This window comes from Pholis gunnellus, assembly GCF_910591455.1.
Source record: "Pholis gunnellus genome assembly, chromosome: 18".
NCBI lineage: Eukaryota > Metazoa > Chordata > Actinopteri > Perciformes > Pholidae > Pholis > Pholis gunnellus.
The window spans coordinates 9,342,338-9,486,516 of NC_136545.1; the positions used below are offsets into that span (position 1 = coordinate 9,342,338).

Below are 144,179 nucleotides of genomic sequence, written 5' to 3' on the forward strand. Positions count from 1 at the left end.
CAGGCGGACAAAGTAACAAGCAACACATTTCTGGTAAGTTGTATCTCTTTAGATCGAACTGTGCTGTAGGAGCATGCATGTGCAACGGACTGCAACGATTTGTTCTTGAATGCAAAATGCATTTGGTTCATGAAGTATCAAATAGTTCATTCATTTGCTTTGCTTTGCTTTCAACCACCCCAAAACTATCCTGAACTATGATGTATCAAGTTCTTCATGCTTTGTGAGAACACATATTTTTCCTGTTTTTAAAAGGAACTTTTATGTGAATACATCTGATTTTGCAGAACCATTCTCATGTGTGTGTGTTTTCCCCACAGACTCCAAATCGCTTCTGAGCATGCCCCGGCCCCCTCCAGCAGCCGACTCGTACCAGCAGGGCTGCATCAAGATGACCCTGGAGAACGCTGATCTCTGGAAGTCCTTTCACAACATCGGAACAGAGATGATTATAACAAAGCATGGAAGGTAAACGGTGCTTTATTCTCGTGATTTCAACTACTCTCTTGCTTTCGGACAATACCAATAGTGCTTTGTATCATTTGTCCCATAGTCCGGAACCTACAAGAAATGACCTATGCTTAGGTTTGAAGAGCCGATGCGCTGCACATATTTTACACAATTGTGTAAAAATATTTACAGCCATTCACTGACACATGACTTTGTGTATTTGTTTCAGGAGAATGTTCCCACACTGCAGCGTCAGTCTATCTGGGCTCCAGCCTTTTGCCAATTACGTCATCATGGTGGACATGGTCTCTGCAGACAACTTCAAATACAAGGTAAGAGCATATATATATATATATATATATCACTCATTCTGTATGTACTGCTGTTGACATCATTTGGGGATTCAAACCAGCAGATTGCAGTATGTAAAACGCAGCAGTCTGCAGCCAGACGTGGGCCTGCCCACCCTGAGCCGTTCACCGCTGCATTTCAAAGCCTTTCATTGCTTCCTGTTTGTGCAGTGTCGGCTGGAGGCCCAATCAATTAGCATCCCTCCTTATTCACAGTCGGTGAATGAGTAGCAGTCGGCCATTCATACATTCAACGGCTCTTACACCAACTGCTGTGGCCCATTTGGTCACAGATATTGCTTTTAGCACACACTTGAAACAAAGAGGTACATAATAAAGGGGAAGCACTGCAGAAGAGCATTTGGGAGAGTGTGGTTGTTGGGTGGTTGTGAATTTGTAGAAACAGCGATAGTTGATCTTCCTTTTTAATATATTAGCATACTTGACCGGAAAGATAGAACCCCCCCCCCCTGCACATTGTAACACAATGTGAAGAATAGTCTTGCAATGAATCCTGCCAACACACATATTGTCATGCAGCACCTTCTCTCTTTCATTGCACCAGCCATTATGAGGTGAAAAAAGGTATTGCGTGCTTCACCAAGACTGATTAATCAGGCGTGCCGTAAGGTCCAACACTTGATGACTTTGCATCCCTCCCTCCCTTCCCCCGTTTCTCTGTAGTGGAAAAAGGAGCAGTGGGAGGTCGCGGGGAAGGCAGAGCCCCAGCCCCCGTGCCGGACATACATGCACCCAGACTCCCCTGCCCCAGGAAGTCACTGGATGAAGCAGCCGTTGACTTTTCTCAGGATGAAGCTCACCAACAACACATTGGACCAACATGGCCATGTAAGACAACATATTACATACAGAGTTCAAGCGATACTACTAATACATGTATAGTTTTAACTTTACTACACTTTTCTCTTCTTATCCCACAGATCATTCTACACTCCATGCATCGCTACTACCCCAGGTTCCATGTTACCCAGGCCGATAGTCCTTACACTATCTGCTGGGCCCCATTTCAGACGTTCTCCTTCCCAGAGACGACCTTCACCTCAGTGACTGCTTACCAAAATCCAAGGGTATGAGCTTGTACAGCAGTTTTTACGAAAAACATTAGCCCGACACAAATGTGATGATATTGCCGTTTGATTGAAAGAAAACACACTGCACCACCAACAGTTTGGCAATTGTCTATTTTTGCTTTTTAAGATCACCAAATTGAAAATCAACCACAACCCCTTCGCTAAGGGATTCAGGGAGGGAGGCACCCATTCCCACAGCAAAAGGTAGGAATAAATACAGTTAAAGACAGACATTGTTTTTTTTACCATGAAGTTTCAGGCCAATACAAACAACAGTGAAAAGTGTGAAAAAAAATGCTTGAAAAGATCTATTTTTTTCTACAGGTGTCGTTCAAATAGAAGTCCTCCTCCAAAAAGAGCCGCGCTGGACAGGAAAACTCTTTCCAATAGTCCTCCTGGTAAGATTTGGGGAATTATTCAGTTATTTTTTTAAGTTTTTACTCATACAGCGTGTATGAAATCATACTACACCAACAAATACAAAATGCCAGTAGTATGAAAAGGTATTAAATTGCTGTATCAGTCTTATTAAACATTGTATTTCCATCTCAGGCCTGCAGAGGATGCCCTTGACCTCTCAGTCAGTGGAGGCAAAGAGGGATCAGGCTTCCACACAGCAGCCCTTGAAGGGGGGTGACCTTTCAGCCTTGGCAGTGGAGCAGGACCCATCGGAGAGTCTACACACGGAGCCCCTGGAGCTGCAAGAGTATGATTACAGCTGTGAAGAACAGATGGTGCCTGCATCCGTGCAGGCACCATACCAGCCCTACAGGTGATTTAAGATAGCCTTCCCAGTGTGAGATGAAATCCAAGGACCCTTGGACAGTACAGAAAAATGAAACGCAAACCGATGATGCATGAAATATTAACTCCGTGTCGCTCTTCACTTCTCTAGATCTGTAGAGTACACCAGATATCCCCTTTCTGCCAATGACGTTGATGCAGCGCACGCCCACGTCCACCCTCCATCTCATTCACTTGCCACACCTGAACACAACACTCAACAACATGGCTACTACCACCATCCGCACCACCGCGGCCATGCAGCGGATTGGAGCCAGTACCCGCTCTTTTCCTACTCCTGTTGGTGAACTTTGCAACGGTGACGTCATTGATGGAGGATAAAACCATTAAAGCCTTGAAGGGATTCCTGTTATTATGGGTGTACCAGCAACCTACTGGCAGTTCATGTTAAAAGTATATCATTGTGTATAGTGTTTCATGTATTTCCAAGAGCCTGTACTGTATGTGGGGGTCACTTTATCTGTTTGTCAGAAACAAACTATATATATATATTTCTACACCTATATATATATATATATATATATATAGGTATATATATGTATATAGCCAAGAGTCAGTCTGACCTGATAAAGTTATGACAGCTAGTTAGTGTGAAATCACCATCATAGTCTGGCACAGTTTCTTCTACAGAAGGCAGCAACGTCTGTGCTGTAAATGTTTTACGAGAGAGAGAGAGAGAGAGAGAGGCCATATCTGGGTCATTCATACAGCTTCAGGGAGCAGACACTGCAAATGAATTTTTTAGAGCATATCAACTGACTTGTTTTTGTGTGATAGACTTTTTTAACATCACTGTAAAAAATGCACACAGAGAGGTTAAAACCGTGAACGCCGATAGAGCAGATGGGCTTTCAGTCTGTGTTTCTACAGGATGCTAAATTGAAATCCGTGCTGTATAAGGATGTATGACAGTGGGACGTTCTGATTACAGGATGGTTGATTGTAGGTCAATTATAATGTACAAGTTGTAATTCCAACACCTACGGGCATTTAAGAGTATGTCACAAAAATATCATTAAAACTTGCGTTGCTATATGTTTGTGTACAACTCAACAGTTTAATGTGGAAGTGAGAAGGAATGGATAGATTGTGATGTGTGTGCTCTTTCCTGCGTTGCATGTAATGATATGCTGGCTCCTTCCATGATGGCACTAAGACATCAAAGCTTTGAGAAACGCTGGTATAGAATACCCAAAAAGTCATGTAAATGTCAACGTATGTCGCAAAAAATGGCACTCAAATTTGTATAGAATGGTACGCGGTTCAAGAATGCCATGGTATAGTATTTCACAAGAATATAGTATCGTGAATCATAAACAAAATACAATAATAAATCATAGTATAGTGTGTCACAGAAAATCATGATATAGTGTAGCATAAAAAAGCCATAAAAATCATAATGATATGCTGGCTCCTTACATTATATTAACCAGTAACCCCTGTAAAGTGAGTCACAAATAAAAATTTAAAAAAAACTTAATATGGTAAGTCACAAACATATTATGGTATAGTATGGTATAGTAAGGCAATACAAAATCCTAATATAGTATGTCACAGAAATGTCATATTAATTCACAGTATGTGTATATAAAAAAGTCATAGTATTGTATGACGAAAAATGTTAAATAAAGTCAGTATAATTTGTAAAGTATGTTGATAGTATGTTGATAATGCTGTTAAACTATAACTATAGAATGTCGAACAAGATCAACTGCCACATTATGAAAAAAGTAATAGTATACTTTGTCAAAAAACTGAAAAGTTCTAATGTAGCAAAATCATTATAAAGCCATAGTATAGTATGTCTAAAAAGTCATAGTATTGTATGTTGAAAATGTCATTAAGTAGTCATAGTAAAGTATGTTGAAAAATATCACAGCATAGTACGTCAAACAAATAAATAGTACTGGAGGATGAAAGACGTCATAGAATAGAAATTTAAAAATGAATCATGAAAATAAAGTCGTAGTATGTTCATACATGTCATAAAAAACATAGCATATCAAAATTGACATTTTATAGTATGACAAAACTTGTCCAGTAAAGTCATAGTATGATTTGTATAGTTTAGTGTCTTGTAAAAAGTAATTAAAAATGCACAGTACAGTATGTCGTAAAAAGGAAAAAGAAATAGAACGGTAAGTCAAAAAGTCATGGTTAAGATTGTAAGTAAAATAATTAAAAGGGCATTGTATAATATGTTGAAAAATTTTAAACAACATCATAAACTGTCATATTGTAGTATGTTATGAAAAAAACTAATTGAAAAGTCATAGTAGAGCATGTAAAAAAAATCATTAGAAATCCATAGTATTGCATGTCTATAAAAGTCACAGTATAGTATGTCGAAAATATGTCATAGCTTAGCATTTACGTGTTTAATAATCACTCATTCAAAGGAGAGGGCTGGTGAGGAGGCATAGCAAAGATATATGTCATAAAAGTGATCGTATAGTATGTCCAAAAAATCATAGTATAGTTAGTATGTTGAAAAAAGTAATTCTATGGTATGTCGAAAATATGTCATACTATAGTGTGCCAAAAAGAAGTCATAGTATAATTTATCGAAAAACGACATAGCATAGTATGTTGAGAAAAAGTCCTAAAAAGTCATAGTATAGTATGCCGAAAAATTCATAGTATAGTATGTAGAAAAAAAAGTCATATTATAATATGGCGAAAAAGTCATACTATAATATTTTACTGCTCAAAAACATTGATATTATGTGTAGATAAATGGTACAGTGGTTAGCGCATCAGCCCTTCAGCAAGACCTGGGTTCAAACCCCGTTGAAGCTGAGCTTTGTTGCTTATTATTGTAAAAAAGTCATAGTATAGTATGTCAAAAATATGTCATACTATAGTGTGCCAAAAAAAGTCAGTATAGTATGTAGAAAAAATGTCATAGTAAAGTATGTCGATAAAAACTCATACTATAGTATACAATATACAATATTTCAGAAAAAAGGAGGAAGTCAGAATCAGAAATAAGTCGTAGTATACTATGACTCTGATTATGAAGTCATAAAAAAGTCATACCATAGTAAGCCGAAAAAAAGTCATAAATAGGTCATAAAAGGTCATAGTATTATACAGTATGTTGAAAAAAGTCAACGTATATTGTGTCAAAAAGTCATCGCACACTAAAAAATCATTCAGTCACAGTATAGTGGATTCTTAGTCATATAGTTTGTCGATAAAGTTGTAGTATAGTATGTCATAGAAAAGTCATAGTATGCCGAAAGGTCACAGTATTGTATGTCGATAAAAATTCATACTATAGTATGTCAGAAAAAGTCTTAGTATAACATGTCGAAAAAAAGTAATTGTATAGTTTACTTTTAAATCAGTGACAAAATGTTTCTTGTTTATCTAAAAAGAAGTAATTATAGTGTTCTTTATCATGTAAATCATTTATCTTCATATTCTTTAACAGCAAACATTGACTGTGGGCTAAACGCTCAACAGCGTTGCAGCTGCCATCACAGAGCTCGAGGGCGGTGGTGGTGGTAATGGACTGTAGGAAGGGCTTTCATTGACCATTCACCACATCCATTTATACACACACACACACACACACACACACACAACTGACATGCTCCCCGAGGAGAGGTCACACTCGTAAAGTCATCCTCACTGCAGCCCCCGCCTATCACGGTCTGGAGCAGTGCATTGATTGGCTTTAATGACAACTTAACCTGGCACATGCACACAGAGCACAAGGCGTACAACTAAATACACAGTATCCCTAATCAGGGAAGAGTTTAAAAAGGCACAATTTCAAAAACAATATACCAAAATTAAGAAACCTAGAACATCCAACTAATGACAAATGAGTGTTGCAGTTGCAGACGTGCTTGATAGCATGAGAACCAAACGTATCAGGGTGGAAAGGTAGCATTCTACGTTATAAATGTACTATGGATCCATGCATGCACATGGCTACTATACTTGGGAACAGTTGTATAATCTAACATATGCTTCAATAAAGTCTGAGCCACTGTGAATAGTTGGAATCCTCTTACTGTACATAAAGCCAAAGCCCCGTTTCGTACACGTCACCTTGTCATCGTCAGAAGCATCTGATCTGGAGTCCAATGATTAATAATACCTTGTAGTATGATAGGAATATAGTTTCATTAAGTATTGTACATCTAAAAAGGCATGACAGAGGAGCAATAAGGCTATGCTATTCCTATAATAGTTAAAGAATGGCTGTTCATTTCTAGTGGTGATATGAGTCAGGGCTTATATATTTCAGTAAACCATCGACGGATCACTTTTTGCAGATATTGGATTAACATATTTAGGACCAATTGGCTCAAACTTGTGTTATATGTACCTGGTTTGAAAAAGTGCTGAATAAACAAGTCACAGGACATGCTCCTCTGAAACACTGCCCTTGAAAAGTTTTCCATTCCCCATCTCTAGGTCAGCTCTTTTATTAGCACTTCATTAAAATTCATTAATTGCTTCCTTTCTCCTGGGCGCAGCCGGAACCAAAACTGGAACTGTCAAAAAAAAGAAAAGAAATGAGAGCAGGAGCAACTGTCCTGTGCTCCAGATACACAACCTGTGACGCCCACCCCCATCTGTTCAGAAGACAACATGCATACAGACGAGAGAGATTTAAAGAAGTAGACGTAAATTTTATTTACTTGTTCTGTACATAAAGGGTCAATACCAGCACAGGTGTTAACCATGGGAAATATTAACACATGTAAATGGTATAAGAAAATAAAAAGGCACAATTTTCAATTCTTAAGTAAAAGACGGGCTTTCCTAGAATATGAGAAGAGAGCACAGTAATACTGTTAATGCCATTACAAAACAACTCAGAAGCAAGAGAAAAGCAAGCTCACCTCAAGAAAAGGACATAATCAGGGTGTATTGCTTAATTAGTAGATTTCATTAAGTTTGATGAGAAGAAAAAAAACAACAATCTCACACCTCCTGGCTTGTTTGCACAGACCAGGAGGGATTCAAACGAGATACAACCTTGATTTAATAAGGATAAAAAATGGCATTAAGCAGCATTTGGCCGGGGCGGCCAAGAGGTCATGCACAGAGGCAACCAGCAGGCATTCTTCCCTTTTGTAAATGTCACCGTAGATACTTAAGTTTAATAACATCAATCATTTTTAAAGGAAATGCTCGATTTAATAGCAGACTATAATAAAAATAGGGATTCAACTAAAAGCTGGGGGGGGGGGGGGGGTTTACAGCAGAAATGTTGGGGTTGGCACTGTTTGCACAACTGCTTAATTGGCTGCTCCTACTGGCCAAATTGGTTGCAGCGCAGTAGGAACAAAGATGCTTCCCCCCACGACGCTGACAGTTTGCATAAAGAGACAAATTGTGCACGGACCACATGTCTACAGTCATACAGACGGGTTGGAATCCTAAACTGACAGGAGCATGTCTTTGCAGAGAGGACTGCGTGCGCTAAAAGATGCATTCGTCTTGCTCTCCGAACAAAAATTGCATTGATGGGATTCTCATTGGCTTGCTAGTAGAGATTCTCCCCCTCAGTGGAAAGCCGTTTTTAGTCAAGATGCTTGTGGAACGTGCTGGCCACGGGCGCCGCTACTCGACCCGCTCTACGCGTGGCACTCCTATGCAGAAAGTCGAAGTACATCTTCTAGTGCTTGGTGCGGTTGGAACTACTAATCTCTAAGCAATGCAGCTCAAAACAACGTGAAGGACAGTAACGAGCGGTACCAAGTGGACATGCGGTTACAGCCCTCTACCAAACATCTTCTCAATGTCGCAAATAATAATTAACTAGATTTGATCATGTTGCACAAATAAGAAAAAGGATAAAATCACTTATGGCTGTGTCATGTCTTATTAACAAAATATAAATAAGTCTTGTCAGCCAGACATGTGCCTGGTTGAAGAGTGGGCGGGATCTATAATGTTAAAGGTACAACCTAGAGCTTCCACAAACCTCTCTCTCGCTCCTGCTTCCTCCTGACGCCAGTCACACATCACATACACGTTAAAAAGAAACCGGTCAACCTGAATAACTCATGGCTAGTGTGTGTGAGATGGTTAAGGTACAACAGTGACTTGATTGTTTGGAGAAGTAACATTTGACTGGCTGTTTAGCTCCTCGTTGCCTCAGTGCTCTCCAACGTCTGTAGGGATATTGCTGCTCCCTACTTCGCACAAAAACAAACACACACCAACACTTCCTAAAGTCCCCAATACTTCAAACATAACAACAACAACAAAAAACATGTTATGTAATGTGGTAAATATCTATTGTGATCACACACACGCATACATACAATTATACATACATACACGCTCACACTGATCTGGAAATGAAAAGGACACTAATACAAAACAAACAAACAAACAAACACTGCCCCGTCTGGAGCCGAGTCATGGGAAAGGGAACGGGGAGATGGGGGGGGTCAGGTTCTTAAGTTTGGAACCGACGTCCAAAGCTGTAAACAGTCAGAAAGCCTTGCAACGGCTGGCAACAACAGAGGAGGGGGGGGGGTCGCTATCGTGGTACAGCGCCCCCACCCCCCCCACGCATGGCAAGCACGTAACCGTGGTGACGCTGGGCGGGAAAAGGCGGACCCAGCCAGCAGATTCAGCTACAGGAAATACTGACGAGGCGGTCCGGTCCAGCTCTCGGGTCAGTCACTCTCGTCCGGGTTCTGGGGGTCTATGATTTTGACGTGGGTGAAGGGGAAGAGGCCCCGGCGTCCGTTCACCTCCCCCTCCCACTGACCGCTGATGTTCATCCGCGTGACTTTGACCATGTCGCCGACCTGCGGGCAGAAGGACAGGAGGCGGGGTTACAGGAGGGGCGGGGCTTTCTTAAGTTACGTACAGAAGTAGAACATTGTAAAGAGTGCGGTCAAAAATAAAAAATGTAAATAGTTTGGACACTGTCTGGTGAGTTGACCATGATGTGAACACAACTCAACCAGCCCTGGTTATCACAGTTTACGTTCTGTAACGTTTCAACGTTTTACAACATGATTAATGAAGATATAAAGCGTCGTTGTTGATAATGACGAAAGGCAATGGATTCATTTAGACGTCCAGCTGGTGATTAACCGCTGCATCAGAAGCACAACAGAAGAGACGGGAAAAACGTGGCAACGGTAATAGCTTAAGGAGCAAACCAAATGCATTTGACACATGGTCCTTATTTTGAAAACCTCCAAACTACACAATATCCCGTCCACCTGATTTATTAACACACTTTTTAGATCTCCAGGCCGGCGTTACGCTGCGGTTGGAACAGACGATAAAGGAGCACAGAGCTGCCGCTCAGATGGGTTTGTGACACTGAGTGTGACCCCAATCTGTTAGAGCCATATGCTCTTCATCAGGATTAGAACGGGTAAAGTCTTCATCGTGATGGAAGCGAGGATGTGACTGGGGCGGGCGGGGGCACACTGTTTGTAGCTTCAAGGACATCTAGTCCGAGACATTATGTGGAACAATAATCCTTCACGTCGTCATGAAGAGCTTCCATTTGAACAAATCATGACGGAGCAAAACTAGAGTGCCTTCACTCACATTCTCAATGAAGATGGAAGACAAAAAATAAGGGTTAACATGTGCCAGAATAGGTTGATTGTGAATGACGCAGACTTTGACTAAAGACTCTTAAGTTTGTTGAAGATCGTGTTCGAGTACTTAAGACTTATTTTTTGCAACCAGAATCCCAACAAATCCATAAAGACATACTGTGACTCTGCAAAAGCTCGGGGTAAAAGAATGACGGTCTAACTATTAAGAACACAGTTATGAAGAAGCAGACTAGCATTGTGAAATAATGTAAATATCCAACCCTAAAACGAGCACATAACCGTGTTTCATGTGGTGGGGACTGCCGGGTCTGAAGCGAATGAATAATGACCCGGAGCTTCTGCTTCTTGAACCCCCAGGGGCCCAAAAAGGAGCCACAGTACAGAAGTAAAGCATTCGTAAGCCAGATAGCAGAGACGTGACGAGACGAGGTACGGTATGTGTTTTCAGTGCAAAGCAAGGTTTACACCAGAAAACAATAAATAGCACAGGACACACTAGGGCTGCAGTTTATTTCTAGTCGTGTATTTTAGGATTTCTGGTGGCTTCCTTGTCTCAATTAGAGTAATTACACCACTGATTACCCGATATTGGTTTAGGTAGTTTCTATAAATCTGGATTCTGTGCTGAAAGACAAGTGAAAAGACAGTGTAAGAATAGTAAATGAGTGCATTCAAATGTAGAATTGTTGAGGACAGACAATGGATTTATGTTAACCCCACGTATAGACTCTACTTGGACAGGCTGCACACGTATATTAACAGTCGTATATTTAGCGACCCGGCTTAGCATTTTTTTTTTTTTTAAATCTGTCCGAGGGAACAACGGCACTCACTCACGATTAACCAGCTAGAGTCAGAGCACCGCTGGGGAGCGAGGCGGGACAACCTGTTTTAAGTCAGGGTTGCTGTGAAGGGAAATGAGGATTATTGGCATCCCAGAAAGCAGCACATTTCATTTAAAAACAACTTAAAACTGTCACTATTAACTACTTCATAGTCGATAGTTAAATATCAATCAGTCCACATCTTACCGATAGTGTGCGAGGAAAGACTATGAAGTTTGCATCACATTTTAGCTTTAGATGCTTTAGATTTTTAAGAAGACACCGACACACTTCTCACATATGTCTGACCCATTCATACAGCAAGAGACCAGTCACGGGTTCATATTTAGTTGCTGGTGAACAGGATCCAGCCTGCAACTGTAGCTCTACACTTCATGCATTCACACAGAATTGCATAACATTAGTGCCAAATAAAGTCTTGTTTCAGTTCTCATATGCTCGCCCATTTGTGAACACACACACTTCCTCCATTGCCGTCTCTCTGTGGTGATGGTTAAATGAACTAGTGATGGGCGCAGACCCAGGTCAGCTAATATCAGTTATAAAAAAAGAAACACCGGACTAATGTTAGAGGGAGCTGCCTAACCTTTTTGAATGAACACCCGTCACCAGGTTTGCTCATGGTCCAAATAACACGCCTCATCTCAGAGTCACGGGGACAACGTGTATCACAGCACCCACACTGTAGCGGCCTAGTTTACTTCCTGCATCCACAGACTCACTCGGATGTCAGTGAATGGCAGCAGAGATACTCTTCCGTTTTGCATCTTTCCCCCGGGGGCCATCGCTGCAGCTCAGCCTGCTATCAGAGCGGAGTGTTTCGGAGGCCCCCGGGGTATATGAAGTGCACGTTGTGCATTACATGACACGCTCGGACATGTTGCCGCAGTGAAAGCAGACCCGTGTTAAGCCAGAGTGCACTTCATAGAAATGAGATCGAGCCGCGAAGTGCAACGGTGCTGCTGATGGAGCCGCTGCTACGTTTAGCAGCTAGCTGGCTGGCTAGCATGGAGCCTGAACTACAGACAGGTAGCCCCCCCCCCTCATCATGGGAAATAGGGACATAATATTGTAGTCAGTCTCACCACAGTCCACAGTATTTTGCATTTAATTCATCATTCCCCCCCCCAAAACGTCTCAAAGACAAACTACAAATGTGGCCGACATTCACTCACTTCCAATGAATGCTATCAAGTACCATCTCGCCACGATTGAATCAGCATGCAGCCAAAGCCCAGAGCAATAAGTTGAGTCAACTTGATGCATATGAACAACAGCCCCCCTTGCAGACAGAGTCTAGAGAGGCTGCTGCTGGGCTGTGAATCTATCGGTGTTGACTACGCAGGAAGCGGCCTTACATGTAAGATGAATGCAGAAGAGCTGCAAGTCCTCCTATGACTTTCACACATGAAAACAAGACTGACACCCCCACCCCCACTCTACTGAATCACCCAATTTCAATGCAGAGTGCAGTTAAGACCTCACAGCTTCTCCTACGAGAGCTCCCAAACTCTGAACTATCGTCAAATCAACACAACCTGAGAAGCTTGTTGTTTTTCTCACCACCAGTCGACTTCTCTACATGTGAACCACAAAACCCTGTAACATCACTGCTGTGTGTTGTCACAGGTTCAACAGAGCACACTACTGATAACGTCCAACGACAGAGGCCCCCAAAAAAAAGGAATTGAACATTTTAACCGGAGAGGGCAGAAAAGGCCGGGGATGAGGACAGGGGAGCGATGAAAGGGAAACGTTGCCGATGTTCAACTGGCTCTGTGTCGCTGCAGCGCTTAAAACTAAGAAAATGTATATTCGTATATTGTATTTCACTTGGTCTTTGTAGCTGGAGCTGTCATATTTGTCAACACTACGTTGAGGTGTTGGTCATATGGAAGTGGGCGTGGTTTCACCTCTTTTGCATTATTGAAAATGATGCATTGGGTGGACTTGGGCTCAAACCTTGGGGGTGAAGTTAGCATGTTGGTGCTTGGCAATGTTAGTAAGTTGAACCGAAAGCAAGTTCGTTCTACGGTGTAAGATAACTTAGACACAGAATTCACGAATATTTCACCCGCTTCACAAAGAAGTGCTGTAGTTACTACAACACTCTCTTAAGACAGGTAGAAAAGAAGGGAGCAAAGAGGAAGAAAAATGACAAAACACATTTCAGATAAGTGTAATTCAAATTTAAAATACCTCTAAAGCGAGAGCCGTTTTGTCATAGGCGCACGGCACTCGTTTCTGGATGGCCTTCGCCATGACGGGGCCGTTCTGCACGGACGGTAGAGGGCTGATAACTGCTCCGGGCGTTCCGGGGGGCAGTGGCGACGGCGTCTGGGGCTGGGCGTAGGGCTCTGGGATCCCATAGCTGTTGGAGTTGCGGGACCCATGGGACGGCTGGCCGGGGTGAGGCGACGGTCGTACCAATTTCTCCACGTAGGGCACGGGGATCATCCCGACGCGGCCATCTTTGCTCTTGGCGCTCCACCACTGCTCCTCTGGCTTCTCCAGGATGATGAGGATCTCCCCCTTCTTGAAGGGAAGGTCCTCCGCGTCGCTGCCGGTGAAGTCGTACAGAGTCCGCACATACTCCTGGTTCTCGTCGGGGCCTCCCATGGGCTGGATAGGACCAGTCACTGTGCTTGGGTACCTTGAGAGAATAGAAACAATGAGGGCCAAGTCAGGAGACACAAGGTCACGTGGATAGTGTGACAATTTTAATGAAATCAGGGACACTCTCGCTCAAGTGTCACATATTTGTAGTTGAACTGGATGGTGCATGTCAGCAGGGTACTGAGATCTGCCTGAAAGTGGGTTACTTTTGATAAAAATAGACAACCTACTTAACCTAGATCACCCAGTCTAGGTGCTAAAACATGTATAAGGGGCCCCCTATTGTTATTGCACTTTATCATGGTGTAGATCTTACTGATGATGGGGAGACTTGTCCTACCTGGATGCTGGCTCTATGAGTGTGGTCGTGTCCAGGTAGTGGATCTTGTAGAACTCCAGGAGAGCGGGCAGGTGCTCAAATTCTTGGTCGCCTATCTTAAACCTCTTGCTGGGCAAAGAGTTGATGATATAGTGAGACACTTTGGAGTTCTCGGACACCGACAGCACGTAGTCGCCGGGGCAGGTGGACGAGTCTCGCACCAGAAACATGCCGTGTCTCTGTCCTTGTAACCGGTTCTGTGCCTCCTGTCGCGACACGGGTCCAAAATACCAGGCGGACCGATCCGACGAATCAAACCGTGCGGTTGACATTTCAAAAATAAGTTACTAATCAGTCTAAAAATAAGAAGAAAACATCACAGACAATAAGTTAATTGGAGGGTTTAGAAGACGCGGGGCTTCCGTAGCCCTGTTGTGAGGTTTGCGAGTGAGTTCTGCACTAAATGCTGCAGGCTCCGAGTAAAAATAACACAACAGAAAACAACCTGACGTGTTCAGAGACAGGCTGCGACTGGCTGGATCCAACTTTGGAGCATAATGTGGTTGCTGTGTTCAGCAGCCAACGGCTGAGGGATTGTTCAAGCAGCCGAAATACTAAAAACTAAGAACTTACACGACAAATATCGACGGGGAGCAAACGCAACAAATGATCAATGAAGCTTCCCTTTTTCGTTCCGCCTTCCGAGAAACACCAGGCTTCTCTTCGAATAATTGTATATCCTCCAGTCAGTGTCAGTTACGAGAACGGAAAAGGTGTCGCTCAGTTTTTCATCTGATAAATCCTCATGTCGTGCAAAAAGTCGCCGGCGACCAGGGGGTCGGAAACGAAATGATTAAGTTTGTATCTTCTCGATCTTACTGTGAGGTACACGTCATGGAAATGCGTTTAAGAATCCCCTTTCTCGAGTCGGAGCAAGACTTTTGAGGCAGCACGGCACATCAAAAAATGGCGGCCCGCAACACGTCTTCAGACAAAAAAAAGGTTTCACAGCAGCGGCTCGCCTCCCGCGCGGTCATCTCAGGTGCCAGGCCGTTATGCTGGAAGCTCTCGCGTGTACTCCGAACCGCTCACGAGGGATGCCGGCTTAACGGTTCTGTATTTTTATACTTTCCCTTTATTTCTGCTCGTACCCCCCCCTCACCCGAGCCACCAGAAGTACGAGTACGAGACCGAAAAATGGCGACGGGAGGGCAGGTCCCGCTTTCTGCCTGCACGTCACTGACGCCTTGAGGGGGGGAGGCGGGAGGAGGAAACGGGGGTGGGCCCCCGCCCCCAGAGCAAGTGTCAATCATGTTTCCATGACACAGCTACAGAACATCTTGTATGTGAAACGATGAAGCAGTGATGTCATCAACACAGGGCAAACCACCAGCATTGAATGTCAGAATAGTTTGCTGGTTTATTTATAACCTACAGGCATATTGTCTGCTACTTTCTGTTTCTTTTACAGTGTGTTAGTGCACTTTAAAATGTGCAAAAAAAAGTTAACTATTTGATTTACTTATTGCATAACTAACAATATCATGCTGCAACTCCTATCAACATGGGTAAATCTCACATTATCTTGTACATCTCAGTCAGAATAAGCAATGGTTGAAGAAATACAAGTAGCAATACCACAGTGGAAAAATAGTTAATAATTTAAAAACGCATTATGAGCTTAATATTAAATAAATAAAATTCATTATTTGCATTTTACATAGGTCTTTATAGTAACATAAAATGAAAATAAATAAGTATGCCAACACTCTTCCTGAGTACAAGTAAATGTAATACCACAACACCACTGTATACATCTGTATACATCTCAAAGTAAAGGGTATTTAAGATCTTAAGGTCCTAGAGCCAAGATCACTGCGGTTCCCATCCTCAAGAGCGTTCCCATGGCAGAATAAACAGTTTAATTTCAGTATTATTGTATTATGATAAATGAGTGACAGTTTTACAATCATATCTGTCAATTCAATCGTCTTCGATGGGTCCCCTCTCTGTCTGACTGTCCTATTAAATGACATGTTCTAATGTGATATTTATGATGTATTTCTTTGTGGCCTATGATCTTGTATGTCTGTGACTTACTGTGGCTTCACGAGTGGCTCATATGTTTAAGGTATACATTATATTTGCTCAGTCAACAGCTATTTCATGCCACCCGTTAAACGTTTTACATGTTTCCCTATTTTAATTTCCTGTTGTTCTCCAACTTCCCCTCCATTCAAACTCATAATAAGTATTATCTGGCACAGAACTGTGACACATCGATTTGGAGCTCCCGAACCCACTCAACCCACAACACAAGATGCTGGAAGGAGGAGAGTGAATCTAAATGGAGGGGGTACAGTGGCTCAAAAGAAGCCTGAATAAAGAGGGAGACAAACCAAAAGAATATGTTGGAAAACTCTGATTGAGCATGACAAGCCGTCCAACGTGGCAGGACAACTTCTGCTAATTGATGAAAGTAAAATATATAAAGCTGCAGCTCTGTTCCTCTGGTTATTGAGGTTTCAGTGACCATGCATCAGGAGGCTGCAGCTGGCACAGAGCAGCTCTCATCACTGCAGCGCTGTCTGAATGTTAAGAGATTCGCACCCACTGGGTCTAAATGACTAATGCCTGCCAATTCCCACATTTCCACAGCAGCGCAGTGATGCAAAAAAAATAGGGTATGCACAAACAAACAGGGCCTCTTCCTCCTCAGAAGTAAACGTTTAAAAAAGAGGCTAATATTGAGGGGTGCATACTGTTTACCTCTCTGCATTTTCACAACAAAATGTTCTGGTTAACCTTTATTTTAGCCATATATTCTGATTTCATTGCAGGGTCATGACAGCCATTGAGCAAGATGGATTCTTCAATAGGTCATATAAATAATTGCATTTTTTTGTAGCTATTATAAACACACAAATTCCATGCAAAATATCTCAATATAAATACAACAAAATCAACAAGATACAAGATACCTGTGTGGAACCTGCCAAACATTTGTATGCCTTGATTTACTGGATGATCACGGAAGAGTTTTCTTCAGAACCACCACCATCTAGTGGGTGCATGCATGTATTATATTTAAACATAGCAGTAAAGTACATTTTAGACTCTTGAGACTGTTGCATGATCATGTCAAAGGGAACTTTTAAAGACTTAGCTTCATACTTAATGAAACACTTTGGCACTAAAAGCACCTAAATTGTAAAAGGCACATTAGGGGAATCGTCTTCACGCCTGGCTGCATGCAGTTCTTGACCTACACAAGCTACATTTTGATTCATGCTACGAGCGTGTTAACTTTCTCACAGCTATGTACCACCTCGCTGAGAAATGTTCACACACTTGCCGAAGCTGAACTTGTTCTTGGAGTCTGGGAGGAAAAAAACAGGACAGCGCCATTTTGTGTTAATACAATTTAATAAGAGTTTTGTATTGCTGTGCCAAGTTGTACTGCAGGTGCATGACCGGTGATGCACTGGCCAGTTAAAACAGGACACTGCTCCATACAAGCAATCTCAATCGAGAAATAAGCCTGATAAGTCTCTCCTGTTTCATTAATTGCATGTGCTTTAAAAGGCTTGACTTTGGTTGTTTGCACGGATGAAAGTTAGCTGTTTTAAAAGTAACAGGTGATTAGTTCTATGATATACAACAATTCCACCATCATTTTGGCAGAATTACAACACATGAGAACAGTGAGAACTAACAAAAACTGACTTAAAACTGACTCGGTTTGGTGAAAATAAGCAGCCAGATGTTGAACTTTAATATGTCCTAAAATCTGGTGGAATAAATAAAAACATTTTCCATTCCCAGTACAAAAGTAGATCTTTCATCTTCTTTTTGTGTGGAAAATGAAAAGCTTTTAAGTCTATAGACCATTTAAAAAATGTTTTCATAGTATCTGTCCCCCTTTCTGTACCCATAGACATCTAAAAAAACATTTTATAGGACATCAATACTTCAAATGGATATCCATAACTGTGAGTAAGGCTTTTTAGGAGCCCCAGTACTGAGACGGATGCAGCTGACGCAGTGGTAAGTGTCCATCCCGTCACTGCACCGTCCTTTTGAAGCGGTCTCTCTGCACAGCACGGGTCCTCCTCTGTCTCTCTGCAATGGTGGAGCTGAGGCTTTCTTTGAGGGCTGGGAGGACCACCCCAGACTGAGAGGGTCCAGATCTGGGACAAGACATACACAGAGTTAACTGAGAGGGGCCAAGATGGCTTTTAGTCGAGAGCAACGCCACAAAAAGCCTCCGTATGGGTTACAAAAGGCAGTAAACGCAATATTATGGAGATCTGAGCAATCTGTGACATAGAGGCACAGGGAGGGAGAGATGTACTTACGTTTTTTCCGGATATGTTTGAAGACCAAGTTTTGGAAATTTCTTTTCCTCTGAAGATTTGCTGAAAAGTGCAAAAAACAGAGATATCTTTATCCCAACGGTGTTATTTTCACGTTTTTTGGTGAAGATAAAAAATGATAATATTTCATCACTTTACCGGGTACCATCAACAAGGTAGGTCTTGGTCAGAATGTAGTTTTCTGGAGTTATTTTCTTGCTCAAGACAATATCTCTCAGCAATGCCTTCACACGAATAATCTAAACGACAGAGTCATAAACGCTCATGAAATTATTTCCACAGAAATATCTATAAAACAACAACAAAATTAAGAAATACTTGTATTCTTAAATGTAATTCCCACAATGCTGAAAAACCAAATGCATTTAGACCGATATTGTCTGATGATGGGGCCCTTACTTCCTGAGACTGTAAGCTGTTAGCATTGTAGAGCTGCCGGATGATGACCTCACACTCCTGTAGAGTGGGAGCGCGCGGTGGATGGGACGGGTTGCTGTGAATTCGTAGAGGCTGTAACGAGGTGATGAGGCCCCCCTTCACGTCTGGAGCATGGTCCTGCTTGGCAGATCCCAGCATGCCGCTGCCCTCTCCAATGCTGCTCCCCAGTAGTGAAGGAGATAATATCAAGTAGAAACATCATACAAACTTTTTGAATGTTAACAATTAACGATTGTATCACAGGGTGGCTGCAAGCTAACTGCACTGCAGTAAAATCTATTGAGTCTTTGCATTGAACAGTGATATCATGAGATGAGATATCTGACTGTTTAGTAAAATCATGATACAACATGATTGAGTGTTTTCTTAATGTCTTAACGGCTGAATTGCAGTTGAGTGACACAACTATCTGGGATGTTCTGACTATCCGAGCTTTATTTCCCCACCATAAGACCTGCTATGAACTTAACAACAATACCACTAGTAACGTTACCGCCAGCAAAATACCTCCGCTATTAATTATCAATAGTAAAACTACTCATACCACACAGTAAAAGTCCTGCATTTCAATGTTTACTTCAGGGGAAGAGTGAAACAGAGGCACAATGTATCTAAATTGACTTAATAATAACCTTTAAATTATAATAATATGTTAGACAATTGAATAAATAATAATGAATCATATCTTGATTGTTAGTACTACAATGTTTTCCTCTGAAGTAGAAGAAGAGTACACAGTAAGTAGTATGCTGTAGAGCTGAGTTGCATATTTCTGAAGTGCTTTGGGGGCCTTTTACGTTATCTTGGGGTATATGAGCTAGAATAATAATATAATTCAATACTTTTCATATCTAAATATCCTAATAAATCTATAACTGTTTGTGGCCCGTCTAGTTGGGGGCCCCAGACCCAGGTTGCATAACATTGCCTCGCGGTAATGTCTACACTTGGTGTTTTTTCTTGTGAACCAGACTTATTTCGCATTTTCAGTGTTTCTGACCGTGATTTCTAAGTCCTGAATAACATGTAGCTGGATGTAAATTCACCTCAGTGCTTGGTCCTGTGGGGTTCGTGTGTCCTGCAGCGGCTCCTCCAGGTAGAGTGCCGTACGAGCTTCACTTCCCTGAGTGGGTGGTCTAACGCCTCTCCGACTGTATGTCATCACTAGAAGAAAGAGGACCCGGGACGAGGATAGTTAGAAATTGTTAAATGTTGCGCCCTTAATGTTATTTAGCAGACAAGTTTCACCTAATTGGTCTAGCATGAGATACCAACAACTAGAACATAACAACAGCCTTTCTATTCTGAGGATGCCTTTGAACTAAGGGTAACGTTAGTTCAGTAATATACTGTTCATAACTGGTTGATTTACATACATCTATATCTTAATAAATAGTCATATCAGAATATATCATATATAGAAGATTGTATCCATATTGTTCACTACTATAAACTATCCTAATCCCACAAGAACATCATCTGAGCACAGCAGAAAGAACCAAAAACAGTGAATCAGGATTAGATCTTACCTTTTCTACTTGACTTTAGAGGCTCCATTATCAGCTTATACTGCAACTCTGCAACATCCACATTAAGAGTGTTTTAGTGTGCTTTAACATACTGTAAGGAGGCAAATAAGAGGCACAGTCATCAAACACGGTCCCCGACAAACAGCCTGCGTTTCCATGGGGGCCTGCCTGCATGCGAAGGCACGAAGACGGATGACCGGAGAGTCTCCCGGTGGGTGCCGAGAAGCATTTATATGGAACAGCATGTGACCGGTTCAGTAAAGTGACACTGGATCATGTGTCCACCTCCCACTGAGGGAGACCATCCAAACCCTGGAGTTGCTACGCGACCATGGTACCTAGATTGAATGTCTCTCTTTTCAGCACCTCGTCAGAAGACAGACAGGTCTTAAATTCATTAAAGGGTGGACTGTGTGGACACAACAGCAGGTTGCAAAGTGTACCCCTTTTAAATGGTGATGTGGATTCTTCTGGGCCATGGGTCCATAAAGTAGCCGATTCCTTGATGAACACCGTTACCCTGCAGTTTTCTTGTGGGAATGAAGTACTCTATTTTCCTAACCTCCTATGAATAAGAATATTGATTACTAAGCACTCTTTGCTGCAACCCCGTCCTGCAAAGTCAGAGGCCAAATCAATTATTTAAAAACCGTTAAACTTGTATATATTGTGTCTTATTTTAATACATTGTCAGTCTCATAAATATGATTTGAAGCACTTTGTAACCAGCCACAGTTTTGTACTAACTTTCTATGCTTCAATCGTCAACACACGTGACCTCACTTACAGTATTTATTAATGGGTAGAAGCGACATTCATTCTCCCCACTGGTTTCTTCACCTTTATTCTGCCGTCTGAGATACTCTATCTCTGCATGGAGCTTCTCCAGAGTGTCCTTGTGTTGCTGCTGGAGGAACTGGATATTCTTCTGCACTGAAGCCACGCGGGGGTCCACGTCGCCGCCGTGACGGGACGACACCTCTGCTGCCCCGCACGCTGTTCCCCTGTTCGCCGGCGGGACGACGGGCAGGTGGTGCAGCTGGTTCGCCGGTAAACGCCGTGGAGAGCAGGACTTCCCGAGTCGCCCCACTCGAGTCCACTGTGGCAAATGCCGTACCGGTGGGAGATTATGACCCGACATTGCTCCGGATCATTCAGCGTCAACGAACCATTCTAGCCTCATTTAGCAAGTTTTCTCTTACCATTATTTTCCAGTGTCGGCAGATCAACCTAATATATTATCCTACAACAGGCAACTAACTAGTTTACTAAAGTCTGTTGCTTATAAACAGCTCAAGCAAAGCTAGTCCACCCTGAATTACCTTCGCCCTCATTTGACATCCACTCACACACAACGTTGCCGTGACAACCAACAGGCTGCCGTAAAGTCCCGCCTCCTATATACAGTTCATGCTTGTGATTGGCTGCGGTATTGGTGACGCATTTAAAACGTGGCCGTTTAATTGGTGGAGCTTGTTAAGGGCAATATGATTTGAGTATGGATTTGAGTGTCCTAAAATCATTTCAGCAGTTTCACAACACAAAAATGATTACTTGTGAATATATACATATATATAAATATATATATATATATAAATATATATGATATACAGTATGTTTGGTGTTCATTGACAATGCAACAGGGAACTGAAGTTAGTTGAAACCAGTGGCTTCATGTAGTGTGAGGAAACATTAAACATGTTTTAAGAAATTACCAGCTGTAATGTTGAATTTATGTGACTTGTAATGAAGTGTGTAAACTATGCCAAAAGCACGGGTATGTTCCTTTAAATAGACTTAATGTTAATTCCCATGTTGAATTGGTCCTAGCAGCGGGTTTACTGGGTCAGCAGCAGGACTGTAGCTGCTGGTATGTCCCTTTAAATAGACTTAATGTTAAATCCGCAGGTTTAATTGGTCCTAGCAGCGGGTTTACTGGGTCAGCAGCAGGACTGTAGCGGCTGACGTGCCTTGCCAGTCTCCCTTGAACATTATTCCATAGCCATGGGGACTAATGAGGAAAACTATTCCTTGTGGATGTCAAATATAAATTAAGGAAACCCACTTCATCTTAAGACAAATTACCTTTCCTTTCACTTTATTCATGTTGCAACTCTCAAACAGTAAAGGTTACATCTCTCACACACACACACAGGGACACTGAGAAAGTGGGTCTGTCATAGATATGACAACAGTAAGAGACAATATGGAAGATCAGAAGAAGGCCTATTCTTTGGAAATGTATTGGTGGTATGGTGCCATTCTCTCCATTCCTGCAGCGTCATATACACTACAACAATAACTTAATTTACAATATTTACAGGCGATACAGAATGACTGGATTGAAATCCAAAAAATGAAAACATAGGTACGTAGGTTCTTAGCAAACATACGAAAGAATAATCTAAATCAATGACAGATATATTATGGGAGTTCACACACTACATTATATCTTTACGTGATACTTCGAACAGTAGCCCTGAAGCTCGTGGGGACTAAGCATTTTGCTCAAGGACACTTCAGCAGAGTGGACACATGCTTGTCAAAGGGCACTAGCTCTGCACTTAATACACCACCCTGCTGTTTTATATTACTTCAACAGCTGCACAAATGATCTTTTGACTCTGTCCACCGATACTTATCATTAAAATGGCCAGTAGCAATGATTGTAGGGAACAATAAAAAGTGAGACATGCATCAGTTTTATAAAGGTGAGACGTCATCCCTTTCTTTTGAGACATCGCCACCACATACCGACAGAACAGCACGTGTAAGAGACAAGAGAGGCTGTGGATGAGTCGATATTAGGAATGTTCACTCTAACAAACATTGCACACTCGCAGAGCGCTCTCGGTAGAAAAGAAAGCTGACAAAAGACAAAAAAAAACAACTAATAAAAATGATGTATATTCATATCATATTAGTTCCTCCATTCTGTTCCGCTGACAGTGCTACTATACTGGCTTCAACAATCTCAGCGTAAACTATCTTCAGCCCTCACCATACATCAACAACCTGTTCCAAAATATGCTCTCGGGTGCACATAAGAGTCGCCGTGTTAATTAACTTAAAAAAGGAAAATACACCTCGGGGCAAAAGGAAGTCGGTTACACCAGAGGAACCGCTGATTTTCATCCGATATTGTTGAACCACATCCAGACAATCAACTGGAGTCAAAATCTAAATCATTCACATCTTGTTGCAGAGCAACGTCACTGTCCATTAATACATTAAACATCACTTCACACTTGCATGCATGCATGCATGCACGCAAACTTCTCTTTGACAGCAACCCAAAAGGAGAAGTTGACCCTTCTCATTGGCCCAAAATGTAAGGGGAGTAAAAGGGATCCTGTTGAGATATATGGCTAAGGTAAACGATACACAAATATTTCAGGTAAAATACACATTTTTAAACTAGCACTGCAAATCAACCGGTCACTTTTCAAAACAAACATAATGGCAACCCACTAACTACAGTCAACGCAAGTCATTTTTCAGTGTAAAGCAATTTCTTTTTAGATTTTTCCTTTTTCTTCTTAAAGAAATCTTTCTACGGTTTCATAGCTTATACCACCTCTCTTCGTCAGCAGCCTCACATCTAACACACGTTGCCTTTTGACAGCAACTATAATGCAACTGAACTGCAATAAAAAGCCAGGAACAGAATTCTCTAAATAAGCAAATATGTCGAGGGTATATAGAACAACTGGACACGTTTTAACTTGTTCCACTCAAGATCATCCCCATACAGTACTTCAACAGTGCAAAAACATTCAGACGTTAATCCCGGGATCCATCTGAGCAACATTGGGTTGATATTAACGCTGTTCCTCTTCCGTCAGCCCTACATTCAAATTTTTGATTAAACTTGCTCGACTCTAACATGATTGGTTGATAACATATGATGATCGGACAGAATATGGAATCATGTGAAGACATTACCAGGCAACTGCAGCACCCGGGCTTCTGTACCACTGAGGAATACATCCCAGGTTATTGCAGCATATTCAACATGATTGCAACCAGGGATTGCTCACAGACCAGTTTCAGGGCCTGTTGAATTAAAAGCTATCTTTTTGCATTTAGCAGTGGGTTAGTGAGTGTTTTCTGGACCCATTTTCTGTCTGCTGCTTTAATACCAGCCACCATTTAAAAAAAGACCAAACCCCTCCTCCACCACGGGTTCAATGATGGAACGCGGCCTTTAACATTAAGCAAGTTTAGAATCAGTAAAGTGACAAACACACAGATCTTTTTTTTTTACCTACAGTAATCTAAAATAAAACACCAAAACAAAACTAAATAGAATTTCGGCAACAGTTTTTTTTTTTTTTTTTTGCAATAGTGCTTGCATGTGCTTCCAAACAAGCTGTAAGCATTGCTTTTTAAACTTCCTTTCAGCGAGGAAGTAACAATTAGGTAAATACCAGAAATAAAGAAACCCAGGAACGCAAACAACGGGGTTAAGACGAACACATAGTTGATGGGATTGATACTTGGACATTCCCGCTCCTTCATCAGCACACGTCCTTACTGTATGCAAGTGTACAGCAGGTACTTTCCCTCCAGCTACTGCTCTTGGTAAAAGATAACAATGTTGTCTACAAGCGGATATTTGTCCATCTTATCGCTATCTGTTTATGTTTAGTTAGGTATTTTATGTGGGTATGTGACCACTTGGCAATATCTACTCCTGCAGGTGCTACGCCTGGTGAGAGGAATCTTCCTTCTTGGCAAAAAAAAAATGCCCTTTTCAGTGTGCCGGGAGCAAAGTCCTACTCGCATAGACGAGAGCGCAGACATTCTTTTCACAGCACAAGTGCTTCGTGTACAACACTGGCACGAGTTCAGTGCTGGAGAAGTCGCTGCCACTGTCCAGAACTCGGGATGAATAACAAGCCGTTTAGAGAGCACAAGCCCCGGCGGTGAAGTTCAAACTGCAAAAGCCTTGTGGTTTTCTAGTGTTAAAAGTCAAAACCATGAGATGTGGGTGGAGATTTGGTTTGTTGGTAATGGCGCAGGGTGCAGATGACTGACATCATAGCCACACTCAAGGAGCGGTGCCGGAGCTGTCAAACGCAGAGACCCGACTGCAAAGCTGTGAGGCGGCGTTCGATGCACTCTTTACCTGCATACAAAAAGAGGGAAAGAAGAAGTGGGTGGGTGAGCATAACAAGTCATATCCATGCTGTGTTAGCGTGGGCTTTAGTGCATTAGCTCTGTGATGAACTGGCAGAAATATGCATTTTAATATTATTTTATAGATGGAACATCTAAATAGCAAAATTGTTTCAAATATATAACCCCACATTTCTTTTAGCTGCAGGAACATCGCACAACGAACTGTGCTGCTGAGTCCCTTCTCTTTGCGAGATGAGCTGAGCCACATACTTACATTTGCTCACACTGAGGAGGTCGTCCTGCTCAGTGAGCAGCAGAGACAGGCCCTCCATCAGCAGCAGCGCTTTATGGTACCGCAGGACGGACGCTTCGCCCTGGTGGAACATCTCGTCCAGTGCAGCGGTCTGAACCTGAGACGACACCAGGAGGCTCAAGTCAATCTATAATATGTTGTATTTTAGTTTTTGATTAAAACACCGACATCCTTTAACAGATTTAGTTGCCCATGCGTTGTGTGGTACTCTTTCCTGAGCAAGTATACAAATACAAACACGACCTTTAAGCCATTTATATAACATACAATGTTGCTGTGGCCATGAAGCAACAATTTGAGAGAAACTGCTTGGAGCCTAAGTTTAAAAATGTTGCCAAACATGCGCTCAGGTTGTTTAATTCTTTGCTGGATGCCCACACGTACTCTTTGGCCTGCTGGTCAATAACCGTCATCTGCTCCTCTGCATACCAACTGTCTAATTCCCCCCCTGGCTTACCATCTGCACAGTGTGGCTGAACAGCAGCCGCTCAGCTGTGATGGAGGTGATTTGGTCCATTAAGCGGTGCTTCCTGGAAAAGAAGCGCTCCAGACGGGTGCTGAGTGAGCGACAGGACGCCACACTGGACTTGTACAGCTCGTTCAGCCTCCTCACTACTGTACGCGGGCAGAAAATAAGTATTTGAATACGCTGCCAGGAAACTCATCGTGCATTCTGTTTCATATTAGACGCCTTAACACGACCATCCTCATTAAAAAGAATGAAATGGCTCGTACTTTGTTTGACTGTCGAGGATGGGTAGAGTTTGCCCTGTTTAACTCGCTCCATGGCTGTGTGTAAGGCAGTGGACAAGAGGTCTGCAGTCTTAAGGTAGAGAACCAGCTGTTCCGCATGACTGAGGAGAGACACACACACACACACACACACACACACACACACACACACACACACACACACACACACACACACACACACACACACACACACACACACACACACACACACACACACACACACACACACACACACACACTACTTAAAACTCAAATTGAAAAATGAGACTACAAACAATACAATGTTGGTGTTCAATTGTGAAAGTTAGCGAAACATCTGTACGATCGATTTGTATAGCAGGTTTATGGGCAATTATGCATCAAAAAAGTCTAACCCACTGGCTGTGGTGCAGACAATATCTCCCGAGTGTGTTTCCACGAATGTTAGAAGGCATGACATCTCCTCCTCTTCTCCCTGACTTATCATATTTATGTCTTGTGCAAAATAAAAAATGCATTCAAGCATAGAAATCTCTTCATACCAAGCAGCATGAATGTTGACATATAGCCATGAGCAGGTTCTACACATCTGCGAGCCGCAACGTGAAAGTCTGACTTGACAAATCCTTGTCCCCAAGGTTACTTTCAGATCCACATTGAAATATTTTTTTGTATCCAGATTGGATCAACAGTATCACGGCCGTCCACAAGGACTCACAGCGATAGCCGGTTGCTACGGCCTTACCTCCACTCTCGGCTCAGCGAGCTTATCTGATCTGCTACCAGGCTCTGCTGCTGAAAGAGGGAGGGATGAGACATGTCTTCCTGCTCCCCCAACGCCGCCACCCCACAGGCTCCGGCGACCTCCATCAGACAGCGGGCGAAATCCAACGTGAAGCGCAGGCTCTGCACAGTGTCTGTATGCTCCTGCTGCCCTCCGACAAGAGTCGGGAAGAAAGAGAGACAGAGAAACGGAAATATTTCAGTGATATGATTTAGAAGAAGAGGGCACCAGACTGCAATGTCGCATTTAGGCTGCATTAGTGAAATGAACGCAAGCATTAACAGGAGAACACCATTATTCCACTCAGAAGCCACATTAGGCTAATTTACCACGATGACCCTCTCAACTACACTATGCTCTCTTGTTACATTTTTTACATTTTTTACACTGTCAAGAGGGGATTATTCATATCGAGGTTTTGTGAGAATGAACCCCTGATTGATGTACACAACAAAGAAGTAATTGCTGCAGAAATACACAGAATACACAGGTTCTCAGGGACGACTCCTTTCTCCTTTGCTTTTCTTGAGCCGTGTATGAAACCTGCTTCTCACCTCCATCAGCGTCTCCTCGGGCAGCTCGGGAGCCTCGAAGGTTACAGGGCCGCCCATGTTGGCTGTGATGGGATCAGTGAAACTGTAGCGAGGACTGGAAGGAGCCTCAAAGCCATCCAGATAGGTGGCTGTCTGGGGGTAGCGGCTTGTGAAGGAGCCTGCGGGGCTGATGGAAGTGAACGAGCCTGCAGGAGTCAGAAAAAGAGAAAATGTATTTAATACATACATTTTTCTTGTTTTTTTTGCATCGAATGCTATGTTTTTCCGCTTTCGGCTTCCACCCTAATGACCACTGTATTGAGCAGAGATTCGTTCCAGTTAATGATCAACATCTGCCAGCAGCTACATTCATTTTTCTCTTCTCTTAAATGCACTGAACTCCAATTACCAATTGGAAAATTGTGTGTTTGATAAAAATGCAATTTGGGTTATTACTCCCTAAATGTGGCTACATCTCTCCACAGATGGGTTTAATGAAAAAAATTAAATAAAATCAACCTTTTATGCTCGCCTCCATAACATTTAATTAAGTTTCCACATCATGGAAAATGAAAGCAATATCTTCCCAGTGCTCTATGTTTTATGATGTGCAGAGCGTAACGCTGCTGCGTAAGTGGAATTTGATTCCGGGCAGCTTGCAGACGGGGATGTGGGGAGACAAATGACTTGCATGTGTTTGTGTTAGAATGTGCATGAGCTACCTGAGTATTTCCTCTGTCTGGAGGCATGAGGTGGGGTTCTGCCGCTGGGAGGAGAGCCCACAGTGAAGACCACCTGAGCAGGGCTGATCGAGCCAGGGGCAAGACCTCCCCCACCACCCGGGGGCACTAGAGGGCAGAAAAGAGCGACGAGTGGAGGTCGGGCTCGATATATATATACATCATTGACCTTTTTTATTTTCCAATAAATACAGAGAACTACTAAACTCAAAGAATTCAAACCTGTTATGTCGATGGTTTTTTCAGAGGGCAAGTTCTCCGTGCTGCCTCGGTCACCCACGGGTCCACCTGGTCCAAATGCAGCCATCAGCAGCATGTCCGACAGACGACTTGCACTCTGAGACCTGCTCCGAAAAGACATGATATATATATATATATATATATATATATGGCACTCCAGTCTATCCTGTATCTGATATCTGACAATTCCTCCTCGACGCACAGCATCAGCGTGATAAGCACAACACACAGAAAACAAAAACAATAAGCTAACCTTCCAAAGCTCTTGGTATCATCGCTCAGTCTGTGGATGCAGTGGGCCGGCTGGATAACCTGTGTCAGCACTTGTTGTCCTGCGTCTCTGAGCTCCGCCGGAGCAGTCCTGCTGCCGATGACCAATCCTTGTTGTGTCAGGAAGGTCATGATGTTTGGAGAGCTAGGAGGCTTGGGGAATTCAAACGGAGGGATGGCCTGAGGACAGCGACAAGAGGGGGAGGAGGAGAAGTACCACAGGTTTGTTATAACTGCTTTGGTAGTCTTTTTTTGCTCTGTGTACCTCCAGAGAATTAAGCGCGCACACACACACATTTCTTCTCACTCTGCTGACTCACCCTGGAAGGGGAGCCGAGGATTGTGGGGAGGGGGCTACGCTGCATCAGCTCACTGAGTCTGGGGGAAGAGTGTAGAGGGCGGAGAGCCTTCAGACATGCTGAGGGGGCCACCAGCGGGTCAGAGTGCTGTTTCCTGATCTTTTGCTTGCCTCCGCTGCCGCCGCCGCCACTGGCGCACTCCGACAAGCAGGGGGCGCTGTGGAGCCGTGTGCCCAGGCCCGTCGGCTGTGGGTGCTGCTGAGCAGTCGGCCGGGATTCACTGTGCTGAGGAGCTGTGTAGGACAGAAGACAGAGGTCACATTGTTTCTGCTTTTAGACAGCAGGTGGCATCCGCGATATTCAATGTCAGACAAGACAACAAGACGAGAGATCCACCGGAGAGACTGCAGAGAAGTCCTGCCTAACTCCCACGCTGCCATGCTGGACGTCCAGACAGCTAAGGGACTGTGCCAGCACGAGGCACAGACGAGTAGAGAGCAGGCGGTGGTGAGAAGGAGTGTGTTTGTGTGCGTAGGAGGTTGGTTCATTGTCTCAACCAATGACTTTCAAAAGTAATGAACTGGCTCAGAGAAACATTGGCAAATACTAACCACAAAAGTAGTTCCCTCTTTGTGACAAGCCAATTGACTTTATAGGGCTGCACCTAATTACTTTATAATAATTTGTTATGTTTCATTATTTGCTTTTTAAATATATATATATATATACACACAATCCCTCTTTGGTTAAATCGTATAGAGCAAGCTGGGATGTGCATTTGTGAAAGTGGTTTACAAAGTGAAGAGCAGCCTCTGAAGGTACCTTGCAGGGAGAGCTGGAAAGGTCTGGCGCCCCCCAGGGAAAGCCTACGATTGGTGGCGACTGCCACCTGCCCATAGAGGGGGGGAGGCCCGGTCCGAGCGAAGCCCAACGAGCTCCCGCTGCTGCAACGCCGCACAGGTGGGGACAGCCTAAATAACACAATGTTCATGAGTCACCGCAGTCAATTAAAGAAATGTAAAAAAAATGTTTTTAAAAATACACATTTACACTAGCAACGGTGACACGGACCGGGGTGAGCCATCCGGTTTGGTACAATGGAGATTCTGCTCCATGCGCTGGTAGTTGTGGACCTGGGAGGGGACTGGGATGGGCAACGACTGTCCGTGGTTGCCATAGCTACCCCCATAGATACTTCCCGAGAATTCACCGGGCCTGCCAACAACAGTGAGAAGAACAGAGTGTGCCAAGGCAAACAGTTGAGCGATGAGAGGCTTAGTGTGTGTGTGTGTGTGTGGACACAGACAAGTTTAACACTTTCAACATGAATGAGTTCTCCACATATTTTGCAATAGAGACATTCTGTTAATACAACATTACATAGTATGTTTGAGGTGAGGTTAATTAAAGACGTGTATTAATCTACCGTACCAGCTACTTTGGCAATTTCTTCCTCTTCCACCAACTATTTCTATATCGTTCACCACAACCAGACATATAGCTGTGAGGGCGTTACCTGACAGGACTTGGAGACCCACTGCAGGAAGGGGAGTGTGGTGGGGTTTTGACTTGGCTGCACAGGCCAGCAGAAGCCAGAAGAGAGCTGATTAAAGGGGAGACACACGTCATGAGGACTTTATCGAGCTGCCATTTTGAAGAGGAATACAACATGCTCTCACTTTTACTGTATATTGAATTAGGGATAGTCGGTTATCCTCCTCTACCAGCGGTGGTCTTTAACACTGTTACACTACTACATTAAATTAGTGTAACACAGGTAACGGCAGTCTATGGGTAACCAATCCTTGCGTCTTACCCGCTGTTCATCAGGCTGTCCTGCAGCACTTTACTCTCACATGTCAGCTCACCCGCTGCAAAACCAGGAAAAATAAATCAGAAAAGAGACTGAGAAAAAGCATGATGGAGTACAGCTCCAGCTTATGAAATGCTATTAATGCCACATAAAAACTATGAAATAAAATATGACTTCACCAAGGTGGCATTTGACAGAGGGATTTGATATTTAGGTCGAATTTTTCTTTTTTCTTACTGGTGATGTGAGCAGGCACCATGACAAAGTCATCTGTGTCACAGGAGGAGGAGTTCTTGCTGCTGCCACCCCCGCCAGAGGAGTCCTTGAGGAGTAAACCAGTAGCCTCCTGGGTAGGGGAGGCCAGAGCTTTGGCACGCAAGTGCTGACCCTCAGCAAGAGACTGCTGCGGGCACGGGGGGGAGAGAGAAAGCAGTCGGCAAACCAAGAAAGAAAGCACAAAGGAAACAGCGAAAGAGAAATAATAAACACAAACCGGTGGAGAGGCGAGGTGAGAGGTGGAAGAGCTGCTACAAGAGCTGGCTGATGCAGAGCTTGGGAGGCAGGTCATGGACGCAGTAGGAGTCGCTGCGACCAAATGCAAAACACTTGTTAAGACAACTGAAGGATACGCACAAGGCGGTTTGAGAAAAGCCCATATATACACGCATCATATACAATACAGCTATAGTCCTGCACTCATGTATTACTGACAATTATCCAACCTAGCTTTATTAAGACGTGTACTGTTTATTCTTACTTACTCTTTTTCAGGGATGAGCTAGCCTCCAGGAACGGATGACAAAAAAACTCATCTACCAACAACAGCAGAAGAAGAAGAAAGAGATTCAGTGGGAGGTAGTGGAGCGGAGCGACAGGTCAGTACAGTACTGTGCTTACAGTTCATAGATGCAGACGTACACAGAAATACTTGTTACATCTGTTGTCTGGATAACGGGACTAGATAAGCATTTATAAAATGCTACATTAGGAAGTTAGGTCTGCATCAACGCCACATAGTCGACCGTTTCATTCGTTTTCCTGTACTTGATGTTCACTAACCGAAGTCCATGCGGTCCTTGTGGTTGCGCTGCAGCAGACCCAACAGCAGGTGCCTCAAATGGCTAGAAGTCTCTCTGGGGATGCTGCCAATACAGAACAGATACAGGAACACTTTGAGCTGCACTTGGTTTACTTTTTTTTTATGTTCATACTCTAACCAAATAAAAGATCTATCTAAATTCCCTTGAGATAATTAATGAATTAATGAAAAACCTTCGTGTGGTTTCAGTAGGCAGCTGTGAGAAACTGAAATGTGAAGCCTTACAGACGTTAATTAGGTTCGGATGTTGGGGATTTGTTGGGGGCTTGTCATCTCTAACAATGTTGTGAATCAACTGCTGTTCAACTGTTAAAACAACCCAGCTGGCATTGGCCATTTTTAATAGCACTGTAGCAACACATTGTCAAATATAATTGGGTCTCTCTGAAGAGTTTAGGCCAGGGCTTCGCTGTTTATTAATCGGGGAATCTGTTCTGAAGATGTATCGCAGCAAAGTTTCTAATTTCTTAGAAGTAAAAATCCATAAAACTAATGCAGAACAAAGCGACTATCTTCACTAATGTTTTGCCTTTTACCATAACATTAATATGCGGTCATTGTAACTCCTTACTTGGGGCTGAGAGTCTTGTTTTTTTCATAGAACAGCCGGAGGTCCTGGGGACTGCTCGCCTAAAAATGACGAAAGGTCAGAGAGATAGTTGAAAACATTTAAATGTCTGCAAATGTATGTACATCTGCACACACACACACACACACACACATCATACACGTTTATGGCACAGTATGCTGCCATTGCACAGATAGGATGATGTCATTAGCAGTGCCTGGCTCTGGGTTCAATCACCTGTGTAACGACACATGTTTTGAAATGCCTGTCAATAAAGCAAAGAGTGAAGCTACTCTAATAGTTTCAGAAATGCTGCTCGGCCAGATTAGACGAGGTCGTTATGAAAGAAGTTATGTGTTTAATCTTTCACGGCATAATTTTACTGGGTTTTTGGGTTCTTCCTCATCTTTCACATGATCTGGAGAGAAGAGACAGTCTGTTTGAATACTTTCAATAAACACACTGAACTGATGTTTCTAAAAAAAAAAAAACATGTAAAAAGGATCATTCAGCATAGTTTTGTGTTAATGGACTACTTTTAATTACTGCATGTGTTTTCCATATTTTAGAGAAGGGAAGCGGGTCATATTGCAAATAAAAACATGCATTGTGATAACGTGTTTACCTGAAAAGGAGCCTTTCCAATCAGACACTGAAACAGTATGGTTCCTATACTCCACAAGTCAGCTTTGGCGTCATAGTTTTGGGACATAATGACTTCAGGCGCCTAGAGAGGAAAAAAATATAGTGAGATTGCGACACTTCAGTGGAACTCTTTGATGAACAATGAATGAGACGATTAAGTTAGCATTACTCATGCCGTATTATGTGTTAGAGACTTACCATGTACATAGGGGACCCACAGAGTGTTGCCGCCATCATGTTGCTCTGGAGGTACCGGGCAAAGCCAAAGTCCGCTGTGGAGAGAAAATGTGCAAATGCTCAGACTCAAACTGATGAAATCAGAAAAAATACAAAAGAACTCCCAGAAGAAAAACTGCAGACGGTTGCAGGAAGAAAAAAAAAATCCATAGTGCTCTAAAAATTACATTTCTTTTGTCTCCTACAGGTTCCCAACTGAACAGTATCTATTTTTAAAACCTATACAACTATAAATCATAATAGCAATAATGGTTGAGAGGCCGATCTTCACCAGCTTCACTGTGATTACTGGTATGATGAGAACGCAGCATTATCACCCCCGCAGGGAGTTATGGTTTAATAAAACACTTGCCAATCACAAAGCACTAATGTTTGGTGCTTATATATATATATATATATATATATATATATATATAATTAAATACTCCAAATAATCTCTGTGTAGCTCATTATATTACTCCTATTATTAGATTAAAAAAAACAAACCTCAACAATGATACCTAATATCCTTGAGCACACAGCCCTTTTTAACGAGTCAACATGTTTCAGTAATCCCTTAAGCACCGTGGATGTGCTTGTGTGCCAGCACCTGCATCCGTGTGGGTACAATGAGTGTGAACAGGCCGTTCGTTAGTGTGACTGTGACAGTTTTCCCGGAGTGGTGAGGATAATAGCGTTCTGCAGGGACTGGGAGCCTCAGACTTCACTCCTACGAGGCAATCAATTCTCTCCAGAGTGAACAGGAATTAATAGGCTTAAGGATTAGCGGAGTTTCCAAACAGCTGAACAACACAAACTCGCTCTCAGTACTTGGTCGTGACACCTTCCAAAACGGCCGATTACTTATTGTGAAACCAACTTCATTGTTTATGGTCAAATGAGCCAGACTCGAAACATACTTCGAGTATCTGTGGATGGGGTTTTTACTTTCTTGGTATTTGTTTTTCCAACAGTGTTTATCAGAGGAAGACTGCCAACAGTGTGGAGGGAAAATGTGAAATTCTATATATATATATATATATATATATATATATATATATATATATAATCTAATCAATTTCCTGGAACCAGTTTAGAGTTATTATTTTAGTGGAATCAACTGGGGAATTCAGAAGTAAAGGTCCTGTTACTACTCTCTGCAAGGAGCTGGATTACAGCGTAGGGGTTTCCAATGTGCTGCATCATGAGACTCAACAAGGTTTGGTTTTGTCCACAGAGGGTCTAGTGTTTAAATATATAATCTTAATTTAAACCCACAAGATTTGGTCTTATGTCTGAATTGTTCAAATGTTTTGCTCTTTTTCTTTCTTGACTCTATAAACTTGTTTGCCTATATTAATCAATAGATACTACTGGGTTTAGACAAAGTTCTGCCACGTTTTAAAATCTCAAGAACACACTACACACACGTGCCATCCCGCCACGTGCACATGCTCGCAGGCTCTCGCGCCATCGAAACCTACCGATCTTGATGCAGGTGTTGTTGGAGTGAGACTTGCGTCCCGGTGGGTAGGAGAGCAGGATGTTCTGGGGCTTGAGGTCCCTGTGGATTATGCCTTTGCCCTGTAGGACCCTCATGGCCCCCGCGATCTGCTGCAGGAAAACCCGAATGGTGTCCTCACTCAGCGTGCCCTTGGCTGCAGAGAAACAAGGTTCACTTTGGTACACTGGGTGTACACCGTGGTTTATTGATTCATGTTGGGGGTGTAGAAGACAGATTGGGACTGAATAACCTTCTTTCATAGATTTTCTAATTTCATAAAAATATCTGTAAGGTGTATTTTTCCCTCTCTGTTCTGTGACATCACCTCCTGCCCCCCCCCTCCCGGTCTCTTCCTTCCCTCCAATCACTCCCCTCACCTCACGGTGGTACAACATGGTTCTATGTGTGAGTCCCTCCCTTGTCTTGAATGTCTCTCTGGGTCCGCCTCCCTTCCTGTAAAGCCAGACTCAGGCTTAACTTGGACCAGGAAAAAAAAAAAAAAGTTTTGTTCATTGCCCAAAGTGGGTAGAGGATCCAAAACCAGAGAACCAGAGAGGGAAAGACTATTACTGAAACAGGTCCTCTATTTAGACTATTTGTACCTGGCAGACAAAGTTAGCAGCTCGAGCTATAATTAGTCTGCAAACGGCTGGATGTTTTATTTCCCAGACTGCCCACGTTGACAGATAAAGGCCCACCTCAGACGAGTTGAGTGCACTGGCTGTTAAGAGCCCCTGCAGTTTATGAGATGTGGCAAACCTGTTACAGACTTTATTTTAATGACCAGGTTTGTTAGCATAGCAATGAATAAAAAGCATATTCATAAGAGGCGGTGTACTGTATGTATGCGATATATTTCTCAAATACAGGCGGGACGCTTCCATGTGGTTTTATTACACCGCACGTTAAAGTCTATTTTTAAGCCTGAAGCTGATACTGAAGCACCAAATCTGTCTTCAGGGCCCCAGATATGAAGGCAGCTTCCTGTGGTCAAACAGGAAACCTAAAAACAACAACAGAGGAGTGACCTGAATGGCAGCCTTGGGGGCGTATATTTCACTGTTAAATTGTTTCCCTTTTATTTGCACTCTTTCAATCTTCTTGGTAGATTTAACAGAGCTGAGAAATAATTCTTCCTCTTCTACTAATCATAGTCTTAACCGGCAGCTCCTATCCAAAGATCCTCATCCTGGGACTCCAAGAATATTTGCTTCATTTTGTGATTTAAATGCCTTTTAGTGGTTGCTTTAGCGATTTAAAAAACCCAGAAATTTAAGATTATTCCACTGTCAGAAATTGTTCGTGTTATGATTTGTGATATTGGCTTTTAGAAATAAAGAGAGGCTTTCAGGGACGAGCGAGGACTCTCCCTCTCTCGTCACCGAGCAACAAAGACGACATTTCAACATCAGGTCCACTGTTTGTTTGTTTTCTACTGAGAAGCACCTACAGCTTTTAGCAGATGATTTGTTGCACTTACAGTGTAAGTAGTCAGCGAGGTCTCCCCCATTGCAGTACTAGGGTTAGAGAGAGAGAGAGAGAGAGAGACAAGGAGGGGGAGAGGATGAAAGAAGGAGAGATGAAAAGGAATAACATTAGGACACACAGGTAAAACAGAGGCTGGAGTGTAACCATAGTGAAGGAGTCTCTGATATCAGCCTGCCTCTGAGGGGACTAGAAAGCGAAAGAGATCAGAGCAAGGATTTGCTGGAGAGTGATGCCTTTACAAATTTATAACCATGCTCTCATCAATATGAATGAATCCAGGAAAGGACAAGGTGTGTTATGAAAGGCTGCCTCAGTCATTTCCTTTCCCCAAGACACAGAGATAAGCATCAACAAATTAAGATTCTATATATATATATATAGACAACATTTACTAAATGTCACGGTTTTGTCTTTTCACTAATGCAGTGTGATGTTTAATTGCTGTTTTATTACTTTATGTGGGGCCCCGGGGACACTGGAAGCTAACGGGGATGCACATTAATATAAATAAATATATATATTTTTTCTGCTTAGTCACATTCCAAACCATTTTTTTCAGATTCCCCTGCAGCGCTCCGTATTCGTCGTGACTGTGAACGCTGCATTTTGAGATCGGGTGCCTCTGGCGAGCAAGTGTCACTTGTGTTGAAGTTGTGTCTGAGCGAGCGCTTCTGCTCGGCTGGCCTGAATGTGCGAGCACAATATTGCACGTGTCCGTACAACGCACATTAAAAAAAAAAAAAAAAAACTCAACACAAATAGCAGTTGACGTGCACTCTGAAAGACCGAAACGGCCGATTGTGATGTCTGGAGAGCTAGCATGACAGGAATGAGACATTTGAATTACATTTGAGCATCAGTGCAGAGGCCAAAGCACTCATAAAGTGAAGTAGTAGAAACAAGATTCACAAACATTACACTACCTATGGATCAAGGGAAACAGTAGCAAGCCACTGTAAAACATCTAGCAGCATTTGGACGTTAACCAGTGGCCACCCCCCCCCCCCCTCTTGATGCCTGAGGACACAGCTAATTATAGCCGGGGCCTCGTCAGCGCTGCCTGCAAAAAGGCCGAGACCATACAGCGCTCGGCAAACAAAGCCAAACATCGCAACGAGCTTACCTCCATTACCAGGTACACCGAGCTGGCAGTTTCCTAAAGAGGGGAGAGATAAGAGTGTGGGGGGGGTGTAAACAAACACATGTTAGTGGCAGACAAAGGAAGGAACAGGTGGCTGTTATGTTTGAGCGAACCGAGCTGGGGGATCCGGATTGGAGGAACATACAAATTTGCCTAAATAGGTTGCAAAAATATATAGCGGATGGACTGAAGATTCTTGAGAAAGATACAGGAAAGAAGAGAGCAAATTAAAGCATTGCTATAAGTAGTCGTCTACATAAACAGACCCATTTTGTTTTTATTTTCTATTTGGGGGATTCAGAGTTCTAAACAACTTTTCTAACATCCGTTATCTATTTCCCTCTACTATCTCCCCTCTCAGCCTCTCTAAACCTGTCTGAGAGGCACACGTCGTGAAAAAGAAAACACAGTGCTGCCTGCTTATCACATGGCAACAGATGACTGCGGACTTTCACTCTGACCTCAGCTCAGTATCTTGTTGAATCTAGCAGTCAGAGGCCCGGCTGCTTTCTATAGTTCAGCCGAGTCGGGCCTTTTGAAACTGGTTGTCTTTGGCTTTATTGAAGCCGGAGGGCAAACCGACCGACCAGTCAGTAAAGAGAGAGAGAGAGAGAGACAACCATCTGGTTTCCACCGGCTGTCTCTCCGGCAGAAGCGTGGTGCAGCAGCACCAAACTTTCAGTGAGATAAGATTGTCTGGCGTCGCATTGAAGGGGACGTTTTTCATCTCGCGCTGTGACTTGCTTTGAAATAACAAAGAGGGCACAGGAAAATGTGTATTTAAATGAAACATTACATCGGGTCTGCAAATAAGGATTACTTGCATTATCGCTGAATATTCCAATTACTCTCTTGATAAATATATAAGAGAGCAGCAAATCTTTACATTTGCGAAGCTGGAAGGAGAGAATGTTTTGGTGTTTCCGCTCTTGCTCAAAAGCCGTGTGACCCTCACGCTAGTTTTTGCCTGTAATTCGAGAATTAATCTAGAACATTATGATTATTAACTAATCTTTAAATCACTTTGGAGAACACAAACAGATCAAAATTGAAAGCAAAGTGAATGTATTTCTCTGGTGTCCCGTGTTTGGTTTCCGTACTGCCCTAATCAGACAGCTGGATGGTAGGACTCCCCTTTAGATGATGACTACGGCCTCTGACAAAACAATTTTGGTACCAAAGTTCCAACTTCAATCAATAAAACACATCTCCGGGTCAGGTGACGAGGCCTGACCGTATTTGTATTCATCCAGAGTTCATTAAAAAGCAGTTTTCATTATGAGATTTCATATTGGATAAAAAAAATACAACACGCGTCATTGTGCAGAAACGCAGTGTCGTCAGATGGCACGACGAGAATAATGGCAACACGAGATGTTTTGAACCAGGTGGCAGCCAACGGGACCAAAAAGACAAAAGAAACACATGGCGAGTTGAGATGCGTCTTCGTGTCAGTGCTGTCTGAATTTCTCCAGCAGGTGCTGTCGCGGTGAGCTCACGACGCGGTTCGTGGGCTTCAGGCGAAAGAACGCGGCTGTGGATTCTCACTCGCCGTACGGTGCGACGCCCCGGTTAGCGTGGGCACTGAGCCGAGAAGTTAGTTTCTGGTATCTGAAAAACACGTGTACGTGCACGGGCCGCGTGTGGCACAAACAACAACACCTGGTCTAGACCCACGGCTTTGGGCCTGGGAAAAGTTTGGCGACGTATCTCTTTGCAAACGAGCAGAGATACAGACAAATCACCGAAAGCCCCGAGCTCACAAAAGGCAGAAGTATTTACTGAAACTTTTACAGGGATTTGCCGTACATGGGAAAACATGCCTCGACAAGATCAAACAGAAAGACAAACAAATGTAGCAAAGCCTCATTTAACAAGTAGGGGGAAAACAAGACTATTCAATCTGCGTGAGAACGAAGTGGGTCATCTGGAAACAGACGCACCCAACAAGCCCATCTGCTCTATTTCCGTGAGCGTAGACCGATGGGGGGGGGGGGGAGAAACTGGGACGGGTAAGAGGTGCGATAGCGACGTATGTAAACAGAAGCATTGACACGGTTCAATCGGCCTGATCCTGACATGGCCCAGATAACCGCCAGTGTTGTTTTACATACCTGAAAGTCCAGTAATGCCACGATGTTCTCGTGTTTCAGCTCCTGCAGAAATGACAGAAGAAGAAAATCTACATTTGGATGGTGCACGCCTCATCGTTTTTTTTACATGTTTAACTTGAAATAGCTGATTCATTTGACTTGTGCAGCCATGAGGTTTGCAGAAAACTCAACATTTACTTTCACTATGACATGATGATCTTGTTACCATGATAACTAGTGCTCGTATTTCACTCTGAAATATGGCATCTTTCCAGCTCTAGACACAAATTGTTTATTACCACACCACTGACCAAATGATCTAATAAACGCTTTATAACACTTTGTAAATAGCAAACAAACACCTCCTTGTTTTACTGCACGTGTTCATTATAATAAACAGTAATCTAATAATTGGAAAGAATGCTTTTGAGAGCTTCCGACTTACCTTGAGTATTTTAATCTCTTTCCCCAACAGTGTCTGGGATTTGGCCAAGTTCTTCTTGTTGATGCACTTTACCGCCACCTCCCAGTCGTGTTTCTAGAAGGAAACATTACACTTTAGGACGGATGCAATGTAGAAATGTGTTGCACTGCATCGTTGTATGCTTATGAAGAGCTACCTGTCATTGCACTACAGTGCAAGTGGCAGTATGTTTCAGGACACACAGAAAAATGTGTTGACTTTCCAAAATGTCTGCTTACTGAGATAGTTTTGTAGAGCAGTCGGTGACTTTGTACTTACCTAATTTCCTACAATGTAATGCAGCTCCCTTGTCCTGCATTTTCTGACCTGACAGCATATTTGAATGTGTTGTATTATGTATACATATGTGTTCTAAGATGCCATTATCCTCTATTATAGATGAAACTGATCTGCCTATTTACTAATAAAGCCACACAGATGCTTCAGGCCTACATTTACCCTATGTGTATTAGCTGTCTTAGCTAATGTGATATATTGTATTACCAGTGTGCATCAGAAGCCCTTTCATTACAGGCCTAGGGCATGTTACCACTTGTTCATCAATGGTCTCAGTGTGGAGCCTTCTTATGGAAACAATAATAGTCTGCTGCTCTACATTCAAATTTAACAGGATTATGGATGTGCAGCGTCTGCCGAAACCAGCCGAAAAATAAAGACCCTCACTGAGTAATAATCCATGCATTTAAAAAAAGGTCGCATTCATTACAAAATAAGTATTTCAAAATGAGTATTTCATCCATTAACTGTGTTAATGTAAGGAACATCCTGTTTCGTGAGCCCAGGCCTCTTAAGGCCGTACAATGATAACAAACACACCAGATGGCCAATAAAATGCGATTCACGGCTAATATTACAACCGAACCATTCAAGCGACCTTTCATTTCCTTTTTGCAATAGTATGTATATATATTTTTTTTTAATTAATAGTAGACAAGGAAAACACTCACCTCTCGGTGTCTGCCTTTGAAGACGACAGCAAATGCGCCATGTCCTATCAGGTCCTTCCGACTGAACTCAAATTTCCCCACCGTCTCCATATTGTGCACGAAGTCCGGTGTTTTACTACTTGGAGACGGACAATTGACCAGGAGGCCTCAGGTCGCCCTTCTGGGTCGCAATTGCTCCTTTCTCCTCGGTCGAGTAGGGGCAGCAGCAGCAGCAGCAGCAGCAGCAGCAGGGATGTTCACCTCCTCGTCCACTTGCCACGAGCCGCCTTCCTGACAACAAACTGTCCTCTTCTCTCATGTTCGCTCGCACGCGTTATGGAGTTTAACTCCTGGCAAAGCTCTACGGTGATTCACATCGCGGACAACGCGGCCGACACGGAGTTATAGCGAAGTTACCGAACGAGAATCGAGTTCTGTTGTTTTTTTTGCAGCTTCTCTGACGTGCCACCTTAAAAAAAAAAAAAGACAGCAGCTCGCTGCGTTTTGTTTGTATACAGGGGAGCCTCGCTTCTGTCGTCTGACGCGCGCACACGGCGAAACAAGCGCCGATTGTGAGCTCAAGGCGAGCAAACAACGTCCAATAACCGGAAAATATCGCGAACTGTCCCGTTTGTATCTTGCAATTCGCAGTTGACTCGCGGAAAGTCGTAGCATCGATGGTCCCGACAAAAGCAGACGGCGTCTAGCCTCTGCAACAAGAGCGCATGCGCAGAGCAACTACAGCTGTAGGTTTGACGTCACGACCAGGGTCCTCGGTCATAAAAGTGAAAGCGTTTTGTCATCTGCTTTGGCTTCGCTGATGCACTACTTTACACTTGAAAACCAGGGACTGTCTCTTAATATTAAACGTGTCGAAAAGTATGTCACGAGACAGTACGTCATATATACGTGCACGTGGGTTTGTGTATTTCACTTCAGGCTAAAACGAGAAGATATAAACAGAATTGAAAATTAATATTATCACCGAACAACTGTGGGACAAGACACGCCGTGATGATCACAAGCTAACAAGCAATCATACACAGAGTTTAAATGGAAAACTATAATGAGAGCATGCATACTCTCATGTACAATAATAATCATTTGCAGAGAGGACAGACAGAAAAAAAACAAGCAGCTGAAAGCACCCATACCCTTTTTATTGCTGTTTTTTTAATTGCTATTGCTGAGGGTGTTGCTGTTGATTGCAAGGAAGGTGATTACAGTGGAGAAATGCCAAGCCACCAACTGTTAAACAGTGGAGGGTCAGGTTAAAACGTGTTTCTGTGATGGAAAGCACAACAGCTCAACTCCAATTAAGAGCTGATGTTTTCACACCGGTGATCCTACAGCTAATGAGACTGATTAAGGAAACAAATACTCCGTGATCTCGGAGGAGTTTGACTGGTGGGGTCTTCGTGTAATTGGAGCTATTTATACTGTCTGTGACTGTGTATACAGTACCTGCATAGTGATGCTGCAGTGACAAACTAATTGAGATTTTCTCCTAACCCTCTCTTCTTGAATCTCCAGAGTTTTCCAGCAGGCATATGAAGAAGTTTCTAATTAGATAGGTGATTGCTTGCTGGTTGGAGCTCGGTTAATTGGGTGTCTTTATCTGTGATGCCTCTATGAACAGAATCCAAATAAGATGATAACACTATGATATAGTCTGCCCAGCATTATGCAAGCTTCGTAATGACCATTTAATTAAGTATCAATTAATCTGAGCAGGCAACTTTCCAAGGGCTCTTTAAAGGCTGGAGGACAGCTGCTGTGGGAGAGCCCCGAGTTGCTGAGCCCACTGCTCCTAAATGCAGCCATAACTATAAATGAAATGAGTCTCTCAGGGCGGCTAAATCCAATGTAAGGTATTTTTGTTTCAATTCGGTTGAATGAGTGGATGCACATCTGACTAATACAGCCGGCTTAATTATCATATTTTGTCCTTGAGAGGAAAGTATTTCCACAGTTCAAGTGCAGATGATGAATGTGCTCATATTTCTGCATTACGACCAAAGCAAAAAAGACTGATATGAATTCCTGTCACAAAAATTCCAGCATGAGTTTCTTAGAGGTCAACTGATGCCCTTTACACACATGAATACGAGACAGTTAATCTGCCCAGGAGGTAATAAATAAGCATTTAAAACACGTTCTGTATATTTAAGTACCAGAGGAGGGCGGTAGAGGCCTGCAAAAGACTGCATATTGATCATGTTGACCACCCTATTTTTTACTATAAGCACCGATTGGAAAATGTCATGGAAACAAGGCATTAGGTCATTGTATTATTTTTACCATTTATCTTATCTTAGTCTTTGGATAATCAGACATGGACTAATTTGTGACAATATTCACTTGAGCAACATCATGAGATCAGTGACAGCATCGTGAAATACAGTGGACCTGGAGAAATAGTCTGCAGTCGTCAAAGAACAGCTTTTGAGAAGTTGAGTTCCAGTGGAAACGTTGCTAGCACATTTTCAAATATATATTATTTAAAGGTGCAAGGCTTTTTAGGAATAAAATTTTTTTGGATGTTTTGACACAGAGTGAGGACCAGTGAGATCACCTTGAAACATCCGACTCTCACCGGCAATCTGATATCAAAGAGCCGTTGTATCCTAGCTGATATCAAGTGAGATGACAGCCAGTCATTGTGTAATACTAGTGCAGCATTCTCCAACAATACTGGTGCATGCTATCATGAATTACTTATAGTGGTTTTCCCGAGCCAAGAATCCGACTGTGCTGAGCAGGTCAACATACACTTACAGTTGAAGCTGTGATGTGTTCACTATATTTTACTCTTCTGCTCTTCAGTGTTTCGCTTTTGTCAGAAAGTTTTCGTTAAACAGGGCGAGTGCATTTTGCTGAAAACAGCCCACCAGCCATTCCAGATGTACACTCTGCAGGGGCTTGCTCTGTTTTTTAATTTTTTTTATAAATATTTTAGCTCAGCTCTGTGGTTCACTCAGAATGATTGATTGGTTCTTCCTGTCCCACATTAAGCCGCTGCTGTAGAAAGTTGATGCAAAGGCCTTCAACAGGTATTCACTGTAGTTAGACAATGGGGCTCCGCAGCCAGCAGTGTCTCAATGTACTTGCACACTGTATACAAACGTGAGATGTCTGTACAATTAAAAAATGTAAATGGATTATCAACCTTGCCTTCCATCTCTGTTTCCAAATAAAGAATTACATTTGCACACACTAACACCCATGTATCCACACTTACTACTCTCATACACACACACACACACACACACACATGCACACACAAAATAATCCCATCCATGCAAGGGCATAATGCCCTGTTTTATCAGGGTGCTTTGTTTTATGCATTTTAGCCATGTTTAACCATACTAATGATCACTCAAGGGCAAGTATGCATATAGAAAGCACACAAGCTTACGCATACAAATTCGTAATGTTATTATGTTTGCTTCCCTTACAAAAGCCCAACCAACTATCTCTGACTATGTATTTCATATAACTATTCATCTTAGATGCATCATATTTTGCAGTGTATGAATACATTCCGTATCTGGAATACAAACAAAAACAAGGGTGCATTGTTTGTGTGAGTGTGTGTGTGTGTGTGCGTGCACACATGTATGCTTTGTGGGGACATTATCCCACAGAGACATTACGGGGACTTATCTCAAAATATGCCAGAACATGGTCCCCAACCATATTTTAGAATAGGATATGGTTTGGGTAAGTGTTTCAGTGAGGCAAGGGTACAGTACAGTAAGGATACATCTTTCAGTCAATTACAGTCAACACAATTCCTCACCATCAAGAGAAACAATACATGAATGAATCTAAATGTGTGTGATTGAATTTGTGTTTTCTGCATAGCCCTATTTTGTTGGTTCTCCTCATTGTAAACCACTGTGAGTCACATGCCTTGTGTATTTTGAAATCACATTTACTACTAAGAACTTTTATCTCTATGACCGAAGGCTAGGGGGCAGCTGCCTCCTCCATGGCCCCTCCTTTCCACTTAGCTAATATCAAGTGCTGTGGCACGGTGCCCTGCTCATCTGTTCAGCCTAACATCAAGCCTTCTACCACGTAGTGAAGAAGTTGCACAGCTGAATGGTGGCCAACCTTTTTTCATGTAGATGGATAGCTACATGTCATGCCATGAAGGTCAGTGCTTTTTCAAACCCATCTCCGCACTGAAATGAACTTTTAAGACTTGATCAGCATAATAGTTTTGTCTGCATACTGCAATGCTATGCTCGAGCGTGTGATCCCCGCCAATAGGTCATGCCAGATAATTAAACTGAGAAGCAGAGGGAAATTCAATACACTCTATTACATCTGAGGGTGCCTCGGACTCAGGGGAGACTTTGATATTCATAGACTGGATATAAAGCCTTTGTAAGGCATCAAGTAGCTCCAACTGAAAACACAAGTCATTGAACGTGTCAGTGTTGACAAACAGTGGTGCCGCATCACAGACCAGCATCATGTTAATGTGCGGTAGCTGAGTGAAGTCACACTATGATAAATGCTTTAATAACTGCTGATCATTCTCGTCAACCCTTAATCGTACGGTATTTTCAATGACTATGAAGCTAATGGGTGACTCAGTCTTTTCATTCATTTATCTTAATTCCTAAGCAGGATTCTGCAACTTGAGGACGAAAGGGACACTTTCATTATGGAGTCAGAGATGAGGTCATGTTCAGCAGTATTTAGGAGTTGTGTTACATACAGGCGGAAACCTCTGGTTCTGAAAAGTGAAACCGATGCTGAAGTGCGTTAAACTTGCGTTCTTTCTAACGGCCAGCAGGGGGAGACTCCTCTGGCTGCAAAAAGTAGTCTGATTGTATGGAAGTCTATAAGAAAATGACCCTACTTCTCACTTGATTTATCACCTCAGTAAACATCTTAGACTGGAGTTAATTCGTTCAATCAATAGTTCAAGTCTTTTTCAATACAGCATGATGTTCATTTCACAAATGAATGGTCCCATTTAGAGTAAAATAGACCATAAAGCAGGGTATGCTTTAGGGCGGGGCTATCTTGTGATTGACAGGCTGCTACCCCAGCTTTGTCCAGTCTGCGAGTTGTACATGTTTTGGTCTTAGAACTGACCGAAATGCAAGTCATGCAAGAAACGCAAGTCATTAAAACAGTAGTCCACAAATCAATGGGTTACATCACGGTTACTCTGCCCACTTATGGTAAAATATTCTCAATAACACCGTAAGAGATTCATTGTGCGTGACCATTTAAAGGGTTTCACAAAGTGCTGGAAAAATAATACTCCACAAATTTAGCATTGCACTCCTGTAACATTACCAGGCCCTCAATGGACCGTTTAAAAAAAGGATTACAATTGATGCAGCCGAACCAAAAACAAATCTTTTTTATTTCCAAACATTCTTCTTGTCAAAATCTGCCACCTACATTACCTTGGTTGGAGATTTAGGTGTGTAATGCTAGTAGCAGCTAATGAAGCCTCAAGTCTGTGTAGCAAATAGTAATCTTTAAGCTTACTAAGTGACATCACTTGAGGCATTTTTTCTGATTATGAGCAGACAATTATTATAATCTCAAACTGTGGCAACTATCCACATGCTTGCACATCTCCAAAGTGTTGACATGCAAAGCAGCACACCTTTGTTGTTTGTTTTGAATGCTGTAATGAGTCACGTTCAACTTGTTACCTGTTGGATAATATATGAGAACAGTAGGCTTTAGAAAGTCGAGCGTTGGTGTTTTATCTCAACTGGATTAAAGGCCTCGGATGGAATTCACAGTCATCACCTGATAAAATGTCAGTTTATTTTACCAGGGAAAGGCCAGACTGACAGGCTGGCAAACCCAGGAGAGTCTCATCTCTCATCAACTGCCCAATATTTCTCTTTTTTCAAATTCTGTTCACTGACATTAGGTGTAAGCCAATGTCAGCCATTTTTATGAAAAACAAAAATGGAAGAAACTCTTTCTCAACTGTATATTTTGCCAGTCTAGCTTATATACATACTTACTTTTTTATTTGTGCTTTGAGCATGACATTGTCGCTTTCTACATTGCTTGTACCACGTGTCTCAGCACCAGCCCGTCCATATAGCGTCCATCAAGGTGAACCTTCCCGCGTCCAACGCTGTCACTTTGTCACACCAGACATCAAGAGTGGAGACGACGCTTCGGCTCAAGCTTTGACCAGTGGGAGTAGAAACCATCGGGGGCACCCTTCCTTCCTGCCGAATCCACCGGCTTGTGTGGGCAAGTATTTTTCAATATGACCTTTTGAAGGAATGTGACCAGAGAGAGCTGCCAGAGCCCAGTTTGACAAGTCTGCCGAATGATTCTCTCGCCATGCGAGCTCGAACCAGCTCTGTGGACCCATACCTCAACCTCACTGCCTCACATCCATCAACTCGGAGCCGGGCTCTTGACAACATCACATCTCCACAGTGCAGAGACTATGTGAACGGTTGTACTTTGGTGCATGTTTGAGTTATTTTTAAGTTACGTTGGTGATGTTTTCTATACTTAAGTTACGTTGTTTTTGTTTTACTTAGGTTACGTACTTATTTTAGCGTTAACCATGTGTTGGAGCGACCGTAGCGGAGCGTCATAGTTTGAAGCGCTGGGCTACCCAGTGCGTTAGAAAGTGACTCATCGGGGTCAGATCAAGCGCCAGGATGTGACGAGTTGGGATGAGAACATGTTGAGATAATCTGTTTGTCTTTAGTTTGTCTGTTTATTGATATTTGTTCTGTAATTTATTCTAAAAACCAAGCCTCAGCTGTATCAGTGGATTCATTGAGTGTTCCACTATAAGATATTAATTGCATAACATGATTATGCCTCATTTCTCATATTTCTTATTAAATAAAAATAAAAATATCCTAAAATCCTAAAATATTGTGTGTGTGCATTTGTGATGTGTTCAGTCGGGACTTTGCTGTAGGTCCTAAAACCTGGAACGGTCACAGCTCAGGGCATCCGGAGTCAGAGAAATCTAAATTTTAATGATGCAAACCTGCCTGGCTGGAAATATTTCCCACAGTAGTTTAGAGAGCAGAGCAAATCAAGACCGAGTCCGGCTGGGATACATTAATTAATTTGAATGAACGTGGAACTGCTGATAAAAATAAAATGATTATCGAAAAGGCAATAACTTTAAATGTAACAGTTCTATTAAACAATACGATTTGATATTATACACTTCACTCTTCCCTGATGAAATACCTCTTCACAAATACTCCCATACCGTTTTTAATTCTAACATATAGGGGGTTAGCAGCTCAAGTAGGATCAGTTGAACCAGCTGCTGAAAAGCGACCCGTCACGCAGAGTTCGCCTCCAGGGAGCAGGTGCTCTCGCGGTGGCCGCCGAGCCACACCAGTTAATTAACACCACTCGAGTGTGTCAAGAGGAGGGAAGAAAAATTGCGGCTCTTAGTGGTGTCACAGCCCGGCCTGCAAGGCATGACAAAAGGCAGATGCAGGGGGAATAACAATGGATTCATTTTTAAACCGACATAATAAATTACGAGAATTTGAACAAGTGTATTGAAAGGAGTAGAACCTATTTCACAACCAGACATAATGGTGAATAGAAAATGCAATTGTGAACAGAATAATAAAACAATCAAGCCGGAGGGTCCTTACGGCAGACATAATGCTCGATGCTTTTTAAACTTAATTCGAATTCAAAACGGATTGAAAGTTTAGCCGTGTGTATGCTGGTAGAGGTCATCGGTTGCCTCTTGGTGAAGTTAATTGCTTTCATTTTACAAGTCGGTGACTGACGTGGGGTTCTCGTGGTACGCAATGTTCCGAAGCACTTATCTTGGTTTACCCCCTAAAGCTCGCTTTGATTGTCTAACTAAGCGGCATCTGAACCGCTAAATATCTTTTAGATCAGGTGACATTGCTTCTCTGATGCACTTCCCTGAAAGAGCGTGGGCATAAACACACTCTATAATCCTCTGCCAGCAAATCTGTTCATAAAGCCACTCATAGTGAGTGTGCAGTGTGATTGACGTGATGAGGTTCGCATTGAAAACATGCAGAACATCAGAGAGATGGAGAGCAGCTCCCAGTTGGTGTCTGCAAGCCGCCATGTTTCCTTCATCCGTCTTCAAGGCCGGGCTCCTTTTCAATGATGCTAAAAAAAAAAAGAAAATTAGCGACGGCGCTCAAAATAACCCGTCTCCACACAAACTGCTGTGACCACTGTCGGGTCAGTAAAATTCATTCGGATACTTTTTATTTTTCTACAAAAATATTTTACATTAGAAAACACACCTTGAAATATATACAGTCCACTTTGATTTTTGAAGTAACCGTGGGACATCTCAACTCAAATATATCTGTGTCTTTATTTAAATTGTAGGTAAATATATCAGCAAGAATAAATCCGGTTGCTGTCTCATGAGGTCTTATAACAACGTCACCAGAAGGAGCTTGGATTGATAAGAGGGCATCTTCCAGCTGTGAGAGGAAAAAAAAAAGGCTCTGTGAACTGTAATCTGATCAAAGCAATATGGAATCACAATCTGTCCATATTTATACCAAAAAGTAGCACAAAACCAATACGGCCTCTGCTAAATGTTTCTGTACCACGGTGTAGAATGAACTCTTGGTTGATACATGAGCTGCAGCTCCTCAAGGAGCGTGGGAGTACAGGTAAGAGACACAAGCTGGGATAATGGCGTTAAGCGACACCGAGACACATTTAAGACTTTCAGACTTACAGCAGGACGTCCTACTTCTGTCCTACTTCCCACAGCACAGGGTGCCCTTTTCTCTTCATGTAGCTGTGGATGGTGTTCACCGGTCTACCTGTTCACAGCCCTGGATGCAATTCATCTACCTGTCGACATCCCAGCAGGCCATTTATTTGTCTTCCTGTCAGCATCCCATGGGGCCGTTCATCTGTTGACACAACTATCAATCTCCACTACCTTTCAGCTGTCTGCCTAGATGCATGCTGGGGTTTCACTCATCCTGTCTACAGTATCTACTGTATATCCCAGATGGCATTCTGTACTCTGGTCTGAGTACTGCAGACAGCTCTTCCTGTCAGAGTTTAAATACTTCCTCGGGGGGATTGATGGGCACAATCCCCAGCCACTGTCAAAACTTTAACTGTAACCAACTTAAATATAAACATTTATGTTGGTTCCATTGCTGGAGAATGCTGGAAGGCAGTAAGCAGCCTGGCAGGAAGTTCCTGCTTTCCAGGCACTATTTAAAGAAATAGTTTGACATCGTTGGGAAACACCCGTTTGTGCTTTCATGGCGAGACTTATATGAGAAGATCAATATCATTCTCATATCTGTAAGGTAAATATAAGGCTACAGCCTGGACCTGGTTAGCTTAGCATAAAAAAACTGGAAACGGGGAAACTGCTAGTCCGTCTATGTCCGAAGGTTAGAAAAGTCTGGTTTTTACCGGTTTCCCCCTTTCCAGTCTCAATGCTAAGCTAAGTTGTAGCCTAATATTTCTCTCGGCAAGAAAGAAAACGCGCCCAACTATTCCTTTAAGGTAAAAACACGCCTTTAAATGAATTCACCTGTCACCATTCAACTGTCTTAACATCCCAGGATGCCATTTGTTATCGTTGTAAACTTGTTCTACATGAAAAAAGTAATTCTTATGGCTGCTGTCGGAATACTGCTGCATTTCGCGTGAACATATTTCTGCACAGCCGCACTCAAGTACAGCTTACTCCCAACAATGACACAGTTCAGCCATTCAAGAAGAAACCGAGCGATAGAACTTATGGTTCCGTTTAACTTAATTTGTGAAGCACGGCACTAGCATTGTGGACGCCCACTAGATACAATCCTAGTATGATAATATGACAACTGCATGTACTACCGCATACAGCAAGGCGCTTTTAAAATGACCATTGAATGGGCATGTGAAAATAAATAACAGCAAAAATAATAGCAACTAAAACATACCAATTGATATTTATACGAACAAAAATGTTCCCGTTTGTATTTAGTCCGAGTGTCCGCTGGCCCTCCGTCAATGCGTCTCTGTCTTTGCACCCGGCTTGAGGAGTCTGTCCCGTGCTTTGGCATCATAGCGGTGCTGAGCGGAGGGCCAGCGAGAGCGTCCAGAGGGGTGGCAGCAGCCACAGGGGGGAGGGGGAGGGGCGCGCTCCTAAAGGCGAGGCGCTGTCAGAGGTGCAGGAGCACACCTCGTATCCGTTCTCCGCGTGGTCCGGCTGACGGTGCACGTTGACTCTCGTCTCCGTGCTTTTGGGCTCCGCGTCCGGAGAGTCCGACTGCATCTCGGTGCACAGCAGCCAGTCTTTAGCGATGAGGCGGGGGTATCCGGCCTCCGCCTCCATGTCGCTGCTCGGCACTCGCCAGTACTCCTTCCCCTTGAAGAAATAGGACGAGCCTTCAAAGAGAGAGAGAGAGAGAGAGAGACAGAGAGAGGGAGAGAGAGAGAGAGCGAGAGAGAGAGAGAGAGAGAGAGAGAGAGAGAGAGAGAGAGAGAGATGGTTGGTATTAGTGTATGTTTTGCACTACTAGAACAACACATAGGTCAGAATAAAATGCTAACTTATCACTCATGAGAGCAACAAGGATGCACTCATCCTCCAGCGTTATTCACATCCTTTCAGTGTATTTCTTATCCATCTCTTAAACCTGGGATTTTCTTTACTGGCCTGTCTCTTTTCACTCACTGATCACCATGAGTTGTCACCACGTCTGCTTCGCATCTCTCTCCTCCTCCCTCTATCGCACTGTTCTCTCTTCATCCCCGGCTTGTGTGGAAGCAGCCTAAAGGCAGATAAATGCTTTGATGTGGCTCCAGGTTCCTGGCCCTAAAGGCGTGCGTATATGTTCATTTGCTCGTATACATACTGCTCCCACACACATCAAAGAGCTTGGAGCAGGACCTCTACAGCTGGCGAAAGCCCAGAGACAACACAGACCTCTAAAACACCTGACAGGGGAAAAGAGCTTCCACATATTCAGCTGGGAGTTCCTGCGTGGCAAAGTGGTGATGGTTGCTTGTCACCATTGAGAGTAGCCTGAAATAAGCACAGAGTACCTGCTTCTAATTAGCTGTTTTTTTGTACCGGTTTTGAACATCCACAAGTGCTTTATCAAAGCCTAATCTGCAGGTGGAGGCATTCCTTATAGGGGATTTGCCTGGTAGAGGCCGCCGGAACAATGGCAGTTAAAGTAAACATTGTTAATCCAAAAGGGAAGGCAATATGTCCTCAGCATCTGACCTATTGTAATTGCTTAGGAACAGCAGGGAACCTTCCTCCAGCACCCGGGGACCAACTCCAGACCCAAAGCCCTCGTCTAGTCAAAGGAAATGCCAGGACCAAGCTGATATAATAGTTTTAAAGTGTCCAGAATGATCAAAACTTATGATATTAGCTCTGTTTCCAGTAACACAATATAATTAAAACTTTAGCTGTTAAACTTAGATGTATTTTAGAACATACATATTTTCAACCCTTTCAGTCTCAGGCCCAAAACTGGATTTCCTCATTATTACCATTTATGTGATGCGATTATGCGATTACAACCAAGCATGAGAGCTCATATTGCTCTTAAGGTCTAAATATAATACGTTGATTGACGCCATCATCAAATTGGTTCATGTGCCAGTCTCGCTTACAGTGGACCCAATGCCGGCATTCTAAAAGGGAAATAATAGGGTTAAAGTGGCTTTATACAGAATATATGCAATTTATCCTAATATGACGAAATGTGGTCATGTTCAAAGCAATGCAAAAGTATGTCTTTGATGTGGATATGGCCTTAAGTTCCATTACCGTTAATATAATTTCAATAAAGAGTATAAAGCTTCTTATACTTTCCGCACGGACATGAGCTGACGGGGGAAACGTTTTGGATATTTCGTACCGCAAACAGACATTTTCAAAGCTCGAAGTTCTTAATTTTAACAGCAGCCTTATTGATTAACTTCATATTTTGTGAGTCATTGAGTCTTACATTATTATCCTCCACGTCCACCCTATGCTGCACAGTGATTAAATCTAGTTAGGAAACAGGCTCTCAGTTTCTACCTATTTAGCCGCGGAGGTTAAATCTCAGTGAGTTTCACTAATTAGCGTTTCAAGTTCCGAGTGTGAGAGACGCGTCAAGGAAAATAGGCTGTGAATGTTACGTACACTATCAAAATACAATTAAAAAGAAAAAGGGTCACTTCACACAAGATAGTTGTACGTTTTCATTCTCTTTTTTTCATTATTATCGCCACTCATTTTTTAGTTCTAATGGCTCATGTCATTCTAATGCCACACATGATTACACAGGGCCTGCTGCGAGCTCACTAAACACGCAAACACAGAGTTTTTCTTTTACTCTCACGTGTAGCGCTCGGGCTTTTATAGAAGCCGCTATAGACATTTCAGAGCAGGTAAAAGAGCAGAATAGTTTACAGGCACAGATGCACAGAGTCTATAAAGATTATTGACATGGCAGATTCAGGCGTGACATGCTCCAATAATGATCACATTACCCCACCGCCTGCTATAAAGCTACCCAGAGAACGGAGAGGAGTGTGTGTGTGTGTGTGTGTGTGGGGGGGGGGGGGGGGGGGGGGGGGGGTGTGTGTGTGTGTGTGTGGGGGGGGGGGGGGGGGGGGGGGGGGGGGATTAGGAGAAGGTTTTAAGAGGCAGGTGAGGGAGAGCGATAGGAAGGGAGGAACACACACACACACACACACACACACACACACACACACACACACACACACACACACACACACACACACAGGTAAATTATATACATGCTGGTCCTCTACACAAAGATCATTTTATTCAAAATGTAAATTTACTAAAACAACACTTTTAAAAACTGAATCAGGAACAGTAATTCATACGTATCGCTTCAATGAGTTCACATATTGCCTCACAAAACACCAGATCATATTTGTATTCTTTACGCTGCTGTTCGAGCACTCAAAGTGAACAATTGAGCGTCGACTTTTCCAAGACGCAGTTACTTTGCTGGGTCAGTGGCCGACCATATGTCGTAAAAGCCACTGAGCCAATTTGCGGCGGTTAGCGGAGAATAATACTTGTGTCGTCCATCTGCCGCTGCCACTTCTTCCCTGATGCGTTTCAGAACATTTCACAATCATTTTCTGGAAGTGGTTTAATTATACATGAACAGAAGGCACGCGCCCATGCTGCCACAGTGAAACATTTGTCGCCCGCGATCACTCAGCGACGTCAAACGAGTAGGATGCTCTCAGGAAGACGGCGGCCTTTGCTGCGGGTCCCTGAGAACCCACAATCGGCTCCAATGCTCACACGTTTTGAGTTTAACAAGCAGTTCTGGCTGAGTGTGGAGATAAGCAGAGGCGACTTTGGGAGCCTGATAAAACACCTGTTATTCCCAGGGTAGCTAGGAAGGAGTGGACGCGCCATTGTGGAGAAATGCCAAAGCCGAGGGCCGCATAATGAGGAGAAAAGCGGCGATTTGAAACTCGGTCACATGTTCGTGTGCACTTAAAACAAAGGACTACATGGTTGTATGATTTGCATGATTAAAGTGGTGCCCGTGGATGCACATTTACAGTGTTATCTGGACCTAATATTGACTGTGGGAGTGTTTTATGACTCATAAAATGTATTTACACATCCTCAAACTAGAATTGTCCCTAAAAAAATGGCCAAACAAAACATTAAAAGTTGTGAAACCAAAACAATGTGCTGAAAGATGCTAAAATGCTCCGTAGAACTGATGGGGAACTGCAGAGTCTGGTCATGTGTGTCACTAAGAGCCGCACCTTTCACATTAAGAGTTGTCATCCATTGATGATATATAAAAAAAGATTGATTCCTGCAGCTTCAAAACTTGCAAATACATATATTTGTGGGGAAAATGATAATTCATGCTACCAGTAACATAATACATTTGCTCGGTCATGGGATTGGTTACACAATTCAAGACTCACACAAGTAGTGTGGGTCAAATTAAAGTATCGGTAAACACATTTTGTAGACTCGACCTGCGAAGAAAGGAAAGTAAAGCTAAACTGATAACTAACACAACGGCTGCAGGGAGGTGACGGATGCTGAGGCGGAGTGCGAGGGCTGATTCCATGAAGCAGTACGCCAGAGGGCAGCGTGTAAAATGCAATGCTGCCCAAAAAACGGGGTAAAAGCGGCGGTTTCTCTCATTGCCTCCTTTCTTCCTCTGGTGCGCTGGTTCAGGTCTTTTTTCGGGAGGAGGACCGCAAAACTGAGCTTCGCAAATGACAGACTTCTGTTTTATCTGGCAGCAGGAAAAGGCTGATTTGCATCAGAGGATGGATCTGTAGAACCGGATCAGGATCGACTGGGAGACATCGATTGCCCTGCAGGTTAATGCCGGAGGAGCATCCTCAGTTAGACTTTCTTGCTAATCCAATGTTGTAATCCCACTTTAGTGTTTTGACCGACTCACTGAGCGAACGGTGGCAGCATGGATTAATAACGGGGGAGACCGGCTGGTGGATTGATGCGGCACTCCACTGTGTTTGCAGTGTGTAGGTCAAGGCTGTTGTTGGCAGGCCCGGCCGCCAGTTTTTCCAACCTCTTTCTGGTCGACCGACTCGCCCTGAAGGCAAACGTACAGACGCACATTTTCCACGGCTCGCTTTTTATGGGTCACTGGTTATCCGCTATCGAGTATGTACACATCATATTTGCCAAGAGATTACAGCATGTGAGTCTGTGCGTGTGTGTTTGAGTGTGCAGTTTGTGTACAGGTTTCACTTGCTTGATTAAACACCGCACTGATTCTCTTACTTGTTGAGAATGATACAAATGATCATTCGCTTCCAACCAATACCTTGCTACAGGTATTATTATAGATATGAATATATATACAGTATATACACACACATGTGTGCTCAGGTAAGCTAAGCTAATTGTTTGTAGTCTTTAGAAGCAGAGGTTACAGCTACAGCTGCAGGCCTAAATAACGTTCACTTCTGCCAGATTCCGCACGCTGCCAGATTCCATACTTCTGGATTTTCCCCATAAAATGTGTTGTCTCCCACTCCAACTTCAGATTACCTGAGTGACGAAATGTTTCCCTAACTTTTCACAGGTCTACCACTGATGGGGATGTTTTTCGTTTTTCGTTGCGTCTCCATGTTGCTATTTATGCAGAGAGCAGAAAGATGAGAGGAGCGAGAACCCCAAAACATTCTCCTTTTTACGTGCAATGAACTTTATTGAGAAATACAATTTTGCGGTCCTTTCCAATACAATTTATTTCAGGTAAAAGGACGGTGTGCAGGGACTCTTTCTTCTCTTGCTTATGAATATTTCCTCCTATGCACTTGTCCACAAGAAATTGAGGGTGTGCGTGATCCGTCACAGCCAAGAGAATATAAAAGAAAATGAAAGCTCTCTGTGGCATTCATTTACTGAATCTTTGCATGAAAGTACATCCAGCACATAACCAACCCAGCTGGAGTAGAGAAAAAGTGTTGACTTCTAAGGTCACTCACCATCAGACCACCGCATGGCGTCGTCCAGTTGTGGCGGCAGCCCCTTCCAGAGCGTGCTGTCTTTCGGGTAGCCCTGGTCCATTCGTCTCAGGTGGTCATCGTAGCGCCAGTAGTGGCTGTCCTTGAAGAAGTAGGTTTTGTCGTTGTGTAACCAAACAAAGGCTGCATCCACTCCTTCCAAGGGCAGGCCGAAGTCACTGATTGGACGAGGGTAGCCCTCCTCCACGTTGTTGTCTTTAAATAGCCAGTACTTTAGACCTGAGGATGGACACAGTGGTCACAATTGAAGGGAGAAACACACCGCCATTGTAGTTTGGAATACATCCAACCCAATTACTACTGAAACGTTTAGAATTAAATCCGTCAATTGTGCCTGATGTGGAGTACCAAGAATGCAAAAGTGATCTCGTCAGTCAACGACACTCACACAGACAGATACGAGAGAAAGTTACGATCAGATAGAGATATTTACCTTTGAAGAAGACTATTTTGTGGTCCCCAGGCCTCTCATATACAGCATCCACACTGTCCAGATTGGGAGGGAGGCCTCTCCAGAAGCGGTGGATCTGAGCCGGACGCAGAGACACCAGGTGCTTCTCTCTCGTCAGTCGCCAGAAGTACTTCCCTAAGACAAACAGGAACAGGTTAGAGCTCGAAACGTCTTCACAATATCCTGTAGGAGTTTATCACAAGAGATGCCATGTTTAGATAGGACGCTGTGCTGTGTCTGCTATAATCACATTACAGATTCCCACCCCTAATAGACAAGCTAAAGCTATAGATCTGTTTGGCGCTTATCTGTGAAAAAGAGTGCTGTGAAATAAGGCAGTTGGGCTTGTGTTTAAGAGGATAATTAATTAGCAAGAAGAAGAACTTTCACGCCAATTCACATCACATAGTGATGTTCAAGAAGTCATTTTCAACATGTTTTGGCTAATGAACGTTTTCTCACCACACTGGCCAATAAGCCAGAAAGATCAGAAAGTGTACAGCAAAACAGTACCAAAAAAAAAAAGGACCGTTTTGTTTAGCCTGCAGAATATGTGACGAGTGTGAGGCTGTGATACGGGCCCTGGGAGCCACACATGACTTGGCTTCCTATCGACCGCTGGAGCCTCCATTCTGCCCGGCCCCCTTTGTCCCTTACTCTTTCACTTTATCTCCTCTCCATTCTTTTTTTTCAGTCCTCTCTCACTCTCACTGTCGCTCTCTTCTTATCCGTCGGTCTCTCTCGTTCACTCTCTCCTTTCAGGCTTTGAATACCTTTGAAGAAGAAGGCCTCCCCTCGTATTTGGGCCACGGCATCGAAATTACTGGTGCATCTGTCTGGGGCATCTCGGGCCAACCTGAGAGGCACAAGTTGGAGGAAAGAAAAAGTTGTATTTGTTCAAAGTTGAGGCTACATACATACATACATCTTTACATAAAATAATCTCACTTACTGAAAAGCATGCAGCTCACAAAAACAAAAAGAAGGCCGAAACCAGTTAAAAAACGTTTGCAATAAAAGAAAACAACTATGTGATAATTGCACCTTCCTACTGAGGGAGAGTGAATGGGTTTCCTCTAATTAAACAGGTTAAACAAGGTGAAAAAAGCTGGGTGAAATGCTACCACGCTGAAGTCCCCCAGTGCATTTATCCTCCGGGCTAATAAGTGATTTAAAACACTGACGTGGCCGGCCTGGCAATGATGAAGCCATTAGCACCACAGGGCTGCCTCTGTGAGTGGGAGGCCGCCAGCCCTCGCGTTATCAACAAAGATCTCCATTCAGAGCTCTATTAACGCTGCCTAGTGGTCGGCGTTCGTGACCCCTTGTCAAGCATAATCCAGCTTCTCCACACATCAGGCGTGGAGAAGGTGGTCCATGGAGGTGGTGAAACATGAGTAATGAGGGCAGTGGAAGGCCGGTTACCAGTGAGGGGAAGAGGGTTGTATAAGTCTGTTTGGTTTGGAACCGCTGCGTGAGTGCGAGTGTACTCATGGAGGTCAGCAAGCATCGGGAGTTGTTGTCAGCATAGTTTGAAACGCAGTTTGATTACTCCCTCAGCAAGCTGCCCTCTCTTGATCCTATTAATTCAAGAGACCGCCAGAGTACAGTTAACTCACTTTGCAACTCGCAAAGCCACCAGCCTCTGTTTGTGCTTCACAATAATTAACGTATCTAGATCTATAGGGATGGATGCGTCGATTTTCTGTACATTATAACGGTACATTATCAGACGCACTCAAGCCAAAGTCACAGCGATATAAAGACGGTAGTAAAAAGACAACAGGAGGGATACTGTAGCGCGACGGCCTGGCTCCTGTGAGACTCAATCCGGGTCATCACTCAAAATTCACTTACGGTTCATGCGCCGTGTAATGCGACAGACACGCTTGCACTGCTGTGCATTCAGGGCGGGTCTGTTGGTCAGTCCGAGCCTTTGGTCCAGAGTGAGATATCTTTAAAACCACTGAACGCATTGTAATGGAATCTTGTATCAACATTAATGGTCCTTGGCTTTGTGATTCCTTCTGTTTTTATGATGAACCCATCACCTTTCCAAAAGGGCCACCTGCACGTCAGGCTTTCAACTGGAATGTAAAATAAATGGTCCACAGAGGAGGAGCCCGGTGGTAGTCTTGCACAGCCAGATGTATCTCCACAGCGCCGGGTGAGCTCTAAAGAGAGGTCTGGCTCCAAACACACTGTCATTCTGGTATAGGGGGAGCAAACGATCTGGCTCGTTTTGCATTTTGTTAAACCAATCACAAATGCCCTTGGAAACTAGTTAGCACAGCACCGCGTTAGATAGGCGGCCAATGGCAGGCTTATACCCACAGTCTACATCTGGCGAGTGAGACTCCAGCTGTGGCGATCTTTTAAATTCATCACCAACCTGTACATATCCACTCATCATATTTATGCTCCATCAAGTAATTACTACTTTACGTAATTATCATCTCTCTCTTTAACGGGCGGATAACTCTGATGTTTGACAACCAGACTAGGTTGTCAAACCTCAGAGTTATTTGTGTTGCACTCAAAAGCACAGCAGCTCTTCTACTTACAGGAGGGTGGTTCTGTTTTCGGGAAGGTCCAGAAGGACGGGAGGTTCAGCAGTCTGGGACGAGCCGCTTGGTCTGTTTGTGTGGGACACCGAGTCTCTGACACCTATGGGTGACACGTGATTAAGGAAGGATCAAATGAACACTCAAAAGACAAGGCATGTTGACAGTGGGCTCTGGGAGCAATTCACCTATTAATCCCAAAGCCAAACCAATAGACATTCTGCTAATTTTGATTTGTTGCCTCAGTTCCTATACTCTTCCGCATGATTACGCATTTATTGTATTTGCACCACAGTATAACATGAAATATACAGTACGAGTCTTAGTATACCAGCATTATTTCCTGCATTTCCGTCTCATCTTCATGGCCATTAGTCTCTCCCCCGCACACTGCTACTCTCCATGTCAGTCAACGGTGTGATAAGGTCATATCCCATAAAGAGGTCCAATTAACTCAATCCATGCTTTCATTAATCAATACCCTAGCTCCACGGGGCAATTGCTCTTTTTTCTCTCTGTCTCACACACACACACACACACGGCGCAGTGGATGGATGTTCCGTCGTACCGTAGAGCTGCCAGACGCGGACCTTGTCTTCGTAGGGTAGGTCGTATTTCAGCGGGTCGCCTACAGGACCCTGGTAGTACGGCCTCATGATGGACTCTATGGCTGAGGTGTGGATCAGGCCGATGGCGTGACCAAACTCGTGGACCGCAACCGCAAACAGATCCATCCCATGAGAGTCTGAAGGAGACAGAGAGAGAGAGAGAGAGAGAGAGAGAGAGAGACACTCAAATCATCATCGGGGTTTCTTTACGATATGTTTTTATACATCTTGTATCGACACGCGGGACTGCTTAGCTCATGAATAAGTCAACACTTTTAAACTCACGTCAAAACTGTTATTTAAAGAGGTTATTGGGTGCCTTTCATCTGGGGTTACGGTTATCTTTAAGTTATCATTGTCGGTGTTGTTATTTATGAGTTTTCCTGTTCATCTATATGTAAATGTAAATGCTATGGAATTTGAATAAATCAGGAGGATACGCATCTTTCAATTTTGAATGCCACCCCCCCACCCACCCACCGATCTTTGAAACTGGAGTTATTTAGGTGGAGTCAATACAACTGAAGACGCAGCTACAGAATGCTGCCCACAGCACATTTTTCGTCCCTATAATTGCGCCCTCAAAATCCTAGACACAGCTCCTCTTTCCTCGCTCTCAAGATTTCAAAACGAATCGACACCAGCGAGAGAAAACAAGGAGAGAAGCAAGATATGCAAATGTTGGTAAATGATATGATAATAAAAGATATCACGAAAACGTGAGACTTTTACTTTAACCGCAACAATCTCAGCTTCACCTTCACAGAGATCACCTTGCTTGCTTGTGACTTTTTGCAGAACCAATACGACCCCTGTTTGCATGTTTATCCCCCTTTTTTTTTATGAGTGAACTCCATAGGTTGAAAGTTAAGAGCCGTGACAGACAGCTCTGGTGGCTGTCAGTGCTGTTAGGCATGTGGTGTAGTGAGATAACTATGGTAATACCGCCTGAGCCGCTGGGCTGCCAATCAAAAACCTGAGTGCGGAAAGACACCTAAAAAGGCTGCAGGCTGTTAAAGCACATTTCCCCCAATGTTCCAACTAAAGAAGAAAAGGCAAAGCCTCCAGAAAACTCCTTGTCTGGCTCTGCTAAGCAAGACAAAAACCTGTGGTTTAGAGAGTTAGATTGAACAAAAATGTGCTAGCGTGTCAAGCCAAGCTAGCTTCGAATTCCTCGGTGGCTAGGCTGAAGTCTCTGCATTCGGTTAACCTGCGGTTGGCCTCGGCTTGGGAACATCTCGGTGCCGCGCTCTGTCAAAAGACAAAAGGACAATTGGAGCCACGCACTTGTGCTTACAACACCTGGGACATTCCAAAAGCCAAATGCCAACTGTAATCTACAGGAGCACATGGAACGGAGAGGGAAGGTGGATAAAAGGACGGATCGAGAGGGGAGAGAAGAGGGACTCGGAACAAAGTAGGTACCATGTCATCGTATTTACAGTCCGTCTGAGGTTGACAGATAAAAATCCTAATGCCTGCGGACAAAGTCAGAGCGTAGAGATTTGGGGCAGATGAACGAGGCTCATCGAGTTAGACATCCGTGGCAGAAAGAGAGAGAGAGAGAGAGAGAGAGAGAGAGAGAGAGAGAGAGAGAGAGAGAGAGAGAGAGAGAGAGAGAGAGAGAGAGAGAGAGAGAGAGAGAGAGAGAGAGAGAGAGAGAGAGAGAGAGAGAGAGAGCAGGAAAGAACGGGAGATAGAGAGGTTGGAGAGGTAAACAGTTTTTACTGCATGATCAGTAACATATATCCAACCAACAGATCGGTTTTCAGGGCATCTTAAGACGCACAGTAGCTATAAATTGAGCGGTACCTCTACCTCGGCTGTAGCGTGATGTATCCAGAATGCTGCAAACATAGCCTGCAGCATTTAACTAAAACTTTAATAAGGACGGTGTAGCATACGGTAGATGGAGAGAAGTACAGGCACAACTATCCACGGGCTGTCACCGTTCATTACCTCGTGCCACTCAAGAATTAATATTTCTATGCGGGGCATTTGATTTGCTATATTTTAAATCATAGCTCTGGACATATGTTGGATTTCAATCATTTAAAAAGATGAAACAAAGCCTGATATGAGTCGAGCTCAATGCAAAGCGCAGTCACGGCAAATGTTGTGCACTCTTGTGACGCGATATGAGAGATGGCAGCTTAAACTGACAGAGAACGTTTTAGAATGAATTAAACCCGAGACAAACATTGATTCTAAGAGTTTAACATAGTGCAAATGGCCGAGGATCAACATTAAGCGCGTCTCAATTTTAATGGAATAGTTGTTCAAGCAGAAGAACTGCTGTAGCGGTCAATCGTTTTTGTGAGACTGAAATTATTTCCCGTGCTCCCTAAAAATCAATCCTGGTAATATCTGCGGCTACAGTTGAACCACAGATTTCTTACCTGCATTTTTTTTTTTTTTAACCTCAGAGTGAGGATGCTGTAACGCATAAATATACTAGATTACTAGAAAGTACAGTGAATGCCTAACTGTATGTATAGACCTTTATCAAAGTCTTTTGATCCATCTAGGCTCCAAGAAACGAAAATTGGAATTAAATCTCATGCATATGTTGAGGAGTTATGGTACCTTACAGTTACAATCACCAAGAGCTCCCTTTCGTCCTCTTTGGCAGCATTCAGGGCGATAAGAGGTAACTGCAGATGTGTTTCTGGATCTCACTTCCTTGCTGCCACTGCCAAATGCTTGTTCATGGGGAAATGTTGGGTCTTTGTAAATCAAATAATATAGTCTAGACCTGCTCTATATAAAAACTCCAATAAAACTATGTAATGGCGGCCCTGTTTCCAAATGACCTCAATTGTATTTTTGGCATTCCTGTCCTACTGCTGTATCCATTGGGAGATCAGCAGATAATATATCCCCCATGCCAGTGTATCGGCCATTTAATAAATGTAACTTTACCCTTTAAGCTAGCTTGTATGTGTTTGGAGGTACTTCCCCTCTCTGAGATTTTAGCCTGCCTCAGGCTAAGTGGATACAAAGAGCTATTCTGTCATGTCTAAAAAATTAATTAAGAGCGACGGAAGTCTGCATTGACTCCTTTTGTGAAGTTAGTGGGTTGACGGCTCTAGAAAACGATCCTTTAAGCTACTGAATCGACTGGTTGGCGGCTGTACAAAACAATAGATTTCAGTTCAGATTTAATTAATACAGTTTCAGAAATGTGAAGTCAATACTAAAATGCATCGAGTGTTTCCTTGAGGTCAGGTGTTAAATACATTGCATTCCTCGTGAAACATCTGCAAAGCCACACCAACAAAGGAATCGACTGTACGCTAACTGCTCAGCGCCAAGCAGCACTCGTGACAGAGTTAGCGACTATCATGGTGGAGAATTTAGCTAAAAAGGGAGAGTGGATATTGGACTACAATTCATCAGGTGGTTAAAAACATGACTTTAAAAAAAGAATGCTAATGTTGCTCTGAGTTTGCTGGATGTGTAAATAAGCAACTGTTTCCTACGTTTCCTTAGTTCTGCACTGCCTCCAAGTGGACACAAATCAGCTTTAATAAACAGAAAAGTTAATTTTTAGTGCTTAATGCTGACACGTTTTAAATACCGCATCGCTTAAGAGTTGATTGGAGATCCTTTATAGTGCATTGGAAAGAAAGAGAATATTTGAAATTGTGTTATTATGAAGGACCTTGGTCCTGAGGTAAGTCCCTAAAGGTGTTTGAATAGACAGTAAAACTGTGACAAAGATCACAAGAGATCAATATCTTGCTTTTATAGCATACAAATAATGGTGTCTCTATTGTACTGTCAATATCTAAACTCGCATAAACCCTAATTTTACAGAATGTTACAAAATCAAAAGGCAGCAGTGTACAGTGGCAGCGTGTTTTTACTGGCATCGATTGGCGATGAGAAACGGGGGGGGGGGGGGGGGCTTAAGTGCCTTTTACAGAGTGCAGGAGGAAGTGAGGAGGAGGCAGATGCCTGCTTTACAAATGAAAAAGTCTGATGTGTATTATTTGATGTAAATTTTGCCTTTCAACTGTTGAAAGTAACCTTGAAAGCCGGAACATCTAACAAGGTGCGTTCTCGCTCACAGTGAAGGCCGCCTTCCATCCGCCACTTCCATCAAACCGTTTAAGATTGGAAGCGTAATTCTTCGCATTGGAGAATTTTCTTCGCTTTACTTCTCCGTTTTTCGCACTCTGCTGAACGTTTTGGTTTTGGAAGAGAGAAATAGTTGGCGTTCGTTGGCGACACACCTCCCTCTTTCACTGCCCTGCTCCCATTAACCGTGCCCGCAATCTATGCAGATTACTCTGTAAACTACAGCGCCATGGCGTCGCGTCCTGCTGCTGTGAGGTCTAATTGGAGCAGGCTGAGCTGCAGTGGCATATGGTTCGCAGCTTTGCAGGGCAAAAGAAAATGAACAGAAACGGACACAGGTCCTGGTTGCATCATAGACTCACCAGCTGGATCGGTCAGTGCCATCCAGACCCCGGCTACAAGCTTTTAAGCTCCATCTCTAGGGGGGGGGGGGTAGGACAACACAGCGAGGTTGTAACCCCCCGAGGAGCTTATTTTTCAGCCTGAGGTTTTAGTCACCATCCTGAGGAGTGTGTGTGCCATGTTGTGTCTTCTCTTTCTAAAATCAAGGGATCCTCCTGGTATTGCACACATAAGCACTTTTTTTTCTTCTTCTAGTGAACTGAGAAGTTCCTGATCTGCATGCACGGGCTATTAATAAGTGATAACTTCCCCAGTGGTGGGAGAATCAGGTCCTTTGTAACAAAAACAGTTTGACATTTCCGGAGATACCTTCATATGGCTTTCTTGCACAGAGTTAGATGAGAGGAGTTCTACCACTCAAATAATGTACGCTAATTATGAATCTACAGCTAGCTGACTTAGCTTAGCATAGAGATGTGAAAACCCAACACCATAAATCCCATGTGAAATCGTGTCTAAATCACTTTTTTATCGATTGTCAGTCGTATTTCGAGGCCAAGTAGAGGCCTATTCATGCCTTTCAGCTTTTTCTTGCCCATAAATCAAAAGAAACATTTTGTCGTCAGGTAACAACACATTAATCACTCCTAATATGGTGCTTTTGTCTCTTTATGTTCTTCCCAATCATCCGTTAAATTAAAATCAGTCTATTCTTGTGAAAACACCATGGCATAATTTAACAACCAAGTGGGATCAAAAACATAAACAAACCGTAAACTTCAAATGTTTTTTTTGGGGGGGGGATTGCTAAAAACAAGAGCTCGTGGGTACCAGAGGCTTATTAGAGTGGATTGTCTATGGCAGCTGTAGGAAATGAAAGGCCACCTTTTATGCCTCCTAATAAGCTTGAGATAACAACCACTACTGCTTTAGTCACTGCTCCGAGTCCTGTGTCTGAACCATTGTATGTTATATTCATAGTTCAAACCAATTAAATATTAATTATAGAATCTGGAGCATGAACAAAGGGGAGAAGCACAGCTTGGCTGCTAAATGCAGTCAGCGTTCTAGTTTTGGATACGGAAGTCTTGGTGAGCACGGAACTTCAAAATAGTTTTCAGCCTCTTTCGAATTTTCTCTCAGTTTCCTCGACACCGACTGTTCCAGTCTCATTTTCTCCTGCTTTTGGATTCTCTAAGAAGTGCTTTGGTTAGATGTTTCCTAAAAATATAACTCCATATCCAATCTGCCCCATCATCGATCCCTCTTCTGCCCGTGGTTCAGTCACACGCTGTCTTTTACCAATTAATAGTAAAAGTTCCTCACCTGGAGATCTGAAGGTCCAGGCCTCGTCGTCATCGAAGTGCGTATCCCCAGCTGTGAACCTCTCTCCGGGGAAAAATGCGTGCGCCACCGTGCCCCCTGGCCCGTCAAAGGGATATCCGTCGTCGTGGTCGGCCTTCGTGAAGTCAATCTGAATGTCTGCGTCGCTGCCGGCCACTTCATGGAAGTTCAGCGGCGCGATGTCACTCCAGACCTTCAGGGCGTAGTACATCAGGGCTCGCACAGTGTCCCTGCCCAGTACGGCCGAATCCTTAGGGAAGGTCCTCACTCTGAGAGAAGAAAAGGGGTATATTTAGGTATATTGTCCAACCTTTACAAAAAATACAAATGTAACATCCTGAATTCTCACATTCAATCTTTAAACTGTCATATTTAGTGGACAAGCCTGCCTAGTTCTGATGAAACACCGGCTGTAAGTTCCAGGTCAGCAGTGAACTTCACTTGAAACAGAAACGATGCTTGACGTGACTTCCTGCTTATATAACAAGATTGATGAATAAAGGAAAGTTAGACCTCTTCAGAGGTTCGTCCACCCATCGTAAACCCTTCATCAGTTGACATTCCAATGATTTTCATAGCAAAAGTGTATTTTACTGATAAGTCAAACTTCTGACAGAGGAGCTCACACCAGTGAGGATCTCTTTAATATTTGTGTCACTTGTACAAGTAAGCACGTTCCGTCTTGTTTTATCTGTGTTTCAGATGTGTTCTCATTCCAAGCTGAATTCATTTAGCGCTGACTTTTTATCAACTCGGCAATTTATCTTGTTTCGCACACACTTACATACACACACACATACATACATACGGCCAAGCCGACAGACTCCTCTGCTCCGCACCATTCTCCGTGATTGATTTTCATTTAGGGGTCCAAGCACTATAAGGGTTGGCACCATTTTTTCCTCTTCATTTTTTTAAAAGCCTCCTTGTCCTCCTCCCTTATCGGAGTTAAAACTATCTCTACCTCAGAGACGATAAGTCCAAGAACAACTAAATATGGAGTTTCTTGAATTTCATGGAACTCGTCCATGGGCGTCGTCCTCAGACTGCGGCTGATAAACATTTGGGAGATCGAGCAGATAGAATATAATGGCTACTTAAAGCGGCTATAATCAATATTCATATACGGGAGACATTATTATTTTTTCCAGCCTGCAGCTGAGCTGTTCTTTTTGTAATTAGTGTAAAGGGCAGTACACAAAACAGGGGTAGTGACATTCAACACATAGGAAGAGACAGAAGCAGGAATATAGATGAGACAGACAAAGCAAACAAACACAAAAAAAAGATAGATGGATAGATAGATAACAATGTTATTGTTATTACAAATATGCAAACCAGCTGTTGTGACAAGAGACAGAAGCCTCAGCAAAAACAAATGTATACTATAATACTACTATTAATATTAATAACGATGATAATAGGAAGGGGACGTAGTGGGGAAATTATTTGAAATCTGAAAATAAATTCAAAATAAATAAAAGTATAATAATCAATAAACGAGTGAGCACTGTTTTCAGCAGAGGAAGCTCTAAAAAGACGCTACCTGCCCAGCACCAAATAACAGAGAAAGTTAACGAGCAGCTGGTGAACATAGCGGAGCATTTAGTCGTTGAAGAGACATATATTTCCCTCAGGAGTTGGTGGGAAAACAGAAGCAGCACTTGGAATTACATTTGCCAGGTGGACACAATTCGTCTCTGTGTCTACCGGCTGCATAAAGAGGCAACTGTTTACTGAAAGGTGATAATATGCCACCGTGGTATTTATAGTAATTACAGACTAGATGTAGTCACAGTCCACAGTATCATAGATCTCAAGACTACCGCTATAGATAAGAAAGCGTTGAAGAGTAGTGCTGTGAACACTCTCTTTCATGAATCACTATACAATTGTATAAAGTAATGGAGATGAGAATAATTAACCCTTTATTACAAACGGGAAACTATCACCTCTCACGTCTCTTCTTTGCAATAAAACCATTTCAAGGACATCTTGGTGTTTCGCTAACATCCACAGTTTCAGCCGGCATTAGCTGATATTTTCTGCACACTTGAGCGGTGGCTGTTGTTCGGCTGTTTACCGCGATGTCTTTAACACGCCCAGCGATGCGAATTGAGTCCATTAGTGCAGCTAATTAATGTATTAATTAGCAAATATGTCTCTGTCAAACACGTGGTCACACAGAACACACGGGCGGCGTAGCTTAAAAGCAATATGGCGGGAGCCGATCGAAGAGGAGTTTCGCCTCATTGAGAGGAAAATGTATGCAGCCGGTTACCTCGAAATCTAAATCGGATCGACTCGTCCGTGGGGGGAGACTTTTCTTTCTTGTGTTGATTTGTTCACACACACACACACACACACACACACACACACACACACACACACACACACACACACACACACACACACACACACACACACACACACACACACACACAAAACAAATGTGCTCACATACAGTCCACTTATTCCTAGTTGCCTGAGCGCCTGACCCTCACTGCAAATCACAGTGAGCCAAGGTCAGTGCAAATAGCTCACCCTCCACAGACAATTCACCTGCTTATTAGTGCTAATTCAGACGGAGGAGGGCGGCCGATTGTGTACGGCTGTGTGTGCGTGTGTGTGAGAATGTTGATGAGGGAGAGCGACGGAGAGGCAGAGTGCATGGATTTGGCACCGTGTGAACATGTACGCATGTGCATCGTGTGTGTGTGTGTGTGTGTTACTGTGTATAGGTGCACCAAGGTCAGAGCATTCCCGCCCTGCATTTCAGATGAACGGAGGAGCCCCAGGGAAGCGCTCGTGTCTACATAAGGAAACCATAGGCGCATAAGAAGATGACCCAGGAGTCGTACCCACGTTGGCGTCTCCTTCACATTTGGTTTACCTCACGGGTCTTGCCAGCTTGTGGATCGTACGCCCCGGATTTTAACAACCTCGTTGATTAGGTTTTTAAATCAAGCGACCGGCTGCGGTAAGATCTTTTGTACATTAAACGGTTTGCCCTCAACGTCAACACCAGCATAGTTGTTTTGAAACGTTCCGTTGTTCCGCCTGTCAAACTAAATCGCAGCAATTGAACTACAGGTGAACGGAGCGGATATATTTATATATCATGATGTATTATAACTTGACAGAGTTATTTATTTAAATATGTTGAATTAATAAGTCACGGCTATAATAGAGCAACATTTTTTTTCTTGAAGGACTTCACAATAACAACTTTTTTTTAGTTGTTACCTCAGTGGGAAACAAGAACCCTGACTAACGCGGTCACAGGTCATAGCACTGCACGCTTTTCTCACAAAAATGAATAAACTTGTTTATTTCCTTTTAATTTCATGACCGTGACTGATGGGCAGTTAGAAAGTGATAAGCACACGAGCCAGCGAGGAAAGAAAGTGCCGACGTAGGAGTTTTTGGGCTGCAGCATAAAGCAGAAGTCATCACCGGCTCAGTGGCTGAGGGGCTGTTGAGCAGCGGCGCAGCTTTTTCCGAGTGTGCATCATTGACTCACAAATAAATATCTGTGAACAGAGTGTACCGTCAGACGTTTTCCACATCAATCAAATGTAATGCCTCCGTGAAGAACTGCTTACATCAAAGCACACCGCGACACTATCCTGAGCAGGCGGTCCTGGATCCACTGGGAGTCTTTGGCTGTGGCGCTTAACCGACAAACAAGAGGACGGAGGAGGAGGAGGAGGAGGAAGGCGCTTTTTTAAACCGGCTGACGGGGGTGAGAGGAAGCCAGCAGAAGGATGAAGTACGCAGGTCAATGTCACAGTATTCAAGAGGAGTCTGTACTTATTCATGCATCTGTTATTACATTCAAACCTGACTACTACGTCCTTGGTTATCAACACATCATAACTTCATGTTTGTAGCCTCGCCGACTGGTTTATATTTGCCATTTGTTTCACTTGTACAAACTAGCTCTGTGTTTTTATTTTATATTTTACTGGACAATCTACAGAATGTACGACTGAAGTCAAGTGTGATGAGGTTTGTGATTTTAAAAACACCACACACACACACACACACACACACACACACACACACACACACACACACACACACACACACACACACACACACACACACACACACACACACACACACACAAACATAAATCTGGGTTTGATCTCACATTATTGCACATAAAGAGTGCAAACACCGTGCCAACAGAGCTAATCAGAATCTGGACGATAACACGCATTTTAATTTGAAAGTGATAAACTACTCGACTCTGTGTGAAGCAGGGTAGGCTTTAGTCTGAGAAATTGGATTCAGTGAAAGTGTTTGTCTCTCCTAATTCCCCGTGTCTAAAAAGTTTATCTTCAATTTTTCCGAGCTGTAAGAAAAGAAAGGCTATTAAATGGAAATAAACAAATGTACAAATCTTTTCACCTTTAAATCAATAGCAGTAGGGCAATGTTTTGCGATGCATTTGTGCTGCCATATCTGGGCATAACCCTACCGATATTTCTCCAACAAACAATGAATAATCATGCTGCTGATTCTTGTTTATGTTTATGGATGGGGCAGAAAGAATGGGCCTCACATGCACATATATAATAATAAAAAATACAATATATACTTTCAATAGGCTGCGTTTCTATTGCACTGGAAGGAGAGCGGGATGAATTCCCCAACAGGCAAGATGACGGATGTACAACATGAATCTGAGCAAGTACATTCAGTTAACCTAATAAACCTCCTGGAAATCCTGTAATTTAAATAAATAAGAACATTTTACATCTTATCTGACAAATAAATGTCTATGAAACCATCCTTAACCAAACAACGTTATAAATATGTAATGAGGAGGGAAATTAGTTTTGCCATTAAAGATTCTATTACGTAATATTATCTCAACAGGCCGATGTGCTTTTGTTATACTGGGATACTAAACTTTTCAGTCTTTTCAATGCTTTCCAATGCTAGTTTAGGCGATTTGTATATGATTTGTATTATATTATATATTGCATTGCAACTCAAAGGGCCGTCTGTCTTCTGTCTCGTGTGAAACGGGATTAATACAACTTCATTGTATATTTGTTGATTAGGCGTATGAAGCATATGTGCACTAGTAACCAGAACGTACTTCTGGTAATAACCCATTTACATTATGTACATCTGCTTACTTGAACATCTTTGTATTTGTTCGTGTTATAAACCACACATCCTTAGACTCGACACCTATAAGCCCTTACCTTTGTGTTCTGAATGGCACCCTAAGGTGATTGTAAGTGTTCCAGCAACACCTCCAGTCATGAATGAACGACTTTTCTATAGTGCAGGTAGGTGTTTTCCCTCCTGACTCATGTTTAAATGGCGTATTTGAGCAGAATTCGCTACCTTGGTTCTTCATCGGCTGCGGATAATACAAATGTTCTCGGCAATGTATCAACAATAGAGGGGCCTTGGAGCTGAATAAAGGCAGAGGATACAATAGAAGGAAAAAGGTGTAGGACTCTAGGAGTGTACTGCGGATGTTGAGTGTCTGATGATTTTTCAGAATATCACAGTTAAAAATCGATCTCATAAAAAGGAAAACAAGGAACCACATTTTCCACATTCAACAAAAAAACCTGGATAAAACAGAGCTCTAACAGCAAACACCCCCAATGCTGCGGCTCTGTATAGAATATCAGTGCTTTTTGCTTTTATTGATAAACCACACAATAACACAACCTCTGACTGAATCTGAAATTAACAAATAATCCACAAGTGTTTATAATAAAAGCACTTTACATTCACCATCTGTTTCTTGGCAGGAGCCCCAGGCATGAAAATAAATATACTAAAAGACACGAGGTCTGTACTGTACATCTCAATTTCCAGTGTACGCCGTGGCTTCTTTCCACACACACACATGTGAGAGCTGAAAGTAGAAAGGTGGCTTCACTGCAGGACTGGAGAGACGGGCTGCCGTATTTCACAAAGACGAGCTCAAGGCGTCTCAAGGCGTGTGATATCGGCTCGTCGTACTTTTTGGCAGCGCTGGTATGGAGAGAAGAGCCAGATAATAAAAAAAGAGATTCCCGGGCATAAAGCAGCGGGTCTTCACAGCGGCGTGTATGCCGGTTCCCCTGAAGCAGATGTTGACTACGTACAACAGCTTTCGGTGCAGTGCGATGCTGGATTGCTGCCACTCGGTTTTTTCCAGCTCATGAGAGCCTCCCCCCCCCCCCCCCCCCCACAAATGCAATCATATCCTGACCCCGTAGAAATGTCTGTATCTCTGACTGAGAGCCTCCGGTGGGTGGATGTGCGGGGATTATTTCAACAAGGCAATGCCACGGGGCAAAAGCCACCATAATGTTATCAATAAGCCATAACCATCCCTGCTCCGGGTGACAAGGGGATTCGTCCCGCTGAACTCTTCCCTCTCGCAGTGTGATCGGTCTCTTCTCCTGCTGCAAATCAGTGCGGAGCAGGGGGGGGAAAAAGAAGAAGTTGACAGAGACATGTTTATAAATTCTTTGTTTCTCTTAGAAAGAAACTCTACATCTTTCCTCCGTCCGAGCTCTACTTTATTTTCTGTCCTGCCTTTGCATTATAACTCCTGCACCCCCCCCCCCACACACACACACACACACACACACACACACACACACACACACACACACACACAGCCTTTCCATCGTTCCTGCATATCGACCCGCTTCTTCAATCCTCCCGTGCCCCGATGTCCTGCTTTCCCTTTCGCTTCCTTTCGTGCTGTCCATCTTTGATCCGTTCGCCTCCTCGGGTCATCAATCCTCCGCGGGTCGCTTTCGACCCGTTTGACCCGTTTGCTCGCTCTCCTGAACTCGGGCTGGGGAGGTGGTAAATCAAGGCTTTTCCTCGGTTACATAAATACATGATTAACTTCATAAATACATGTTTAACTAGTATACGTGTCCCACCGAACAGATTACCGCCGCCTTTTGATTCGCCCTCTCGTGCGTTTCTCGGCGCGGTGTATCCACACAAAAAACCTCAGCATGACACATTGTGAAAGAATGTCGCTGACAGCCTACCTGTCTGTTTCGGCGTGTTCCAGCAGTCAGGTACAACACTGCAGCTCCTGGCAAAGCAAACAGCCCCACTCAGCCGAGATGCCTAGCTCACCTGTCAGCCAGTGAACAACCGGCTCCTCGTCGAAACAGACGCAATTTAACCACTTACGCCTGTGCAAGAAGGCCCAACACTAGCAGAGGAGAAGAGTGGAAATAGAACCAAGATGACAGCACGGTCCTACTGCGTTTTGTATATCACAGTCCATCACAAATTCAACCTCACTTTGGGTTTCTTGTTTGGGTTTTTTAGGTTATTGTGTGTGTGTGTGTGTGTATGCCAAAACGGTCTAATTTTTATACATTCTGCAGCTGTTAGTTCTCCTAATGTGTAATCATAACATTTAGAAGCTATTAATTCCAAGTGTAATTATTAGGCCAACATTTACATCCAACACTGGCTGAGCAGTCCATATTGAAAACAAGCTAAAAGCGCTGTGCTCGGTGTTGGGAAACACGTGCGAGGCGGCAACTGTCACTGTGCGGGCAAAACATTTGGGGGCAACGTACAAGTCAAGAGTCTGCAGCCACGCTGGCGGCTCTGTGATGCCATACACACGCACAGCGGCGCTTTGAGCTAAACGCTAACATGAGCTAATATGCGCCCGAGGACAATGCTATAATGCTATGCTAATGTTGTAGCAGGTTTCACCATCTTGGTTCAGCATGTTTGCATGCTAACGTTTGCTAAAAAACTCAAAACTGGGATCAGCAGTGACTGCACACTGCATTGTTTTCAATTGGTTTACTGGTGTTGGAAAATGTGGTCAGTCACACCATCAAAGAAGTTAGGCTGACAGAAGAATTGACTCTCATCAGCAACGCTGTGGGCTGAAATCTGGGAGAGGTCACTCCCCATGAGTGGGCAGAGTGAGCAGTGGGGGAGATTTGATCAAAAGTTGTGGTGAGACTGTTATGACTTGTGTCTGATAGCTGACTGACTGAGAAGCACTGACCCTTTACAAACACCTCTCACCAGCAGGGAGAGAGAGAGAGAGAATAAAAGGACATCCAACCTCAGTGTGGGGTGGTTTGTGTGTCTTACTGTGTGTGTTGTTGCACCCCTCCTGTCTTTTTCTCTGCATGTGCTTGTGTGCGCATCAATCAATCAAACGCTGTTTGTACAGCACCTTTCATCGCGCAGTTCAAAGTGCTTCACAGACGACCGACGAGCCGAAAATAAGAGGGTACGGTGAAAACAACAGAGAAGACTAAATGCAGTTCAGCAATTTAACGTTTGACAATTAAGAGACCAAAGCACTCAAGAAGATAAAAAAAACAAGTAATAAGCGCATTATAAGCTATGATAACAGTAATAAAGTCTGAAATAAAAACTAGATGAATAACATTATACAACTTAAATACAAAACAAAGTGGTAATTTACATTTTTTTTTTACTTAAATACAAAAAGAAAATGGGAATAAAATGATTAAAAACAGCTGAATCAAAGGCTTGGCTGAATAGATGGGTTTCAAGTTAAGGTTTAAAGACTCCGACAGCTCCAGCAGCTGTCAGATCCTCAGACTCGGAGCACAATGGCTAAAAGCTAATGTGTGCAGGAGGACCTGAGGGGTCCATGCAAGACCATGAAGTGCTTTAAAAAGAAGTAAAATCATTTAAAAATCAATACGAAAGCTGACAGGCAACCAATGTATTAGGATTTAAAAACAGGTCTAATGTGTTCTCTCCTTCTGATCCTGGTCAGCACTCAGGCTGCAGAGTTTCTGCAGACGTATAAGTCATAGACCACAGCGCAGTGTCTTGTTGGCTTTGGGTTTGTCCAAAGGAATTTAATTTTTCATGCATGTTTGTATCAACGGCGTTAATGCGTAGATTGTTATATATTAGACAGACTGGCCAACACCAGCTGAGATCATCTCCTTGTTGAATCAGCCCCGACAGCCTGTGTGAATCAGCAAAGGCCAACAGCAAGTTCTACCGTGTCGTCATCTGCTGTTTTAACACTAAGCCGTGTGTTGCCCTGACTGACGGTCCAGCTGCATTGATGTGGATCATAGTCTGTAGAATTCATTTTATCTTTAGGAATCATACAAAGGCCTTCGGTGTTGGGAGTAGAACTGCTGCATAGACCCGGAGATGCAATTACTGTCTGTGTGCAAAGAAAAACACATTCCGTGCATTTCATGCTCTTCCCTTTTGAGCCAAAATTGATCCAGAAAACAACAGATTTCCGCCTTGAGGAAGACTGGCCTAATCTAATCTAACAAAGGCTGCACAGATGGAGGAGAGAATAGTGAACGTGTGATGGTTTATGGGAGCTGGACTGAACACTATTGTGTTAGGCTTAGATAACCTGCTCTCAGTTGACACAGATTGAACTAGACTGAAAACACTGAAACATCGTATGTATTTGTACAATATTGTACTTTAAAAAAAAAAAGAAAAAGTGAATTGTATCCTAAATGTAGTGTTTTGTTCCCTCCAGCCTAGTAGGATGAATTGGGCACATTTCCATTGACTGGATGATCTCATCTTTGTGAAGCACCCTTCAGCTATCAGCATGACTACAGGTGTAAATGGTGAACGATCTAGACATCATTTTCTTGTTGTTTGAGGTGTAACCTTATAGTAGATAGATGGTGCTGTTTTATTTATCCTTACCTCCAGGATAGATGCCTCTTGCTCCATTTGTTCTGAGGGTTCAAGCCACGTTTCCTGCGGCCCATTGTCCCCTCCGCCTCAGACACATCTGGCAGAGAACATCTGGGTGTTTTCATCAGACCCAGCGTGGCTTGGTCTAAAGGCGAGAGGGCAGGTACAACGGAGGAACATTAATAACGCCGAACATTATTACAACGCCGTAAACAGAACTTTTATCACATCGGTTTCACGACGGCTGGAAAAGTTACTTAACGCCTGATTACAGATTATGTCCAACATAAACACAGAGGACGACATCAACCGCTACGGTTCAACAACTGTTTGCAAATGAATCTTTCAGCAGCTGTAACTCATACGGAGTACGCTCGCATGCATACATATGTGTGCATGTGCACGAGAGTCCGTTCAGGCCATGAATCATACATGCGCCGTACGATTCCCTCTCACATGCACAATCACACTCCCTCTCTCACGCTGTAGTTGGGGCCATAAATTACACTCACACTCACACACACACACACACACACACACACACACACACACACACACACACACACACACACACACACGCTGTCTTAATGCGTTCTCACAGTGCGATGCTTTCTACCCTCTACAGTTGTGTGCCTGAAATGGAGCAGTGGTGTGTATGGTATAGAGAATGACATTGTTTGTAGAAGATAACTGCTATATGTGTGTGTGTGTGTGTGTGGCTGACAATACACTGTATGTGTGAGAAATGATGTATATGGGAGAAGGTATTCTAATCAATACACTGTTTTACATTTACCACGATGATAAATCACACAGCATGCAGTACTGTCATTCCACTGTGTGGATGCGTGCGTGTGTGAGACATCAAGTGTGATTTATGTTAACAAGGTGTTTCAAGGGGCATAGTGATCTCATGCAATCCAATACAAAAGAGCTTAAAATACAGTTTTACCCGTGTTCGACGATTGTTCTGTCAGAATGATTGAATCCAACTGCCAGTTTCTAATGCCGTATTTTGTCTGTGTGTTGTGTGTCCCCAGGTACACTTTTAAAGTCGCTCTCTCACTCTCACATGCTGTAGTCAGGAAGTTAAAACACACACAAAGTGCATCCATCCATCCATCCATCCGAAGTGCCAACACAATCCTCCCGTTTCGGCGCGATCGCACGCATCCACATACCTAAGACTCCGGTCTCCTTCAGCCCTCCGTACTTCTGCATGGCTTTGATGGCATTGGTCAGGGCCTCCTTGGTCTGAAGCTGACCAGTCACTGGGTCAGGGGGAGGGAGGTAGCCAAACTTGCTCAGCCAGTCCTGGAAGGGAAACAGCAGACACAGAGTTCAAGAGTCATCACAGGCATTTCAAGGACTCCAAGTATCCCAAAGCTGCTGAGAGGGGCTGGCACCTGTTTGTGTTTATTGTCTGCGAATACTGTGTGTGTATGCGCATATGTACATTCAGGTTATGTGACAGATTTATGTCTGAATGTAATGTTTGCACACATATATCCAACTATAACGCAAGGGATCACCGTCTGTCTGTGTGCACTCTGCACATCTCGAGACTTGGCGGGTGCATTGCTGGGGACTCGAGGGAGTGCAGTGTCGAATTCTGGTGCAATTTGGAAACGTGACATGTTCAATATTAATAAACCGTGGATTAACAAGCACACAGCGCTCTGTGCAGCAGCGGGGGAAGAGCTTCAGGGCTCTCGGGTCCAGCGTGCGGTCCAGACAGCGCCCCTATTGACTGCAGTTCACTTTTTGCTGCTGGACCCTGGATGAAGCCCACTAAAGCTACATGAATCAGTTGACAAGCACGAGCGGAACGTCTACATTTCAACTTGAATTGTGTATGGTTGTTTGTTCTGCATACTAGCTTATAACTGCACCGCTGGAAAACGCCTCCACTCGTTAAAGCAGACGTTTTGACTTGTCCTAGCAGAAAAAGCACAGGTGTTACTAATCATGTTAACGAACTCTGTTCTATTCAAGTGTCCCTGTAAGATCATTGACTTAATTACTTGCACCTGTGCTTTTCCCCTCTGAAATGTCATCACGGCTTCTGTATAAAAGGCCCCGTTTATCAGCTACTAATCAATATTTTGATTACTGTTGGATTTGCAAAAACTGTTTTTGGATTGTTCAATGACAGTATCATGTATGAACACATATTAAGTTGTGTCAAAGAAGAATTTTTGGGATAATTCCATGATTTCTTTCGACATACTATACTATAACTTTTTTTTCTGACTTTTATCGACACGCTATGAATTATTTAATAATTAGCTTAAGTTCTTCCGAAGCTGTCTGCTGACAGTTGATATTTGCGTCCTCATCCATGTCTTTGCTTCACAGAAAGGGGAAAGTATTACAGAATACAGATGACCCCAAGTATCATCAGGATTATGAGAAAGAAAAGTTTGCTTGAAGAAGTTTTATTATGTATAGAAAGCAGAGAGCAAAGAATGCGTGTCTGAATAACGACTTAGACAATAGACTTTATGTTACCCAAGTTAAGTTGGAGTACTGAATTACATTATACGTTTGATGTGTACAATATAACTAGGCTCTGTGTTTATACACAACACCATATTTTATGACAATGTCCTGATGAATGTCACGGAGACAGACCTCTATTCATAAAACCGTAAGTAACCGTCTGTCATGATGCGCTTTTAGCATCTGAGGCGCTCACGCCAGGTGGTTGAAACATGGGTCCAAGGGCAGGTGATCGAGACATACTAGAAGTTTACAATCACATACCCAGCAGTTAAAATTTAAGAAACTCGGGGAGAGAAAAAAAAAAGAAGAAAATTAACGATGAAACAAAATGTGGTAGTAAACTGGGAAGATAAAAAAAAAAAAGAAGTGGCTGAACAGCATCAGAAGGTTGTGTATGTGTCGTCTTGGTTCAAAGGCAATGGGATTGTGGGGCAGGTTCTGCTGAGCTGGAGGTAATAGCAAAGCACTTTGAAAAGGTTCAGAAGTCACCCAACCCACTTTTAAGTGTCAGCATACTGAACGTTTTGGCAAGATGTAAAGAAAAAAAATATCAGGCAATATTGATCTCTGTCCATGTCCATGTCAGTCTCTCCCCGTGCTCGGGGGTCTGCTACAGAAAACAGCCCTGCAGCTGCTCTGGAGTCAGCATATTGCTCAAAGACCAGCTTGCTAGCACTTGAACCCTGCCCCAGAAGGCTGAACCCTGCTACCGCTAAACAAATATTATTTGTTATTACCATACGATGTCCAGAAAAAGAACAATATGGGTGGAACAGCTAGGGTCTGCATATGCAGAGAACTGACTCTGTGCTTCACTCAAATGCAAAGTATGAAAAAATAACAAAAAAACAACACAACCACACTCGGCTTGTGTCCCTTGGGGGGGACCTTTTGACTACAAAGGAGCAATTTCTGCACACACGTTAGTGCTGAATCCACTAAGATAGCATCAATCAAAAGCGCCGTCTTTGACAGTTTTTTAAAAGCAGCAAAAAAGGCAAAGCAATATCTGGCGTGCCTTTCAAACAAAATCTGTTAAAGAAAGTAGAAATGAATACAAATACACAGTTTGAGTGCAGCGGCAGCATTTGAAATAATAATAAAAGGTAACCTGCTATTGAGTATAATTAGACTGGGTGTAATGCCGACTACCGGAAGTTATATGTATTTATTAGTATATAGTGGTAGCTTGTTTCTTAGACAATGAAGAGACATTTACAGTTTACAGTATTTAACATACATTGCAAAATTTAGCACGAGTAAACCACTGTGTGTCTTCATTTTAAAATGACGTGTTTGATGCCCAGAATGCGGACAGAAAAGGCTGTTATATATATGTATATATATATATATATATACATATATATGACGAAAGAACTGAACCGTGTCAGTATTTCTCTCCAAATCTGTGATTAACTGCAGCACGAGGATGCCGACGCCGATACCCGAGACTCCATTCATCTTTTAATCATGCATTATTAAGACGAGCAGACACAGAAAACCGTGGCCCAAAAATAACGTGCAACACTCCAGTATTCCCATATTCTCGTACCTTCAAATGAGAGGCATGTTTTCAGGGAATATGCTCTGCACAGATCTGCTGCCACTGTAGCGAGCTCTTTTCTTCTGAACAATCAAATCGCCGCTTTGTACTGTAGTAATCTGTCGTGTTTTCAGTTGTTCTGCTGTGGTCGGCATTAAAAGTTTTCTTTCGGTGGCTCGTCCGAGTTGCGGAAGGGAACCAGAAAACCACTGATTCGACAAACGAGTAAACAGCTGTCGCAAGAACTTAAAAGAGTTGCTTGTGTCACACTTTCTCAATAGGTTCTACGAGAAAAGAAAGTAGAGGTAGACAGAGGAAGAATTGTCTTTAACGCATTATCACTTGGTACAAGAAATGTATAAAAACTATCCCTTTCTTACTTCTAACCACTTCTTGTTTTTTTGCGAAACTAAGCAGTGTTTACTACGTCTATGTAAAACATTCTCTGTATATATACGTCATTGTGGGTCCCAATTTGTTTCCAGATGGCACGGGGTTGAACTAAGGCCGCATTCTCACCAAATCGGAGGTTGTGGCGATTAGAGCCTATTTGGTCATAAACCAAAGAAATCGTGACGCTTGGTCAAAAGTTAGGAGAAGAACCAAAGTTAGTACGGTTCATCCTGAGGGGGACATGAATGTGCGTACTAAATTTGATGGCAATCCATCAAATAATTATTGAGACACAAAGAAATGTGGAGCGGTCAGGAGTTCACCAAAAACAATAAAAAGGATTCATCCTCTGGGCACCACGAATGTACCAAATTTCATGCAGTATCTGCAGTCCAGCACCTCAACAAATTGTCTTTATAATTCAACATTTCTGCGTCGCACAATTTACTCCCCAAAGCCTGCGTCACATGCAGTTCAACCTTTATTTAACGAAGCGGGGAAAGTAAGAGTGTGGAGGTCAAGACCAAAAAGAGGCCGGCACTGAATGTTAAAAACTTCGTCATTGAACATAATCTGGAGTTTTTCAAAACCATCAACATTCAAGGTTGTTGATAAGAATCGATTGCGGCGCGTGTCTGTGGACACACAGCAAGGTCGTTGTTTCCGCGCTGTCAAAAGTCCCTAAACTCATCTATCCGGCTGTCAGGACTGCCTGCTGCTCAGAAAAGGTGACTGCACAGCGAGTGTCACCACGTATGTGTGTGCGAGTGAGAGTGTGTGGGGAAGCAAAAAAAGGAAAACAAGTCAGAACTTAACCCCACAAAACACATCAGTCAGCAGAGAGGAAAAGGTGAGGCGGAATAGGAAAAAAAGGGAAGGTGGTGAAAGACACTACGGGGGAGATGGAAGGAGACCTCTGATGAGTCCTCAAGATCGGCTCATCCTCAAGGGAGCCTTCTGTAGTACAGCCTTGTAAACATCAAACCAAACCACTGACTGTGATTTCACACACCACGAGAGAGAGAGAGAGAAAGAGAGAGAGAGAGAGAGAGAGAGAGAATGTGAGTCATGTATGAGCTGCATGAATAACAATCGACCAAAAAAAGAAAAAGAAGTAAAGGAAGAAGATTCACTTACACACACATAAAAGGCATCGAATGGTGCCTATTGGCCTCAAACCATCTGATGACAGCGGTTCAGAGTGTGACAGGCAGTTGCATCTCCTGGTGTGTGTTTTTAACACCAACTTTTTACAGAGACTTGAATCGACTAGGGCAGTGTTTGTTGGCGGAGTCTATATCTCCAGACTGGTTTTTACAAGTTCCTGTGAGCACTTATTCTGCAGTGTAGAAACATTGTTTCCTAATTGAAGCTGACCGCAACACCACCGGTTTATATGAAGGACACAAACCCAACTTTTTAACAGCCAATTTTCAAGCCCCCCCCCCCCAAAAAAGGGAGAGTGTTTGTACTAAAAAAAAGACACTCAGGTTTTCAGGCTACTAATGTGGATTTACCATGAAGAGGAAAAAAGGGCCAACGTGGAATTAATTAAGGAGAAATAGTTGAGAAAGCGCTGGTTTATAAAGGCCGTGGTTTTACAGACCGTTCTAAAGTTTGGGTCTAGTTTTTTTTCCGAGTTTAATGATGAAAATCCGGGCAGAAATAATGGGTATGGAGAATACCGTTAAAGCTTTATAATCTATTGAGCCAGCACCAATTTAGACTGGCTCCATAATAAGGAATACTTCACCCCCAGAGTGACCGTTTGAATATCAATTACTCACCCCGTGTTACCTTAAATTCTTCAAGAAAACTTAGTTTTGCATTACAGGACGAGGACTTTGACTGCGCGTCAGACGGACGAGGTATGGCTGCGATGTGTGGCATTGTGTAAAGATGGCTGACACGGGGACATGCGTCTTGTTCAGGATGTGGCTCATCCGCACAGTGAGAGGTATGTGGAGATCGGTGCAAAAGCAATCACTATTAGGGAAACAATAATAGGCCTGTATTAAACAAACAACCAGAATCGTGCTAAATGTTGTTTGTATTTGCAGGATAATGCATGTGGTTGAAATGCACTCTGCACTCGCTGTGCGTTCAAAGTGCGGTCGGGTTTTTGTTAATGAGACACTTTGATCTCCCCCAGTCGCTATCACTTAGAAATGAGGCAGCACACGGAGGAACCTCTGCAAAGATGAGAGGATGTGGAATACATAAACACACACACACACACACACACACACACACACACACACACACACACACACAGAACCAGTGTAACAAACAAACTTTGTTTTTGTTATTCATATTGCAATATTAGTTTTTTAATATCCTGGAAAGAACATAATTTCTTGTTCCCGGTGTCACCGTATTGGTTCCTTTTTGTCTTTTCATACAATTCACTATTATTATTATTATTATTAATCAAACCACTTCTCGGAATTACACTCGTATGCAGAATACAAAATGATTCGTAAAAGAAGTAATCCTCAACAGGTAGAGTGGAAAAAAAAGAAAACGCAGCAAAGTGATTATAGTGATTATGTAACATAATTACATCCCCCATCACTCAGCATACTGCTTCACTAAGAATGGCACACTTTAATTATACACTGCTTTTCACAAGGTGGATTTAAAACATACTGTCCCAATACAAAAAGCCTGAACAGGTTGGGATCTGTAGTTGCTAAATACTTTGGGCACTTGAAGAGGAAGTGTGATTTTGGTGTCCCTCAGTAGTACGTGACGGCCTTACAGTGCAAAATGTGCGTCTTTATAATGATGGTGTAAATCACAAACCCACCCTTGTACGAATGAAGATGTTTAGCCAAAATGCGTAGGGAGCCAGCCATGCAATATTAAATATTAAAAGGGTTTTTATTATACAACCTTCTTTTTGGATTTGCAAGAGGATTCCCAAGTTGCAGTAAGAAATAATAATAAAAACAAAAATATCTTTCCTTTTATTCCGAAACACTGGACATTATGCAACCGCTGACAGAAAGCAGTGAGTAGACAGGCGGGGAAGCCATAAAGGGTTATAGGAGCTGCTGCATTCGAGGATATTGCCTCTTAAATTAACTAATGTAGTCGTCAGTACAGGTGTCAACCTTTTAAGCATCCCAGAATATGCAAAGCAGGAAGTGTCTATCCAGAGTGTAAAGCACACTTTTGAAGTCTTTGAAGAAGCTCCAAAGCACTCCGCTCCAGTAAACGACTAATCCAGTTTGCATTTCATCCGCACTTCCTTCTTTTTTTATTTTTTTTTTCAAAGGAGGTGAAAATCAATCCATACAAGATTCTCACTTTAGTCCCGCTGTAATTTAATAGTTCTTACATACGCATGCACACGTTTTCAGCGTGCCACACATTGCCAATAGGTATTAAAGTGGGTATTGAATCACCCGAGGTCTTTTGTTTGTCCTATTCCGCGCTGCATTATCTGAGAAATAAAAAAAGGTTTGCTCCGAAATGTGTGAGCCCTGGCTGGTCGTCCAGTAATCCTGTACAGCGAGGACTGCAGCAGGTGAACGGCGACAGATATATATATATATATATATATATGTCTTGTTCTGGTTTCATTCCTCTCTCTTCCTTCACTCTATTTATTCTTCTTCTACCAGTCTTCTCATTTCTCTTCCTGCCTGTTTGGGCGACGCTTCATATATACTGGCCTGTTTCGGATGGAAAAATAAGGGTGACGCTCGGCATGAAGAGGAAGAGAATAGAAACAAACAGTGTGACGGAAAGACAACTGCCAAAAAAACAGCCCTTGAACAAAGCGCTCTGTATTCGTCCTGCCGTTTCTGATTAAAGTCATCATGGCATCATGCAACACATCCGGTCAGAGGGGACGAACTCTCTTCCCCCAACGGGTCAAAGGTCACCCTGCCGGCCTCTATATAAAGCTCAAATCAGTTTCATCCTCCCCCGCCGGTCGGACAAAACCTTCCTCTGTTTTGTTTCTTCTCTCCGACGAACAGCTGCCGAGTTCCTCCGGCCCTCGGCCTCATCGCCGAGGAACGAGGAGTCACCGCGGGACGGTTGACCCCCCGCCACCTCGCCGTCTCTCAGAGCGCCGGCCGCGTCGGTGTTTACATTGTTCTGCGAGGCCGCGGAGGCAGAACCTTTACTCTCCTGTCTGGTGAAAAGGTTACGAGGCGGCGAAGGAGCAATACCAAAGTGGTAGCACTTCACAGAAGACACGAAACAACCGAACTGAGGAGGTCTAAAGTTTCTTTTTGGCTCACTCCCGCCAGCGTGATGAGAAGTCTTTAAGAGCGGCTCTCGAGCGATAGAGCGATTAAACGCAAGTATTCTCAGACAGGAGCGAATCAAAGAGGTTGCTTCTTTTTTCAGTTCTTACATTTCTTCAGATTGTTTGGGCATTTGGGATTTTGAGTTTTTTTATGTTATTTGTGTGAAACTTCTTTGGGAGCAATTAAAAGGTGTCCTGTGAAGTCTTCTTGTAAACAAACATATTCTTGACGTCCTTGAGGTCTGACAAACATGCGTTTCCTTCCTCGTTAAACATTTGCAAAGCTCGTTCTTTAAATAATTTAAATAACGGTGCGTTAACGCCGATGTTTGATTGCTAGCGGTCTTGTGGTGTAAAAGTGGTGCAACATGTATAACGTATACAGCCAGAGTTCATTCAGAACTAAAATCTAAAACAATCTTAATTGTACATATTGCTTCATATTGACATATTACATGAATGCCACACCATGTCTCTCCTAGAGTGTATTTTTTTGAAGTAAAAAGAAATACGACAAATACTTCTCACTCTTATTTGTATCTTCTACTCGACTTGAAAATGTCTCAGATGTAAATACTGTATATGTCATTATATTACTGAAAAAGATGTCACACAAAATATATATATATATTCAAACAAATACACACAGTCTGATGCGCATAAAAAGACTGTTGTGTTCGAGAAGCATCAAAGCATTAGGCTCCCAAAAAGTGCACAGAGAATCCCCCCCCCCCCTTCTGTGTCACATCCATCAACACCAAATCTCTCCACGCTCAGATTTCTCCGTAACACCCAGGGAGTGTATGCAATAGCTGCAGCGATGCTATCATTCCTCCGGAGCAGTGTGAGCGGCTTTTCCATTTCAGATCACCGGCTTATTCGGAGAAATCGCAGACTTAAAAGCATTGAACTGGAAATGATATAACAGGCGGGGCAATGACGGCCTGTGTGTGTGACTGAGGAGCTCTTACAAAAAAAAAAAAAAGCTGAAACCAACGGCAGACTTCAGCAAACACCATTTCCTGAAGAAATGAAGGATTTACTATCACCTGTGCACCTGTCTCGCACCTCCTCCACTGTGCCGGATATAAGCAACGGCGGGAGAGAGAGAGAGAGAGATTGGTGATAAAACAGAGGGGGGGGGGGGGGGTGCAGAGCCTTATAAAACATGTTGGATCACACCAATTATGCCGAGGCCTCGATATCCGTTTCCTGTGATGCAGTTCCACCCGTTAGTGGACGGGACAAGAGAGGCAAGAGTCTCTAGTCAGAGACGGATGAGCCGGACTCCACATCTGTGATTTAACACCCTGCAGATGGACTGGTGTGATCTCCAACAAGGGTGCTTACAGCCTGTGGAGTGAAAGGACCTGAAGTACCTCAGTGGTGTGACGGTAATCTAGTTCTCAGCGCCGACAAAAAGGGAGATCATCACCGACCGGAAATATGACGTCATTCAGTAAATCGATTCTGGACGGACTTTACCTGGTCTGCATTTAAGGAAAGGCCCAAAAACACCAACGAACGGAGCAGCAGCAAAGCTTTTCTTTTAAAGTTTAAGTTAGATCAGGGAACAACAGAGGTGGAGGACAAGGGAGCAATGAATTAATTTACACTTATTTAGGAGAAGTAGAATTGGGATGAGTCGGTCGATTTTTGAATAAGCAGCATGAGAGCAAAGTCAAAAGTCACGATGGCTGATTGCACAATGATTTTTCTATTTGTGAAATATCTTAACTTTTAATGTTTATCCAACAACTGTCAGATGGATTACAATGAATTTGCTGCACACATTCATTCACTCAGGACAAGAACCTTGGAAATGTTCTTTTTTTCATTATTATCTGTACTTGGTTTGGTTTATCTCTTGTCTGCAGAGGCGTCGTGCTGCAGAAGCACGCAGAAACAAAAATAAAACATTTACAGTTTACATAATCCCGTTGAAATTCATCTACATTTTATTGGTTGCGTAAAGATCCAATCACGAAAGCGTATGTCATGCAAGAGAGCCAATAAAAACAAATGGAATGGTCAAAGTTGTCATGTTGACATTTAAGGTGGGTCGATTGATTCACGACATCAAAAAAAACAAAAGCATTCCACCTTAAAAGTTGCAGGTAGCCGTCAATAGCTCGCCGTCTGCACAGCACCTTCCCAGAGTGAATGTTTAGAATGTGGATTGCTCAACAACACAAACAAGTAAATTAAATCCTTCAAAACACAAACTATTTGTGTTCATTCACTAATTACAACCTACATTCATGGTATCGCCTAATACTACTAATACTACTAATACTACCTCCAGATGTTTGGCTGACTGCTGCGTCATTTTCTCAACAACTGTTCATAAAGTCTAACATCTGGTTGTGTGGAGAAGTAAAACAAAGGTCAACAACTCACAACGACCCTCATGTCCAAGTGTACGGCAGTTTTTATTCATTAAAAATACTTCACTTTATTCTAACCCAGCCTACCCGGGAGGCCCGTTGATGCGCCTGGCGTTCAGCTGGTTAGAGTGTATGATCGGGCGCGTCGAGTGAGAAGCTGAAACAGTAGTGCTGTGTGTGCACTACGCTGACAGCATGTGTTGACCCACAGGTCACGCTTAATCCAAGATGTTCCAACAGCATTTCTGTTTCTGTGTGTGTGTGTGTGTGTGTGTGTGTGTGTGTGTGTGTGAGAGACATTCACGCTTCCAAGCATGATGTCAGAGAGGGTAAGAAGGACCAGTTGAATGGAAAATTGGAGAGAGGAGCGTCTCTCCTGCCTTCATCTAACGGTGTGTGAGCTTTAGAGGACAGAGGCACACAGAGAATAACTGAGGATGGTTGGAGGGACTGTGCTGCGCCGTGCTGACTGTTCACATCTTTGAACTTCTGGACGAATGTGATTGGGACGCTGGCATTGGTTTTCTTCTTGCTGCGATTATTCACCATTAACTGTAAAGCTTAAATTATTAATATTACTTTATTAACAGTGGATCAAATGTGCAACGGCTTTAGCGACTAGCTGGCAGTCACAGTGAGCTAAAACCAAAGTGCCAGATATTACTTCAACTGCTGTTAACGTTCAACTTTTCCCTTTTATTTAAAATCACATTGCACTTCATTTGCTATCTTTCCGACCATGCCGTCTTATTCTACCGATTGCCCCGACGCAGCGGCACGTCTAAAGATTCAAACTGAGAGGACAGAAGAGATATGAAGTGAGATAGGAGAGTGACAGAATACTTGAACCCCAGCTTCCATCCGTTGTCTTGGGGGGGAAATATACATGAGGTCAAGACAGATGACGAGCAAGATGGATGAGCTCTGTGCCTCGGTCAGGACCCAATGGGGAATGCAGTTTTATCTGTTTCAGAGAAACTGCTGAAGAAGAGTACGGTACAACAGGCTCCGCAACTGAGCTGCCAAAGAATGATGAAAACAGGAGAAAAGAATGTTAACAAAAGAGCCCACGTCTACTCTTGATCAACCATCAACTGGTTTCTTTCCTTTTCAGCCATGCTGACAGTATGGCACCAGTATGGCAATGTATGTCGGTTGGCCCACCAACTACTTGATGGATAACGATGAAATATCAAACAGACATTCATGGTCCCCAGAGGATGAATCCCGCTGATGTTGGAGATCTCCACACTTGTCCTGCGGCGCCACCATAATGGTTGACTTCAATGGTTCAGAGTGTAATATCTCAACAACTATTGCGTGGATTGTCATCTAATTTACAACAGATATTCAAGGTCCCCAGAGGACTCATTCTGATGACTTCGGTGATCCTATGACTATTCCTCCAGCACCACCAAAGGGTCAAACTTTTCACTTGTGCAGTGATATATCTAAATCCCATGACCTTTCCCGCTGGTGGCCCCACGATGTTGACATTTTTGCATTAAAAAAAAATATCTCAACAACTATTGGGAGGGGTTTGATGTGGAATTTGGTTCACATTTATGGTCCCCAGAGGATCAGCTGTGATTGGATGCCCTGACCTTTCATCTAGCACCATAATCTGGGAACATTTTTATTTTGTGCTTTGGTTTATGACCAAATCAGCATGCTGGTGTGGGCATTTAACTCACGTACGGATTCAGAGAGCCACTGCCATGTGGCTGTAGACCCTTACTTAGGCTTGTTTGTCCAACTAGTTGCTGCAGGTCACAGATTCAACTGCTCTCCACAGTAACTTCACATCCGACATATTCACGGAAATGTTGTGGGCAAACCTTGAAACCTTCATAAGCCGTGCGTACGCATCTCACTGACACATGAACTCTAAGTATTACTTGAGTTCTGCCAGAAGTTTTTGGGGAATTTGAAGCATTTTTGAAAGAGTGGGGTCACGTTATTTTTGTGCAGTGCACTCTGTCAATCCACGTCACCCATCAGCATGTAAATCTTATTGAGATACAAGGAAAACTGTCAATCTGATGTCTGAAATGCTGATGCGAGTGCTGCCCTGGGGACACGTTAAGACTCCACATAAAAATTGAAGTAGGCAACAAAAAGTGTTAATGCCTGTCTAACCATGATCCGTCTTTTTGCACCTTTCCATCATTCCTCTGCTCAAAAATAGTAAAGTCTCTGTCTCGATGTCTCACAGGCCCATTTTAGAAAAAGGTATGAGTGATGTAACAGATTTAAATAGAATAAGGAACATTCTTGAAAGCAAACTTTGGTGGCTGACGACAATGGAGTGGTCCTCCAGTTTCAATAGATTTAAAAAACCTCCCCCCCCACCCCCATCTCTGTCAGTAAGAACAGCCAGATGTGCAAACGCATTTTTGTTTCACTCTCTAAACTCCCGACACATTTGCATTTGACACGAGCACACACCGATTCTCATTCACCAAACTTTTTCTTGCACTCTTCTTACTTTTGAGGAAAGTGTCAACAAATAACCTGCGTGGGATTAAATAAATGTGTGTGGGATCCTAAATTTCGTGCATAGACCCGGTGAAGAATGTTGACTGTTTGACAAAAACAGCATTCGATTCGGGTAAACACACTTTATATAACTATGCTGAGCACATGCAGATCTTGAAAACAAAGGGAATGCCGACTCCTACATCTTAGATTGTAGTTTAAAGAAGTCGCTTCTCAAAGATCTTTTTCCAATAATGTTTCAGAAAAAGAAGAAAGCACGGTAAGGGCAGCAAAGCCCCCGTACGGTAGATAAAATAAAGCGAGAAATAGTTTGATGTGAAATAGAACGGGGAACAAAGGGATGCACAGGAGTGACGCAGCCTGTGGGCAGCAGATTGAGAGAAAGGCACTACTGGCTCTGAAAGGGACAAACACAATGGAGGAATTATGGGGAATAGACATCAATGTCAAAAAGCCTTGCAGGAAAGTATATGCTGGTATTGGCAATTTCACATGAATATTAAATACTAATGTGCATGATAATAAGCACACTTATCAAAGCTCTGGCAAGTTTAATACAGACTGGACTTTGTGAGATGTTCATCATTCATCATCAGGATCTTCTTCTCCTTTAGTTTGAATCCTTCAGCAACTATAAGTCATGTTGCAGCCTAAAATGTTTTTAAAAAAGGTATTTTGCACTATGAACAAATATTGCACCGTTTCTCTCGACTGTTATTTACTCAAATACACTTGTTTCCTTTTACCGTGATATGAAAATGATAAACTTATTTAAGAAAGGTCACGTAAAGTGCAAAACGAGTGGGCAAGCCAGATTCCGCTCAGAGGCATCATAGCTTAAGAGTGCATCTTGCCATCATAAGTTCCTCCTAACTACTTCAGGATTTCGTAGTTAATGCTATAGATTCAAGCCAGGAGGCAGGTGGAGTTCACACCCATCAACGCAATCCCTCCGAATGCGCGCCATCCCCTCATCCATCTCCAGTGAGTTGACCTTCTCCCTTTTTCCTGCGAGACTTGTAGATCAAATTTTTAAATCAAACCAATTCTTTATTCATCAGTTGCAAAGTTTCCCGCTGATGCAGCGTTACCGGTGTGGGGATGTATTTGAATGATTTGTGCTTCTCCGGAGCTCTAATGCCACTTGCTTTCCGGATCCAATCTTCAGATGATATGATCGCTGTGGCCTATTTCTTTTTTCTTTGTTCTGTTGCAGGAACAGTGGTGTAGTTTTTGGATCTTTTTGCCAAAACTTGAGATGCCAGATTTGTTGCCGTCTACATGCTACGGACATCTGCCGCTATTACTTGGGGCTTACCGGGCCGGTGACTGAAGCTAATTGCAAATTGTTTGGCACGCTCTCGGAATCTCAGATGAAGTGTGGTGTTTTTGTTTCTAAGTGAATGGGGAATGGGGGAAAAATGCACTTGTACTTGAATAGCGCCTTCCCAGTCTTCCGACCGCTCAAAGCGCTTTTAACACTACACGTCGTTCACATGATTTTCTTTTCAGTGTTATGTAAACGCAGACACCGCTGCTCTACCAGCTACTGTAAAATGGGCATCAACACCGAACTTAAAAAAAAAAAAGAAGATATATATAAATAAATAAATAAATAAATAAAGCAATACCTCCCGTGTAGGCGGATTGGAACACGATCAACCTTTTACTTTCTGAATTACAAAATCTCTGATAATGGGTTTGCTGGAACAATACATAGATTGGGTTTTGGAGTGTGCTTAGCCACATGAAGCGAACGTTACGCTGGGGGGGTGCATGTACAGAGAAAGCTCATTGTAAGCAGAACACACACACACTGAATCTGATATATTGAAGTCATTATCTAGTAAAATGTAGGTATTAGAGATGATACATATAAGCTTTTATGTCCCTTTACAAGCGAACACCAGAGAGCAAATAATCACCATCACCACAGCGGGTATCTGCCCTCCAGTGAGTAAAAATGGCAAATTGGGTAATTTAAATTATATATTTTTTTATTTGTGTGTCTACCCTGGGCCATACTGTATATTCATTATTGATATGGTGATGCGAGACTGGATATCATCGAGGATTTTACTTTAAAACAGCACTTTTTGTGCGCTCCATTCTACTGCGGGAGTTGCAACTAACAGAATCCAATCTTTACGTAACGCTGTTACAGTTGATCTGACTTCATTGAAGCCGCAGGAGGCATCGAGCCACGAGACCACATTGGATAAGGAGCTGTCGATGAGGTGGACATCGTTGGCCGAGCTAGAGCAGTATCACTGTCCTGAGGGGGGCTCAGAAACAGATGGTTTCCTTGGGTGGAAAGCGTCGGCCGAGCACTTCTTTGCTCATTTCTTGGATTCTCGGTTGAGAGCGGTCGGTGGACTCTTTGGCCTTTTGTACAACAGTACCGTAGCTGTAGTTTGACCACGGTGGAAGTGCAGCGTCTGGCACACACACAAGGACTCTCGCAGAGGTGGAGGAGCCGCACACTGATGATAATAGATTGGTCTCCTCCCATGACGAAGTGCTGGAAGTGAGCCCAACACGTTCACGGCTGTGCTGTTGATTTACAGCTGAAAGACGACAGAAATCAACTCGAGCGCTTGAGCTTATGTCAGATCGCCGCATTGCCAAGTGGGTCACCTCACGACACTGAGGCCGGGAGGGTTGTGCCAGAAGCGAACTGTACCAGACGTTACACACGCGGTACAATCGGTACTTTACAGAAGTAGTCCTGTGGTGCAGCAGAGCCAGCTGCTGCTTTATGTAGCGTCTGAAAAAGATGCCGCAAATACAAATATCTGTTTTTTCATTTCCTCCCAGCAGCAAAGAGGACAGTCATTTTCTTTCTTCTCCTTTTCTCCGACTTTTATTCCTCTTCACCACGCGCTGAGTTTAGTCATATATAACGCCCTCGGGATGGCACAGAACATCAAGAGCAACCTGGCACATTCGCAAGCCTATACTGAATGAGTAAAAAATAAGCACATGGCTCAGAGTTAAAACAAACAGAAAGAAATATGAAATAAGCTGGAGACCCAAAAATACAGAGCGCCAAGGTTGGCGCCAGTGAATCAATGTTTATCGTCCTCTTTGCCAAGGAAGTATATTTTGTCAGAAGACCGTGATGAAGACGCTGTGCTCGTATAATTTTACTATAATCTCAGCCCGGGTATGAATGACACAACAATTTAGAAGTCATGTAGCGTGCAAAAACAACGCCATGCTCGCTTTCTTTGCACCATGTAATCTGTACCGACTGCAATTTAAAACCCATACGTGTGAATACGCCACGCTCAGAGCAAGTTAACGTAGTATAACAAGTGACAAAGACTGCTAATGCCGGGTGGGAGGGTGAGACAAAAAACACGGCAAGAGTCTGGCATTTGAGACCGCTGTTCGTGTCCCAGTGTGTTTATGTACTTACGTTAAGTTGTTTGCGGTTTACTTGGTTTACATACTTATTTTAAGCCCAACCATTATATTTTTCCTAAACCAGACTAAGTGAGAAAACTGTGGCTCCTTCACGGTAGTGACGCGGCGTAAAATGACACACGAAATGTCCTTAATATGCGGCGTGCTATTTATGCACCTTTTCTCGTGAGATCAGGGATGCAACTCACATCTTTTTCAATTATTGATCCATCAATTCAGTTCTCCTAATATTCCCGGTCACCCACACTAACCCCAACCGCCCTCATCCAGCACAGCCAATGAACGAAGAGCCTCTGAATTAAGTGTGTCTACACCTTACAGGCTGTTAATGGAAAAGGGTACACGTTGTTCAATCAAGACGGGACCTAAACTATCGATTATCAGATATGTCGCAGCGCTACACTACATGCAGTGGACTGACAGCCGAGGAGTGACACGTAATGATATTAATCTGTCGGATTCAAAGCAGATGGCACTCGCATCCCCCCCCTCCCTGCCTGCTGAAGCACTCAATCACCTCATCAGACGAGTACTTCCATCTAATGTGCTTATAATGGAACACATGGCTGACTTGTTGTAAGGGTCCGTTCTGCTGGATGTGCTATAGCTTTAACACCCCCGGTTTCCACTCGCAGCCCAAATGTCAATGTTTAATTACACATATCCAACTCTCAGATATAACTCAAATATTATTTAATTTAGGGAAGCCACGTGAAGCAACAACGTGTGCGTGTGTGCATCTGAGAGTGAGAGTGAGACAGCGAGGATTAAAAATACGGCTGGTAAGTGAATCATTTAATCCCTGGTTTAGAGACAGCTGGTTCCTACGAAGAGCTGAGACAACTGTCGTCTGCTGACAGAGAGAGAGAACAAGACAGAGAGAGAGAGAACAAGACAGAGAGAGAGAGACACACACAAAGTGAAAGAGAAGGAGGGGGAGAGAGAGAGACAGAGTGAAAGAAGGAGGGAGAGATTCAAATTGGTACCTCTCCCCTCCTAGATCGTCCGACGCTAAGTGACCTAGACGTGCCTGGTTAATGGAGGCTGCCATTTGTTCAATCCTGTTAAATATGGAGCAGCGAGAGGAGGGAAGGATGGAGGCATTGATGGAGGGCTGGTAATGGAGGGAGAAGGCGGCAGCGCTGGAGGTAACTGACAGAGACGCCGATGTAATGCTGCACACATAACGACTCGAGCTGTGCACACAGGGCAGGCTGCCCTCGCGGTGACTGAGGTTTAAAGAGACGCGACACTGCATGTGCGCATGGACATGAACAGATACATGTCCTGTTTAACATTTTAACAGTCACTATATTATCAATACCGCTGTACATGGTAAATAGACTCTACTTACAATGCCTTACCCATGCACACACAAACATAGTCACACACATCGATGGTGGCGGAGCCCGCCATGAAAGACGCTAGCCTACTCTTGGAGAGCAATCCTCCTCAAAGGACACTTCGACCGACCACCTGAACCACAGCCCTGTAACCTGCTGTAGGAGTTTACATCCAACTCCCATTGATTTTTCTGATGTCAATGGAAGGAACAAAAGGCTGCCCCCCCCCCCCCCCTCTTCCTCTTTGTCCAACATTGTCAATGCAGCTCAAGATGTTCAGGGCAGGTGAGCAAAGGTGTGCAGGATGTGAGCATGAGCCGTTCCGAGTTGGGACAAATGTCAGAAGGGATTGTTAAAAAAATAAGAATATGGGCCAGAATCCACTGAAGCAACAAAGAAGAAAGAAAAAAAAGAAAAGACACAGCCAGGCTGCACATGGTGGCGGTACCATAGACATGACCTATTCCAGCTCACGGAATTGTATTGTAATTGTATTCCATTAAAAGTGTTGATTCCAGGTGTAAATGCCAACCAAATGTGTACTTGGAACAACACTTTTACCAACTGCCATAAAGTCCCTCCCACTGGAGGAGAGAGTCTTAACATGTTTCCATGAGGAAGTGGTTTAAGTTGTGTTTGTTTTTTTTAAAACCTGGAGGTCTTTTTCAACTTTTACAATAAACATTTAACTACACAGTAAAATTGTATTGTATTTCCAACATTTCCATGAATCCTATTGCTGCGTGCCCCTCTTAACCCTGCTTGACATCATTACATCTGTGTTTGTTTTTGAGACCGAGTAGGAAAAAGCCCTTTTTAGCAGCGGTTATGCATTCCCGTGAGGTTATTGAAAAGTAAAGAGTGCGGTTGCTATAAGGTCTACGGTTGCGGTAGTTGTCTGTGAACTTGATCCTGTGAGTTATCTGCCACCCAGTAAATTGTCAAGTAAAAATTCCATTAAGAGTTACCTTCCATATTTTGCCAGAGGTCATGTGACAACATTAGCCCGGTGCATCACAAGGATCTGGACCAAAGAATTGTCGAGGCCACGTTGGCAAATTATAAATAAAACCTTCGACCGCAGTTTGAGGACAAATTCAGGAGTCATCTCACTATACAGTCTTTGTGAGAGAAAAATAATATCATTATATTTATAATGGTACAGTATACTATTATATTTATTGCCACTATAGGGCTGCAGTGGCAATACTACTTTGGCTCACTATTACTGCAAACTTAAAACAGCGTATATTGCACTGCTCCATTAGGTAGAAATGGAAGCAGCACAGTAGAACCCATTGGTGTGTGTGTGGCTTTATGAATGGTGCTCGGTGGAGAGCACTACAAAAGGTGTCAGTCCTCTCCTGTAGCTGTCAAGAGTGTTGTGGACTTCTGAGGAACATTGGACAAAATGATCCACCAAAATGGCAGATATTTAATGCGAGTCACACAGAGTGCACGCAGTCAAAAGAAGTCAGCCTAGGGTTTTTAAGGTAAACAAACTGACGGCTTATGGAGCCAATTAGGACGTGTCCCCGTAACTGGAGTTTATTTTAACAGGCAGAAGAGTCAGTGGCTCCACTCTGGGCGGGGGGGAAGCACCACAAACCTTCTTTGAAGTCACTCTCTTGCTCCGTGGGCGGTATTGTGGCGCGGCACCGAGCCAGGGCCCACAAACACAGGGATTGAATAACGCCTGCCCAGTGTCCCCCGCTGTGGAATTCATCCCATACGCCACGATGAATATGGAATACGCATCGTCCCACGCATACAGACGTGCATACAAACAAGTCGATTAGACACACGCGGGTTTGATTGCGCGACAGATCTGTCACATGAGCGAAACCTCTGCCGAGAACCCTAAGTGTTTGTCCGAGAGGGGTGAATTTGTGAGTTTTTATGTGCCACAGTCAAAAATAAATCCAGCCAATGTCTTATTTATAGGTTTATTGGCTCGCGTTGCATTCGTTTGAAGTTATGACGGATGGTATCTCTGTCGGCTCCCGAAAAAAGCTGCAGGAATATATATATATATATATATATATACACGAGTGTATTTATGGATCTCGTACGCAATTTATAGGCCCGTGGGTTTAGCTGTGGTGCCAGAACATGACAACACACACTGAGCACTGGTGGCAACTGGTCTCAACACAAAGACACACACACACACACACACACACTACCCACAGGTCCTCCCATGCTGGATTTCCCTGCCCCTTAAAGCCCATAAAATCTTCATACGAAATATAAATGTTGGCTCTCATGATGTTTTTTAGTTACTGTTAAGAAGTTACAATAGGAACCAGGAAGTCCAGTTTGGTTCATCAGCAGCCAAGACACGAGACACAGGAAGGGAATTTAACTTTACAATAAACCTCCTTTCACTACAAACATCTAAAGAAGGTGGCAGCTTATAAAACATGCGTTTTCTGTGTAAAAAGAACACACGTCAGAAGTCTCCAGTCTCATGTCGAGCGAACAGCTGATGGCTCCGTGGTTTGTTTTTGAATATGACGTAACGCAGCACTTGCTGTTAGGACGCTGAGTCACTCTCTCTGCAGCTGAGTTCTCCGGCTTCATTACGGTTGTTGGATTATTCCTCGTTGACCTACCGTAAAATTGCATTTTCAATTAATGAGAGTGACGTTGTGTGACTCACCGTCCAGTGCGTTCAGTGTGCGCGAGGCAGACAGCCACAGTAGTGCGGTTCCTTTTAATTTCTTTCATAGTCAAATATTACATTTCATATATGAATTTATTGGTTTGTTTTATTATTCAAATATGTATTTCAATTTAAAATATTTGTTGACAACCCTACTAAGTGTCTCCATTGACTTTCTGAAGTCCCACATAACTCCAAGGATTTGGAGTATAAGCTAGAAACCCATGTTATGGAGGTCAGAATACTTGGAATACGTACAAATGCACGGTTGAGCTGTACGGATTGATACCAGTGTAATGGGCGAATGGCAGAAATGAGCTGTACATATGATAATAATGATAGCCTCCTATCCATTGAAATAAATGAGCTTGTTGTGTGTAATGTCAACCCTTTGGTGTGAAAGCAGGTCCTCTTGACTTGCTGATCCGTGGCCCAGGCTTTCATGGCAAACAGAAGCGCTAGCACACCGCTACGCAGCATTTGCCCTGAAAGTAATCCACCTGGAATTAGCACGTATTTGCTGAATGCATCGAACTGGCAAAAAGCTGGAGCAGATTAACATTTTTCAGCTCCGTGATCTTGAGGTTCTCTTTTTTTTGCTTGAACTCTCTCTCTCTCTCTCTCTCTCTCTCTCTCTCTCTCTCTCTGAGACATTGGCTGAATGCAACCTAACGTCCCGTCTGCGTGTATGCCGTCTGCGTGTTACCTCTTGCATGCTAGTGCGCCCCGACAACAACACAGAACACCTCCTTACCTGTCAAACTAACTTCTCATCCCTACAAGGCTTTCAAACTTGCAGGAGCCGCTTCATTCTCCGGCATGCAAAACAAAAGCTTCACCAATCCCGACCCCCCCCCCCCCCCCTTAAAAAAAAAAGCCAGCTTTTTACTTAGAAACCCCCACAGCTGTAAGAAAAACACACACTGGCAGTTTTCAGACACCGCTGAAGGATTATCTGACAAAAGAGGAGTACCACAACAAAATAAGAGGTAGGATGTTGGTGTGTGTGTGTGTGTGTGTCTGTGTGTGTCTCTGTATGCTGCACCTGCAGAAAGACAGGAGCTGTCTGGATATGTGCCGCTTCATTAGGAAGCGAAGCTGAGAGAGGGAGCCGTACTGGACCTACAGCAAATAAAGCCGCTGCAGAGAAACGACAGCCGCGGATCAGCTGATTCCTCCACAGCGGTGAGCTCATAACGCAACAAAGTCAAACTTCAAGGCTGACGAACGGGAAGTTAAATTGAACAAAACGAGGTCCAGAGGGAGTTCGCTATGCGCTCTGCTATCCGACACGGCTGTAGCCTGAAAATGAGGTCAAAGTTCAAAACTCTGGCAACACTTTGCTGGCCTGGGAATGAAATTGGGCCGCTGCGACATAAACACGCCCTCCAGGACTGACACTGACAGGTTCTCCATGTGTGTATGCACGTGCATGCGAACGAAGCAATTTATTTCCCCGGCCTATCAGTTACTCTTCAATGCCTTCATTCCCCGATGCAGCTCTCCCTCCACGTTGGATGCCGTGGGTGGGGGGGGGGGGGAGGGGTTAGTGGTTGCTTATGTGGGTGTTTTCAACTCGCCTCCTGTGGATAAAGCTGTGATGCTGTATGGTAATAAGATGTTTGGGTAGCACACTGCGCACTCCGGTTGCAGAGCTCGTTGTGTGAAACCTTTATACCGGGAGAAATCCAGTCAGTGGTAAGGAGAAGAAACCAAGTGGCGAACATGTTACACCCATGACAGTTATGGGTCCGTGATGGTATGGTATTGATAATCCCCGACAGGAACTAAACCGTTCGGTGTAGTAAAAAATACCAGAAGTCGCACAAAAGATTCATGCAATGTTACACACGAATATCATGATACGGCACGTTAACAACCAATCATCTTGTGGGATCATCCCCGGCTGATTCTCGCCACAGGAAGCAATCAAAACATCTGTAAACGGCTGCCAAACAATCAAAAAAGTACCGAATCAACACAAGCAAGCAAGACCAACGCCAAACAAGCCATCAATCAATAACCACGATATATGCATAAGGAAGCACATACACAGATAAAAAACATAAAAACTATCACTGATCAGTTCCCCTATCATCTCCTTATCTAGCCAAATCATCTTGACAATTGCACAGAGCATAAAACAAAGGCTGGGTCCTGTGTTCATGAGACAAAGAGCGGTAAAGCCAGATAAAAGGAGAGAGAAAGCCCCCACAGTCCTGGAATATAATGAATATGTTTTTATCATGCTGACAAAAATCTGATAAGACCACTGGGGAGAAACACAGAAGTCCGAGAAGTATTTAACAGAGTTTGTGGAGCTACAGGATTTTTTAGTTTACCTCAGCAGTATACTTCAAACAATAGAGCAGCCTTTAAGCGAGCCCGGTTATAAAGAGCGCCTGGTTGAAACTGCAGTGATGTAAAAAAAAATGCACCTTCATTCTAATTTTACAAGCATTAAAAATGCATTGAACGTTGCACTTTAATACAAACAATAGCTTCTAGCGCAACAAGGCGCATAACTTTGAAAGCATTGGTCGATGGAGCAATTGGTTGGCTGAAAGAAAAACAGTTCAACTTTTGATTTGTTTTTCGTAGTTTCTCTTTAAATAAGAAAGCCCAACATTCATTGGTTCGGGTCCGTCAGATGAAAGCATTCACAGCCTCCGTTTATCATCGTTAAAGATAATTAAAGACTAAATCCCTCATTCAGACAAAACATCTGAGGCTCTTCAAGTTGCAATAAGTTGAAGTCGCAATTTTTTCTGGACACGTCAACGTCAGTCTAATTGGATGAAAAAATAAATTTCGAAATAATCATTAGGATGCGGCCCTATAGTCTTAAAATGTGGTTAGATCGGTCAGTTTGATCACATTATGTGCCCGTACTAGTGAATGTGGGTGTAAAAGCGAGACGGGCTGTGAAATCTGAGTGTTTAATAAATGGCGGCATCAAAAAATAAAATCAATACGCAGTCGTAGCCTGTGTTAAATGCTCGAATTTACTGTGAAAAGTCAGGGAAGTCATTTTGAAAAGACCGTTGACAGAAGTGTATTAATATGTGAATCTCTGAGGTTACATATAACTCACGGTGCTGGAAGTAAGAGAGTAGGAGAGAAAGCCGACGTGTCCGGGTTGCGTTTGAGGTTGCATGCGTGGGGGGGAAGTCAGTATACTCTCCAACAGTGTGAATATTTAAATAGACTAAACAAATGTGTGCTGCTTTGACACTTGCTCCAGGGTTCTCTGCTTGGAGTCAACAACTGCTCCAGGTGGAAATATGAATGTTGCTCGTAATGCTGAAATATTAGATCTTTGCATGACCCAGTTTGTACATAGCGTATGGCTCTCATCCAGCTCCGTTTTCCCATTCAATTTGTTAAAATCCCCCAAAAATGTGTCCTTTTGGATCGCTGGAAAAATCGAAAATGACAGCTCAGACTCCGCCAGAAAAGGGAAAACGTCTTGAGTTGGCTTTAATTTGAATTCAGTCAAAAACCCATCGGTGTGAGAAACAGGAGCAGCATGAAGAGTCTCTGAACTATGACAACAAAAAGGAAAAACAGTGACACGTTAATTTATCTGAATAGTTTATATTATAATCTCAATCAGACCACATTCATAACATCATAACAGACGTTTTGTCTGTGGGGATAATAAACAAATTAAGTCTTTGGAACACTTATAATTGCATCAAATGAAGGAGTCTTCCTCGCGGTATTAAAACACCCGGACAGGCTGAGGAGAGCGGTGGGCTGTTTACCCGGCTGCGCTTTGCGAAGCTCTTTTGAATTCAAATTGAGCAGTTTTCTGCACCGATGCACCAATCAATCAAAATAGAATCGCAACAGAGAATCTATTATTTTTTTTCCCGCACCCGCTCTTAGAAATATGCAACCGAGAGTACTCCAAGTCTGAGACGGGTCCAAGGAAAATGAACGTGTTAACTGAAACACAGCTCAGCCAAGTCCATTCAAACTACGCCAGCATGTACAGCACTGTGAGATCACCACCAGTTATTTCAGTATAATATGTAATATAATTGATAATTAGGGTTGTAACCGTATTAAACTTGACAGTTATACTGTGTACATTTACTGATCAATGGTATTAACACAGTGTAAAATTGTACAAGCTCAAACTGGAATCTATGTAGCTTCTGCTGGGTCACCTGCTCCAGTTAGCTCCTGTTCTTCAGTCGTGATCCTCAAATTTAATGTCATTTCTATAATATTTGCGTGGAGTTTACAGTTCTTGGAAAAACCGTCTCATCGCTAAATAACTTGTTCTTTTGTGTGTGCGTGTGTTTGTGTGGGGGGGGGGGGGGTATGTAATTAGTTTAATTGTCACTTAGGGAAAGGCATACTGAGAAATAACTCTTTTTTGTTTGTCTCCCAAGGGCTGGAGAGAGGAGAAGAAGAAAAAAAAAAGGCACTGCAAATACCTAATTAGGCAATGAATAATTGCTGAGTTAATGGGCACCTCAAGATACAATCTTGAATGTTACAGTCACTCTCCAAATTAATGGGGCTGCGTATTGTGCGGTGGGACAAAGTGATTCTGCTCTAAGTAGCAAAGTTAGATTTGTATGCCTTGATGCTCATTGCACCTGAGCATTTATCATAATTCTAATAAACGGCAGGGTTTCCGCCAGATAGGCTGTTAGGCCCGGCGTGTGTTTTTTGTTCATTTCTTTTTGTGGTGGGGGGGGAGCAGCTTGTCACTAAAATGAGAATAGCTGGTCCACCTTAAAAAAGGTCAGACCACCTCAGTCAAGTGTGAGCCGAAGTTGTTGCTTACAGCAAACAAAACACGGAAACTTGGCGTGGGCCTTTAGGAGTTTAGGCATTTAACACATTTTAGTGTACAAACATGTCTTAAAAACACATAATGCCCGGGGCCGGTGCTAAGCCCGGCGGGGAGTCGGCTTGGCTTGCACTACACTGGCGGAAAACCCTGCAACGCGTTACTCACTAGGGTTGGGAAGTGAAACTCTGCTTATTGGTTCATAAACAACTACACATTTTTGCTCTTTCTGGACTGGAAGACGCTGCCGAAAGTGAGACATTGTGGGGGATTTTTTGTTTATGCATCGGAAGATTAATAAGGCCTCGTTCCGACTGCCAGCTCAAATAGATTTCTTTTTAGGCATGTCCAGATTGTATCCAGATTAAAGTCTGGACTGCAAAAATAAATATAACTTTTTTGCAAATCAGATCCTAACCAACCCGACCGCTGTGGCCGCTCAAATCAGATTTCAAAGAAGCGCTGCTCGGAATCCATGCAGCTAATAGCAGAGCACGATTGAGGACAGCAGTCCGTGGAATTGCACTCTGTATTCTGCGGCTTCTCCCTTGTGATGTACACAAGCCTCCTCCGTCGCACCGGACAAACTCAACGGCTGCACCGTGACTTGTCAGCGCAGTTGCTCGATGGCGAATGCTTCATGCATTTCCAGCGTATAGCTGTGTAGTTACAGCAACCCATGCAGATAGGTTGGTGATGTCGGGACACGCATATCAGATCTAAATCTCTTACCAATAACAGTGTGGACATGTTATAGATCGGGTTTGGGAAACAAAACAGCTTGCCGCACAGAGCTGAAACATTTTCAACTTTGGGTAAAACGCTGCACACTCCACTTTTTACCCGGCCGTCCAATCATAGTGATCTCAGTGTGTGCGAAATACCTGGTGGGGGGGGTCCCATCGTCTTCTCATTGCCGTCCTGGTAGCCAATGAGAGCACAGCCAATGTCCTGTTTCAACTCAAGGTCTCACGAAAGGCACTGTATTTTGCACACTCCCGGATGCCGTACTTATTTAAAACAAATGTCCAGTATCCATCGGACCAGTCTACCTCCCGCAATGCAGAGTGCTGGAGCGGCACAGTCTATGGTTAGAACAACGGTGGTCAGACGAGCAAAAGCTCATTTTCTATAATTTCGGGTGCTATTTCATCGCTAAATTCACTTCCGGGAAGTTTTGAGGTGATGGAAGAGACGAGGGAAAGGGCAAATGTGAAAATGAATTGTTTAAAGGTTATATATAAAATATCCAAACAATCCCCAGTCCTATTACTCACAGAGACCCAGCGCCTGCCAGTTGTGCAATTTATCGGTCTTTCTGTCTTCTTTCTTTATACAGTTCACTCAGATAAACACACAAATGTGCCTTCATTTCGAGAGCCTACAGTACTGGAATTGAATTCCAAAGCACACATGAAGGGCTCACTCAGCAAGTGATTATCTTTTCCTATTTCCTCCCATTTTCTTTTTTCTTTGCACAAACTGTCCCTCACTTTGATATGAAATAAACTAGAAGTCTGCAGTGCCCATCACTCCTGTGCCAATGGCAGCAATGGAAATCAGTATGCATCTCCGGAGAAGCAACAGCCTTTTTCTTTTCTCATTCTATCCTTGCACGCATGCAAACAAACACACACACACACATACACATGCCGCATTTACCACAATTCTGCCAGTTTCAGATGGCAAACTTCAGAGGAGCTCTGTTGTTGCTTTGGGGCTTCCTCCAGTTCACTTGGCGGGCTTCTGGATTATTTTAACTTTAACATGCAAGCAGGGCAACTCCTCAAACCACCATAATTACAAGACTCGGTCAGTCCTTTGAATAGCTCCGGCAACCAAGACCTTGATCGTTTACATGACCAGAAGGGGGGCCACATGGAGTTGATTTGGGGTTTTCAACATGGGGAGCCTGAGAGAGAGAGTAAGAGCCAATGGGAATCATATGCAGCTGAGGAAAACAGCGATACCAGCTCAACTGCTCACACCGTCCGGTCCATTACTTCTGTAAACTACTCTGACATTTGCCTGTGCCAAAAACTCTTTGTGCAAACAAAAGCAAGAAATATGCACGCGCGTTATTGTTGATTTATAAAGTCGTGCATATGCATGGTTCTGTTTCATAAATCTCCCTCATTGTGAAAACTGGGCATACCTGCACAGGCCTGATTTCCTCTCGCCATAGATGGACGTACAGGCCCTCAATCGCCCGCTCGCATATCAAATACCTCTACCCACTCCCACAATGAGACACAATTTCACAGAATTGCGTTGGCTCAGTCGTGAATCGGCACCAGAGTATCAATGCGGCGAATAGTTGTAACGCCCATAGGGAAGGGCCCTTTTTTTCCAATGGCGGCCCTAATCTTGACCTTAAAATGAGCTTTTCCAGGATGCGATATATTTTGGTGAGCGCAGGTGGCAAGTGAGGCGCGAACAGGTGGGTGGTTCAGTCAAATGAGGCAGTAAAAAAGTTAAATATTTGAGTAGAAATTGGATCTTACAGAGAACACTTCTCAGAACCACATCTGTCAGTCAATCTGGCGCCAAATAAGTGATTTTGTAGAGCAAACTTGCAAAAATAACAAAATATTGCTAACATTTAAATCAAACTTTAAATCAAACGAAGAAAAAAAAAAGTGAAAAAAAAGCAACAATTTGGGTAAATCAGTATGCATTTATCTATAAGTTCAACAGAGTAGTTTGTGCAGTGTTTGTTAGCCACGGCTGCTTTACGCCGCTTGACGACCTTCTTCTTCACCTCATTAAATCCCTGCAGCCATCTGAAGTCAGCAGGACAGAAATATGTGATAAATCTGCAGCCCTCCCAATGTGCCGCAGTGTCATTACACACAACCGCTTACTTTGATTTAATCACACGCAAGCGACACCAGGCCACTACTAAATAACCCCCATGTCTCCCGCAACTCTGTATTCTGCCTGTTTATGCAGCAGACTCTGGATCAATTCTGAGACGCGTTTTACTATTTATTTACTTTTTAACAAATTGTGGCCTAAACTCTACCGTTTTACATCAAGTAGGATATAATGTGACCCCTTTAAGGTGTGCGATACCTAGTGTATCTCACACAATATGAGTGGAATAGCCTCAGATTGATGACATCATATATAATCGGCAACACCGAACTGTTTCTACATTTATTCATAGCCTTTTTAGCATATTGTGCTGCTGCACTCAGAGACGCCCACACTGTTCGTGTGCTCACAAACTACCAATTTGGCGCCGGTAGCCGTGCTTGCCTGTTTCAAATAGGGTCCACGGTGCCATTAATCCATCCCACATGCACCTGTAAACTAACATTGGATCGTACTGTATCTCGTCAAATGGCGGAACGGTGATGATTTTATTTCTAGCAGACTCAAGTTAGAGTCCAATGCTTCACAAAACAAGAGAATATTTCTGAAACACCACTTTGGTTGTGGGACATGCTGATGTGTGTTTTTTATGTGTACAGGTCCTTTATACATCTGGTTTCTGCCATTTACCAAAATGAATACATTTGCTCCGTGACTTCAGGCCTCAAACTGCAACACTTGAATTGAAAGCTACGAGAGTATGAGGCCACAAGTCTTCCAAGTCTTTACAATCATATTTTACTGTACTTGTGAGCCAACATAAAGATTGCCTAAATCAAGTTTTTAATTCACGCTGTCAAACTTTATCTGGGAATCCGTGTGTTGACGTTATCTGAACACGTCACGCGGAAGTCTCGCAGCTGCCACGCGTCACTCCCAAGCCGCCGCGCTACAGCGGCAGCCAATGAGGTGTCAGGGCTCTTGAGACCCTTGTTGAATTGGTTTCTGAGGAAATCATAGACTAGACTCCTGGGTAACGCTGACAGGCTGCTCAGAAACTCGCACGTCTTGGAGAACTTTAACGCTTAACAAGGCTGAGGTGACAGATCGGATAGGAGCAGACTGAGGGACTGGCTTTCTCCTTTTTTTCCCCCCCGAGAAGCCGAGAATGCGCCGCCGTGTGTATTACACGCTGAACATTCGCTCTCTGTCAATCTTGGTGGAGAAATGCACTCCCCTGCAACACTCAAAAGTCCTCTCCCGCAAGACATTGTTCCTGAAATAATCTCCTCGCCCTGAATTGGAGTCCCAAGATGCATCTCTGCAGACAAGAAGGTCACACGGCGTGATGGAAGTGGGACAGCGGTGCTGAAAGTATCCTCATAATCCAGGCTGAGAGAGTAATAACAGATTTACATGCAAACCAGCATCCAGAGTGCTTCTTTTATATCCGGTGTGGCTTAATATTCCTGCACACCTCATCACCCACATAGCTAACGCTAACAAATCAACCGATCTACCTTATAAGTATAATATCCATAAATCAAAGACAAAATATTTAATGTTCTTGGCTGAAACATCCTCTTCATTTAGCACATGCTTTTGAGTATTTGTCAATTAGTGAAGGGAAAGGACGTAACGCTGGAGAAATGTACACACATTTTAGGCAAAGACGGTACTAATGAGGATACTGTTGGCGGCCAGAGAAATGGGGCTTGGAAATGAAATGATTTCCCCATTATACCCCTTCAGAACAAAAACTGAATTATTAAAATGTACATTTTCCGTCTCGCTTTCCACACTAGAAAACTCCTGAACTATTGTCGGGTGGGGGGGATTAATGGTACTTGTAGAGTGGGGGATTCAATACAGCAGAGAGCAAGTGGATACTCCTTTTATTTTGGTGCTGAAAAGCTCATGCTCATTGTTACGGTTCTCTTAAGAAGACCGATGATCTAATTACCCCCAACCCATAATGGGTGTTAGTGAGCCGTATCTACAGTCTTTTCTGCAAACCTGGCAATTTTTAAACCCTTCAAAATAACCCAAAAGGATTCTTTTTTTTTTATTAGAAGAGAGTTTTTGGGTTGGAATGATCACAAAAAGGATCCTAGTGGGACTATTTCTAAGCCCTAGATATTCCTAAAAACAATTGTTCTTAGTTTTTGATTGCTTTTTAAAATTATTTTTAAGAACTTTTTAATATATTTACCAGGGAGGGAGAGGGATTGGCGGAGACGTGGGAGCAGAAAGGGGGAGGGGCCTACCGCTCCAGGGGGAATTGATGCCAGATGGTGTTCTCATTGAAGAAATTAAACAGCAAAGAGAGAGTGAGAAATGGACCGGCGGGGTTGTGGCTGCCCTTCCAGGCGCTCTATTGGTCCGTGGTTCTTTTAATGGAGAAAATTCCACTAGGTTGCCGGATGCACAGTTATTCAGGTAATTTATCAGCCACTAATCCGTTCAGCTTACTCTCGCTCATCATAAAAAATAAAAAAAAGGAGCAGCCCTGAGTCCAGGTGAACAGCTCCTTCGGGAAGCTCGGCGGTTCTGTTTTGAGTGAAGGAAAATGTTCCTCGCGAGGAACATAACACGACAAGCAGAAAAACACATTACAGTACATGTTGCAGTTGTTATGACTCGGGTCCCTCAAGTGCTGAAATGGCAAATCAGCTCAACGCGGCGATACATCAACCTGGATGGAAGCAGTATTATGAAATGAATCTCTGATCTGTGCGGTGGTTCGGTTACTCAAGGAGTCAGCGTGTGCTTGTTACGGAGACACATACCGTACATAAGATTTCACAATCTCAACTATGAGCCAAGTGATGGAGCGTCGCTGCAACGGAGTGTGATGGGGACCGGATTTAAAACGAGAGGATTGTATGTGGTGAGATGGTTGTTTTGGGGGCGTTTCAGACACACACACACATGCATGTATCCACAGAAGAGAGAGAATGATGTGTGCAATCATCTGATCACATCTGTACTTTACAGCCCTTCCAGTGGCACAGAATGATGCTCTCTGTGTGTCCCGCTGCACCCCAGGGACAAGAAATCAGTCACCGGCGAAGTAATCATCATCGGAGCTGTCCGCACCGATACTTTCCCTCCGTCTCTCCCGATGAACCCGGAGCTGTAGTTGGATTATACTGTCTGGATAAAGCGCCTTCGCTATCGGTGATCAAACTCCGTCAATCAATGAATAAAGCAAGAAACGCTTCATCAATCACGTAACTGATGGCAGGAAATGTCTTAGTAACATTATTCCCCTTGATCAGGGGTATCTCCTTCCAAACCTTTTCAGCGTATGGTATGATAGCTTTAAAAAAAAAAAAAAGTTACTTACGACTGTGAACTTTTGCTCTCCGCTGCCCTTCATCTCTAAAGTGGGGGAGTCACATGCGGCCTCTAAACAATAGGAGGACACACACGTCCCCCTGGAGTCTTCTCTTGAGGACAGAAGAAAGAGTCTTTGTTCCAACGATTTTCAGGTAAAAAAAAAATGACCTGCCCTGAATCTACAAGGATCATTCCACCTGCTTACTCATAAGTGGTCAAGCTGGACTCAAAGCGATACACTTGAATGGTACTTTCATGTCTTTTAGGGTGGACCTCAAGGGTACAGCAAGTAACTTCTCAGACACTCCTGTGTGTGGACACATTGAGAAATATGCTGTGGTGCTGGGGAACGCATGTCTTCTTCAACCTGTCACTAAAGCTGCTCTTCTTCTTCTAAAAAAGAAAGACAAAGTACAGACACATCTTACCCCCCATGGGCGGTGTGAGCGTTTGGTACACAAATCAGAGATTTTGGTTTGGGTATCACTTTTAAAAATGCAATATGAGATTCTCAAATCCTACGCTTAAAGGCTTTTAGGAGACGGTATAGATGTGGGGGTTTTTTAAAGTAATGTTCTGTACCTGTTAAACTGACATCCAAAGTGAGAAATTGTTGTTTTGAAAGGGTTTCTTCAGCAGAAGTATGCTGGGAAAAGAGGCTCAACGTCCAGGAAATAGTCACTTTTATTGCATGGACCCTCGTGAAGTCCGCCAAGAGTCATATTTAGTGCCTCCAAGTCCATCGAACAAATGTGTGGAGAAGTATAGGCCTGTATCCATCACAGGACTGGCAGTGTTGCTCTGCATTTACTGGCACGTGAAGCGGGACGGAGCATCCAAGACATCACAGCGAGAGTAATGGCCCAAAGACTAAAGCACCACTTTGGATCGAGCGAATCATATTAGCTCTATAGAAACGTAAAAAAAGCGTTGTTTTTCTCTGCCACGGCAAATGGTAGACAATTAATGCGTCTCTTGTGTCGTAGTTCACCCGTTTCTTTCCAAGAATGCGCAAGAATTACAGTACAAAACTGTTATCTTCCCCCAGAACGATGTGTCAGCTAAAGTGCATTCTTTCATAACTGTAATTCACAACTTCTGTGTATTCTTAAGTAAGAAAACACTTAAAGATACCAGTGGCCAATAATGATCATGACATTTACACCAATTGACAATTGAAGAAAGAAAATAAATGTAACCTGACAGATAAACAGGAAGAAAGCGTTTTTCAATCGGTAGAAAATGTGTTGATTCCGACAATGACTCCTAAATGTTGAGATGAAGCTGGAATTATGTTGCAACTGGAAATCAGAATGAGACAAGGGAGTCCACCACGCTCGTGATGTAATAGCAGGCTTCGGTTGCCAAAGCTACTCAGCGAGGAAGAAGTGCGTGCAGGTCCTAATGAAAATCCTGCCAGGTGTGGCCAAACTGACCTTTTGGAAAAGCCTGAAAAATAATTGATTCAGAGCGAAAAGGTGCTACAGACCGTGACCACATGTCAAGGTTGTTGGCATCCACCGCAGCTATGCGAAAACGTGGGTAATGTAAACTGAACGGGATTATTGTGGCTCCTTTTCTTAGGTAATGTAATTTATGTACAAACATGTGTAGTCTACATACCATTTGTTGAAGTTCTCATTTTCTTGCACACACAAACGTTCAAAAGTAGATCACAAATGATAGCCATGCAATCACAAGCAAATAAAAATGAGTAAATAAATGGAAAACGCATCTATTTCAGTGCTTTTTGCTCTGGTCTTCGTAAAGAAATGAACTTAATCCCCAAGTGTGGATTTGAGAAAAAAGACGTTGGAGTGCTGAAAGCGAGTCTTAAGTTTGGATGTGCAGCAACACAAACTGATGTCGCCCAAAGCAGTGAAAATTGTAGTAAAATGCAACTTTTGAATAATCTCATATTTTATGCACAGTTTACAGTGTATCTGGATGAGAATAAACATACACAATCAGTCCATTTGCAGGTGTCTTGCTCCCTTAACCTCAGTCTTGACTGTATGCTGTGGGACAGTGATGATGATGATGATGATGATGATGATGCATAGTCCCCGAGTCTGTGGAGCTTCCTCCATTACTAAAGCGAAACATAAGCCTAAATGAAAACATAAGATATTTGGGGTGATCTGTTTATAAGTGAATAGCCTCATATCAACGGTGTTTCAGTGGATTCCTTCATCTACTGCTCCAGCAGACTACAGTGTGGGATCCTCTAATTTAAAACACAGCGATTGCTTTCTCTTGGTTTCAAATCTTTCATATGTTTTGAGTGAGAACAGCCCTGATTAAATGATTCCTCGCGGGTTCATTCCGTCCCATTGAGCTCCAGTTATCTCATTAGCACAGGATCCTGTGGAAGAGGTCGATATCTAACGTCAGAGCTCATCCTCCTCACATACATTTATTTATTATAGGCAATTTGGCGAACACATCGATTTATTTTTTTGTATGCATTCTTTTTGGTTTTTGGAATGAGGGGTTGATTCCTGAGCAGGTAAACAAAGTTCCTGTATAGACGTTTAGATATATATATTAAAGAAAAATGTTCTCCATCATGCAGTGCGTACCGCCACTCTACCTCGTGCGTTGAACTGCAGAGCGGTGTTAAAATTCAGAGCAAGTATTCGGAGAAGACTAGTGCTCTTTTCTGGTGGTTCGAGAGGTAGCCCGAGTAGGAAGAGGAGTGTGTGTGCGTGTGTGGTGTGTGTGTGGGGGGGGGGGGGGACCTTCCACCCCACACGGCGCCACACTATGGTAGAACCCCCCCACCCACCCCATAAGTAGATAGAAAAGATAGTAAACTTACCACCCCGGTGTCCAGCTGCTCGGTAGTCTGGGACGGAGCCGCTCCGGTCAGAGGTAAAAACCACAACATCTGCACCAACAGCAGCATCTTCCGGTGAAATATTCCTCATCCACTTGCGAAGTAACCGGAGAGGAATCACGGTGCCCTATGACAGGCGGATCCTGCAGGGCTCAGACACCGACCCCGACAGCCGCATCCACGGGAAGGGGGGGGGGGGGGGTGTAAATCACACGCCGACACGTGCGTAAAACGTGTCCGTCTACCTCACTGTTGAGCGCAAACACATGAAACACATTAAAAAAGCTGCGCCGGTGACACTTAAGACCATTTAGAGCAGTTGTGCGGCTCGGCGAAACTCCACTCGTAACTAACGCACGCAAAGTGTTCGGAGTCAGAGACGGACGGTGTTTTTTTTTTCTTGTCTTATCTCAAGTCCATGAGAGGTGATATATCCCCGGAGCGAGAAGCGCTCTCTCCCACTCTCTCCGTCGTGTGGCGTCTCGAGCGCTGGGGAAATGAAAGCAGCTGCGCGCGGCTGTGCATAGATCAATCTCAAAGTTAGCCACAATAACCTTTTACACTTCCGGACAAAATGCTCAAAATAAAATCCACGCTGATGGATTTGAGAAATTTAAAGTAATAAAGTGCACGAGCGCACTTAACCTGATGCCATTTATTACTTATTTAGATATTTAATATATATATCCGTCTGATAACGTTTTGCAAGCATTGTTTAAGGTTTAACAATGTTAAAAGCAGTTAAAACATGTTGACTCATGTGATTATTATTTTAGTAGATGTATGCTGAAATGATTTGTAAGAATAGTTAATTGCATTTCAGAGCTGTTGAGTAAGTGGGATTTATGCCAAACATTTGACCATTGCAGCAGTACGAATACAAGTATTTGGTGCTCTTCATAATTTCATATCACTGTACTTTGTTTGTTTGTTCTCAATACAAACAATTTGAAAACACAACTCCAGGGCTGTAATAACTTGTGATAACTTGTGTGTGATGATTTAAACTACTTTCAACATGTTTAAACCAGAGGATACAACTCATGAAGTAGTCAAAATCAAATAAAAAATGTGAGATTAATTGAATTGTTGAAAGGGTCTGTTAAATTAAACAACAGAGAGATTATCAAGGTAATGTGATAATAACTCGTTGAAGTTAGACAGGAGTTTTACACAGATTTGGGTATACCAGCCACCCAAAACCTGTGAGCTTGTGCTTTTATTTTGAAGTTCAGTTTTCAAACTTCCAGTCGCTTACAGTATGTTACTTCGGGATTTTTTTATTTTATTTACACAGCTGGTAGAGAATTTGAATTGGGTTTGAGGTGCCTTTTTAGTTAATCTCTTTGGCCTTTATTCATGAGTCATCAAAAATATACATAAGCGGATTTAAGTCTGGCCATGTTGTTGCAGTAGTAATGTTATGTAACATGATACTGGGAAATAGATACATGAATATACATCAGCGATTAACTGCTTCTATTGCTGACTAATACTATTATAATAATAATAAAAAACATATTTTGAGTTTTGCTCAGTGGTGTGTTCTGTTCCTTAGGTTAATTACAACATCATGAAATCCTCATTTAAAATAAATTAATTTAAAAGGAAGCCTGCTGTCAATTAAAGCCGGGAGTACTTGAACAACAAGCAATTAGATTTTATTTTCTCAGTTTGAAACTAAGAGCATCACGGTAGCGTAACGACAAGCAAGATGCTTCAAATTCAATCTCCAAAAAATGGCAATTACCCACCCTCATGAAATGTCCTGCAGCCACACTCCAAAAACCCTTATTAGATCTAGCAGAGCTGACCTGTAAACGACCCTGCACCTCCGCACTCAGACCTCCCCTGTGGACGTTACATGTGAAAAAAAAAAAGACATTTTCCACTTGGAAAATAAACAGTAGGCTATACACAATTGTAAGCACTGTTGAGAATCGCCATTGACTGCCGCCGCAACATCAAGGTGAATTATCCATTTAAAGCTCGAATCTTAATGCGGATGCACGCACACGCCTCGATGCCCGCCCACATGCAGACGGCCAAATGCGAGCATCTTAACTATTCTCTGTCTACTTTGACTGACAGTCTCCTTAACCTGCGGTGCACTGCCTCTAATGATTCACGGCTCTCCTTTATGGTGCCACGAGCCTCATGACTTGACTGCAAAGAAATGCATAATGAGCGCATGGACACAAGCGCCCACACACACACACACAAATCAAGCTTATCCAGTTCATCTACAGCTGGGAACTATTGAGTTGTCCTTCTAAATTGAATTCAATATAATAATGAAGGGTTATATCCATATTTTACACCAGTAGGTCCAGACATGCCGGGAAGCACCGAGTAATGCATTGACAGCCAATTAAATCCATATATCAGTAAATATAGCTCTCTTCTTGATGCGAAGAAAGGGCACTCGTCTCTGATATGCAGAGGTGCTGTACCCCTCATTACACTTCTATCTTCATCACATTGTAGAAAACATAGCAGAAAAAGGCAACTGCAGAGATATTCTCCACGAAAACATCACACTGAGGAAAACACTGTCAGTTAACGCATAATAAAACTCCATCAGCCCACTCTTTGCTTCCCACGAGGAGAGGTTGATGAAAGTGTTTGCATGTTATCTCTTCACTAATCTGGGAACATTTTATGATCAGTCATTTGATCAGTCAGTCAACCCACAACAGGCCGTACACACGCATACAAACTTCCTTAAGGTTCCATTTCTTATTCAGATCTGTTAGGGCAGTCGTTCATCACTGGTCCGCAGGAGAAAAGACGTGAGAAATGTGTTTTCTGCTCGGCAGCATGACGTTCTGCTGTCTTCGTGCTGAGGGCTTCAAACTTCTCAAGTGTACCGCCTCCAGTCCCTGTTAGACTTGTCGTATAGCCACAATGTTAATTGTAGCAGCTGAATAGTGTGTCTCATCTGTCTGCTGTCAAAAAGTAGCTTCAGTCAGTCAGTTATAGCGTTAAGAGAAGGATGAGACACCCATCTACTCATCTCTGTCTCCTTTGCACATTTTACCTGAAGTGTTTCCCAGCTTAGCTCATTTTCTTTAGTCAGATAATGTGATAATCCATTGCCCAGTGTGGACGTGGACTGAAGTGAGATTGTTAGCCGCCATTACAACACATGCATTTTATTATTTATTGTAGCATTTTGTGCCAAGTTGGCTGCACAACCCCTTGCACTGGTGAGGATTTCTATGCCATCGAATCATGTCATGCAGTATCAAAGACGGGGTGACGTCAGTGTTTTTGCGTGGCTAGTGGGATGCTGTTTGATTATGGAGACAATGTTTGCAGTTGTTAATAACATAATTCATACTTAATGCAGTTTGCATTCACACTGTCAGCTCTACTTAATGGGCTTTCCCATTAGTCAAGTTAACATTGTGGTTTTAAAAACCACCAGAACATTCATTAATCTCTTTGTCATATCTACTTTCTGTGTGTGTGTGTGTGTGTGTGTGTGTGTGTGTGTGTGTGTGTGTGTGTGTGTGTGTGTGTGTGTGTGTGTGTGTGTGTGTGTGTGTGTGTGTTCCATATTCAGTTGGGATAAAGCATTGGATATCTTTTTTTTGTCATACCTAATGCGTATCCTTTGAAACTTTTTGCATCATCAAAGTTGTAACCACCATATATCTACCATATATATATATATATATATATATATATATATATATATATATACATTATTTAAATATGCGGTGTGCAAAGCTTGTTTCTATTTATTAACTCTTTCATGCAAATGGTGTTTCTGATAATATCAACCATGATTATTATTATCATCGTCATAAAATAAATCATTCAATAAAGGAGCATCAAATACAGAGTCGGCGAATAAATGAAGCTGATATCAGGTCAAAGGCACGTTTATCAAGAAGGGTCATGCAGCACCATGACCAACCACTGTGAGGCGTCACTGCAGCTACAGCGTTTTCGAACCAGCACCAGCTTCCCCACGCACGACCACGACCACGAAGCTGAGTGTACCAGGATTTGTTCCCCGGGCCTCTGTGGTGGTGGATGGTAACTTTACCCCTGGACCACCTGTTCACCCAATAGACGGTATTTAACGAGGATTTAAAAATTAAAACTGCTTTGGATTTAAGATCTCAGATTTGGCTTTCAGATAGACTGTTCCGAAGATTAGAGGCTCTCCGTAAATGCTTTATCACCCTTTTGAGAAATGAGAGAATCGTGTTCGGGAGAATACTGCTGTAAATGTAGCACTTTCATAGCTGTTAACACCGCCGATAAGCTGATAGTCTGTATCACAAAGTTTACAAAAAGCACAGCGAGGGGACGCTCAGAGGGATCAATATGACTGCAAAACATCTTTGACCACACAGGGCAGGTTTCCTGAAAGGTTTCTCGGCTCAGTGTTATACAGCATGTTCTCATCCATACTGTGTGAAAGCTCTAGTGAATATACCGAGACTCCGTTTCATGTCATGAGCTCTGAAGCATCTCTTTACAGGTGATTGTGCAGCAATTTATAAGGAGGCCCTGATAGGTTTGGCCTCCTATCTATTCTATTTCTATTTCTGATGATAACATAGAGTAGTGTGTGATTTGGCAGATAAAACTGCAACTGACTTACACTTTTCTTGTCCCACCTTAGAATAGAAATAATGTGTCTGTAGACCCACCGATGTGAAACAATAAGTTGCCGTTATGTATACTACTCAGAATACAGCACAATGCAATATAATCCACATTCATACAAGAGGATAGAGTTACTCAAGTATGTTGTGCAAAATCTCCAAGTCAGTCACAGTCAGTGGTTCAAAGCTAATTAACAAAGACAAATATTTATTTATTAAAAGGTTGCTCCCACACGGATTCTCAGAGACCAAGTCAACTCTTTTCCCATTTGCATTTTTGTCACATTTCTGAGCAAATCCTACTGCTTGTTTTACATTCACTGCGGTGCAGCAGCACAGAAAGGAAAAAAAAATGTAATCTTATATAAAAAAAAAAAGTCCTCTTGAGTTGTTTAGAATGCAGTTTTTCCCATTGTCCTCTACAGAAGGGGGAACGGGGCATTAGGAAAAAAAGAGTAAGAATAAATAAAACTTCCATCTATTCATCTCGGCAAGAATGCATAACAGCCTGGAGAGGTCACTGGTCTATCAGGGGTTGAGAGAAATTCAGTTTTGATAAATCATAATCCAGCATCTGTCACCCTGAGGAAGCTTGAATGTGGAAAACCTCCATTCTGCAAAGTTGGATTTAACTTTACATTCAGTTAAAGTGCCTCTGCATCAATGATTATGACAGATAAGTGACAAATGCACGGGCGAAAGACCGAAGCAGTATCTGAGCAAGGCTGTTGTTGCATCTTCTTTAAATCTGTTATGTATTTGTATGATTTACTGTCGTCACTACTTGATTTTGTAGACAGAGCAGCAGCTCTATACGGACAGAAAAGCCGGAGTTAAGCAGGGCCGGAGTGCTGCACTCCTCTTACGATAAGGGCCTCATTTTTAAAAGCCTCTCGAGAGCATGCGTTAAACCATGAAATTGTTCAACATGTGTTTTCGTGATTAAAGTGTGTGTTTACAGTATGCGTGTGTTCCCCCGAAAATATTGAAGCCACATTGAACCTGCTGAAGCTGCTGTCCATCCATTGTCATCTTAATAATAGTGTCCTTATTGTAACGCCATCATAAAAGTGATCAGTTTAAGTATTGATATATCCTTGTCCCCCCGCAAACACCAGGATGCATGAGTCCTCCACGAGGGTGATGTTTTAAATCTCCCCCTTGTGGGATCAATAACGTTGATGTCATATTTTACAAGGGGCGAACCTGTCAGGCTTTCTCATTAACTTAAAACACAGACGCTTTCATTGACAGCGGCTCCCGTTTCAAAGATAAAGGACAGACCAAATTGAAGCCAATATTAAAGTTCGAAGCAGTAGTTAGTTATTCTGAAAACGACTTTATTGAATTCAATTTTTGGAGCTTAAATAATTTAAAAGTAATAGTTCGACATGTTAAGGCATTCCCTTATTCACTATTTTGCCCAAAGTTAAGATGAGAAGATCGATACCACTCATATCTTTCTGGTAAATATGAAGCCAATAAATAGTTCAGAACACAATCCTGAATAAAACTGCAGTTAGTCGTTTTTCACACTTGTGTTTTATGTGTTACTTGGTGATATTAGGTGGATTTTGTGAGCTTTGGACACAACCAGGCTAGCTGTTTCACCCTATTCCCAGTCTTTAAGCAAAGTTGTGCCAACAGCCTCCTAGCTCCAGCTTCATATTCAACGGATGGAGCAAAGCAAATAGCCTATTTCCTAAGTTGTCACACTCCTCCTACTTCTATAAAAGCAGATACACGGGCTACTGACACATGAACTACCCGCCAGCGGAGAACTTCAAGATATGTGAGATTACAAAAGTAGCAAGACAAATCAGCATTCAAACATTAGGAGAGGAGGAAATATGTGAAGTGTGTTTCTGAGCGGAGCGACGCTTGAATCCACAGCGCACGTTTTCCCTCCTTGTCCTCTAAAGACGGTGCCTGTTACTGTCAGTGTCACAGCGGTCGAAGCGGCGAAAAGAGCCCCCACACCTGCTCCCACCGTGTTGCAGTGACTGCTCTAATAGAAAACGTGCTCTGTGTTAAGAACCTGCTCGTCTCGTCGGGCAGTGCCATCAGTGAGGGCCATCAATGATTTAGATCAACAGCACTCTCCTCGCTCCTTAACAGGGTCCGCAGGTGTGCTGGCGCTATCATTCATCACTGAAACATTATCAATTCTCCTCCAGTTTCCCCCACAGTGGCACTGCAAGCAACAGTCCGTCACGCTTTCTCTCTCTCTCTCTCTGCTTTCCTAACAATGTGAAACGTGTGTTTTTAACATTACACTCACTGCCTCGTAAACAATTTGACTGAGAGAAGCGTAATTGATGAGCTGTAACTGCGAGAAGTTTTCATTTTTTGGGGGTTTTAAACTGGGCGTGACTGGGCAATTTGCCTCCATATGAACTCAGGAAGCATTAGGAGAGAAGGCATCTGACAAAGGTCACACACTAGGCGTCTTAGATTGCACCTGACAACATGAAGGTGTGTTCAGACAGGAAGTGAAGTGTGTTTTCACCTTGCATTACACTTTAAGTGTATATAAAATCTGGACTTTCAATAGATATATAATATTTTTTTACACTGAACCACCTGAGAAGCCGTCATTGGAAACTATTTGGAAAAGGGCAGGAATAAAAAAATAAAAAAAACACAACCTCCCAGGTGATTGGATGAACCATCTGTCAATCAAACTCTTTCAGAGCCGTTCTTGGCTCTTCTTTCAATGACTACTCCCCAGTTGTGATTTAAACAGATGTTATTGCAGCGTCTACTACGCTAACCTCTTTGGGAGCAGCCATTGTTGTTTCTAACGAACAGTCGCCTCACTGTGTCGCATCAGACACACAAAAGCCATTCGCCGTGCGAAAGTAATGGAATGAAAACACTTGCGAAAGCAACTCCTTCCGTTGAACTGCCACGTAACCCTGAACCGTGACAGGCAGGAATGTGCTGCAAGGCATCCGGTCTGCCAGGAAATCGAAAGAAGTTGCCCCGTTTGTCGCAGACTGCTAGACAGTGCATCCAATCAGCGGCGAGAAAACCATTATCCATTATGTACCTGTACTCCGAATTGTGTCTCACCAAATGCTGTTGTGTTTTATCTTAGGCTGCTGCGTTTTGCACATAGCTGTAGTGTTTTCCGTTTTGCCGTTTTAGTTTGGGCTTCATGGCCACCGTAGGCAAGTCCTAAGAGGCCTGTAACAGGGTGGTCTAAGAACTAATGTTACAGCGTTCCATGACACGCATATTGATCACAGAACGCGCTTCTATTTGTTGTTGCAAGCAATAGCACGATTTCACGCCTGATTAGATCTGTGGCTACAGTCCAGTTGCAGCGCAGTGTAATGAAATCTGACATCTTGGCTGAGAGAGGGCTGCTGCACGCAGACACCGCCGCTGTAAAAAAAAGATGAATGTCGGAGGTCCAGCATCTACCATCTCCTTCCTCTCTTTTCCCTTGAGCCCGGATGAGCGGCAGCAGGTATGGGATACTTAAAAAAGAGGGAGGTCAAGAGGTTGTATAGATCTACCCGCTGTAGATATGCATCTCTCATCTCCCCTGCTAATCAGAGTCTAGTGTTGTTCCGATTGGTACTTGTGCCCCGAGGGCCTGTGATAGTGATTTCAGCGCCCACGCAGATAAATTGCATACTGTAAGTCATTCCCGTTGTATCTAGCAACAAACTCATTTGTTCAGGAGATTGCCCTTTGGTTTTACATTATAGAAACTCATAATTACCTGTAATGGAGGACTTTACTTGAACTTTTAAAAACGTGTTGTTCTCCTTATGCATTTTACAATGTAGGACATTTAACAAATAAGAGCAAGGGTGGTCCTATTTGGCACAAAGTTATACTTTATATGTCTCATTTTTTCACAATCTTCCTCTTTCCCTTTTCCCCAAAAAACGTATCCTAAATGCAACATTCCTCAGTACACCTTCTGATACTTTGCAGCCAATTTCAGCTTCCTCTTTCCCACAAATGCCTTTCAGTATCACTTTGAAATTTCCGTAATGGGTGGTCTAGTCGGCTTCCATTCTTCAACGTTAATAAGTGCCAGAACAGGGAGGGCTAGTTACAGTGGCTTGCTTTCCCCTCAGTTCGACGTAGCTGGGACACTGACAGATAACAAACAGCTGCACCATAGGGGATGCGGCAAAGCAATGCATCACGTTGGAGTCACCCTGCCCCCTTTCTGCTTCTCAATATTCCCCTTTCATCTGCTCTTCACATATCCCGCTTTTCCATCGCCCATGTCATTCGCATAATTTGGTATTTGTCAGTGTAAACCGCTTGCCTTTGAAATTCTGCCGGGTTTCACCTGCGAGACAAATAAAAAACATTGGCAAGTGTTTAGCAAGTACAGCAGTTCAAAGAAAAGATCAGTCCTCCCTCATTTGCATACTCTCTGTATGTGAGGCAGCGCCTAAGTGCTACAAGGTTACATCCTATTCGACAACCAAAGGAGTTCTGCCGACGTGAGAAGCAGTAGTACTTAGATTTACAAGAATAAGTGCTATGGATGTCTCCAGATGACATCGTTACGAGCGTAAACACTTAAAAGAATATTTAAGGTACAGGGACACCAACACATATGGAAGGAAAAACTAAACCATGTGAGTCTATTATTATTATTAGCTGAAAACTAAATACATGGTCGTCTAAAACTCCAGCAGACATGCATGTCCGTTAATATCATTTGTTGAACTTTGGTAAATAATAGTAAACACAAAATTGTACATGATGATAATTTAAAAGAACGAACATGAAAACCTTTTACAGACACCCCGACAGAGGGCCACAGACCCCCTGGTCCCCAGACCCCACTTTGAGAGTCACTGCCCTAAAATGCTTGCTTATAATTTATCATGGTAGCTTGGTACATGAATCCCTACACCAAAGTGCTTTCTCTCTTTCTATGCAACAGACAGAATTAGGCCATGGAAACACCCTAAGGAGCCCAATAAAAGGCTCTAATATTAGCAAGTAACAGTACAGACGTTGGGGTTAATAGCTATTTAGTTATACAGCTTAATTACCAGCCTGCAGCTTCCTGCTGAGCCCAGGTTTGCACAATGGCGTGTTAAAAGACCCGATTCCATTAGGCGCAATGGCTCTTATGCGGGCATGGAGGTGCACATTTGGTCAAATGGTAACCCTCCAAATAGTTTAATAACGCCCTTAAATTGACTTTGAGTGGAGGGGAAACAATGTGAGACAAGAGAGTGAAACAACAAATGGAGAGTGGAAAGGGAAAGAATGAGATAGAGATACTTTTAAGAGTGGCTATAAGGCATTGCCCAGTACTTGCGTGGAGGAGTTTACAATGCCAAATGGTTTGGCATTGACAGTTTTGCAGGCCGTGTTAAAAGGCTTGACATGTCCTCTGGCTGTTTAGCAAATGCTGATAAGGGGAAAGACGGCAGGAGGTTCTGACTTTACTGCATCTGCAGCCAGCTCCTTGCCACTGTGCGCGTCCTTGTCCCAATTTGTTGGCGGAGAGACATCCTCGAAGGATAATAGTCTTGTTCTCTGATATAATGAAATGTGTCAAGACAGCGTGCTGTGAAGCCCGGTCACTCTGTTGCAGATAATCGCCCCACCAAGAACAGAAATGCATTGAAAACATTGGTGATATATTGGTGCTGAGTATTTGCAAAATATATGATGTATTATAAATTTGGACTGAATAAAGATTAAAGGCATTCAGCAGAAACACAAGTGAGCTCATGAATATCAAAATAATAAATATTAAATGACTATTAAATATTAACCTGCTGCTACCTGCAGATCTGATATGGAGATGCAGATCTGAATGGCTGATTACTATTTGAGAGGTGGCCAGTGACTCACTATTATAATTACTTGTTAACCTTGCTTCTTTAAATAAAACACGTTTATATTTTTCAATTATTTTTTTCATGGATTTCACTGCCGGCCGTTGGGGTTCACAAAAGTCGTCAGAATTGGTACAACAATCGTCATTCAGTCCGTCAACCTGCTCTTAGACCCAACCCTTGAATAAATTAAATCATCACCTTGTCCCTAATAACTTGTTGATAAGAAAAAGTATCAGACGTACTCATTGGAAACACACGGCATGCTCCTAACAACAAGTGGCTCCAGTTATTGATACGTCAGATATTGTCAGTTCAGAAAGCTGTCAGTCTGGTGTTAGAGATTCATCCCATGCACACACCAATAACCCGTCTTAACCTTTTCCCCTGATTACTTATTCATATGAACACAGTTCAGATAAATGTGCCCTGCTCTGGGCTTTCCAAAATATTCCATTTCCTCTTTTGATTTCTCCCTTAAATTAACATTAATGGAATCATCAGGGTGCAAATAAACAGAGTGCAGCGTTTCTGTGCCGCTCGAGTGCACACGGCTCTGTTCCCGGGTCTTTCTGCAGTTTATCCATCGTCTTAGTGGCCACGGTGTTGCTGAGCTTCAAACAAACAACTTCTTTTGATTAGACTTTATGATTCCTAGTTTATTTTATTTTTTTGACACTGGGAGCACTGACCGGCCATCCAGCTCCGTCAGGTCCTCATTTTGAAATTCCATTTGGCTTGATAAATAAATGATGTTATTCTCCATCCCAGCCTTATTCCCCCCCTCCCCTCCCCCCAACCCCCCCCAGTTCAGCTTATAAAGGCTTCTTGCATATGTGTTTGTGTCCAATAGATGTGAGTGTTTGTTTCAGGCTGCTCGTGGGAATAATAAATGAAAAGCAAAGAAGTGTATTTTTGGCACTTTCAGTCAATTGTTGCGAGAGAGAAATCATCCTGGAGCCTAGAAAGACTGCTTTTACGGATTCCGTACTTCAATGGCATCAACCACATCCACAGCTTCTTTTGAAAATATTCAAATCCTTTCACCCCTTTCCATATGTTGTCGCCATTGACAGAGTGGCTGTGGAGGTTTATAAAGTCAGGCTTTAGAGCATTCGGAGATTTGTCCCTGAGCTACGACAGCATTGTTGTAGAAATAAAAGGCATTCCAGAGTAGGTTCTCCTCTCTGGGTCCTTCATACTTCCACCATAGACACTGTGTAATTATGGTACGCATGGTCCCGGACATTCCCGAGCTGTAGAGCTCGGCACTCAAGCCAGAAATAATGTCCCACATGCTCCAAGTCCTAAAGTGCCTTACAAATCTCAATTGTGTTGTCATGTGCCATTGTGAGTGCAGAAAACCGTGCCACTCTACCGCAATTTCTTGATTGGCCCAGCGCCCGGCACGGATGCCCTGTTAGAGCGGTCATTGGGGTCTTGAATTGTTCTCTGACCGGCGGTCTTCTTGTCTTGACAGCCAGCAACAGTACGAGGTCTGGTGGTTTCGCAATTTTCACACACTTGTGATCATTACAATAATGAAGTCCACTGTGTTTCAACATGTCACGCTCTGGCAATTTCTTCATTACCTTTGTTTGAGACGATCTCACCCTCACGTCAGATGTCTATAAAGAAATTCCTGAAAGACATGTTTTTGCTCTGAAATGCATTGTGAGCTGTGCCTTCGTTTAGTTACACGCGGCCCTTCTGAATGATACACAATCGACTCAAAATAGGTGTTATGTGAGGGATATTATGTGCCTTTTGATTAAGTCTGTAACAAATCAAATCGACTTAAAGGCAAAGAGTATATGAATCGTTTCTGAGGACACTCTATATAAACAAGCAGTCACTCAAATGTAATGGTCTGTTATTTGTTGTAAAGACTTTAAAAGACAGCATCTATAAAAGCTTAATTTTCAAGAGGCTTCCATTATTAGAGCACCTGACTGGAGATGGAGAGCACAGACGACCCTGCAATATCATGTGAAGCTTTTGGAAAGATAAATGTACCCTTCTGAAGAGGCAGACCTTCAAAATGTCAGATCTTCGATTCCGTAAAGCATAACACACTGGCAATCTTTAAGCAGCGTCCCGAAGAAGATGTTTCCCCTCGTAAATCTAGGAAATGTCCTCTGGGCTTTCTTTGAGGTACAAATGAGTGAAGAGAGAAGATATTCAGGAAGGCAAAGGTTTCTCTTCAGATACAGCTCATCACCTTCAGATACTTACCAGCAACACCTCTCAAGGGTAGCTATGAAATAAAAAATAAAATATGAAAATGTTTTAAATAAAAACAACCTTTGTATGAATAATATAATCGCACTGGTGTTTATCAGAAAATATTTTGTGAAACACTTGGGCTATTATTAACTCAGTGGTTTTGTTGCATTAACCAAACTTCCTGTGAAGATGGAGGTTTATTTTGAAAAGACACGATGCATTCACCGGGTATACATCGACACGCCATCAACGGGAACCTGCAAAACTGACCAACCAAGTTGCGTTGTTTGACGCATTTGGTTGGCATTTTACCACTAATACGTGACAACTTTTGCTTTAGCTACATTTAACTATACCCTAACCCCAACAAAGACAAATACATGCGCAGCGTAAACATATCGCAGGTGACAGTTTGGTCCTTGGTTACACTTTCCTCAATCAGCTGGAGTTCAAACACACTCAAACAGACGAGGTGAAACCTCAGTAGCTGATCCCGGTGACACGCCATTAAACTGTTCCATTAAACACTGGAGCGCTCTTGAATGTACACGCTTGAAATAGATGTTCTTTTGTACATCGCGAGGCAGCTAATACTATTTCAGTCGGGCATTACTAAGGAAAGTATTATCCTCAGTCAATCCTAATCATATAAACTATCTGCATGAGCGTAAGAAAGGATTAATTACAGGATGAACGAGGATCCACAGACATTTCCATTTTTCAATATAACTGGATTATCATCATCTTCTTCAGGTCCATGAAATTTCATAAGCTGCCCAGACTCTGATACATACTTGCCCACAGACACTGATGTGCCCTTCAGTGAGCAATAAAGGAGAGAGGAGAGGGATGCCATTATCCTCCACAAGAAGATCCCACATCCATATCCCCTTCCTTCCTTTTGTCTCACTTTTTAATCTTCCTTTGCCGCCTACCTTATTTCACTCTCTCTTTCGGTCTCTTTCTCCCATGAGCCTGTCCTCCTCTCTCTCTATTTCGCTTCATCTCTCTTTATATCCCCCCCCCCCCTTTTTCTGATCTTCTCTTCCTCTTGGGTCTCTTTACTGTCCCACACAGCTGTCTATCATTCTCTTTCCTCTTGTCATCCTCCCTCTCCCTCTGTGCTGTCACCGTTTCTGTCCCCTCTCCCTTCATCCATCCTTCCATGTTCATCCAATCTCTCAAATGAATGTGGTTAATGGGCCCAGCCTTTGTGCAACCGAGCAGAGCAAGTACGATAAAGATGTGTATGTATCGACTTGCGAACAAAAACACGCACAAATGTGCACCTTCGCACAAACACATGTATGCACATGCACGTGCACACTTTGAAATTAGAAAACATCCGTGTGCCAAAGCACACTACCAGGAACATCGAAACACAAAAAGGAACAAAGTACTTTGCTGAATGGTGGCTCTGATGATATTGCCAGCATCCCATAGGGAAAAGAAAGAAGTCCTTGATTTATGTGTTCAGTGATTTGATTGGGTAACCCTTTCATAGCACTTCATTAATCAGCAGCTGGATACAAGTAAGTGGCAGGGCGGAGCGTAACAGAAAGGACTAGTTGGGGGGTTGGGGCTTTTTCCTTAATTACCCCACTATCTCCGGTGTCTGAGGAGACAGAAGGGGCATCAAAGAGCATGTGTAATAAAGCCCATAACCCACTCGACCAAAGAAGCAAGCGGAGCTTTTCTCATCAGCTGCTACTGTATCTTTCTGTGCTGCAGATCCTGCACCTTAACTCAGTTGTGTATCCTAGAACTCAGCAGACAAATCATCTAGGGGGAACATTACAGTAAATTACTTTTGTTCTTGTAGCAGAGGCCCAGTGCTGTTGTTAAGTGCTCGAACCATTTTGAAAAATATCTTGTGTCTCATTTGGCTTTTTCCTTTTTTTTGCATTTCCATGAGCCACTACACACTTGCAATTTACTTGCTTGCCTGAGATCCTTACCATGAAGAGGGACAATGCACTGAAAACCTGTCTGACTGCTGAGAATTCTGGACACAATTCTGATTATTGAGGGCCAAATGGCTCATAGCAATGGCCCGGCACCCCATAATCCGCACCTCCCACAAGACGGTTTTAAAGATGAGAACTACCGTCCCAGCTTGCCAGTTCACAGGCACTGTGCAGGACCCCTGAACCACTGAAGAAGCATGTCATCCTGGGCTGTCATTCTTTTTTCAAAAAGATAAGTTCTAATGAATTCCTGTGTGGTGTCCTACAATTGCACTTAAGCTGTGTCTTGAGGAGGCAGTCAGCTGAGGTTGTAGAGTTGATGTTGCTGCACTCGTTTCTAGTGCCTCTGGCTTTGCTTCGGTGACCACCGAGACTGTAGCCCTTTTGGCCCCCTGTTACCTGTCTACTGCTTCAGAGGACCCCTGGACTAACCAAGCCTGAAGGGCCTCCTTTCTCACCGATGTCCACCGATGGGCATGTTGCCACCACGACAGGCACGGATGACCTTCTGACCACGACTCCGAGCAACTGCTTTCATAATGGAAGTTTTGAACACGGATGCCATGTCCCAAACCTCCCCAGGGATGCATGACAAATTCCTCTGGAGGTGGGAGTTAAAGACCTCTAGGACAGAGGCACCACCTCATCCATCTCACCGCCAGGTGAGATGGATGAGGTGATGCATCAGTTGACAGCTCTACTCCTCTTTTCAGATTCAAGCTGCAGATCAGATAAACCCTAACCCAGAAAAGTCAACCACCGATCTTTGATTTAAGTCAAGTTAAAGCCACTACTGAGAACTTTTGTGTTGATTTTGGCGGACCCTGTGGATGAAAGTGGTAGTGTTTCCGAGCACCAGATTCCCTTCAAAAACCTAGAAACTAATTTACTGCAGCAGGATCCGTCAGTCTGACCCACTCGGTCCTGGATCTGTTCCTCCTATATCTTCCTTCCCTGCAGCGGGCCCAGCAACACAGCCTGGGCAAAGTTTATTAACGAAGCAGCACTCCGGTTCTGTCTCTCTCTCTCTCTTTCCTCGCTATCAGACCCCTCCAGATTTCTCCATCGTTGCCCACATGAGTGTTGAAGTCCCCCGGCACAACATAGAGGCGACCTTCACAGGGAAAATACAGTACCCTCTCTTCAAAAGTTTCGTTCCAGACTCAGCGCTGTGCGTGGAGATGAGCCCAACTACACCTCCTGCACTAGCTCCTGTTCTTTCCCCAACAGACAGATGACGTTCAAAGTCCCTAGAGCCAGTCAGACTCCTGCTCCCAACGAAACGATAAGACAGGGAATTCACGGAAAAGTTCTGCACCACGTGCGATACTTCCAAACGGAGTAGGGTTACATCAAGCACACATCTCAGCGAACACCGCACAGTACGAAATAAATCATGTTCATGTCAACAGTTTAAAACCTCTACCTACCCTGCAAACCTCAAGGCGACACCAAACATAAATCAATTTGTTACCACCCGACTCTTTTTTTACATAAGATCTGACCTGACCTGTAATCATTGTGGAGGAACAGTATTTACTTTGTAGAGTTACGTTATTTCAGTGAAATGCTGTTTGAACAACATTAACTATTTAACTTCAACACGTGAAAAGCTTCACTTTTCAAGGCAAATAGCTCCAGGCTTCAACTTCAACACCTGAACCTTCAAATCAACAGAGGAACTGCCCTCAGGAACCCCCTCAGAAAACCCGCCCACGGTTGTGGAAAAACAAAACATACGTGAAAAAACAACTGCAGCCATCCTCTGCTGTCAGTCTTAGCAGATGTTTTGACCGGTGGGTTTTGACGCAGTCCACCTCGAGCTTCAGAGCTTTCCCCTGTCTCCTCTGTGGGAGCAGGGAAGAAACTGGGGTTCATTTCCACAAGCGTCAGAGTGTCATGTGTGAGCTTCCACCTCAACATTCGGATTGATTTTGCTGTCACTGTTCTAATTCTAAACAGTTGGTATGATCTATAATTAATCTAATTTTGACAGACAATAGATTTAGAGATTTTTCGAGGTTGTACACTGAGTACCTGTGCCCTCCCTCGTTACCTTTAAACACTTAAAATGCATATCCTCGCTCCTGAAAACACTGGAGAAATAGGGTGAGTAGAATGCTCACAACCAATTGCTTCAATCTGTTAATATGAAAAAGATATATGCCAGTAATTGCACTGATTTTTAAACACTTTACTGTAATAGCATGCCATTTTATTTTCTATAATTTTGATTAGTTTGTGGCACATAATACACGATGCCGTAGAAAGCTTTCCTTCATTATTCATCTGAAAAATGAAGAGCAGTCAGTGATATCGATAATGAGCAGAAACGGCTGCCTTGCACTGTGGGGAACCTCCTTTCCTTTCGCAACAGAATTCTGCAGCGCAGATGTGCAATCTGGACCTCCAATTGTCATGGTGGGTAGAGATCTGGAGACTTGTCTGGAAACATTTGGTCCTCATTAGGATCTCACGGTTGCTTCTTTGTCACTTTGTTAAATGGATCTAGCGCGAGATGTATGGAGTCATTAGTTCAAATGTGTTCATCTTTAAATGAATGACTAATACGTCAAAGTGGTGGCAGCAATCACTTTTAGCTTCATTTTAATGTTACAGACCGATTAAGTCATTCGTGTTATTAACCGACATAGCTAAATCCTATTGTACTATATCATTTGTGTTGGTCTTAACAAATGATAACCTTCTCCATTATTCTGCAGGAGGAAATCAGAGACAGGATTTTGTAGAGATGAGTACACTGAGAATGATACACATTACAACTTTAATTAATCATGTTAATGTTGTAGTAGTGTATCATTTATCCAGCAGAGGTTAAGAGGATATCATCTGGCATCCCCTTGTCGCATCCTGCATGTGTGTTTGTGTGTATGCGTTGGTGAGCTCAGAACATGACAACAAAATCAAACAAAAGAAATCATTTTAGATATCACGTTCCTCTTTCCAAATTTAGGAAATGACAGAAAACATAAGCCGTATGTCTGCTCCCCACCAAATTGAAGTTTCACGAGTCAAGGTCCTCTGTGAGAATGTAACAAATTAGATTTACAAATTACAAATGTAGCACATCATTCTTCATTCACCAGATGTCTTCAAATAGAAATGTGTCTCTGCTGAAAAAAAAAGAAAAAAGGAAACCAGCAAAGGAACTTAATCAATCCCTCTCAGATTTGGAGGAACAGTGTGTGCCAGAAGATTATTATGTGACAACACGAGACAGTGTCTCTGCAAACAGCTACATCTGTTTGTATCCTTCCCTCTCAGTCTGTGTTATATGTGTTGAAGACATCCACACTGCCTGACTGAAAGTCAGACCGCAACTAAAATTGTGTCCTCAGCCTTTGGATGCTCTCAGTCTAATGAGCCTGGAAAAAAAGCTGCGAACACATGGTTTTGTGAATAATAGATGCGATGGGCCGTTGGCTCCACCACTAGTCTAGCATCACTGGCCATGGGTGGAATGAATCTGAGAAACAATAACAATGATGCATTTACTGACATCTAAAAGCAGAGAAGAAAAGCCATCGCGGTTCCACAGATGTCCAAAGAATCCATAGATGAAGATGTTATGAAGATGATGTTAGGTCGGAGGGGAGTGATGCTGCCACATACGGATACTAGAAGCTATCTTGCATGTTCACACTAACAGCGTTTGATCCCTTGAGCCCTGAGATGAGTTGTAGCTGGACAAGCACCGTGACGCGTGTGTCATTTTTCGTGTCACTGCATGTGTGACTTTATCTGAAAATAAGCAAGCTCATGATTGCATCTGTGCTCTCCTCTCAGAAGGATCAGCAGCCAACGGGCTCTAAGAGGAATTCATCATCCTCTATCCCGTTCCGTGATGCTGGCTCTGCCGGTAGCACACAGAGTCACGCTGTTCCACTGATCTCCACCCTATGATTAAGTGTCTTTTCGTACACTGTGTACAGGAGTTATTTTTCCAGCTGACGGCAACAATGCAAATCCCTCACCGGTGAGAAGTTGCTAAATGAAGCGATGTCGATGAAGTACTTCTGGAGCAGGAGACATTTATTTGTAATAATTGACTGGTGAGGGAATTTGCTGTTCCTGTGCTGCACATATTCATGTTCAAGCACTCGAACAGTTGGGAAAGTGGAAAGGAGGATCCCTGAGCGAAACTAACAACGTTCCTCCGCCTTTACTTCAGAGAGAGAGGACATCATTCCATGACCACATGACCTGCAGGACCGGGACGCCTGGAGTCAGAATAAAACTTCCACTCAGAGCAGAAAAGTGCCCGACGTCATTAATATTTAGTCTCATTGTGGTGACCTTTGCTGGATAAATGCAGCTATGAATTTACCAGCTGTAGTCACTATGATCTGAACAGAAAAAAGCAGGCCTGGAGGTAAATTGGTGTGTTATTTCAGGTAAGTTGTTTCATCAGTGTAAACTGTGCTATTAACTATTATGTAGCGTGCATTTTATGGTTTGTGTTAAGCTAATGTTAGCCCTCATTTGGTGGTTGCATAACAGCATTAACATAACATAACATGCAGAAAACTGCAAGAAACTCTCTGATCAGTCTTCTGTATTTGTCTCTAACCATTTTATATGCATCTTTTAACAGAAATAGACCTTCACATACAGAGCCAGTGGATGTGTTTACTGTACCTGGAGTCATATTGTCATCAGTCATCCACCATTAACATGGAAACGCAGCTCACTGGCTCAGCTATGGGTATCATTCCATCATAAATATAAACCCCCTGGGATCAGTTATCCCAAGCAGCAACAAGATCCACACACTCTGACGCTCCTTGTTACAACATAACAAAACCACCATGAATGTCAACATGCGGCACCTTAAAATCCACGAATAGCAGCACATTTTCCCCTCAGCCCCATATGAATCAGCCATGCCTTTACACTGACGTACCGTTAGCCGACGCATCCATCTGCAACTCAATGCCAGGCTCGGTGGGGCTCTAAACTGAATATGTGTTTCACTTCGACGGCAGTAAACACAGAACTCTCATTCGCCCATTTCATTTTTTGAAAAATGCATCGATCCCTCGATCCCCATGAGCCCATGTGATCAATCCATCAGAAGCCATTGAGGTTATTCAGCCCAGATTACAATTGATCTTTTAAAAGTTGACTGCAAGACACCAGGGAGTAAAGGACGTTTTTTTTTTTTCAAGCTCAAGGAGAGCTGCTTAAGTGAGTAATATAGGGAGGGACTCATGCTCTGTCAAGTGAGCACCTCCTCAATTAGAGTTAAGCTTAGACATCAATGGGATCAGGGGAGAGGACTCGACTGCTCTTCTCCCTTCCATCCACACTTGTGGAATGGTTTTGTGGAAAACAACTTGTGCATGCAGCTCTGTTTCACAGAAGAGATAAGAGCTATTGTAGTGGAGGCTATTCATTGGTCTTATGTATCTGCAAGGACATTTCAAGGGCTGTCCGTGTAAAGATTCACTTATCTGTCTGCATTAAAACCAAGGTATTTATCTCCACCCTAGGCTGTGCACTTAAGATTCTGAAACAGCCATTTATAAATTGTTCGTTTAATTGAGGCACTTTTTTTTAAAGCAAAACCGTTTCCTGATCTCATTAAACCAGCTTATGACTCCGGTTGAATTACAAAAATAACACCACTCTTATTCTCAGCGCACTGTTAAACCAGGGCACCGTGAATACGGGATTGAGAATTTGCTGATTGATTCATACGGAGACTTGTGATGCGTTCGTTATCTTGTGATTACATTTCCATTTAGAATTGGAGAAAGATTATACCCTCTTGCCCGCCAGCGTCCACGACAGACAGATCTGGGGCCGTTCCAGGCGACATAATGCACCCTGTTCTATAGATACTGATCTCTACTGTCTCGTGTGACAATACCTATCAGACGGATTGCCGTGACATTCTCTGAGACAAAAAGTCTTATAGTTATGTGAAGTCATGCACATGCTCAATCATTTACTGAGATGATTGTGGACTATGGAAGTCCGGGGCTGGGACGGTTGAGGGAATCAGCGAGCATTAGGGAGACACCGGCTTTTGAGTGTTAAGGCTCCACTCGTGTCATTAGAGGTCTTTGTAGACAAAGGGAGAGCAAGAGTGGGGACCATGGAGGAAGGATAATAGAAAAGATGAGATGGGGGGGGAATGCAGAGAGAATGTAGGATGGAGACATAATAAGGAGTTGAAAATGAACTGTGACTAGAAGAAATATGTGACATTTCAACCATCAGTTGTAAAACAATTGTCCTCTTCATCCTGTCAGACTATTACAAAAATCCACTGACTTGATAAGATGTCTTGGATGTATTATGTGTTAATTTCTGCATTTCTAACACATCAGCTTCCCGTCCAATCTTTCTGTTACAGTCACACCATATTACGGAGGCGGCTCATCGTCTCCGTTGCTCGGAGATGATAAAGGATGATTTCCTTTATCCTTTTCACACATGTTCAGGGTGAGCAGAAATGCAGTCTCACGGAAATAGCATTTGAAATGAGGCTTCTTACATTTAATCGTGTTCTAACACGCGCTGACCTCAGTTGACATGATGAGGAATATTATTCTTTACAACAGGTTCCCTCCTACCTAACATACAACATACAAACAGGAATATTCCATGTGGCAGTATTTTTATTCTAATAATATCTCTCAAAAAACAGGAATCGTGGCATCTTCAAATTTCCATTCCCGTGTGTTATCGCGCCCTGAACTTTACAGTTGAATGTGCCATAACTTTACCCACCGTCACTGTGCTGATAACACCCTATTCTCCTTTTCATTTCCGTCTCCTGACTCTGACAGTGCACATCTTGAATTACATGAAAGGATAAGGCTGGTGAAATTCAATATTTCTCTTCGCTGTTTAAGGAAATGATATGAAGTTTCAATTTCTGCAATTAATGCACGCTCTCTGAAACGTCTTTGCGGCCAAACGTTGTGGCCATGCATGAAATAAAAGTCCACGCGGTACGTGCTTGATTCTATGCACTCACTTTTCACTTTGTTATATGAACATCAAACCACTCTACACATTGACACTAAACAACTATTTCCACTGCCTGAATAATGCATGAAAAAGTTAGTATTTATTAAGCTAGGAGCACAGTGTGATTTACATGAGTGGAGTTCATGGAGAGGTCATAAAGCATGGGCGCTGACAAAGAGACACTAATAGGCTAGCATCGTACTTTGTGCACATATTTTTGCTAAACAGTGGCCATGCTACACACCCACACACACACACTTCCCTATCTGATAGCACTCCACCACTGTAGCTCTATGGCCCACAAGACAATTGTTGTGTGTAATGACCCGCCGTCCTGTTACTCTTGGCTGATCCCTTTCTACTATCCCTGGGGTGTTTTATTTTGCCAGTCTGATCGAGCCTGTGCAGTCAGTTGGATCCAGCAGACAAGCCCCAGACAAAGAATCATACGACTTTAATCTGGGATGAATTGTCATATTGGTTCTCTTCCAATCTGACAGTTTTACTGGAAAGGACGTGTTCCAGTTGGTGTGGATGTTATTCAATTCACAGTTCATTATAATTCATCTGCAATCTCTTTTGGGATAATTGATGCCAGTGTCATGGACATTTTGAACATTATTCCGCCCTCAAACCTGATGTTCCTAATTTGTGTTAAATTCACAGGGGACATTTGCTCTGCCAAAAAAAAAAACCTTATTATTTAATTCCTGACTGACTGATGACTTGAATGACATTCCCACATAGGATTTAGCACAGATGCCCTCCAAAAAGGTTTGATGGATGGCTCTTAGCTGTAATAATTCATTATGGATCCTTGTCAGGTGGGCGGGCATTTCAGAACATAATTGCTGTGCAGCTGTGCAGCCGACTCCACACTACATTCCGACTCAGAACCTATACACTTCTATACATCTCTCTTTTTAGTAGAAAGATGATGAAGCCATTTTAAATCATGCAACTGTGGAATAAGTTTTAGATGATATAATACTAACATCTTAATTAGCTTATATGCTCACAATCATTGAAAGATAATAAAAGACCTACAGGTTAAATTATATTAGATACAGAGAGACGATTTTCTTTTTTTACGAGATTGCATTTTTTGAAAGCGGAAAGCTCGGAACTAAAAAATGTTTTCAGCTTACAAGGGAAGATGAGGAGTGACTGTGCTGCTGTGAATAGAGTGAAAAGGTCACTTCTCTATAGGTGAGACAGGATAAATAACATTGCAATTCATCTCAGACAAGAGAGAGGCAAGTGGCTGAATGCCGGTGTTCATGACTGCACCTCAGCCTGAGGGTTTGGAAATGGGTGCCGGCAGCTGAGGTCTAAACTAGACACAAGCAGCCAGAGAGGAGAGAGGATGTAGTAGTAGTATCATCAGAGGGCATAAGAGCCGAGGCTATAGTGTTTGTATTACATGCATATACCGTTGGAATATATAGTTGGAAACAAGTACTTCCACTTGAGCCTCAAGTAAATACCTATTTTAGTACTCGTGTAATTTTACTGAAACGTAAAGGTGGTAACCTATATTTAAATTGTTAAATTAAACAGTGGCCATGATGATATTTGTCTCGTGTAATATTGTTGATCCCCCCCAGACTCAATTCAATGTAGACACAATGTCAGCCGGAAAAATAATAACACATGCTCATAATAGTTTCCCTTACCTCATTCGAACTCAGGAAGCACGTACGGGGAAACTTCATCAACCCACTCTGACCCGCTGACCCCCAGAAAGTCTGCACAGTGCAGCTTATGGCCTTCAGCATGTTTAACAAGGAACGTGAGCTGTTTCCTTTGGTCAGGCTTTCTAATTAAGCACTGACACGGCTGTTAAACTCTCAGTGGTCCTGTCTGCCAGAGACCACAGCTGGTTGCAGAAAGCCTTGCCGTGGGACGTTGGTTTTCAGCTCACCTCGCTCAGTCACTGACACTGCAGTGCTGAGGATTCGTCAAGAAAAGTTATTACAACCATCATATTTTAACAGTGGGCAACAGGGGGCATTTATACAATAACAATATAAAGGGAGAGCGGCAGGGGAACTGGTCAATACAGCTGTCGTCCAATGGAAAAGGAAAAACAGAAAATTCTCACTCCCTGTAGAAAACACAGAGGGAGGCTAAGTGTCACAGCTCTGTTATTGCTCTGCTGCAACATAGTTGGTGGGGGTTATGCTGTTATAGGCACACACATGGCCGGTTTGGTCAGAAGCCAGATCAAATGCACATTACTGCCATTAAGAGGAAAGCCAGCGGAGACATCATGCCTGCCAGTCAAAATGGAGCTCACGCAGGTTTGGCGACCTCGCTCTTTTGTTGAACGTGGAGTGGCTGGCCTGTAATGTGCTGCTCTGTTGGGAAAGAAGACAAGAAGCCGTGACATAGAGGAGATGAAGTTCTGTCTCAAGGAAGAGAAAGGGTTGACGTTTCGCTTTAATCATTCGTCAGCCGGAAGGAAGTCTATACGTTGATGCAATATTTAGGGCCAGAGATCAATGTGTGACGTGAACCCGTGGCCCCCGCAGGCCCCTTAGTGTTCCCTGTAGAGTTGTAATGGCCCTGATTAAGAGCCATTCCTCACCCATCACTCCAACAAGTTTGATCTGAATAGCACTCCCTGCAGAGGGAAGCAACCCCTCTCCTTTTATTAGGAGATATTAGATGTGACTGGGCTGTTCCACTGACTGGAAGCTCATTATAAAAAAAAAAAACTACATTACCTCAGCTAGCTGTCCTTAACCACGTCTATTCGTGGAGCAGGCGGGGACAGAATATAAAAGCAGCATAAAGTCTTTGATAAAAATGTAAAAAAAAGCATTTCTTGAGCATTCCAAAAAAAGGTAGTTAGAATGCAAGGAGAGACCAGAGATCAGATCAGTGAATATGAGTATAGCCTTTAGAGCGAATGCAAATCGGGCAAGACCAAAGGATGGGATGTGCTCTGTGGGAATGACCTGCTCTCCCAAATGAATATTCTCAGAGCAAATCCTCACACACGAGCAGACATGCACAGACAATTCCAAAAATGGTCCCATTTAAAACCTTTAGAGGAGAGAGACAATACCAACTCTCAGGCTTCAGGCTTGGTGGCCCATGGTCAGGCATTCAGCCTCAGTCATTAGAGGTCTTTTCCAATTAGTTGAGCTGTCTGCACATCCAGCGTCACGGTTATTCAGAGCCCATTGTTTAGACAGCCCGGCCCGCGTTCCAGAGTTTGGAGACTGAGAGGATGAATGTGAAGGAGTTCATGTTTTAGGGGAACAATGGCTACTCTACACCGAGTGGGGTCCAGAGACGCGGGGCCGTTTGCCTGTGAGAGCCGGTCAAGAGACTAAAACACACACCAGCAGAGGATAAAAGTGGGCTAAAAACGGGAACGCTGCCGTTGCCGCATTCTCCCATAGTTTGATCGGCTTTCTTGCATGGGGAGGGAAAGAGAAGATGGAGAAAGACAACAAAAAAAACCCTACCCCCGCTGAAAAAATAAGACTAAATTACTAGATCACATCTGGCTGAAACCATTAAAATAAAAACACACTGCAGCTATCCAGGATCCCATTTAGATGGATTGGGCTGTATATTCCTTTAGAATATAAAGGAGTGAAGACAGACAGAGAGTGACGGGAGGAGGCAGGGGAAACCAGAGTTTGAAAAAAAAAAGATGACAAATGTTAGAAAAGCTGCTGAACTTGATGTGACAGAGAGGCGCTCATTCACAATGACAGCTAAAAGAACATACGTGTGGGACTAAAACCAATAGCTATCCAAGCTCTACACTGACTCATTTCTGTGTACAGAAAGCAGAAGTTTGGTAAGTGGTTTTAACACCACCGGGGAAGACGAGACGTCTGAGTAGCTCCACTAAAAGGAGCGGAACAATTGAAGCATGCACTTGAAGGCACTCAGTTGGCTGTAAAATAGAAAGAAGGTACAGGGGAGAAAACAAGACAGAGCTCAACTCTGTCCATAGCTGTACAGTGACCTGCAGTACAGCGGCCAAAAGTCAATAATTGTAGTTTCATGCTCAACATTATCCCAAAAGACGATTTTATAGTAATAATCATATCAAAACCTTGGTGGATATATGATCATATTATTTCAAAGAGAGTACCTCTAAGCCTGTTGCGATAGTTCTCTGTTGGAGAAACGGTGGATTGTGCTGTGCCTCAGTATTGGGAGCTCAAGTATGTCGGGGTATGAGGATAAAATGGAGCCGTACGGTTCAGCGTGGCATCAGCGTTGTACCGGACCGTTGTGGTGAAGAGGGAGCTGAGCCGGACAGCAAAAAAAGCTCTCAATTTACCAGTCCAGTCAACATTCAGACCCTCACCTGTGGTCACGATGAGCTTTTGGTAGTGAAATTAGCTTCCGCCGTAGGCTGGCATGGGCTCAGCCTTGGAGATAGGGTGAGGAGCTCAGACATCCGGAGGGGGCTCGGAGTAGAGCCGCTTGCTCCTTTGCATGGAAACGGTTCAGCTAAGGTGGTTCGGGCATCTGATTAGGGAACATCCAACTGAGGCCACGGGGTAGACCCAGACTATATCTCATCTGGCCTGTGAACGCCTCGGGGTTCCCCAGGAAGAGCTGGAAACCTTCTGGGGAGAGGAACGTCTGGAATAACCCTGCTTAGCCTGCCGCCCCTGCTATCCGGTCCCGGATGAATGGAAAAGATAATAGATGCATTATTTTCAAACTGACATAACATTGGTTTTTAACACTGTAGTATATTTACATAGAACTCTGATATTTCTGCAGGCAGCTGTGACAACACCTTTTCAACGTGGATTTGTTCGCTGGTATTTCTTAGAGGTAATTTGGCAAAGCGTGGAGGTGTGGGAATAGAGCCGAGGTGTTTTTAGAAAGAGGGCAGGTGAAGATGCCAAGGCAAGGTGTAAGGAGGGTGAGGCAGATGTCCTGGCAGCGTTACAGAGCCCCTTACTTTATATATCTGCTGGGAGACGGAGCAAAAAAAAACAATGGGGCCCCCTAAAATAACCTAAATGACTCATTGGAGCATTTTGTGATCTGGTTAAGAGTACGCAACTAAAGTGTCTTGAGTAAGGAGAGGAAAAGATCACCTCCGGGGGGAAAATATACTGTAGGACATATTTTCTGGAGCTGGTTGATGATGATGACGAGATTCCAGGAAGTTAGAAATTGCCTACTTACATCCAAACATCATAGTTCTGGTGCATCATCGAATAATTATGTTATTTTTCTACAAAGCAAAACCATAAATACACAACTGAAGAGAGGGGTTTCTGGTATTTTTTTAGGATTTTTAGAATAATAATGTTCTTATTATTGCGTCTATCCCTTACTATACCGTATAGCACTGGTGTCATGTTCAATGCCACTGCAGCAGGAACATCAAGACAAATTCCTGTACATTTTCTGTACATTAAGCTGATTCTGACTAATGAGGTACAGTGTAAGCCTAATGTAACACTAATGAGGGGTGCATTTTCTTTATGTCTTTCTCTCTCCCATATCTGTATAATGTCTCAACTTGTTTTTAGTCTCTACTCCCCCCCCCCCCCCCCCCCCCCACTCCCTCCCTACTGACTTTCTCTCTTTCCTTCGTGTCGTTATTTGTGACGAAAGAAATCGAAATCAATGCCACAACACGATGCCATGCATTTTCAGGTGGAATTAGGTGCCACTCTGCATCGCAATCATCTGTCCCTTCTGAAATCAGAGAGAAGATTGGTGCAGGAATGCAGCTTGCTCTCGGTCTAATGCTGTTTAGAATGATTGTTGTCTGCGTGTGGTATTGTGTGGTCTGGATAACAGATGGGGGTTGGGGCTTTAATGCAGTGGTGATGAGGGGTTTGTATCAGATTTTCCTACTGTGGGAAACGTGTTTTCTGTGGAGACTGAGGCACTTTGTGGAAACACAAGCCTGCAGCAAGTAACTGTGGGGTCTTGTTAGGAGTCCACATTGTCTGTCTGTTGGAAGAGTGAAATTATCAGTTCATCCATTTGACAAACTTGCAAAAGACACATGATTGTGGTCACTTTCATACACATTTCATACCACATTAGTCGTTGTATGGCAGTTTGTTATGACCCTGCCATATACAGTACTAATATGTTACGACCTACATGTCTTACCAGTGGTGTAAAGTAACTAAGTATATTTACTTAACCACTGTGCTTTTTGTACTTTTTTGTAAAGTACAATTTAGAGGTATTTTTACTTAACTTGAATATTTCCTTTTTATGCATATTGATACTTTTACTCCAGTACAGTTCAGAGGAAAATATTGCACTTTTAACTCCTCTACATTTATCTAACAGCTGTTATATTTTAGGCCAACTGTACTATTGGGATTAAGAATCTAAATAAAAACAAACATATAATACGCTTTTAAGATAAAATGCATCGGTAAAGATAAAACCAGTTCTTCCCCACCTTGTATTCAGTGTTTGTTTGAGGTTCCTTGTCATGTTGTCTATAAGGAGTTATTAGTTCCACCCAAAGTGATTTCCCCTCGAAAGATTAGAGAAAATCCCCCAAAAATGATTACAGATTTATTTAGCAAAACTTTGCTTTTGTTGTTGTTCCTCTCCCATGAATCCTGCAGATTTATCTTGGTACCTGTTGAGGTCTCCTGACCCTTAGGTTGGGAACCACTTGACTAAACTAGCTAACATTAAGGCGTTGAAACTATAGCTCCACCTCGACCAGCTACAACAACAAAGCACTGGATGCATCAGTATCAGCAGTCTAATATGGTTTGAAAAAAATATGATACAATTCACAGACAGGATTTTGAATGCAGGACTGTATTTGCAATTGAGTATTTTTACATTACTGTATCGGTACGTTTACCGAAATAAATGGCTTGTGCAGCATGTGGTCTTATATATAAAATAAGCATATTGTTGTATGATTTGTTCATATCACACCAGTTTTTCACAGCAGTATTGTAACAGATTTTTTAATATGGAACAAAATAATATAAAAGAAAACTACAGCCCAAAAAAGGAATTTAAGAACAGGGGTTCATTGGATGGTAATCTTATTGCCAATTACAGCGCAGACTTCAAAGAAAGCACTGACAAAAACTGATGGTACCTTATAAGAAAAAATCCATACCATAACTTCATTCTGTAAGAAAATAAGAACCCGGGCAAACTATCAGACTACTATATATTCATCTACAGCTTTGAATAACAGCAACTTTCAGCCGTGAAGAGACGACTCCCCTTCATCTTTTCCCTACAAGCATCATTACCAACACCAGATATTCTCCACGGTACCCACTAGTATTCTCTCTGACTTCTGTGTCAGTGTCTTAACAGCGAATGGTATACTGATAACATTTTTCAATATCTAGTTCTTTTTTTTTTTTGCGACATATGGGGATTAAGTGTTGGTCAGCAAACACCTTGTAGCTCTGAGCTGCCTCACATAAGGGCAGCCTGGTCGGTGTCTGAATCGGATTCTTATTCACAGACTTAATTTAAACCACAAAAGGTCACACGCCGGCTGAACAAAATTAATCCTGTGCTTGGTTTCTTGCTCGGCTGTCAATAGAATGTGGGCAAAGACTAGAAGAAACAAATCTCCATGTTTCTCTGGATGATTCTCAGAGATTCTCCTGCTCATCGACTCTGAACACTGTGTCACCTCTCTGAAAGTCGGACCTCTGCCAAAACCCACTGAAATGTAAATTCGGCCCAGAAAAAGCTGCTGACCGACTCGGCTCGCCCCAAAATTAATTTCACTAAAAGTCTGATTTTTCATTACTCTCCTTTTTTCTTTCAGGCTCGGATGTGACCCAGAGTTTAACTGACTTAGATTTTTACAAAGATTTGATGCTGCTCAGCGTTGGGTGTATGAAATAGACAACCCGTGTTTCTGTTATAATTACGGGACTATTACATGGTTACGATAACATTTCCATTTTAAAGTCATCTCATCCACGTTCAATTATTACTGTGTGCTCATAGCAACAAGCTTAATGAGCAGCAGCAAGAGATGCAGCGGGTGCTTTCAGGACTTTTTTTTTTTCAATATGTGTTTGTTATTTTTCGAGAGCGTAGCTTGAATACGAACAAACATGAGAGGAGAAAAAAGAAAAAACGAGAAGTCATATTTAAATTGAATATGAAGCAGTTTACCTAGTATACAAACTAAAAAGGAATAAACACAGGAAGCTGTTTTACATTGGACACAACACTTCCTCAGTCCTGACCCTGAAGAGATCGAACCCACCTGCTCTATCTTCACTATACAATCTCAGTCTCTCAGTCGCTCAACCACTAATCATACGAGGATACAGAGTCCATTTTTGCTCACTAACAAAATTCACTTTCTTGCAATCACCATTCCACACTGGCAGGAGATTAGGAATTTATGGCTCCAAGGATGGCTACGAGTGGATCAGGTTCCCGACGCTTCCCGAGAGCCTCCGGGAAACAATGAATGAACAAGTGTGTACTGCGTGACCAGAAAGTATGGGTCCAATTACTGATCGTCGAGCTATCGATGACAAACAGGTGAAGCATTATGGTCTTTGTTTTTTTGCCCGGGGTTTCACTGTGTTTGAAGGTTGTTCAGGACGGAAGCAGCCTGGAGTGCAGGGAAATAAAAGGCCCCGTTTTCTTCATTCATAATTACAATAATATAAAATCCTATATATATTCTACCCAAAAGACGCCAGGATTGACCATCAGTCAATGATAAGACAGTAGAACACAGATATCTCTTTATAGTAAAGCTGCAAATATAACATTACCTATCATAAATACTAGGACACTAAAACAGATTTGAGATAGGGCCAGTGCATTATTTCAGTCCATATCTTTTTGTTATACATAGCTGTATGGAAAGTACGACAACCGATTTCAACATCGTACCTCATTCACCACCAGTACATCATCATTTGAGGTATGCAGCGTGCACCTGGAGGATGACTCGTGGTCGGGAACAGCTCCAGTTTGCATTCAGCCCGCTGTGGAGGACAGACAAGAGAGTTGTAATGATATAACAATTGTCCTGTACAGCACCACTGGAGCCAAGATTAGATCACAGGATTCACAGGACACGATTCAAGTTCTAGAAATGACACAGTGTAATCAGGTACATCAGTGATGACAGCCCTCCAAATTCCCTATTCAAAAGATAAGAATAGGGTTTTTGACTGAGATTCTTGGCACACGCTCCTATTTTCCTGCATTGTGTCTATTTTCTGATTCTTCCATCTGAAAAAGAAGATCTGTTGACTTTCAGATCCCAGGGGCTATTTCCCTGCTGCTGATGCAGGGAGACAGAGATGTGATGTGACTATATATATAAATGGAGTGACGACAGGTGTGTTTGTGAGTGTTGTACTGTTTGTCACGCTGCTGGTATTGAAGTACATAATCGGCACAAACGTCTGCGTCTCTTCACATGTTTTAAGTGAATGATTTCTGCCAAATGTTATTTCATTTCTGACAAATACAGTACAAATTGATTGCACACTCAAATCCTGCAATCTGGAGTCTTATTTGACACAACGCTCTGCTGGAATTCCTTATCAAGGAAAGAAAACATGTTATTTTTATGATAACCTTCACAGAAACCGGAATACTCTACAACACCACAGATCAGTGGATAATGGGACTTTTGCTTTTTGGTCCCAAAGTAAAGAAAGCAGAAAAACAACCCCTCTTTGTAATAACGAGGCAAATGTGACGTACCTCAAAGTAACGCAACAAACCACCCTAACAAGACACACTAAGTATTTGAAAGCCCCTCTGTGCTGTATTTGTTTATGTGATTATAGAATTTTCCAAATGATTCTGATGGCATAAGCTTTTTTTCGTTTTCGTTTTTTTCTCAAATGAGACATTCCCGATGAAAAGAGGCGGTTTATTGAGGAGTTTTATCTCACCGTTCAGTTGGTCTAATACATTTTAAGATGTAAGAGAAAAAACAACAACAACACGTACACCGGCAAAGTGGTGCAGAAGACTGGCCTCCAAATAGGAGGTTGATGAGGGAACGGGGGGGGGGGGGGGGGGGGGGGGGGGGGGACTGAGTGGGCACAGGTGACTGCTTTCGAATAAAACAAAAACTATTATAAAATACTTTATCCAAAAACCACTGGTCTAGATCACTATGTCAATAGTCACAGTGAGGCCAGAACCGCACGCACGCTGAAGAAGCAGTGGAAAAACACAGTGTAGCACATTACAAGCATGTGCAGTTTGTGTGCAGGTGTGCATGCTTGTTAAAAAATATCACCCATGTTTTTGATTCAGGTGTGATCTTTCCGTCTGCCCCCCCCCCCCCCCCCGCGCCCCCCCTTCCCCCCGTCCCTCCTTCCCCTTATCCAACACACAAAGAAGAACTGCTGAGAGGACGACACAGAAAGAAACAAAGAGCGCTACACGAGAGCGCACACCAGAGAGCAGGTGAGTAAACAAACACAAAGCCGCTCTGAGCTGAAAGTGGCAGGCGGAGAATTACACCAAGACTCAAGCAGTCGATGTCCAATCTCATTCGTGGCATGGATGCCAAAACAAAGCGAGGTGCTCTCTTGCACATATCTGGTGAAGTTTCATCATCTCCACTGTGTCCATTTACAACATGCAGGTTTCGTGTGGAGCCATGTTCAGGCAGGCAGTCACTGTACACGACAAATTAAAGTCGGGCCCAAAAGAGTTGAGCAATAAAGCTGAGTCAATGGTTGACCTTAAACAGTTAGGCAGAGTTTTTATGAACCTTTATGATGACAAGACATTGACACAATGCAGCAGGTCAACGCAGTCAATTAAATGGCCCTTTCAACTCAACCTGTCAGGGAGGAAGATGCAAGGCACCAGGGCTGAATGCATGAAGAGCAGTAAGGACAGTAAACACATTAACTTGGTCTAACGGGCCACGAAGCAGATTGCCTCCTCTGTTCAGTGTGAGCGGGACGGACTTCAAGGCAGCCACGATGGGGACTGCATCAAGTGAGGACTGAGGGCACATTTGTCCCTAACAAAGACATAGTGGCCTAATTAAGACCGGTGGGCACAAGGCAGAGAGGAATGTAAAAAGAATTCTGAGACGAGCAAGACAGAGGGTTTGTAAAATAAAGTAGAAAGACGGACACAAACACGGGGAACCTCTGCATCTGTCTCATCCTCGAGTCTGTTTGCCACTGGGACTTCTGCCAGTCTGCTCTCCTCCTTCTTACAACGTCTTAATTAGACCAATGTGTCTCTGTCTGGGTCTGTGGCCAAGGTGCCCTCACCCCGTGTGCAGTCCTCTAGTCGGCGGTCAGACCGCAATCTGTCAAATCCACTTCGGCGCCCCTCGCAATATATTCCTTTTTCCGTGCCCACACTATACGGCAGTATTTCTCAAGCCGCGCACTGGAAATCACGAGGTAGATCAACACCATGTCACATCCCATCACGGTTCAGTCGCTTGAGGTAGATCCGTCGACTCTGCAGTATAAGCTCAATACCTACCCACAAAAAAAGATCACAGTGAGGATTTAATCATCTTAATGTTCGGCTATGAAATCATAAACGTGGACTGTTATTATTTTTAATAAACATCAATTGCATTTGGGAATGGAACCCTTTCTCTTCAACGCAACCTTTGTTCATTCCCCTCGCCATCTCCTCACTGTCTCACTGAATTACGATGCATTCAGGTCCCGTAAAACAAACAAATCACTCTCCGTGCC

General features: G+C 43.0%; 5 protein-coding genes across 6 annotated transcripts; 1 reads left to right on the plus strand and 4 right to left on the minus strand.

The window, feature by feature from the left end:
* Positions 1-340: 340 nt before the first annotated feature.
* Positions 341-2,982, plus strand: LOC306710881 (T-box-containing protein TBX6L-like; the record flags this gene model as incomplete). Its single annotated transcript, XM_079179594.1, has 8 exons — positions 341-468; positions 680-782; positions 1,485-1,649; positions 1,742-1,888; positions 2,019-2,095; positions 2,216-2,289; positions 2,444-2,663; positions 2,787-2,982. The coding sequence occupies 8 exons, from the start codon at positions 341-343 to the stop codon at positions 2,980-2,982; spliced, it is 1,110 nt and encodes a 369-aa protein (XP_079035720.1).
* Positions 2,983-7,332: 4,350 nt separating this feature from the next.
* On the minus strand, positions 7,333-15,189 carry crkl (v-crk avian sarcoma virus CT10 oncogene homolog-like). The gene is made up of 3 exons (XM_079178999.1): positions 14,059-15,189; positions 13,302-13,755; positions 7,333-9,483 (listed from the first exon to the last, which is right to left on the minus strand). The coding sequence occupies exons 1-3, from the start codon at positions 14,367-14,369 to the stop codon at positions 9,349-9,351; spliced, it is 900 nt and encodes a 299-aa protein (XP_079035125.1). The 5' UTR covers positions 14,370-15,189; the 3' UTR covers positions 7,333-9,348.
* Positions 15,190-18,100: 2,911 nt separating this feature from the next.
* ccdc74b (coiled-coil domain containing 74B) lies at positions 18,101-21,521 on the minus strand (the record flags this gene model as incomplete). The annotated part of the gene is made up of 7 exons (XM_079178889.1): positions 18,101-18,227; positions 18,396-18,455; positions 18,552-18,652; positions 18,813-19,008; positions 19,898-20,015; positions 20,381-20,428; positions 21,221-21,521. The coding sequence occupies 7 exons, from the start codon at positions 21,519-21,521 to the stop codon at positions 18,101-18,103; spliced, it is 951 nt and encodes a 316-aa protein (XP_079035015.1).
* A 946-nt stretch (positions 21,522-22,467) lies between these two features.
* Positions 22,468-42,062, minus strand: ulk1b (unc-51 like autophagy activating kinase 1). 2 transcript variants are annotated; one of them, XM_079178941.1, is made up of 27 exons: positions 41,414-42,062; positions 40,428-40,520; positions 40,004-40,045; positions 37,872-37,904; positions 36,741-36,777; positions 35,241-35,414; positions 33,739-33,812; positions 33,521-33,622; positions 32,899-32,957; positions 32,288-32,370; positions 31,990-32,040; positions 31,722-31,813; positions 31,466-31,631; positions 31,232-31,286; positions 30,932-31,018; positions 30,487-30,630; positions 30,238-30,386; positions 29,437-29,708; positions 29,100-29,296; positions 28,829-28,950; positions 28,589-28,714; positions 27,888-28,072; positions 27,295-27,479; positions 26,553-26,671; positions 26,275-26,432; positions 25,779-25,914; positions 22,468-25,511 (listed from the first exon to the last, which is right to left on the minus strand). In XM_079178941.1, exons 1-27 carry the CDS (start codon positions 41,501-41,503, stop codon positions 25,456-25,458), a joined length of 3,087 nt encoding a protein of 1,028 aa, XP_079035067.1. In that variant the 5' UTR covers positions 41,504-42,062; the 3' UTR covers positions 22,468-25,455. The 2 variants fall into 2 exon arrangements, with proteins under 2 accessions (XP_079035067.1, XP_079035066.1); XM_079178940.1 differs by having other exon boundaries at positions 30,466-30,630.
* Positions 42,063-51,464: 9,402 nt separating this feature from the next.
* On the minus strand, positions 51,465-110,941 carry mmp17a (matrix metallopeptidase 17a; the record flags this gene model as incomplete). Its single annotated transcript, XM_079178859.1, has 10 exons — positions 110,821-110,941; positions 77,184-77,316; positions 76,012-76,147; positions 66,301-66,587; positions 60,510-60,686; positions 59,942-60,044; positions 58,151-58,233; positions 57,360-57,512; positions 56,888-57,145; positions 51,465-51,790 (listed from the first exon to the last, which is right to left on the minus strand). The coding sequence occupies exons 1-10, from the start codon at positions 110,905-110,907 to the stop codon at positions 51,465-51,467; spliced, it is 1,743 nt and encodes a 580-aa protein (XP_079034985.1). The 5' UTR covers positions 110,908-110,941.
* Between the last annotated feature and the right edge of the window lie 33,238 nt (positions 110,942-144,179).

Coding starts and splice junctions, on each gene's coding strand:
- crkl (XM_079178999.1), bottom strand. CDS start 14,369: ATGTCAACCGCACGGTTTGATTCGTCGGATCGGTCCGCCTGGTATTTT. Junction 13,756..14,058: donor CTCATAGAGCCAGCATCCAG/GTAGGACAAGTC, acceptor TATTCTCTCAAG/GTACCCAAGCACAGTGACTG. Junction 9,484..13,301: donor AAACGGCTCTCGCTTTAGAG/GTATTTTAAATT, acceptor TTCTGCCCGCAG/GTCGGCGACATGGTCAAAGT.
- ulk1b (XM_079178940.1), bottom strand. CDS start 41,503: ATGGAGACGGTGGGGAAATTTGAGTTCAGTCGGAAGGACCTGATAGGA. Junction 33,813..35,240: donor CAACACCTGCATCAAGATCG/GTAGGTTTCGAT, acceptor TTCTCTCCACAG/CGGACTTTGGCTTTGCCCGG. Junction 28,951..29,099: donor GATACCAAGAGCTTTGGAAG/GTTAGCTTATTG, acceptor TTTTCGGAGCAG/GTCTCAGAGTGCAAGTCGTC.